At 43.5% G+C, this 111,049-nt stretch overlaps 1 protein-coding gene across 1 annotated transcript; it reads right to left on the reverse strand.

The window, feature by feature from the left end:
* Nucleotides 1–44,413: 44,413 nt before the first annotated feature.
* KCNK10 (potassium two pore domain channel subfamily K member 10) lies at nt 44,414–110,110 on the reverse strand. Its single transcript, XM_055716538.1, has 7 exons — nt 109,945–110,110; nt 84,416–84,744; nt 74,899–75,016; nt 71,573–71,733; nt 50,910–51,096; nt 47,589–47,731; nt 44,414–45,601 (listed from the first exon to the last, which is right to left on the reverse strand). Exons 1-7 carry the CDS (start codon nt 109,994–109,996, stop codon nt 44,978–44,980), a joined length of 1,614 nt encoding a protein of 537 aa, XP_055572513.1. The 5' UTR covers nt 109,997–110,110; the 3' UTR covers nt 44,414–44,977.
* Nucleotides 110,111–111,049: the final 939 nt, after the last annotated feature.

Here is a 111,049-nt window from a genome sequence, read left to right on the forward strand (position 1 = left end):
GACATGAGGCCAGGCCAACCTTCTCTTCAGGTAAACACATCGTGAGGGTATATATCTTATTGAGTAAATCCTGCTTACTAATACATCCCTTAACGCAGCAAGCTAAGAGCTTATCTTGTAAGCCTTGTACCATGGCAGTGGCGTGCTCAGCTGAAGAAAAGAGAGTCAAGGAAAGTATTCAGTGCCGTGAGTGGCTAAAGGATGGAAAAAGATTAATATATGAAAAATCCTGCCATGGGTCTCAGTTTCAAAAACACGTACAAATCTGCCATATGTGCCACCATCCCAGCTGACTGACGGCTCTCTCTGTGGCCACTCTGCCAAGCTATAAAGAAACTGGAACAAAAGTACTGACTGCCTTGTATAAAGCATCAGGTGTATAAGTAAAAAGGGTTAAAATGGGAGACAAACATTTCAAAAGCCCAATAGTTTGTGCTTTTGACATTAATTTTTTAATATATATTTTTAAATTATATTTTAAATTAATTAATATTAATTTATTAATAAGTTAAAAATTAATTTATATTTTAAAATAGCCCTATATATGTTTTTGACGGTCTCCCTTAAAAGACATTTCACATTTCTAGAAGCAGACTTATGCCCGGCTATAGGTTTGATAAAACTTTTGATGGTGTAGGAACAGCCAATATTTTGAAAGTGGAACTGAAGAAAAATAAAATTAAGAAAAAAATCATTAACATCATCCTTGCCTTTTTAGAAGGAAGAAGAGAGAAAGCCAGTGCACTACAAACCATGCACATCAGAATTTCCCCCGCTGTACTGTAACCAGAGCTGCTTGTGCAGAAGGCTGGCCCTCGTCCCTCTCAATCGGGAGTTGGTGGTTGCTGTTGTTAATTACCTGCACGTCAAAGATAGGCTCTACGTGACCAGGACTGAAGCCCAGAATCAACTGGAAAGGAAGGCTGTCAGCGAGATGCAGAGCTCTTATTAAGGGCTTCTGAGCTGCCCGCCGTACCTCTAACCCCCCGCTGTCACTTCCAGCCACTCCGCTTTCCCCAGCGATGTAAATCAGGAATGCTCTCCTGAAATCAGGGAAAAGGCAGGAGAGTTAAGGCTAGACAAAGGGCATGGAGAATCAGACCTGTCTTCCAAAGGGCTGTTCTGGAGACACAGCAGCCTGCACTGCAGCAGGGAAGGTGAGAAAGTACAAAACCTTCCACAACAGTCAAGGAAACAAAGCAAACCACAGACAAAGCACTTTTCTCTCTCTGTAAAATTACCAATTTTTAAAAATTGCTTTTATATGAAAAAGAGCTTTTGAAGTTCAAATTATTTTTTTTAAAAAAAGGTGAAAAAGCAGCATTTTTTCCTATGACCAAAGCCAGTTATTTGCTCCAACTGGATTTTAGCTTGTTTCAAAGCCTCCTCTGCAAAACGATTCAAAAGGATGGTGAAAGCACCTGTAAGTGAACCAGAGCTTTGAACCAAAAATCAGAACCAGAAGATATAATGGTTTTCTTACACACACAGCAAGCATTAAAGAGAAAAGACAGTTTGATTACAGGAAGACAGCTGATTTGGGGTTTATTCAGAGTTAATTTTTTCAAAGAATAAGAATTTGTCCTGTTTGCTAGATCAAAAAAAAAAAAGACATCCTACAATAACATCTTTTCTGTAGCTATTCAAAACCTGAAATCCATTGGATCCGTTGAGAATTTTAGAAGGAAGGAGTTCAGTATGAGTCTTTTCTTTCCATACTCCCTGTTGTTATTTCTGGTCATTATGTATGATAATTGTCTGTAACATTTGCATAGTTTTTTAAACCATTTCCGAGTGGTATCACTGCCTGTATTTTTAATAGCAGAGAGAGGTCATTGTGCATGAGGAAACATCTCTTTAAGTAACCAGGAAAACAAATGCACCTGGCTAGCCATTGGTTAATCAATGGGAACGTAATCTGTAATCATTGCGCAGAAATTCTAATAATTCCCCTTGTTTCTTTCCATCCTTTATGACAAGGGCAGCTGAACAATCTGATAAGCCCTGAGCGTATTAACTGATGCCCTTGGAAGCCCAAGGATCTAATGGCTGTGGTGCAGACAGCTGGGACGATTAGGTCTTATTTTTATATTACACCACATAAACCTACAGCACTCCTATGACCAGATCACTTCAGCTCCCTATGCATTTACTTATACATTAATTATGGGAGAAAATTGGGAGTAAAGTATCTCACAAGGGTGTATTTAAACTTAATTCATCAGTATTTATAAAACCATTTGAGAGACACGGATGAAAGCTCATCTATGAAGTGTACAAATGGTTATTATTTTCATAACCAGTTGCAAGAACTGATTTTCCCAGTGCCCCTGCTATCACACTTGTGTTTCAGCAACTTTGCTGATGGTCCTCAGCAGATACAGTCTCAGCCTGGGTGCCTGGCTCCCATGTGTGCCATGAGAGACACTGAAACACGGAACATCTTCCCATGAGCAGCAGGAGCAGCCCTTGATGCATCCTAGTGCTGCAACGGAGCTGCATGTTTAATGTCAGTATCGCAGTCTTTCTGCCAACCGCTGACTGACAGCAACAACGGTCGGGTTCAAATTTTACAGGGTCTCTAATAAAATGCCAGCTGGGACATCTGCTCAGAAACCCAGGGAAAACAAAACTCAGTTTTTCTGCCTTGACTTTCTCTTAGGCAGGTAAATCAATTGGCTTAACAATGTTATCTTAAAGAGAGGAAAGAAAGGGAAAAAAAATAGATTAAGGAGATCAGGAATGAGTAGTTGTCCATTGCTCTCTTTAAGTACAACATCAGGCAACCCTTCCCACCAAGGCAGGTGTTTGCCCAGCCCAAGTGCTTTTCCCTGGCGGGCAGCAGCACAGCGCCCACCGGCTGTACTCACACCTCTGCTCCTGCTGCAGCTCTCGGCAGTGCGGAGAGCTCGGGGCACAGGCATTTTTGGGTACCCACATCAGGCCTGTTTCCCAGCTTGCCCATCTCCCAGGCAAAGTGGAGGCTCAGGGCAGCTTTAACTCCCTGTAACAGAGAGTCTGCTCTCCATGTCCTACTATTTTCACCACCTTTCTGCTAAGATAACTAATAAACGCACCCAAACCTATTCTTACACAGTAAAATGTCATCATTTGCAGGGTGGGGGCAGATCATGGTATATCTTGGTCTGATGGTGACCTGCCTATCACCCCACACCCCAGCACATAAACACATCCCATTAAAGAACAGGAGAGCAAATGATGGCCAGAGACAGGTACACATAACCCTTCTTCAGATTGTTTTATCTACCTTGATTTTGAATCGGTCCTGAGGTTGTTGGCCCTTTTCTTATTCTTCCACACTTTCTTAGAAAGTGCCACAACAGCCAAAATAATATGACTGAGCTTATTCCATATGGTACCCCAAGGGTCAGTCAGGCCTGATTTCTGGTCCAGTATGGCTCAAAGTGCATTTCAAGCAGTGAACTGGAAGCCAAAGGCATGTTTTCTATGCATTATTAGTTCTTTTGAGTCATCTACCTCCTGGTTTATCACAGAAGATAATTATTCATTGTCACTATGATTGTTCTGATCCATACCCAAGGAAAAGCAGTGCTGCCAGATGGTCTGGGACTGCCGAGGTGCAGACAAACACCACGCAGGATTATGAAACTCCCTGTGCTCTAACCTTTAGCATTATGAAAGGATTGTTCCAAACTGTCTAAATATACCAATAAATAAGAAAAAACACCTAAGAGGTAACCACTGCCAAAAGAATACGTTAAAGGTATCAAAGATCTCAAATATTCTGAAATTGCTGAGAAATCCTATGCCTTTCTGGACCAGGATTTCTCAGAATAAAAAGGCTAAGGGATTTTGCTTAACACAGCAAAAACTTGTCAAGAAAAAAAAAAAAAACAAACCACAGTGTTTGAGCAAAGGCTCTCTAGCGTAGTAGGAGCCTTTCTAGTGTTTAGAACTGTGTTTTGTATACATGCTAAGCTTTCTAGGGGTCTTATTTGTGTTCCTAGAGAATAGCCAGAAGACATCTAGTCAGGCTTAAATGCAATCACCCTTAGTTTAGGTCCGAGGCAGAAAACCACCACCACAAATGACTGAAGACAGGTATTCCACCAAAAGAAAAAAATCTCAATCATGAGTTGTTGAAATTGCAGCCTATTTTTTTATTTCTCTACAAAGCAGCATTTGTGCTTACTATGCCAGGTTTTGATGTGTGGTTGGTCTTTAGGCATAAAAAGCCTGATTTTCACAAGTGTCCAGGACTCGAGCTGGGCTCCAGCAGAGGTGCTGTATTCATTCCTCTTGGAAAACCACCACTTATGTAAATGAATTGCACGTCATCCCTTTTGTAATTTCTGCATCCCGAACAACCTAACCTTCGCAGTTCAACCACGATGCCTTGAAGGTTGCACCCATATGTTATTGGATAGGTAATTTACCCTGGATTAGGAAAAAAAATGGTCTCCTATTTCGCCTGTGACCCTTCCATCCCAAGGCGTTAGTGCCGGCCGGGCAGGGTAAGTCACCGCGGGGCTGGTGGCTGCGCTGGGTGACGTGCAGCTGCTCCAGTCCCCAGCCCATGCCGACGGGCAGGGACACATCTGACCTCACATAAGCAAAGAAGCCTCAGCACAGCTGGTGTTTTAGCTTTCTCTGCTATCGTGCTGAAAATCTGTATCCTTCATTTTCTGTTTCTGTTGAACAGTTACAAAAGCAGGTGGGTAAACCAGAAATCAGATACCCTTTCAACACATTCCAGTGGCAACTCGCAGGCTAGTGTTTCAGGGTCTGAACTATATAATGAAATTAAACGGTGAGAACAAAATAGCAACTTTAAAGAAAATTATGTTTATGTGACCATTTTTCTCCACAACACAACCACTGGCACCTGACCGGGAGGTGGAAAATATTCTCATACTACAGTGATGAAGAGGAGGGGGAATGTATAAAGGATGGAAAAAATGAACCTTAGTGGTCCCAAAAATGTGCATTCACCTCCTGCCCAGTGCAACAGGAGGTTTTATTGACTTGTGAGCGATGAGTGAGGGGAGGTCAGTTCACCTCCTAGGGCACCATATATCCTCATGATAAAGCCCCGGCGTCGTTCAGAACTATTAGGACCAAGATGAAAGAACAAACTTTTCATTACTGCAAGTATTTCTTCTGCTTCAAGAGTAAGGCCAATGGAAGAAAGCAAAGGTCTGTGCTGGGTGCCATGTTTACCTGTCTCTGTGCTGCCTGTGCTACAGGTAGCCAGCAGCAGAACTAGTATTAGGTCTCAGGTCTGTTGACTTCTGTGTCACCTCCCAAGGAAGCCATCACAAAAGTTTTCCAGATACAAATGCTCACACAGGTCTCCTTGGTCACTTCCCAAGGGCTCAATGAAGAGTTGCAGCTGTCACTCGGAAGCAAGGCCTGCACCAGCCAAGTATTTCTATTGGGATAAATTTTAGCTTTAATCTAACTGCGTAGCACTTCACAGTTTTGCAGTTCAAAGATGTTGCACTTTGCAAATGAAGACCTCGAGGAACTTACAACTGTTCTAAGAGGCCCATGCTTCAGGTTGTAAGAAATACAGAACTATTGAAATAATTTGAGCTACACTGATCTCACGTATCTGTTTAGGCCAAACAAAACGCACTCTTCAGCTTCAACCATGCCTAAGGATTGTTTTCGTGAAAATTTATTAAACATGAAATTGGGACTATTTTGCAGAACTGGTATGAGGTGGGGAGATGGAAATTTCATCCCAAAACTTCTTGCATGGTAAATGTTTCACCCAGCACTCCTTTTGGAAAACCAATGTATCGCTAAAAAGGTATCTAAAGAGGACCCAGGAAAGTGGTGGATTTTATTACTCTTAAAAATAGGGAGAAAACTCTCTATAAAATATTGATACTTCTGCATTCAGGCATTTTGGACAACATCATTCTTACTGCTTCTTAGCACAGTGGATTAAATGACTACCCATATCCTTCGTATTTAGTTTCATTTTATGCATTTTGTAAGTAGCTCTGGTTACTAATAATGCCATGAAAACAATTACTATTCTGGCAATCTATATAGGAATCTGCAAATCTGATAATGCAGCAAATTAAATTATTTAGCAAAGTCATCTGATGGGTTTTTCATCTTTAACCTAAACCCACATCTTCTCCTCTCTTACAAAAAGAGAGCTTTAAACATTTATCCTCTCTTATTCTGAAGTGACACCTTTGAAAGGCACTTAGCTCGTGGCTCATGTCATGTACCATTAAAGTCTTATCTCATGCCTGTTAAAGCTCATACATCTTACTACTGATTTCAATGAGATTTACCTCTGACTGTTAATCTTAATGATCGTTATTAGCTTTTTTACCAGTTCCTTTAAAATCATAAAGCATGAAGTGGTACATTTCTAAAAAGATAATTAAATGCAAAATAAATTTGATTTCCCTACTGCTACCACCAAAAAGCTCCTGTAAACTAGCAGTCATTGCACACAAAGAACACAGTTACTCATCTCTATTTATCACATTCATTGCCCTTAAACAGAGACGAGAAACAAGGTGATGTCTACGATCTTTAGGCTTTCTGCAAATCCCCTGCTTCCAACACCTAAATAACGGAGCTCTGTGCCCCAGATGTCAGGAAAACCTCCTCTGGAAGTCCACTGGCTAGTTTGCCACGGACATGAAATCCTGCCTGGAGCTGCACAGCTGTAGGTGAGGATGCTGCTGGTCATTAGCCTTCGACGGAGCCCAGAGGTGCTGAAGTTGCTGGGAAATTTGCTATCAGATTCAAGTGGGCAGCTTCGCCCCAATGGTTTCGCAAAGCTCCTCACAGAACTAGGGTCTATTACAGCTTAACAAGAGTAATTTACATGCAACTAATTTGTAATCATGGGGCAAACTATCTTCTAGTCTACCAGACACTTCCTCCCTTAACAGGATTTCCCCCTTGATTTAAATAGAGGCTAATTGAATATTCCATTAACTTTTTTTTTTAATGACTGCTATTTTTAGGCAAAGAAAACTGCATTTTAGTCTATGGAGCCCAGACAATTGAGTCATCTGACAATTTGAGGAGAAAAAAATTTCTAAATTAATGCTATGCTGCAGCTCATTCAGCTAAGTGCTTGTGTATTTGCAGGTGCCAGGACCACAGAATGTGCAGTGCAGCGTTCAGATTAAGGATTATTCTTCTGTTTAAAACATTGCTGTAAGAGGGCCTATGTCTGTTTACTACCAGGAGTCCGCCTATGAGTAGTGCCTATTTCCATCTTCCTTTAAACCTGTCTTGCTGGCTCCTTGCGCTGGCAGAAGACAAACATACTTGGAACTGAATGGAGATGAGAAGGGGGCAGAAAAAACACTGAGCAGTGATGGGAATTTTCATAGGAAAAAATAATTACTTGCAAATTACTACCAAAAATATATTTCTGCTCTTGCTTATATTACTCAGTTCCCTGTCATCTGAGCTTTAAATTAGAAGCATTTCAGCTTGGCCTGATGTATCTTACCATAAACAAACACTCGGTCACCATGACAACCATGTTACTTATTGTAATGCTTTTAACTTCTAGCGATGGGCAGGGGCAAGCTTCATTTGCCTTTCATTTATTTAATCCTTCTACTATTCGGTTTTGCAGCCAGGGAACCAAATCTTTGGGGCCATTTTCATTTTCACCCAACTCTACTGCAATGACCCCAGTTCTACCAAAATTAAATTCCATCTTCCCCCCCCCACCTCCCAATGTGCAAAACCAAAGCAAAAATATTACAAAGTAGGAGACATACAGTAGGTGCATTTAGGTACTGGGTACCTCTTTTGCTCTTCTGTACGAGCAGCCGTGATGCTCTGGCTCCAGGCAGGGCTCTGGTGCCCGGGGCTGTGATTCAGAGGCAGCTGGCATGGTGAGCAGCATCGGGATGCGGCGCTGTTTGATGTAGCTCTAAGAAACACCTACACGCTGCAGGGAACGGTGAGTCAGATGTCAGCAGCTTCCCCTCTAAACCACCACAAAACGAAAGCCTTAGTGCAAGGGTAATGGATTAAAATGGACTAAAATTAAGTTAAAGCTAGAGCTAGATCATTTCAGATTACATAGCTGTTACAGCCACCCGCAGCCCGTGCAGGTCATAAGCTGTCTGTGCCGTCAGCCGTGGTACAGCGGTTGGCTCAGGAAGAGGTTACTTTAGCCAGTGATGACTCCAAGGATCCGCTGGGAATACCGTGTGGGCACGGCGTGCGTGGGTGTCCATGCACTGTGGTTAGGTACCAGCCGGTGTGTCATCACCACCTAGCACAGGAGGGAAGCAAGGCTTTGGGGCGGAGGTTTATGAAGCTGGGGTGGTGGTGGCCCCTACCATTCTCAAGGTGTAAGGTGATACTGACGTACAAGTTCCGTTATTTTTGACCAAAGATTGATTCATCTCATACCTCTTGCATTTTTTTCGCGCACAGATTGGTGTGCCCACGGACCTGCTCTCCCCTGCATAAGCAGAAATAACGAGCTCAATGCCCAAAGCTCCAGTGACAAGGTTACTCCTGGGGTTGCCCCTTGCAGTCTTAAACAGCTGTCCCCTTGCTCACAGCCTGCCTGGTGCTGGGCTCCATGGCTGTTAATCCCAACTCCAAACCATCTACAAATGGCTCCAGCGTGAAACACTGTCACAGGGGTTTGAGTTACCATGTCTGGCAGCATGCCCTGCCGTTACAGGTGTGGAAGAACCAGCCACCCTGATTTCCGTCATGACTTTCACAGACTCTGAAAGCGAGGGTGGCAAGAATTCATATTTATCCATCTGAGAGAAATGAAAAGCCCTGATTTTGAGGGTCTTTGACACCACAGGGCTGGAGGGGGGGGGGGGGGGGGGGGGGAAGGGCTGGCCCCCATCCTTCACACATTTCTACTCACATGATGTGCACGTTGCAGCTGTGTTTACTGTAATTATTTTCTTGTGATCACTGAGGCAGAACATTTCCCCACTCTGCTGTAGTTAGGGGTGACAAAGGAAAAGATTGTGTTGAAGTGTTTGCATCAAATAATCCAGCTCTGTTTTATTTTGCCAGTTTATGTAGGACCTACTATCAGAGACTTTTTGGTGACAAACACCCCTTTGCACTGCGGGCTTGACCTCTAGTAGTGTCTGAAACCTGTGAACAGATCACTGTTAGCCCAAATATCCTCCAAGGAAATATTTCCTATATTGCTGCTTTTGCTTGCACTCTTTGGCAAGCTACACCATAAATCGCATGTTATGTATGTAAGGACAGAACTTGACTCCCGTAATTAACCTCACACGCTCAGCTGCTGACTATCGCATTACACAAACTACAGCCTGAGTCTCCTTACTGAATAATTCTCACAAATCTAATAATTAACAGATCCAAGATTTTGCAATCTGTCAGCCAACAATTCAGCAAAAGTGGAAATCCTTCAGATTGTTATTCAGGGAAAATCCTGCTTCCTCCCTTGCATACAGAACTTTTTTAGCATCACACAGCTTGTATGGAGCACTAAGCACTGGCCCGCTTACACAGACCCTTCTCATGTACTCTGTCACTAGGTACCTCTGTAAGCCAGTCTCCAAATGGCCACAAGGAAAGTGTTTCTTCAATATCAATATTTTTACTGTAAGACTGTGCAAAAATGATTTGGAGGTGACAGGGAGGGGTACATCAGAGCTAAACCAGAAAAAAACAGCACAGAAAAAACCCAAACGTAAGTGCCTAATTTTTGTAAATGGAAATTATCCAAAGTGATTCTTTTTCTACCAGTCTCTTCCATCAAGAAGAAAGGTTTAATAAAAAGACCTATAATCAAAACAAAAGCTTTTACAGGCTTGCCTAACCACTGGCTGTGCTTTGTCTTCTGTGGTGAGAACCACGCATGAACAGCTTAACGTGCCTGTCACAGACTATTTGTGTTTAATGCACCCTTGAAACATACTGCACGATTCATTCATAAAGTCACCATGTTCATGTGGACTTTCTGCTGGGTCTTTCATTACCTGAGCCCGTACATCTTGTCAAAACACAAATGACATGTGACACTTCCATTTAGAACCGAAGGTGAAACTCCCGCTTGCTGCATCAAACTCACCTTGCATTTCTGCTCTAAAACAAACACAGCTTTCTGCTCGCCACCCTCGGGCATTGGCCAGTCTTCCTCCTGATTTCAAGATATGGGAGCCTTGGGTTTGGTCTTGGTCTCCATGGAATGCCTGTTTATATCCAGTTCTGCACTAGCAGCCAATAAAGGGATTTCCTGCATGTTTATTCTTCTTTAATGACCTTTAACAGTCTTAAAATTAATTTCTTGTCAGAATACTGCCCTGCCTCATGGACTGTACCATTAGGACTGTTCACCTCAACCAATTCATCTACAGGTCAGTCTCTGAACACCAAGACAGCACCAAATCTGCAAAGTATTTAAAAAAAAAGAATGTAGAAAGACAGAAACATCTCACACTCTTATTGAGGGAAAAAATGAAACTGTGGAAGCCAGAACTCAGGTTTGATGAAGCAAGCAAAGGAAAAACTGCTTTTTCAATATACCTGTTTGCAGATCAAAAAGCCTCTCAGTTTCCCTTGGATAGATGCTCTGGTTCTCCACTTGTCCAGCACCGAGGAGGTCCTCAAGTGACTGCCTTCAAGCTGGCTAAAGCTAGTGTGTACAGGCTGTTTCACAGTGGTTTTCTATTAAAAAAATTCACACAGCACGCTTCCTATTAATCAAGATTTTGTTATCTCAGAAGCCATACAGAATTGTCATCCTTCTAGACACCTGACTGATTACTGATGACAGGGGGATATGAGTGGGCAGGATGGGGACAAAACAGCTAAAAACCACAGAATTAACTTTTCAAGCCAGTCCTATGCGGTAACTGTACATTTGTGCTTTTAGGATTTGTTTGGAACACAGTCAGCCCTTTTACCAAATGTTGGCAGTTTCGTGTGTGGAGTCTTGTGACAGCTTTAGTCACGATCCGACTGCTTTAGTCATGCAACAAGTTTAGATTCATTACTTCTGTTACTTGTTTTATTTTCCTTTAACAGCAACGTATAGAAGATACACAGCCGCAGAGAGAAGTTTCTCCTCTCACTACCTCTACAGTTCCCTTTGTCAGGAAAGCCCAAGAGCTGCAGTTTGTTGGGTGTTGAGTATGTTTTGTGCATGTGTCCTTCAAATCGTTGTTACATTTACACTTGACAGGGATTTAGGTGGTACAAGGCTGGCAATCTGTTATAGGTACTCTTGTGTTACAGGAATCCTCATCTGCTAAAATCCCTATTAAGCAGCATCGTTATCGCCAGTACTACTTCTCCTCTGTTCAAGTCCATTGTCTCCCATATATTTTTGCACCTTAGGAAGTCATCAACACGATTTCAGTTCTCTCACAGGGGGTACAAGTGAGAAGACAGTTTGGATGGGGAATGGAAGCTGGACAAGCATTCCACTAAATCAAAGATGCCACTGCTGCATGATGCTGAAGAGCAGAAACAGGATAACTATGATCATGTTTGCATTAACGTGCACAAGAATTACAGTGATGCAAGTAGAAAATTTCAGGACAAAGCTTACTTTTATGTCAGTATTTTAGAGCAAGGAAAGGAGAAAAATAAGGGAAAAGCGTTGGTCTTCTATGATTCATTGAAAATAGGTGAGTAAGTGTCTCAGTATAAGGCTGGATATTGCAGAAGTGAATTATTCAAAACAAAAACCAAGCACTTCATAGGAAGAGTTCATGGAGGGAGTGCTTGATAGCAACAGCCAAGAACAGCAGCGTGTTATCGAGATTATTCTCACACCAAATCCGAAACACAGCACTGCACCAGCTAATAAAACAGTTAACTCTGTCCCAGCTGAAACCAGGACAGGGACCTTCCAAACTTAAGCCAGTTAGCAAACGTCAACAAAATTTGGATTTTGTACCCCCCAGACCCACCACCATTATTGGACTGAATCCAGCGGTGGAAAGTGTGCTTGAAACAGTAAAGTGGGTTTTTTTTTTTTTAATTTGGTTGCCCCTCCCACCCATTGTTTTGGATTCATTCTTTCTGTGGGAAATCTACAACAGAGGGAATCATGAGATGCAAAATGCTCTGTCTGCAGGGCAGGCACCTGGCACTGAGCATGACCTACCTCCTCCAGAACTTTTCTGTCTGTGTCACTGCATGCTGGAGTGGAAAAGAAGGTCCTTTCAGGGGAAGCTGGCAGATAGTCTCCAAAACCTCCTAGAGGAGAGCCTGGACTCAGATAAAGCTCAGGCAGCTACTGGTGGATGAAAGAAATTGCTTGCTGGGAAGATATGCGCCATGACTCCTAGAAGGAAAGGTGGAGCAGAGGTTGAGGAGATGCCCACCATGGGGCCTCCTGCTTCATACAAGCTCCTGCGAGAGGCTGTGCCTACCTACCGTGCAGCAGGGACCCCCCCGTCAGAGCAGCCATGGTCAACAGCACGTTTTATCAGGTCTACTGGAGAGAGACAGACAGCAACCAGCTTCACTCCAAGCAGGCAACCGGGGCACGACCAAGTCCCGAGAAGGGCATACAATTGGCAATGTGAGGTGGAGTGGAACAACTGGTGGATGAGCACTTGTGCACAGCTTGCAATCTCCAGTCCAGCCATGGAAGGAATTTGCTGAACCAACATAGATACAGCTTCCATCACCATCTAGAGTTCAGAGTACCTAACCCAAATCATTTTTGTTTCACATCAGTTTCATTCTACATTGGCTTTACAGTTTTTCAAAGCTGCAATTTCATGATTCATCTCGATTGACTGTTATAATAGCAAATCTTTTAAATTAGTACGGTTTGTTTGCACTACAGAAGCGGGAACAGTCGTGTGAAGGAACCTACCAGCACAGTATGGGATTTTTCCTACATTCATGCCAACTCAAACAGATGTATCAGTCCTGCGCTACCCATTAACATTTTAAGTGTCAGAAGATACCATTTGCTTACGTACTGAGAATATATAATTAAACAGCTGGCTAGTAAAAGAAACAGCTCACTGAAGAACACGTCGAAAGCAAACTGCTAATAAATACATTTGAAGCACAGAGTAGTATATTAACTCATTTACGTGAAAACCAGAGGGAACTATGATTTGCTATGATGAGATAGTTTTGGGGCTTTTTGTTTATTTCAATTTACCTGGCATGCTACTACATTCAAATGGTGTTAAGGAGGATTTCAGAATATACATTCCTGACTGATTAAACTATATTTAAGCCATGAACTTAACCTCATGTTTATTAATGTTCTGCCTGCAGTGCCCCAGCACTGCAAGCGGGCAAGACAAAACCCATATTCCTTCTCATGCGGTTTGTGCTGGGAGATTTTGAACACAATTATTAGGGTTTGGGGGGAGGCTGAGATGAAATCCACATTATGAGCAGAGAAACAAAAATTGTTCATTACATTTTTTTACATTGAGGAATAACTTCATGGAAATAACTATTCCATTTGCAGTGCTTTCCATTAGAAAGCCAGCGCTACCCTCGGGTATTTCACCACACCTGTAAGAGCTACTGTCAGGTACCGTAAGGGCAGGGGAGTATATGATATAGGTGAGCACATTATTATATTCTGGATAATTGGAAAAAGTTGCTGTATTATTTTACTCTGAAAAACCTTAAGTATATATGCTTATATTTAAAATTTGAAAACAGGCAAAACCCCCTCTGTTCAGCACTGTACTGATCCTCAAGTACTCTTGAAAGGCTTTCACACACATAGTTGCTCTCTTACTCTGAACACTGCACGTGTTCTCCAGCAGTAAGCCCAGCTCACTGAAAAAGAAAATACACCCTGTCAATAGAAACCATGGTGCTGAAGAGGAAAGTTGTTAACAGACAAGCAAAAGTAAACATTATTTCCTGCTACAAACACAGAGTACTCGATAAAATCACGGCTGAGGGTTGCTGTAATTCGCAGCCAGCCACAGCAAACAGCACTGTGCACCTGAGGCCCCCACTGGCACCTGCAACACCCATCATTTCTCATCAGTCGTTCACCTCAAACTGTTAAGAGTGAGATCGTGAGCACTTTCCCATTTCCCATATTTACATAGCATGGAAACACCTGCAATTTCCATAAAATTGTACAATCCTATTTCTCCTGTGTTCAGTCTCTACTTAAGAATCTGCCCATTTCAGCAGGTATTTCTAAATCTTAGCGACATTTTCTAACACAGTTTTATTTATAAGGATTAGCTGCAAAGTGTCTTCCAAGTGTATTACAGACACGAGCAGTAAGTGACCAGTTAAAGGCAGGTCTTTAGGAAGAATCATAAAGAACAGTAAGTAACATATTGGACTTGATTAGCTATCTGGATATGAAATGTCACTGAAATCTTCTCAATCTTTTTTTCTGCTAGCTATAGATCTGGAGGAACATTCGAGCATCTTTCCTTCGTTTCCTTCTACTTGCCACAGAATTAAATCCCTCCAACAACAGCAGCATGACTTGTAAAACAATGATTGCTATTCACAAGGAAACTTGTGGGTTTTTATTATTCACAAGAAAATCACAGTACGTATCTGCTTTTTGATGTGTAAGAGGGGAGCTTCCGAGGCTTGAACAGCACCGTAGAAAGACAGGAGCCTGAGTGTCTCTAAATTTGCTGTTCACGTACCCAAATTCTTCGCAACTTGGCCCTTGCAGAAGTATTTGCAGATGCTCAAAGCAAGGGCAGACCTACCAGATGCAGCTTGCCCAGTGCTCTCCAGGCGGAGCTCTGGGGGATGAGGCAGCCCATAACCATGCTGCACACATCCGCCATGTCAGTACTGGGGCCTGATGGAAGAGGTGGCTTTTGGTGGGGGTAGACCGAGCCAGAAAAGGCGAGACATAAGGCAAAGTGTTGGAAGGCTTCATTGAAAAGCTAAACACAGAGAAGACTGCATGTAAAAATGGCATGAATTAAAAAAGGAGATTCAAATATGTCCCCCAGCACCAGAGGATATTTGTAATCACTGATGTGCTACAAAACACCCAGCTCAGACTCACATCACTGAAATGCAGCTTCTGCAGTGTTTCCCACCATTGCTGCAAGTGTTACTGCTCACACAGCAGGTTGGGTTGATCTGAAGAACCCAAAAAGCATCTTGGAATAAGTGGTCAAAGCAAAAGAGAGCTGTCCCATGGAAGCAGATATCAGAAATAAGATTTTAAGGCACATTTTCTTTTCTCCTTTACTGTACAGTCTCAGCTAAAGTTACAAGCATGATAAGAAAGCAGGGGGAAGAGCTCGCAGGATCTGTTTTCAGAAAAGGCTGTTGCCTGCAGATCTGGAATCCTTTGTTCAAAGAGAAAATTTAGGAATGGCCTAAGCATCCCTGGGCAAACCATCACTCTGCAGCACGGAGCTGTTACAAAGTGCAGTGGTGGAGTTAGTGAGGAACAACAGTGGCCAGACCATCACTGTTCAGCGACAAATGGGGGATGCAGCTCAAGGAGCTGTCAAAGAGCAAGCTACTGCCATAGACATCAACTTGCTACTTTACCTGTCAGATTAATTATTTTTCAAAAAGAAATTAAGGCAAAAAGGAGCCTTGAAATACATACCGTGCAATTTTTTAAACTGTTAGTTTTACCGGATTGTCGACTTGTTTTTATCAACAGAACAAGGTATTGGCTTAGGATTGCACCTGAAACAGCCTGGTGAGATATGTCTCCACAACCCCTAAAGATCAGTTGTTAACAGGGCTGGGAAACTTCATCTTTCACCTCCTGTTTCTGGCTAGGAGAAAAGAAAAAAATCAGGAAGAAACATTATAGCCTTCCTTTATATCAAACTTGCATTAAAATCACTGTTACCTGCCAGCTGATAGTCAAGACTTTACACTGACATTTCTCTTCAATTCTTTCTACATTTGACACTGTTCCAGTCCTGTATTTTTCAGTTGTAGTCAGATTGTCCTTCTCAGCTAAAGCTTGAGTAGAAAACTGCTGACTACAAATGTGAGTGACATCAGATGAGAATGTAGTTCTAAATTTCATATTTCGTCATGCGCATACAGATTATGAGGCATGTGCCCATTTTAGGACTGATATATATGAACACAAATAAGCAGCCCACCCAGTGAGTACTGCACTCTGCAGAGTGGAGGATCCTTTATTTCCAGTCTTATGGAGAGTGAGGATTCTTGGCTTCTGCTTCCAATCCAGTTGAAAAAAGCAGCTCATAGAAGACTGTTTAAAATTTGCCCATCTGAATGGTTTTGCAGAAAACCTGAGCTTTGGGAAAATGCAGCATGTTTGCCCTGTATTTACTTTTGAATTTCAGGGAGGGTTAAAATATTCGCCATAAGGCGGTAGCATTCCTTATTGATCTTAAAAAAATCTTACTGATATTTTAGCCTCCTTAGATGTTAACTTAGATGCATCTGAAATAATAGTTTCTGAAGGATAAAAATTAGCAGGGCTCATTAAACAGCCTCAGATCACCCAGACCTGTTTGAGCAACCTTGCCTGCTACACTTGTGCTCAGCTTGGGACCTTGATGACAGAAAGCCAGCAACTAATGTTGGGTGGAGAAAGAAGATGAGTAACCTGCTCCTTTAGCCAGTGAGGTGGCTGCACTGGACAGCCCATCCTTCCCTGTGACTAAATGCAAAAATTCTTCGGAAAGGAAGCAACAGACCCTCTTTTCAGAAAAGATGCGATCTGTGACCCAAGCAATACTGCAGGGCGTTTCACTACTCTCTGTGGTAGTTTTTCAACTGTCGTCTTCTCTGCTCCCTGTTCAGGCAGAAGTATCTATAGTTCCTCTAGTGCCGTTTTAAATCAACCCTGTGTCAGCACACCAGTGGTCCAGAACTGTGCTAAGACTAATCTTTCTTCTGCACACTGCAGTGGTGTCTGTCTGTTCCACCAGAGGGTAAGCACAAACCATTTTTTTCTGGGTTGTGAACAACATAACATCATGTAATGAGAAGTGGAGAAAAGAGGAGCTTATGTAAAGAGCAATGGGGTATGATCTCCACTCCTATTTTGGGAGGCAAAAAAGAAACCATACAAGCAACAAAGAACAAACGTTCTGAAGGAGGGAGAAAAAAATCAGCATGCTACTTCTAGAAATATTATTTTCAAATGTGAGAAAAATAGATTTCACGGGAAGAAAAAAAAAAAAGTCTTGCATCCATAAAAACTACACAAACATCAGAGGCAGTTTTCCAGAATTGCTGTGTGACATCCAACACTTAAATCAGAGGCTCCTTTACCATATCACCACAAAATATAAATTTAACATGGTGCTTTTGGTAGAGCTAAAAAGCCACAGATGACACAGAGAAGCATTAGCAAGGTCGCAGCAGGAGTGCCTGTGCAACGCAATTCCTGTTGGCAGAGTTAAACAAGCATAACCCGTATTTGAGCTTTTGCATCACACCAAAAGTGGCTGTACCTGTTTGCCCTGTGCTTGTAAATTTGTGGAAGTGTCAGCAGCAATAGGAAACCTGTGGCTTTGCCGGGACCACGTGCTCAGAACAGAACTTTTCAAATGAATCTTTAGAATGCAGTTCAGCTGCACTTGAGCTAAAGGCAGCATATTCCCACCATCACTCATGATGAATTATGTTTCCCAAAGTCATTATAATTTAAATGTTATATGACTACTGCTTAAGTACTATGCATCCACTTCCTGGAAAATAATTACCAGGTTAGATGAAAGGACGAATCATTATCTCCAGAAAATAATTAATTCCCCACCCCCCAATCTCCTGTTCCTGGTCATTATTAAAAGCAGAATACGTGTTCATCAATGTAAATACAGAAGTCAACCACCATTCAGGAAAGCCTTGCAGAGTGAGGCATTTTGTTTGGGTTTTGGCTGTGGTCTTTCAAGGACTTGTTTCATAAGAATTTGGTCAAAATTGCTGTTAGTTGTGCAATGTAATGGTCATTTATGCAACCACTTGATGAAACCAGAAGGAAATGATACAGGCCAGATTTTTAACACCTCTACATAGACATTAATCCACAAAAATGTCATAAAGTGGTTTTAATGTCATTTATAACATGCATAAGAGACATTATTTCTGCATATATCTATTCCTGCTAGCAGCCCATTCCCTACTTGGGTCCGAGGAACAGCTTGCAAAAAAGATGGGCAGGAGTAGGCTGCTTCTATCAAAAAAATATATTTCTTCCCACTTCCCCAAGGGCACATTAGTTCTGGTTTGTATGTCAGAAGTACCAAGATCACAGGTCTAGGAATCACACCCAGACTGGTACCCACTTAGGCTACCACGTGCTACGTACAGATCTACCTGAGGAGCATCAAGGGGAAGTCCACAACATATCCCACCAAAAAACACAAGCCACTTCCCAACACCTTCAGCAAAATTAAGATCTGCAGTAAAGACCAAAAAAGTCAGTTACGATGTGTCACAGGAAGCAATAAGGAGACGCCAATGCCACAGGTCTCTAAGTTGTTGCTATTATAAATGAAGCTGTATCTTGAAGTCCTTAAGCACCAAGAGACACAAAGCACACAGGTGGTTCTCAGGTCAGAAAGGTTAGTGCTCTGAGAGAATTTCACACACAAAGGAACTAACTCTCAACAATAACTTCCATCAGATATTGCCCCCCCCCCCCCCCCCCCCCCCCCGGCCCCAATCAGGCAGATTCATCATCTATGGTACATCTGAAATGTTTTTCCTTCTTTAAATGTTATCCTCCTTCCATCACCCCACCTTGTCCCTAACTTACAACAACTCATTCTAAATCTCTCTCTGGCTAAAGAAACCAGGGTTTGCTTCAAGTACCATGTCCCCCAAATCATCCCAGTGGCTTTATATGCCTCTATTGTAATTTAAATCCCTTTATTGACAGCAATTTGCAGTATTCCAAATCAACGCTTACTGAAAGGTAAAAGCAGGCTCACATCTGCTAAAATCCCTTTTTAGAGATGAACAAGCTGAACATTTCCTAATCATCACACAAGCCAACCTATCCAGCCAGACATTTCTCCTATTCTTCAAATTGGCAAATCCAAGGTTTCAGGCAAATATTGTTCTTTAAGTGTACTCAGTGAACAATCTGGCATTTTATGTGGGTGAGCTCCAGTTAGAACTCCATCTAATTCTCCTTATAGAGGAACTTTGTCTTTCTTTTGAGGCCAAGACCTGCCTACTTTCTTTTTTTCCATTGACCAGCGTGGTTCTAGACAAATCACAAAGCTATTTCTTCTCCCACCATCAAGAGTCCCTCAGCTGGAGATGGATGCAAATAACACCCCTTCCATGCTACTCTCAAACCTTGACAGGTTAAAAAAGCAAGCAGCAGGAGGCTAGGGACCTTCTACTATGGAATCACTTATTTTTTTTGGCAAAATGATTCTGTAAGACTAAAGAATCTCTTTTATAAGGACTTTGTCCATTTAGCCCTGGCAAGCCAAAGACAATTGGGTTGTAGTCTTTCATTCTGGGGAGACAGACTCAAGTTCAGGGCTTCCCAGGGAGAAGCAATGGGTACCAGGTTTCAGAAAGCTCAGTGCCCCCTCCCCAGAGGAAGCGCAGGTGGCACCATGCCCCGGCTGGCGCTGCCTCTTCGGAAGCATTACAGAAAGCCTGGCTTGAGGCAGCCCTTCCCCTCCCGGCCCCTCGGGCTCACCACCGTAGCAGTGAGTCCCACAGTTTTACTGGGAGTTTAGTGCAGTTTTTCTTGTGCTTTGGTTTCAGCAGGCAGGCAGTTTGCATGCGTTACTATGAAATGTGATTTGATGCTCCATAGCTGAGACTGGAGCTGGGTAAGTTTCCTCTGTGCTTCTATGCCATTAGTTCTCCAACCCAGAGAATAATGAGGCTGAACTTGCTACAGACAGGCTCCCAGGTGAATGCAACAAATGACAGGGTAAATTACAAATGATTCCATAGCAGAAGCTCCCTAGCCTCCTGTTGCTTGCTTTTTTAACCTGTCAAGGTTTGACAGTAGCTTGGAAGGGTTGTTATCTGCATCCACCTCCACCCTCCAGCTGAAGGACCCTTGATGGTGGGAGAAGAAATTAAAAGCAAGGGACGGGCAAATGCTGCTAGATCAATAAAACATTAAATGGCCTCTCATTCTGCAAACTCTCCAAGGTAATGTTCAGACTTGAGCAACCCAAAAGATATCTGATAAATTTAAAAATTTACTGAGATCTAACTACTAGATCTCAGTTTTGTAATTTTTAGATGACAGGGCAAAAGGAAGATAACTTTGCGTTGGAAGGACTCAACATCAAAAGTTGAATGAATCAAAACCAGCCAAATCGTCCTGTCTGTCATCACAGAAGACTTCATGTCTATTACAAACAAATTGTTTTGGGAAGTCTTGTGTTGGCCAGTTTGTTTTTCCTGCATCATGATGTAGATGTACAGTTCTGCCAGCCTATGGATTTTATGTTTCCCAGCATAGTCCCAGCTTGGTATAGATCAGACCCCTTCTTGCCTAAAGAGACTCTGGCTGTAACCTGAAGGGATGCCCTGAACAGCATTAGCAGGAAAGGAACCTCTGATATCTGCACTTATTCTCCACCTGCTCCACACTTTTGTCAGAAATTAGGAGCCCAGGTCACAAGCTGGTGCTTTGTGCAGCTTTTATCTAGCAGAGTGCTGCTCCTAATATAAATAATAAGTGGGAAATGCTAGAGGGTAAGTAGCACTTACAGACTTTGTAAAGTCTCTTTTTTTAGGCTGCTTTATAAGCTGAGGCTTAATAAGACTCCTAGCTTAAGCACTGTCATCCTCCTCGGACCTGAGATGAAGGGAAATGTTCGCAACCTAGAGGAAGCACTAGAAGTGATCTTTTCACCTACACGTTAGAAGGGATCCCAGAATGAGATCAGACTAGCTGAGGTAACCACAGATAGAACACTAAGCCCAAAGGTTAGAACTAGTTTGCTTATCAACACTTTGCTAATTTAGTAACACCCACTCACACCTGGAATGGCAAAGGTCTCCATTAGCAGTCAGGTAATGAAGATGTGCTGTGCCCTGGCCCCACGGTGGGTCACACTGAGGTTCCTGCCTTTGCTGCCTCTCGACATAGCAAACCCAACAGCTTGGGCAAGGCTCAGCACTAGTGGCCCAGACACGTATTCGCATTTCTCAATGTTGTAAAGCTTATGAGGATTCCAGCATGAAGATGCTTATCCTCATGTGTTAAGCACATTCATGATACTACTTTGGCATTTCTTTAATGCAATACTGGCTTTAGAGTATTTCAATTCAGCATTTTCAATGATTAACATTTCCCGTAACATTCTTATAAAATCAGTTCTATGGGATAACTGGAACGAAAAGGGACATTAATTCCTTTTGGTTTGGTCCCCTGGGTCATATCTGGGGTCATGACAGTATTTAAACTTTGACAAACAGAAGATGCCTGGAAGTAGGTTAATATCTGCCTAGGGACTAGGAAAAAGAAGTCAAGATCTTTAAAGAAGCTGTTTAGCAACAATAAGACAGAAAAAAAAAACAACCCTTGAATGTTACAGCTACAAACATGAATCTGAAACTATAGGCCCGTAAATTCCTTTGGGCAGGTTATCTGGAGAAAATGGGTGATATATAGGTAACTTTAAAGCAATTAAAAAAACTTCTATGCTTGAACTAAAACTAAGTCTAAATAACATTTCCTTGTACATAGCGATCATATTCAAGACAAATTCATGTGCCATTGATTTTTTTAAGAAATATTGATTCAGTACACAGATTTCCTCCACAATAGCTCCCTCTGCCAATAAATCAAGAGTTTATTACATTTCTACAGTTCTCTTGGGAGGAGTTTAGAGGGTTTTCTTCTTTTATAATACAGCTGTGCCTAGTTCTAATAACTTACAAAACAGCTAAACTCTAGCTACACTGGAGTCACATGAGTTTCCCCAAATTGCATCACTGACTCTCCTGGGAGAAGTCTCAAGTAGGCCTATCCAACATAATTATTGTTTACAATGAGTTTCTATATTTCATAGAAAATGAAATCTTATTTTCTGCTTATGCAAAAATCTCACTTGCATGAAAGAGGTGGAGATAAACAGTGTTTAGCAATCACAGGATTAACTGCTCTCCTGAAAGGCATCTACATTCCTAGTTGTATTTTGAAACATAAAAAATATATGATGGGAGTTTTCTTTCCCAAATCCAAATATTCATCATGTTTTGAGAAGTCCATTCATTGTATGTTGGGTGTTTTTGCACTCCATCCATCAGAACTGTAATGTTATGTCCATTTTCAAACCAGATGCCCGTGGCTTTCCCCCATTACCTCTACCTCCAGGGAGGATGAACACACCAGTACCCACCATTTCAAACAAACCAGCCTTGATCTCTGCTCACAGCATGAGACCTCAAATCCCTTCCAGCTTCTCACCTCTGGCGCAGGGGTCAGTGCCAAACGCAGTTATGAAGCCACTATCCCCTCTGGGGAAAAAACTCTCAACCAAAACGGCCCATGCCCCAGGCATGAACCTGGGTACTGGCATCTTCTCAGATACCACCTTTTCAATCAAAGTATAACCGTCCTGCAGCCTTACCAGCTTTGTCCCTCCCCGCTTATCTCACACAGCACACTAACCCACGTAGTGGCGCCCTTCCCCCGTCCCACCACCGCTGGCTCACCCATCTATCTGATTTTCCCACACTCCTGTGGCCTTCCTACTCCACATCACCCACCCGCAGAATGGCACACACTTGGTGGCAGAGATAAAAGAGCCCCTGAATGGAAGGGAAGGAGGAGGGGAGGGGGGCAGAAAACAGAGAGAAGAGAGCAGGGCAAGAAATGTTACCATATGGTGAGGGACAGCCTGGTGAGCCAGCCTTGGTGGGATGGGACCTCTCAGGCAGTGGGTCCTAGTTGGGTCACGTACCTTTAGGTGTCTCATGGAGCACTAAACACATTACAGCCATCGGATGCCCAGCAAGCACAAGTGACAGAGCAATTCACATCACCAGGACCTAGGCAGACACTACTGACTTCTCTCCCCAGTACTCCCCATAGTAGGGAACACAAGCTAGCTGTCCAAACTCATCTAATGAAGGTTTCTAATCACAGGTGTCCCAAACTCAATATGAATTCCCCAGCTCTCAGCCACCTTATGCTCTTATCTTGTCTCTCTCCTTGTAGTACCTTGCTGTTCGTAACACCCCAATGGAAGTCGGAGGAAGGAAAAAGTAAAGCCAAGCTGTGGCAAGGCAAGGAATTGATCACACCCAGATTCACCCGGAGTCATGGTCAATGCCCAGCTCCAAGGACTGTCCTTCACCACTGCAGGCTTTCCCACCTGGAGTCTGTTCCAAGCAAGCAGGTCCTTCAGAGTCTGGGCAACACGTAACATACACAATAAAACCAGGAGGTTTTGATATTTATAACAGTCCAGAGGGATGAAGGCTGAGATTGCAAGTGCATTTTGTGGTTTTGATGTTACCTGGTTCAGGTGTGGTCACAAGCAGAGAGAGCTTCCCACAGGGAAGACAGTTTCCACGGAGCAGTGCATTTACCTGCTGTCATCATTCGTTTCACTTCCCAAGGAACAAGCTGTGTCTAACCCTGATAAAATTTTAGCTGAGGAAAAAGAAACACATGTGCTAAAATTAATCCCATAGGTCATAGAGGATGAGGGAACATAACTTCATAACAAGCTTGTGTGAGACACATGCAAATTTAGTCCTGCCTGAGCATGTCTACACACATGGCTGCAGGGATACTCCTCCGGCTGCTCTCACCTTGTAGCACAGGGAACAAAAGCAGGGACAGCACAGCCACCTGTGCTTCCACACAGCTTTGCAAGCCAAGCAGAGCACAGATTTCCAGGGTTGAAGCTGTTGCCCTTCCTGGCAGTAATCAGCTGGTGTATAGACTCGAGTCTTCTGGATCTGCAACAGTTCCCTCACCCCCGCATTCTAGTCTGACCCTATTCACTTGTGCTAGCTATTAGGAAGCTGCTACAGGGGTGTCCAGCTGTACTGAAATTGCTTCTACCATATGTTTTTCAGCGTTAAAAGTTTCACCATCACTGTGTCGTCTTCCAAAGTTCCACCCTCTATTTACGGCATCAGAGTCAAAAAGTTTCTCTGTTAAAGCTAGCAAGGAACTAAGTTGTTTTCTATTGTATTTTGCAATACTGCCTTGAGCCATCTGGATGATAAGTAGCAATATAAATGATTGCCTCAATTATTAACACTGTGACCTTTGCTAAAATGCAGAAAGGAGGAGAAAAGTACAGTCAGGCTGCTTTGATAATCACAATAATCAGCCAGGAGGTCTCAGTGGGGAAGGGAAGATATGGAGCTTCATTGTCTGGTAGTTGGAACAGGGAGGGGGAGGTGAAGCAGCTAGCAGGAGGAGGAAGATTTGATGCATGTTCTACCCCAACCTCTCTATCTCACAGTACTGTTGTGTAAGATGTAAGAGGGAGTTTAGCGAGATACAAAGCCAAGACAGACACCTGGCCTGGCCCAGCACAACAATATCCTTACCTGGTATTGAGAGCTACAGCACACCTCTAAGATGCTCTAGGATCCTCAAGTAGACAACTAGCTCCCCTGTAGCATGCTGTAGTATTTATCTACCTTGGACCGAACCTCTGAGGACCACATACCACTACTAACCACTTGGGTCTTACCAAGCTTATTTCAAGTGTTTGATTTACCACAATGCTCAGGCAAGGGACTGACCAGGGAAGTGATCTTCTGCCCCTGGGGACCATGGCCTTAGTCTGTGCAACCTGCAGCACTCCCTCCTCCCTTCTTTTGATTGCAAGCTCAGTGCTGAGTTGAGAACAGCAGGTTCCCCTCCCATACCCACCTACATTCACTCCACTTCGGAGGTGAATGCTGTAGCTCTAGCTTACTCTCAGTCAGGGAACAGCCTGAAAAACACTAGAGCGTGAAGATTAGCAAAATAAGAGCCCCTTATGGCAGGCTGCTCAGGCAGAGAAGCTGCTCAACCCCCCAGAGAACTTGCTGATTTACCATCCAGTTGTTCCCCAGCTCTCAGTCAACCTCAGCCATGTGGCTTCTTCAGGATCTATCACAGTGATTAATGCTGATTTTCTCAAGCAGAGACATTGCTGTAGCATTATCGCTCAGTGGATGGAGTGTTGGCTGGAGCAGGAGTGGCTTGGGCGATCTCCGCATACTCGCCCTGAGCAGTGGAGTGAAAGCACAGCTTTGCTTCCCCATGCATAGAGCCCTGGTGGCTCAAACAGAGCAATGCGAGACCACCGGGACTTCCAACCTATCTCCAAAGTGCTGGTGCAGAATTTAGGTGCCAGATTAGCAGTGTACTGGATGCAATACCATAACAGGTTAATTAGATTTATTTTTTTTTACTGAAGTGTAAAAAAATGTCTCTTCTGTGGAAATGCATTGGTTTTATTGCTACCAGTGACATCAGTGCTGGAAACTGTTTAGTTCGGGGCACTTGAGCCTCTTCCCACCCAGAGGTAGGGCCATCTCACACACTCAGTTCCTTCCCCTGGCTCACAGCTCCTCCTTACGCAGAGGATGAGGAGAGTCACTCCATGGCCACCCTCCCTTCCCTCTCCAAAGTGAAGGAGGAGCACCCCAACTAGACCAGAGTATATCAGATCGATCCATCCAAGCTGCCCCAGGCACAGAGACTTCAGGGAGAGCAAATACCACAAGCACACGCACAGCCGGCATGGATGCTCTGTGCTGCTGTCAGAGACACTTGGAGTAGTTGGATATCCTCAGCTGAATGTTGTGGGTCAGATTTCCCAGATCAGTTTTTATTAATTCAGTCCTTGTAGTTTTTAGCAGGCAAAACATGTGACTTTAAGTGCTAAGCCTTCTCCCCGATATTTGTTATCTTCTTTAATGGCACAGCTTAAACTGCACCAGTTCCTTTGGCTGTGGGGCAGACACCACTTGATAGAGCCTCATCACTCACAAGCCAGCCTGCTCTCTGAAGGACCCCACTAAATGCCTGAGAAGGCCTTTCACTCCTTTCCTGGAAGGGAAAACTGTGTCAATATTGCCTTGTACTACTTAGGCTTTCCCCCTGCCACTGGCTTGTGAATCAAAGGGGTGACGACTGTCAGCAGCAGAAGGGGTTTTACCCCCAGGGATGCCCACAAGCCTGCCCTGGCACTGCTCCCTCCCCTTCTAACCCTAGCAGGGTCTCTGTCCACGCGCAAGCCCGGTGATCAGTGACCCTCCTAGGAGCAGGTGGCAGCTCTCCCAGCTGCACTTTAGGCAGCACCAGGCACTGCCAATTAGCTGTGATGTAATTAGGAGTGAGGAGCAGAACGTACTTTGTAGAGGTGGTTTGGGAGCCTGAGGCAAAAGGCTTTTGTCCATCAGCTGATGGGCTAAGCAATTTAGAAATCCTTAAAGAAGTGATGCTAAGCTCTAGCAAGGCTTCAGATGATCACAGAAGAAATCTCATCTCCATCTCATCTGAGAAAACAAACAATAAAGGTAATAAGAAGATCCCAGTGGCTTCTTTCAAAAGAAATATATCATGAACAGCATGAAATAACATAAAAAGCTTGTGTATAAAAATCCGCATAATCTGACATATGTTAACTAGAGACTCTCCTCTGATAACAGGATAGGGGAAAAGCTATATTAAAGAGAGATAAGTACTCTAAAAAGTAAGACCCAAGGAATAATGGCTTATTTTTTGCTGTGCTTCTGACAAGTGCAGACAATAGCTGCAGTTTTCCCCACATTGAAGAAGAAAAAAAGAAGTTCCTTTTCAGTGGCTAGAAGAGCATCTGATATCTTCTCCCTCTTCACACTGGGAGTGATGAGGCCATAGCATGGAAAGGGCAGGTGGGGACAGCCTGCGGCTGGGACCTGCCACCCCAAGAAGGGGCAGAGGAGGAACACCGAGCAGGCACCTCATGGCACGGCACAGCAGCCCCCCAAGGGTTGGCAATAAAGCCCAGAACCACCCCAGCACATGCAAGGGCACAGTCATGCAAAAATGATCATCTCATGTTGATGAGTAGGAATACCATCTGCTAGCTGTGTATTTGCTGTACAGCAAAGACAAATGGATTAGAAAAAGTAAGCAAGAGACCAAGCCATATGGTTTTCACAAGTCCTTTGGATTATCTGCAGGCTCATCAGTGATCACTCAACCATCTAGCTGAACACAGAGAGCTCAAGGAGCTTCTGCAAAGGCAATCTCATCTAGCTCTCCCTTTCCTGTGGGTCCCTTGAGCTTAAAAAAAGCCAGCGTTTATTTCCCCAGTGCTGGGGGATCTCACGCTTCAGAGCCACAGCTCATCCCCGCTGAGGAGCAGAGGGAGTACCAGGCAGCCACATCCAGCACTAAGCAATGGAGGGCAGAACAGGTTTGTCATCGCCTTGTTTGCTTAAAACCACTTTGTCACAAAGCATGTGAGCATTGCCATGAAGGACAGCCAGTCCCAGGTGCTGTGCTGGAGTCCATGTTCAAATGGGAGAGCTCATCCCCCCACTCCTGGCTTCTCACTGCCTTCAGACCTCGCTCTCTGGATACTTTGGTCCCCACGACAGACCATCAGCACCCGCCAGGCACAGTGACAGCACATCCCTCTGGATGAAACAGCACAAACCCTTTCTGAAGTTAACCTTCAGTAAAAATGTATGAAGTCCCAAGAGAGGGAGGGAGACAGGCAGCTGGCGGGTCTGGCTGAAAGAGGCAGAGGTGAACTCTTAAGTGACACATCTGAATTTGGCTCCTTTCATTAACCAAAGGCCTTTGTTGCCTTTATACCTGCTTAGGAGACAGCAGAGAGGAGGTATAGTTGTCAAGGCATTCTGTGGCAGGCAGGGGCCCACGTTAATCCCTCCAAACTGGCTGATGACAATCTCAGAGAAAAGGACACATTCCACTTTGAACCAGCGACAGTGAGAAGCCACATGTAAATTAATGCAGATAACCTCTGAAGACTATGGCTGGCTAACATGAATGTGGTTTGTGACTCACAAAGAAAAATGCAATCAATAATTCATAAGATTTCCTGGATGAGATATCATATGATGCACTGTGCCTCAAACCCTCAGCTATCACCTATTCTCTTTCTGCTTACAGCTCACTGAAGTTAAACATTTTTTTGCTCCCCTTTGATGCATATATAAACACATAATCTCACTGAATTTACATAACACGTATTGCTGATACTAGACATGTGCAACCTTATTTTATTTATCTATTCCATTAGCAGGGGTCCTCAGAACCATATTGCAATGAAGTCACCGTCCTTACGAAAGACAAAACACTGTACACTTATACTGGTATATAAACCTAGCAGTGTAGTTTTAGATTTACACACCTAAGAGTACAGGAGCTAGTCTTTACACAGTACCCCAGGACCTCACCTCCTGAAAATATGAAAATGCATTTCAAATATTTCATTCTGTACATAGCAAAGGCTATCAACAGTTTTGCTTTTTCCCTAGTCCTTATACATTAACCCCCTAGGAATATTTCCTGAAACTTAATTAAAAATCCATATTTAGATTTCTCATTCTGAAATACAGGTTTTCCTGTCACCGTTCCTGCTTCTGAACTCTTCAGTGAACTGACTGCAGTTCTGTCAGCAGGAGTGAGATAGACCTGCGAACACTGGCCCTTGGAGGGAGCTACCTGCTTGGGAGGTTTTTTCTCCCGTGACTGCAGAATGCATCCTAGCCCAGGCTATGCAAGAATGTACCCTCTCCCCAGTTTAAATTAACCTGACTTCCAACACAGCCCTGCAGGTAAGCAGGGTTGCTGTGGCTCTGCATTGCCCCTACCACCTGCCTTCATCCCTGCACGTTTCAGTTCATTGGCAGCAAAAGGTGATGAGTCAAAAGACACGACAGCTGGAGTCCTGTCAAAAGCAGCAAAGAGAAAAGGCACAGGCACCCATGGTCCCAGCTTCATTGCCACATCCCTGAAGATCTGATGAATCACTGGTCACACCCAGGACAAAGAAGTGTCTGAAAAATCCTGTCTCTTCAGATGTTTAGATGCCCTGCTTCAGGTCCCAGAGAGACCTCGCTGCTCTAGGGGGAAGAGCAGTGATGAGGATTCATCTGGAAGAAGATGCCTCTGCCAGTTTTCCCCCCCCCCCCACAGACCTCAAGGACAGATGTTTATCCAGGGCACCACTGCATGCAGAGCTAATCTCAGCTATGGGATATACCCAGAAGCAATTTCATCCCTTATACCCCCATTTTCCAGAAAAGAAATAGCCCAGGCCGTTTTCTAGAATGGGGCTCTTCCAGTTGTGGGTTTTGTACAGCATTGGGTCAGCACAACTCTTAGATCTAAGGATAAGGTCCACATGAAGCAGCAAAGAGATACAGGTCCCCACTGCTGACAAGGATCCCGCTGGCTCTGCCGTGCTCTGCCAGCAGCTAAACATGAAAATGCAGCACATAAGGATGTCTCTGAAAACAGGGGTTCAACATCTTTGCGATTTGTGACTGTAAATCAGAACATTCCCTGGTGGGACTGAAGGGCGACCTTCTGTTTCTCCATTCCTCTTTGCTCACAGAGGCCCACAAATCCCTACATTAAACTTAAGCGACTTTATAACTAAAATAAAATTCCAAAGAGATTTACTTCCCTGCTTCGTCTGTGCTGTTCATAAATAACTGACATGTCCTTCAATAATACTATGCCCAATCCATTTCCTCTGCTTGAAATGGAACTGAATATTTACTGTTTAGAAGTTTCTAACTGGAACATAAGTCAGAACTCTTTGGCAAAGCCTTCTGCTCCACAATTAATAGTCTACTAGATTCAGAGATAAAGGTTTTCAAAACACAGTTTGTTGGAGCTGGGCAAAGATGCAATTCTCTTTTCATTTCAGATCCTTTAAGTTACAATACCTGTAGTAGCCCTTGAAAAGTTACAGGATGAGCCTTAAATTTTTCCCCTTGCAATTTTACAAGTGATGGGTGACCTGTTCTACCCTCTTCATTTTAAAGAAGAAGATTTTTGCACCTAGAAAGGACTAAATCGATGTGTAGGTGATTCAGTCTCCAAAGCAGCCAGTAAACGTCAGGCTGACAGTATGGTTCTACCCTGACAAGGTGCCATATGAAGCTGGTAACTGAACTTGATCACTTTTCAAAGCCATAGCAAAGCAGTACCAAGCTAAATACCTTCCGCTTCTTAATCCTGGTAGCCCAGCCCAAATAATGCAGCCGGTTGAGAGGGAATCGAACTCCGTTTTCATCTATATTTCACTTGAAGCTCACCGAGATCAATGGAGTAGCTCGGCCATCACGGGAGGGTTGGCTGGAAAAGGTAACAGCTTCTTCAGGCTGATAGAGCTTTAAAAAAACCGACCTTCACTCTGGCTACTGAAGTGAAGAAATGACTGTGTGATGCTGCAGATCAAAGGCTTCAAGATCCCACTCTGCAACAGCCATGTAACAAGCAGGATTTTCTACAGAGGCACCAGAGGATGAACTGGGGCATTTTAATGGTAATTAAAACCAAATAAAAATAAAAAAACAAAAGGAGGAAAAAAACCAACTATACAATGAAAGCAGAACTAATCACAGCCCATACAAGAAGAGCTGCAGTAAAGAAAAAACAGACTGTCACTATATTTAGGAAGAATTATGTACAAATAAGGAAATACAGTGAAGTATAAACAAGTGTGGCCAAGCAGTAGATTTCCAATTTCAAAGCAAAATGTTGCTGCACCAAAAGTTTTTACTGCAAATTACAGAAGTGCAAACCAAATCCGGTTCTCCCTGTGATCTGTGGCTGGAATGGATTTGGAAAAGAAAGATGCCTGCCACAGGACTTCCATGCAATTTTTTCCTTCTTTTGTAGAATGAAGCATCAGAAAAGCTACTGAGTTAAGTCCATGTAAGCTTGTCAAATAACTGCAACAGAGGAAGACAAGGGGGCTGCTGCTCCAAGTAAAGCTGTTGCCATAAGGGTGAGTAGCCTTAAAGGATTTCTCTACGAAGCATGGTGGTGGCTTGGTCTAGTTCAGAGGAGGGGCTTCCAGGAGAGCTTTGACTATCAAGCTGGGATGGAGGAGTACCAGAAAGCTCTAGATTGCATATAGAAGGACAGCATAGGAGGCAAATATCAGGGTCCCCACGCGCAGCAGGATTGCTTCCTAGGCATTTGTTCAGGGCAGGAGAGCAGCAGCGATACTGGAGTGCCCCGAAGAGCCCAGTCCCTCGCTCCAGCACGGCTGGCCAGGCTGACCGGGGAGGGGGGCAGAAACTCTTGTTCTTCCCCTTTTCCCACAGGGACTGACCACGAGACATCAAGGTCTTCTATAAAAACCAATAGATCCCCAGGCTTCCAGCATCAGGTTCACCAGATGGGCAAGTTGAAAGGAATACTTTCATTCTGTATTGGTAACAGCTGGTATTTGCTAAGACTTAAGACATGGCAGGGGAAGAAAGTATGCAAAAATATTGCACTTGGCAGGACAAAAAGAGAAAGACGTTGGCAAAAAAGAGGCTGGATACTTGTGTAGTAGGGCTCTCTGGAGCAGATCCCCATTTCAGAGTCTCTCTTGCTAACTACCTGCTAGCTTCTCAGTTACTTCATCAGTTCTATTGGCCTTTGCAGGACACAAAGGGGTAGTCAGGAAAAAGATGGAAGTAATAACAGAGGTGGAGACAATGTTAATAAATGGCGGGGGGCAGGCAGGGCTCAGTGCATTAGTGCATTGACTGCGTGGAAGGGAGCTCAACAGCCGGCTCCAGAACTGAGCCATCATTTCCACTTTTGATCAAAATCCATGAGCAACTTGTAAAACACTTTGGGGGGGGGGGGGGGTGAGGAACTAAAAATCATGCTGCTTTCTAGTTGCAAAGCCAAAAAGAAAGTTCTACTTGAAGAAAGGCTCTAATGTAGAAGCTGCAACAGGTCTCTTAGTTTAGAAAATTAAATGCCATAATAGAAAACTGGATTCTTTCTTCTATCTCTGCTTGGAAATGCTGAACAAATCACATAACCAAGATTTTCTAAGGTGATCAGAATCTGTTTCATCCTTATTTCCTAGGCTTTTACCTCCGGGCCTGATTTGCTGAACAGCTGGATCCTTATATCCCAAATTGTGAAGGGCTAAATAATAATTGAAAAAAATATCTCAGGTTCCCAGCTCATCAGACTGGATCCACAGCAGTGATGGAGAGACCCTTTTTGTGCTTCTGTCTCCCCACTGTCAGAGCAGCGGAACACCACTGCCCTGCCTCCCTGCAGCACCACAAAGCAGTGCTCTGCGCTTGCGGATCATTCCGGATACACCAGTGGGTAATGCTGCCGAGCCCATGAGAACACCAATCTACAGAGCACAGGTGGAACAGCTTGCAGTCAGTAAGGGCAGGGTTTATACCACAAACAAGAAGGAAAATGTAAAACCCTCAAGAATGGAGCAGAGCTCAGGGCACGAGGCAGGAGCCCCATCACAAGCACGCAACAGCAAAGACTGTCTCAAAGCCAGCTTCAGAGGAACAAGAATTGCGCATGGACAACCTTAATTCTGGTATTTCCTAGTTCCGTGAGTGCCTGACAGCAAATTTAACAATGATTTAAAAAAAAAAAAAGCAACAAGAACAGTACAAAGGAAACCACCAAAGTTTAATCTAGCAGTTTATTTACAGGGAAAGCCATGCCTGTGAGAAAGTTACGGGATGATGGAGAGAGGAAGGCTGGCCTGCTGCTAGAGCACGGGGTAGTGAGTCGGAGAGAAAACCCTGGCTTAGGCACAAGTTTCTGCGTCGCCTCAGATGGTTCATTTCCTACGCTGCAAAGTAGGAATAATGATATTTCATAGGTATTTGTGACAAGGATTAATTGTTTACTTCCTGGCACATGAGATCTGGCAAGGAAGCGTGCCACTAAAAAAAAAACCACCAAAAAAACCACCAGCCAAAATGTAAATAAATATTAATCATCACGTCACAAACAACACTACAATTTGTCCTACACTTCCCATTTTCCCCATCTTCCTAGTGCTTAATGGAAATTCTGTGACCATTAAAATGCAACACAGTACATTAAATATGAAGCTGAAACAAGTACCTCAAGGAAGAAGACATCTGCCCAGCGCTAATGTTAATAACCAGGTAGAATTTACTATGCTACCAAAATAATTATTAAGATTTCATCTGTGCTTTTACCTTAACATCAGCTGCTCATGTGAAAATTGGATCATTACATTAAACTCCTCTTGGGAAAAGGCTGTTTCCCAAACACCAGCTTGTCTTTTCTAATGATTTTGTTAAGCACACCCAGGTGAGAGCAGGGTTCGGTGCTGCTGGGAGGCAGGAGAGAAGCAGCCCTTTCCTGCTTGAGCCATATATGCCTCCTACTGGCTAAACCATTTGACTTCTCATTTGTGTTGACAAAGCAAATTCAGTTGAATAACATGTCAATTTATGTCATCTGGAGGGAAAAAAAATGAAAAAGAAAACAAGACAAAGTGGTTTTTCCACTTTGTAAACCAAATCTTTTTCATTTGAAGTAATAGGTGGTTCCTTTACTTTCAGGGAAAACCTCATTTTAAATGGAAATATGACATTTTGGTTCAGGTTGGAAAGGTGCAAATCGAATTTGGCTGGAGTTTTTTTACTGCTTTTGTATTTGACCAAGCTGATAACACTTCATTTTGGTTTGACCCCCCAAATGTCTTTTTTTGTCTCCCAGAGTGTACCTTTGAACCAAAAGATCAGTAATTCTGAGCTCCAGTTTTACCAAGATTTCAGTCTCTTTTCCAGTCTGTTCTCAGCCCAGGGACTGAGGTTTTTCCACAGTATTTTTCTAGCCTTGTGTACTTTCACACCTAATACTTGATCAAACCCCCTTGTTTAAAGTCTAATCCAAACATAGTATCCCTTGATCCTATCCACTCTTATTTTCCTTTCCTAAAGGAAACAAAACAAAAAAACCAAACAAAAAACCTCACCACCAAAAAAAAAACAACCCAAACCAACAACAAAAAAACCACACACAAACCCCAACAACTTATTTTATAGCAGAGTTTGCCTCTCTGGAAATCTAATCCTGGTACCTCTCGAGATATAATAGAACTTTTATTACAATGAAAATAAAACAGTAAGACTTTGGTCATTAAAATACTCAAAACCAAAGTGAGTATTTCTGCCCTCTAAATGGACCAGAGATGCCGGAGGTGGCCCCCCAACACTGTAGCAGAAGAGACCCCACATCTACCTGCTCTGCACTGTTTCCCACGTGAAGCTGGTGCTGCAGCATCCTAACACCTACCCTTCCCAGCCAACAGCACGTTCAAACCCTTGCCTAGCCGATGGACACTGGCGCATCCAAGCCGATGGCTTAACAGGCTGACATTTCAGATGAGGGTTTCTGACCTTCTGCACCCCAGATAGAAGTCGATTGCGACACGAGCTATTAATGATCGCATTAATGGACATGAAAACCTCCTCCAAATGGCCTGCAGGTTCTCTCTACAAGCCTGCTTTCCTTTCCAAGGCTGGCAGGGCTGTTAAACAAAACTCTTCTGGGTCTGTAAGCACCTGCAGGCCCCCCTTTAATTCTTTGCACAAACCGACTAAATAACTAACTAATACCAGCACATGCAGAGAAGAGAAAAACTTAAATTTCCTCTTATTGAGCTACATTTTTGGACATATACACCATATTTCTTTGAAACTTTTTTTTCAGCACCCAAACACATCCCCTCTGTCATGGCCTGGATGCTAAATAGGAATTTACTATACACATTAATAACAGATTAACCTGTCCAAACCAGCAAGCAGAGATCCACACAGTGGTTGAGATGGTCCCAGCTTAAACTAAACAGCCTCAGGATCGCAGCCCACCATATTTATAGAAAGTACCTCTATTTTCCTGGCCTTCACAGCTTCCCCTTACACATAAAAATCCAGACATCAGCAGTTACCTTGCAGAGAGCAGACGTGAAACATAGAGTAGGTGAGCCCCTTCCAGGGCTTGTAATGAGGATCAGGAGTAGGAAGCCCAGGGAAGGTTGCACAGCTGATGATGGGCAAGAACAACTGCCAAGCAGAGCCTGAACTGGGTTTGCTGTTGCATTAAATAGGCTTGTTTGGGAAGTGCCAAATAAGAGCTAATGAGCTCAGATTGCTCCTGCAGGATGGCAGGTGGGCATGGCTAATTGATTAGTGCTTAGCCCGGCTGAGGGAGGTCCAGCCTGGAGGGGCAACCACCTATTTTAACAGGGCAGAGCAGGCTGAGCTAGGCAGGAAACTTATGTGATAGAACGCAGAAATGAAATTATTCATTAAAAGTTCTTGTTAAGCTGTGAAAGATAAAATAATTTTCTGCTAAAAAGAAATTCATGTTGGCAGGGTGAGATAATAAAAATTTTATTTTCTCGTTTATTTTAAGACAAGCCCAGGCTTCAGGTGGATTCCTCCTCTTTTCCTTCCCATGACAAATGCAGTCACTCACACACCTTCCCTCAAACAGCAAGTCTGTGCTCTTTGTTATCAACCATGCTCGGCAAGCAGCTGTGCAGAAGGGATTCGAGGGGAAAAGGTGACAACTGCAGCCTGCAAGGGGTTTTTTTTTGTTGTTATTGTTGGGGGGGGGGCGGTTAACCTGAACAACTTAGTCAACTACGCTTATCAAATTGAGCTAAATCAGAATGAGAAATGGAAATAAAACACTATAATTGCCTTCCCACCCCAGTGTACGTCCCCCTGAAGCTGGACCTGCCCTAGGAAAGAACCTGGGCTGAGCAGTGGGGTAGGCTGCTGTCTTTGAGACACCACCCCCCCCCCAGCTGGAGGATTAAACAGTTTAGTGTAAATCTGACAGCACAACTTGTATCTTTCTGCACCCTAAGGCTCACTGGAAATCTTGTTGCTACCCAGACAGTGCTTATTTATTTCCCTTGTAACAAAACACGCAGTCATTGTTGGTGCTTAATCTCCCCAAAGCCTGCTGCTGTACGGGCACCGCGGTGGAGCATCGCTTAGCCTGCCTTCAGCCTCACAGTGCACTTGAACAGATGTGGCAATGACTGCTGGAGCTCCCGGTTTTCTTGCTGCAACGTCTTGAAGTCATCCTCAGGTCTGGAATGAGACATCGTAAAAATTACCTCGTGAGGTTCCTGTCTGTCTTTAATGACTCTGTGCAAAACAGCCTCCATTTACCTGCTGGTTTGTTTCTTCTTCCGCCCTTGCATCCCCAGCTTGTGCTCTGGAACATGCTGGGTACTTTCTTTCCCACAAACCCTCATAGGAAGAGGAGATTTGCAGACCAAACTCTTTCCTTTGTGGAATTTTCTGTGTCTTTTTCTGCCCAGATTTTTGGGTAAGGGGAAGCAATTAACTGGCAATTGTTAGGTCTGTACACAGAGTATGCAAGGGGTTAACAGCCAGCTGACTTTCTCCTTGCTGGGTTAGCTCTAAAAGGTTAACAAGAACAAAATGCAGTGCGCATATCTTTATTTTCACTAATGCCACCTGCAAAAGCACAAAATGCACAGAAGTCCAGATATATTCAGTGAGACAGTGGCTTAGGAAAAAGGTTTTGGTCTGGGGTTTTGTTTGGGGGTTTTTGTTGGTGTGTGTTGTCGTCGTCCCGCTCCCCCCCCCCCCCCCCCCCCCCCCCCCCGAAATTACAATTTTAATGTTTTTTCTGCTTTTGGCTGAACATGAAAAAGCCAATGGTTCACCTCAAGAAATAGTCAGATTTCTGCTAAGAAGTAGGACTGTGATGCTCATTTTACACTCTTGTTTTCAGAAGTTATTCTTGTGGTTCTAAGTGAGAGAGAGGGACGGCAGTTTTAGACCCCCACCAATGAACCTGCAGGCACACTGTGGTTCGGTTTGATAGAGTGGCTATCATAAACAAGTTCTTCATGTGCACAACCAAGACTTATAATCCCAACATGCTCTGGAACATGCTCAACCTTATTTTACTGCTTTATTCTTCCTAGCTACATAATAATACTTAGAAGGAAATAGTGGCACCATTTAGCTAAATGCTTCAAGTGCCAGCCGACGGTGTCCATCCATCCTGCTGAAATTGAGTTCCGTAATGACAAAAGAGAGCAGGAGGCTCTGCCCAAAAAAATGGCACCAGCAGGAAAAACATCAGCACTTTGTGCCAGAAGGGAAGGAAGGGATGACCCAGAGGCAGTCTCCTATAGCAGGGAAAGTCTCCAGCATCCTCTGTGGAAATGATCTAAAGCTTTGCCAGAAAGCAGCTTGACACTTGCCAACCCAAGAAACGTGCTGTGAAATCTGCGTGGGATCCTCCTTCCCGCCCTGTTCAGATTTAGTAGGTTAGTTCCAGATTTATTACTTTTTAGTGCAACTTTAACATTTTTTCTACCATGTAACAATTTGTTTCAAAAATAGTTGGTGTTATGCAAAACAGATGACTGTTCTGAGAAAAACATGTTTCGGCAAGAATCTTAGTGCAGCCCCTAGTATCCTGCTTACAGATTTTGGAGTGGAAAAAAATATTTTGCAATTTGTCACATGTATCCACCTTCTGGCCTTTTTTTTCTTTTTTTGTTGTCTTTCTCAATCACCTCAATCACTAGGAAGGATTCCTTGGGTCAGCTGGCTGGAGGACTTTAAAAGCAAAGCAGCCTTCTGTCCATCCCAGGCAACAGGTCACAACATCAGAGTAAAGGGCTGCAGCGCGGTGAGGTTATGCCCAGGAAACGGAAATCAACTGAACAAGCAGAATGAGAATGTGCGTAAACTAGAAAATGCAACAACGGTTTTTGCAGGAAAAAAAACCAAAACCAAGACCTCAAGCAGTTCTGCTTGGGAGACACATGCTTATAGGGGAAGTGAGATAATCTGGAAATACGGAGCGGGCTTTGGAGAAGTATGTCTTGACTTACCCAAGTTGCAAGTATGGACTGTGTAACATAAAGAACTTCAAAGTAGCACAACAGGGGAGACTGTTTTGCTTAGTCCAGAGACTTCCCCACCCCCACCCACCCCCCCCAAAGTCAAGGGAAGGTTCAGCCTTGAGGGGTCTCTATAGAGACGTATCAACGGTGCTTGCAGGAAATTTTTGTCCCCCTCATTTGCTGACAAAGGACCTGTAGTTCAAGAGGTTGCACCTCCTGTGAGTGCACTGTGACTGGCCTGTATCGCAGTTTCCCAAGTTGACAGAAAAATGACGAGGCAGGAGAGGAAACTGAGGCCTCACATAGAAGGTAGTCAACATGAAGACAACAAAAAAGCTGCAGAACTCCAAAGAATTCACATTAAAAGACAACTGCGACCTTCCTGTTCTTCCCGAGGTCAAAAAAAAGCTTCAACTCCACCCTCCTCTCTGCATTAGTGACTTCTTCCAGACATCCTGGCAAATAATTTTTTGTGGAGAAAGACTAAGAAAGAGAGAGAGAGCCTCCTCCAAGCTCTGCTTCTTGCTCCCCTACCGACTGGTCACCAGGCACAGGAGCGTGGCTCAATGCTGGTAAAGGTATGGCTGGAAGTTTGTGCCTCTCTTGAAACCAGCCCAGCAGCACTTCCCAGATCTTCCCAAAGCAGAGCCCCAGGAGACACCGCAGCCCAGATTGTCAACAAAAGGGAAAAGGGAAGAGGGGCAAAAATAAGCACAAAGATCCAGCCACGGTGAGACTGCCAGCAATGCACCGTGTTCCACAGGGATACACAAAAGAGAAGATTAATCACACCTCCTCCTGCCCTTGCTGGATGATACAACAGAGAGAGAGAGAAAAAACAACAGGAAAAGTGTTTTCGTCACCCAGAAGGTCTTTGTTGAATTTTTTTTCCATCTTTGTAAAACGTTACATCATAAAATAAAGACAATAGCAGCAAAACTGATCAAGATGGTACAAGCACATTCTGCTCTGTACCCTGGTAATGACATTTATGAAATTGTCCCTTTTCTGAAAATGCCTTTCTAAAGCACCATAAAATCTTACAGAGAGACAGAAAGAGGGACAGAGACAAGAGAGTAGATAGAACATCCTTGCAAGTGGATTTACTGATTGCTTATACTACAATTTGAAGTTTATAGGAAAAACAGTAGATCAGCATCACACCAAAATGCTTCCCCAAATTTTAAGAAAGTTCTTTTTCAAACACAAGGCTGAAAATTACTAACAGTGGTTTTTTTCAGCCCCATCCACAAAGTCCAGATCAAATGCTATTAGAACTTGGAAAAACTTCAGTCTACAACTCCATTGAAACACTGGCCTGGATAAATTGAAATTGCTGGGAAGCTGTGATATGGATACAAATCCTGCCTTTTTCTAATTATAACTCCTACATGGCTCCAGGATCTGAGAAGCTGCTAAATGGCAGGCTGAAAGCTGGTACGTTTGGCTCACATCTCACAACAGGCACCGTAAGTTTTCCTTTTTAAGCACCCAGCTCTCACAAGGGGGAAAAAAAAAAAAGCGTGTGGGTGGAATGGATTTGGGAGACTGAAGTATTCTCGCTCACATGCCAGATATCACTTGCCTGTGATTTGCTATCAAGGCAAGGAAAGCACATCCCATTTGCCTCTGAAGACCACCTGCTAGAGAAAAGCCCTCCGCCAGCAGCAGCCCTGGCATTCCCTGGCCAGCAGCCTCAGCCCAGAGGCGATACCCAGAAATGAGGGAGCGCGGAACCCCCCTCTACCTGCACGGAGGAGGGGGACATCGCCACTGACTCCGTCTGCAAGACCCGATGGCATGTACCACGGGAAGGCTGGGCTCATGCCCCTGTTTGCACGGGGTGCCTTTTTCCAACTGGTTCCTGAGAACTTCCCAGTTCTGTGGCTAAGAGCTGCCTCCAGAGTGACCTTCCCATCCCAGCATGGTGCAACTCACAGCGTACGTGCTGGCTGCGGCAGGACACCCCCTAATTAGCTTTCCCAACTGCTTCCTCAATGTTTTATTTCAACAGCATGTGTCAACAGAGTCTCACATCATGTTGCACCGGTAGGACGAAAAAACGTATGGTCCAGCTCAGCAATCGTATTAAGGACAGAAACTGCTGCTGGCGGTAGAAGAGGTGGGGACTGGGGACCTCAGGAAGAATTAGGAAACCTAATGGAATTTTTAGATCTGGATGTTTCTGCTGACATATTTTGGGCAACTAGTTTCATACGTTAATCTACAAGCCTTTAGTTGAGTTTCATAGATTTGTGTTGATTTGCTTTGTGTTTTCATTGATATTTAATTGTCCAGGGAACTGTTTCTGAAGCTGGGCTTATTTGTATTAAGTATTGATATACTGCCATCCCGTGAAGTATAAATAGTGCTGAAGAGATGAGTTAAACCAGCAGGTCTTTGCTCTAAAAATAACAGGCTAGCTCCACTTTACTGCACCGACATGATGGGGACAAGGTTTGGCCTTAGATTAGATAAAATACAGTTCAGAACAAATAAATGTACAGGAGGAACCAAAGCGGTTTCCAGTCACCTTCCAAATTCACATCTGGTTAAGTAGAGGACTTCTAGGTTAGTATGTGACATAACATAAAACTTGGTCTTTGCCTGTTATTTCTTTTTAGTGGATGATGGGAAAAGCGAGGCTAGCGAACATCATGCAACCTGACAACACAAATAAGCCCCTGAGAAGACTAAAGCTGGCAAACAAACAGCCCATGTACAGCATAAACACAAATTCTTCAGAAAAATGCAGGGGGTTTAAGGACAGGGGGTTTAAACCCTGAACTCACAGGCATACTTTCCTTTATTTTGGGTTAGAGAATTTTGCAGAAAGTCTCTGGCATAGCCCATTAATGGCTTTGGAAGAAGCAGGCTTATACTAGAGACATCATAAAGCCAGCCAGCAGAAGCTCAGATGATTTATAATTTCACAGCAACAACCAAAATCAGATTTCATGAATATAAATCACTGGGTTTCTTTATTTATTATTATTTCTAATAACATTTATTAGAAATAATGCTCCCTATTAAAGAATAATGAAATTCACAGACTGCTACATGGATGAAGTTGCAAATCTTTTTAAAACCACTCATGCAAAATATGCACAAGTTCAGTGATGGTTAATGGGTCAGGAGGATCCCCCAAGGAGCACACCAGAATTCTCCTGCACAAGACAGCAGAAAGTGGGACTGCAGAGCTGAAAGCTGTAGGAAAACAGAAGCTGAGTCTTCCTCATTGTGTGAGGGCTACGGCTACAGAAAATCCACGTTTCCTTTGTTGTTTCAGGTCCCAATTCCCACGTCAAGTCATGTTGTGCTCAGGGCAGGATCTGAGAGTTAAAGGCAGTAAGGCTCTCTTTTGTCTGACTTTATTTTCAGGCTGCTGTGAAGGCATAATTTAGAGCCAGGGGTTTGGGATATGGTTCCGACTAACTTTTGCTAAAACTTTTGATAACGGTGGAACAGTCTCACTAGAAATAGCATCACAAGTTTTTTGTAAGTATTATTGAATGCCAAAGGATAAGAACTTTAGCCATAAACTTGATGTTTGAAATTAGATTCTTCCCCAAGCTGTTGCACACAGCTAAAACCAAGGGATGACCTTTACAAGGGGAGAAGAAATTTAGGACATTAAAATGCCATTTTAGCTGTCAGACATTTCTGTCTGGCCCCCTATGCAATACATTTGTGCTTCCCATTTATAATAAAACCTAGGTATATTGAGATATTTAATAGGCAATCACGTAGGAGAAGATATTTACTCCAGCAGCAGACTGGCAGCTTTCTCAGCAAGCTTCACAGACACAGAAATGGAGAGGAATGAAAGAGAGCATTTTGCATTCATGTAAAAGGTCATCAAATGCTCTGCTCAATATCTCGCTGGGAGTTTATTCAGCATCACCCTTTGTCCCTGAAACTGTCATATCCCAAACCAGGTGCTGCTGAAGACACAGCTGATAAAATGTCAGCCAGGGGCTTCTGCATGGCGTGGCAAGGCAGAACCTAGAGAGACATGCACGCCCTCAGCTAGAATCTGGGCAGGGGACAGACAGAACCCAGAAAGTGTAGAGATTTAAAATACGCCAAGATTTCATCCTCATTCTACTCCATCAGAGCAAACAGTTCTGAATTTGACCACCAAATTTTGCACCCTCAGTCATTTTGTCCATGTTGACCTGTTTTCTGTCATTTGCCCACTGTCCAGCTCCCTGCTTACCCAGACAAGCCCTTCATCAGCAGAAACTCTCTGTCTGAGCCTTAAATTTCTTATGTCTAAGCCTTATATTTCACATCCAGGAAACGCATCTCCCGTATCCTTACAGCTGCCTGTGCGGGACCTTCCCATTAGAGGCAAGCATTTCTCATGGGAAGAACTCAGCGTGAGACGCCTTCATGTGCCTGATCCTCTGCACAAGCAAGGCGCAGAACAGTGGATCCAGGCAGTACCTTAATTCCCAGGACACAAATTGCACGCCTGAGCACTTCTGAACCCTTTGGGGAATGCAAATGAGAATCTAAATTGTAGCTTTTGCTCCTGTCTTCCCCCCAGGCCAGAGTAAAACCCCAGATCTGAACAGCACAAACCCTTAGTACACCCAGTTATGCTCCCTCAATCCCGGCACCACAGAATTAGCGTGACATGATCCACTGTATTTCTGAGGCTTCAGAAGATTTGCTTCCATGTGGCACTCGAGCCTGAACTTCACCCCAGGCCTGCCCAAAGCCAAGAGCAATGGCAGGGCTGGCGGCCCGAGGCATGAACAGAGCTGCTGGTGCCTGCCTGTGGCCCGAGGAGGGGATCTGAGGGTGGCCACAAGCTGCCACCTGCGCCACCGCCGAGCCGAGCACAGGACTGTGTGGCACAAAGGCTCCAGGAGCCACGGCAGCTCTCAGGGCAGCTGAAGGGTGCCTGGGGACTGGGCTGGCTACCCTGCCTCCAGTGAGCCAGCCCGCAGTCCTGCACATTCAGGAGGTCGTTGGCGAACTAAGCAGAATTCAATTTCTGTTGGAACTTATTGAGTTAAAGCAATTCCAAATGACCTGTAATTTTTCAAACATTGTTTTTTCCATCCTTAATTTTCAGACAGATAACGAAATTAGGAAGAAGATACGATATTTCAAGTGAAGTGAACCAGCAGACAGAGCACACTAAGAACTTCTTTCCTTCTCTGTGCTGGTGGAATTTGGCTCACTCCTGCAAATCCTGCAGAGTCAGTTAGATATGCAAAATGCACACACTCAAAATTTGCACCTGCATTGCCATGCACAGCCATGGCAATCACATATTCTAGTGGCCAGTTAGATTTTGAGTTGGCTCATTGTGCATAAATCTCAGCAACTAGCGCAGAAGATGAAGCATGTGGGTTTGCCTATGCAGACATGGGCATGCAATTCCCAGAGCCTGTATAACCTGCACGTGTCTCTACGGCAGACTAGCTTGTAAGACTCTGTGTGTTTCTGCCATCTACATCCATGCTTACTTTACCTATAAAGCCTACAGTTTGAATTACTGGAATATTTAGGATTTTGTGAAAGCGCAGGGAAAGCATCGCTGGTGCAATGATGTGTATCTCATTTCCAGCATGCAAAACCTTCTATCTGCAATGGCAACCACAGTAGCCTACAGGCTGAGGCTACAAAGACTTAGTGTGTTTTGCAATTCCCGTTAATTATTTTGCAGCCTTTTCTTTGAATATTTACTGTGATGTCTAGGGACACTTGTATTTCTTATATCCACATGCCCAGACACCACAAAAGCTTTTTAAAAAATGCCCACAGTTTGGTTACGTTTCACTTTAGAAATGCAGAGAGCTCATGTTTAGATTTTATCAAGAAACGAGATAGCAAATGTCAAACAAAGATAGTACCTGAAAGGAAATAAAACAAATAATTCAAAATACTTGTTTAAAAAGTTACAAAATATGACAGCATTAATGGCACTTAAAGCTATAAGCACTTAAAAGATTACCACCATATTTTTCTCAACTTCTTTTCCTAAATTTTTCTCTTTGTTTTTCTGACATTATGACTGCAGCTTATGTCTAAATCCAAACCCAGCAAAAGGGGCAGAGAGCCCTGAGATTCTATGGTTGCCCTGGCGCTCATTTGAATAGCGTATATGCTCTTCTGTCTATTTTTAAAAATTCAGATTAGCTACAGAGAACAGCAGTTTGCTGACATGCAAAAGCTATAGCTTTCCTTCTGTCTTCATAGTCTTACAGCATTAAAATTGAAGGGGTTTTTTTCAGTGGTAGAAAGTGTGAATGACAAATTCTTATTAAAAAAAACAGATGGCCCACTGTTGTATACAGCTAGCCAAATAGTTTTAGAAATTAACGTTTCTCTTCTTTTAAACAACATAGCACGAGATGTTGCATTTTCTTCATATGCACCTTCTTGCTGTGACTTTACATTGAACATTTCCTACATGAGAAAAAATTCCATGGTTTTCCTCTTTTTCTTTGTGTGTGTGTGTGTCAGTCACTGGTTAAGATAAATACCCACAGAGGTTTTTTTCTTTTTTTTTTTTCTTTTTTTTTTTTAATGAAAAGAGCAATCCGACCCTTAAATATGTCTCTGTTGATTTTTCAAACCAGCATCCAGCTGCTGGCTGTGTCCATGGACATTCTTTTGGAGTTTAGAAAGGTAATGCATCTGGATTCAAAAATGGAAAAACAAAAAACCCAAACCAAAACAAAAAAAGAAACCCTAGCTTGGATCACGTGCCAAAACGTAAACTAAGCCTTAATGAAAGTTTCTAGTTCACTCCAATCGTTTCTCCTCTTTTTAATCACCAGGGGAAGGCTTTCTGGGTGCATACTCCATTACAAAGATACACTCTTTTTCATCCCTTTCAACAGCTCTTCTTACATAGCTGCCCTTTGTCTGATATGCCATGGTAGGAGCGCTCGGGTGATATTGTCGTGGTTCAATCTCCTCCTTTCGGTCTTGCCCTGGTAATCTTATACAGGCTGAAATTTCCATGTGCGTCGCTGTCTGTTGCCATTCTGCAGTGCTGTGTTCCTGATTTGTTTTGGCAGAGCAAGCTGGAGTCTGTATGGCACAGTGAAATATTCTTCGATGCTATATAATTCAGACTGAATAAGGAGTCTGTATAAGGCACGTGTCTCAATATATATATGTATATAAAAACACTAACATTGTTAATTCAAGTCAAGCATCTTTTACATTTAATTTCTGTCTTCAAGTAACGCTTTGTTTTCATGTTCCCTTTCTTTGGTTTCGTTGGGGATCCCGCCGTTCTCCAGGTCTGAATGCTGCTGGATGCAGTTGGTCAGGACCGCGGTGCTAGAAGAGTTCTCGGAATTACACATCTTCTCTGTCTCCTCTTCCTTTTTCTCTTCATCCAAGGAGTAGTTTCGGAAGGTCTCATAAATTTTCCGCACATCCTCAGGGATGGTTTTTTTGAGGTCTTTGTTTTTCCTTTTGGTCATCTTGGCAGACGATCCAAACTTGTTGATGATGTTGTCCTCGGACGCCCCCTGCCCATGCTTGTTGAGCTGATCTGACCCTTTAAGGCGCAAGTTGTTGGGCCTGTTGTTGATGCTTTCCTGAGATGAGGCCTTGAAGCGCCCCGTTTCCAAGGCAGTGAAGACAGAGCGCTTCTCTGGGGAGAGCATGTCCAAGGAGTGGGCTCGCTGGTCCAGGCCCAGGCGCCTGCGCTCCATGCTCCGGATGGTGGCTGCCCGCTGAAGCTTGTCATGGATCTCCACGCTCAGCCGCCTCCGTGTCTCCCTGAACTCTGCCGTCACGTTCGCTTTCCACTCAGCCGCGTGGGCTTTTATTTCACCAACCTTTGTGACAGCAAGAAAGAGAAATTAATTCAAAAGGCAAAAAGAAAAAGCAAAATGAAGCAACAAGTCTTTCCCACAGAACAGCAGGGCAAGCACGTTCTCCTCTGGCACAAGAGACTGATCCCAGCTCCAGTGCATCCATTTGGACCCAAACTTCAGTAGCCAAGTGGGCAAGCTCTAAACACACCAGCTAGTGACCAGCTAATGGCTTATAAGGCATATAACTTGTCTGCCCATCTCACATTTTGCCACCCCACACATTTTCTAGCTGTGTTATATGATGGGAGGTGTTCATGCTAATCCCTCTTTGGTTAAGAACAAAATCCTGACTTAAAACGTCAGCGGTAGGTGGTCAAGAGTGGGCAAAATTAATCACAGGTAGTTATACCAATATGCTTCAGAACAGGACAACAACGAGTGTATCAATGGAGTATTTTCGCATATTGCTGATGGATGGAGCTGTTCAGTCCCACTGAAGGTTCTGGTCAGTGCCGCAAAGCAATTAACACTGGAAATACCTGTTAGATAAATTCAGGTGGACTTCTGACTGGTCCGGTCTAGGGTTCATTCTCAGGGACAAATGGAGCTGCCTTTAATGGAGGTTCCCACTGCATAACTGTCCAAACACCACCCTCTTACTAAGAGTTTTCAACACATAATCTGTGTGGGCACCATGAGCATGTCATTAAATGTCTCCCTGCTTTGCTCTGGTTTACTCCTTTGCACCTGAGAGCAGAATAATGGCTGAGAACAAAGCACCTGCATGGCTGCTGCATTTTTGAACTGAGAAAAGAGAAGACAAATGATCAAGCAACATCTCAGTCAACACAGACCTTTTCCCAAGTTCAGCTAAAGGAGAACAGGTTCAGGAGTAGGAGGTCTGCAGGAGCCCAGCAAGGTCAACTGTTTACTTGGGCTGCTGCAGCCAGAATGCAAGTTCCTGCAACCAGAGATCCATAAGTCATCTTCTGTTTCTCAGGCCAGATGGGCAGGTGTCCCTTTAGCACTGTATTACCTGTGGCAGCAGGCATCTCACATCCACCGTGAGAGCTCAGATTCCCACCGGTAGGTGCCTGCTGATGCTCACCCTGACAGCCAAGCTCCCTGTGAAGCCCCCTGTTATTAATGGAGATGCCCAGGGGACGCGCCAGACCTCAGGGACCACAGGTGCCTTCACGAAGGAGAAACAGCACTATTCCTCTGCCAGACTTTGCCTATGCCTGCTTTTTGGCTAACCCTGCCAGGCTGCCTTTGCTAGCAATGCAGGAGGAGATTGCCTTAAAAATGGAAATTATATCATTAACTACCTCCACAATAGGCTTCAGCTCTACAGTCATGGCAATTGCCTTCTATTTTCCACCCTTATTTGAGTGAGGCATTAGCAACAGTGTCTTTGAATCACAGAAAGCATGGTCTGAGTGAATTTAATTATGCTCTTCCTGATACTGACTACTCAGTTTCTTCAGTTTTTAATAATATGGTACTCAGTAAGGGGCCTGAATCTAAACCTTTGCTCAGAACCATATTCCCTGGCACAGGGAAAGGTGGGAAAACTCAATATAAAACCCTGGTTTAAAGGCAGATTCTTGTTTCATGATGAAGAGTGCCAACTAATGTCTTCAAAACCCACGCATTTCTAATTTTTAAGGAGAGAACACTGACATTTTTATCACAATTTTGTAGCTAGTTTCAGAGTGAAGCCTGGCCTCTCTTATTCTGTAATTGCAATCCTACTGATGTGTGCTGTGTATTTGGCAGTACTGGTAGAGGTGTAGCAACCTAGGTTGCTTCAGTTGCTCTTTTTCCTCGCTTTGTGAAGGAGTTAAAGATCAGAACTACCTAGATACTGAAGGCAGCCAGCGGAGTCAGCCATGGGGAATACTGAGCATTGGTCATGCAAAGAAGCATCCTTCTTTAGACGAGCAGGAATCAGGCACTTAGAGCTCCCTTATAAAATCAGAAACCACTGAGACATTACTAGTCATACCTCTTCTTTTGTCTTCTTGGACAGGACTCTTAACCAGTCTCCAATCATGCTCAGGACAGCCGCAAAATAGGCGAGGCCAACAAGGATCCAGAACCACACCAAGGGTTTGTACCACTCCCGGTAATGGATGTCAGCATTTCCTCCTGAAATAAGCAGATGCTTATGCTTAGGAATCATGAGATGCCACAATTATGAGAAAATATCTGCAATTCTGAGGAATTCCTGAAATTATTTCTCAACTCTTGCCAACACCACTGTATTTCTAATAATAGATGAGAGGCCAGTCAGATGGGAGGAACACAAGCTGTTCCTAATTTAAGACTCTTCAAAATTACCTATTATCCTGCTGCTATGTGACCTGCCAAAGCAGCTAGTAAACACTTTTCTTTATATTGCTCACACTCTGAAGAAAGTCTGAAATTTCTGTTTTGATAGTACTTGCAACAGCATGAACACTCTTCCAAGAAAATGGTTTAATACAACTGGTCTTCCTTATCCCAAACTGCCTGCAGCTTGGTAGTTGAGAAACTTTACAGTTTAACACTCTCAGATTATATAGTTTCCAGATTTTTTTTTTCTTTTCTGGCATTTAGCTACAGGATTGAGAGTCCTACACACAGGACAAAGAAAAGTGGCTTTGTCTTCCCCTCCAGACCAGGATATCTGACAGGATCCAGCCATGCATCAGCCCTGATAATAAGGATATACTGTCTGCTTGTGTATCAGTTATAGGGATGCATTCTCTGGCCAGTAAGTTGAGAGGAGATATGTATCAAATGAAGCAATAAATATCCTATATGGTCTTCATACAAGTCTCAGGGTGACCTGGTAAAACAATTGTGCAAGACATTTGGCAAAGCTCATGGGCTATGAAGAGCCTAAAATAAGCGCAGTGGCAGCCAGGCTGCTGCCTACCACGTAGTAGAATAAACTTTCCCAAAAGAAAGCAACCACAACATCACTTTTGAGACTCCCAGTCCCATCACAAGGCAAGAAGGAGAGCCAGTGTGAGGCAAGCAGAACTCTGAGCTGCAGGGAGTGAGTGGCAAAGGGTCTGCACAGCCCCATAGCCCCAGCCCGCAGTGCAGGTGACCACCACCTCGGTGGTACCGGTGTGACCCGCTGCCCAAAGAGCCAGCCCGCCAGGGGACTCAGGCAGAGGACTGCCTATGTCCCACTCTTCAGCCTTGGTTAGGCAAGAGCTAGACACCAACTTGTACCTCTGCATGACTGCAGAGAGAGTTTAGGATTTTTCCCCCGGTGACATCACCAGACAACACAGTTCGGCATTTCCCCCTGAGCTTTTTGAAACCTGAGACATTCCTACGACTCTAATTTTACCCAGACTCAGTCTGAGTGTACGTACACTGTTTGAAATTCCCCCTGGAAGGTCAGACATGGAGAACTGGCAGGGACCCAAATATCAGTTTTGATGTTACTCCCTCCCCACAGACCACATGAATCACTCTCTTTTTTCCAGTCTTTAAGGGTGTGAAACAATGGGAGGTGGGGGCTGCTGTTGCTATGGTACAACGAGGCTCTTCTGATCATACGTGTCCCTGAGGATGCTCGCTATGAAACAGATTGTCTAGGTCTATCTTACGGAGTAATCAGGCGACTGAGAAAGCATGAGACCACTTTTTTCCAGCCTATCAGATATTCTGTTTTTTTCAGGCTCCATCCACAATTGTATCTCCAACAGCAGTACAGAAACTTGCCCGGTTTGCCAGGAGCTGGGACACGTTCTAGGTGGAATAAATCAGCATAGCTCCATTGATGCTGTTTTACCCAATACGATGTAGTATTTCTGATTTGATATTGAAGGGACGGAGCTATTGAGAGATTGAAGTGACAAAAAAACTGTTTCAAAACCGGCAATAAAACCCAAATCTCCTGGTGATCACCTGCCTTAAACTCTTATCATGAGATAGCCTCTGAAGTTTTCCCATTCAGGGTCTTCCATTTGATTTTTGAAAAATCCTGGTTGTTAGTAGCCACCCAGCTGTGGATTATATTCTCCTAATCATGTTGAATATAGAACAATTTAACTTACTATTCAGAGCATTCTTATTATTATATTACTGAAGAAAACAATACCAAGTGTGATATGCTTAAGAAAAATATTGTGAATTATTTTTATTTCACATTGTGATACCACAAAGTCAGTGTATCAGCGAGCTTCTCTTCACATTTAAGTGGTTAAAATGGACCAAGCTCATACAAGCACTTCTGTACCTGAATGCTGATAAAACACTTCTTTTTCTTACCTGCGGCTTTCTTTGTTCACTGCCTTTTTTTCTCAATAATTCATGTCGTCTATACCACCATATCATAAAAAGGGAGGATGAGATTCCTCTCTACAAAAAGATGTGTCTGCAGCTCTTCAGCAAAGAAAACTTTATATATCCTGTAGCTTCATTTGATGCTTTTAACTCATTCGTATTTCACTGATTTATAGTAAGTAACAAAACAGTAGCAAAGCATGGCTGTTTGTAACACAGGCATCTTAATGCCTTTAATTGGGAACACTAACAGGAGTGAGGAGTAGAGGTCATGTACTAATGGGGAAAAAATCCACTTATTTTAACCACCTTTTCGTTAGCAAAGCAGTTGGGGGAGGGGGAGAGGGGGGGAATAAAATCTCATCTTGCCAGCCAACAATCTTGACTCCCTCTTTGGAAATTGATAATGATGGATATTTATAGTTCCTGCTAGTACTGTATTAATCTTGGAGAGTATCCTCCTAGCACTGAGATGCGCACCCCAAGCAGCCCTTCTTTTCCTTCCTACATGAGTTTTCGTTAACAGGGCAACTGCAACGTCAACATTTCTGCTGAGGTTAGAGAATAAAATGCAGTTTCTGAAATGCTGCAGCTGCTGTAGTAGCAGCCCATTGCTGCATCCCAGCAGAGATTTCTCCAGCCCCATGGCTCAGCCCTACTTTGTAAAAGCCTCATCTATTCATCATTTTGGCTACATGCTTCTGCAGGCAGCCTCAGACCGAGCCCTAATGGACTAATACATATGTCAAGTTCAATGGGAAAGTCGTTTGACTTGTGCATAATTCATTGCACAATAAAGGATAATCAGGACTTCCCAGGCTCCCGGTAGCCACGCTGCTGAAAGCCGGCAATCTGCAGGTGGCAAGGCACCCGGTTCTTAAATCACCCTGGTGTCCCACTGCCCAGTAACCCCAACCAAAACACCTGGCATCATGTTACAGGGATACAATCCGTTGTGAAAAGCCTCCTCTCTACACCAGCAAACAAGCTGTAAGAGCCAAAGCCCTGGCGCACAGCACGCAGGCTCCAAGCTGCTCACCTGCTACAAAGTCACCGAAGCCAACAGTAGTCAGAGTGACAACCACAAAGTAGATGGACTCCAAGGCTGTCCAGCCCTCGATGTGCTTGAAGATAACTGCAGGAATGGTCACAAAGACAATGCAGCCTGCCAGGATGAAGAGGATGGTAGAGATCACCCGGATCTTTGTTTGACTCACTTGCTTTTTCTAGAAAAAGAAAATAACAAAAGAAAAAAAATAATTTTTGAGTGGATTGCTGGGACTGTATACCTTGTGAACGGTAGGCTGATGGTGCTGGCGTCACCTGGTGTGTCTCTTTCTGCCTTTTGTGAGTTTATTAGGTGGAACGCAACCAACCCTCCCTGTCAGTGAGAGCCCTTCCCGGCTCACAGGGAACATCTATGTCTGGCCCCACAAAATTGTGATTCCCATTGTCCATCCACTAGGCAGCTACTAACCTTCCAGAAACACAGCCTGGAAAAGCAGTCCTGAGCTTCAGAAAGGCTCCAGTACACTCCAGCTCAGGTTCAACATGTAAGAAAAAGTGCACACCCCCATACATGTACACATACACCCACATCGCCTCACCAGCTCCAAGCGTTCAACAAGTAAGACCAAGACTAAAATCAAAATAAACTCTTTTTTCCTCTAAAAATACCCCTGAGATTTTATGTAGAAATAATTCATGCTGCGGGTTTTCTAGACTCAGGTTTTCCAGCTTGCATTCACAAATATGAAGATTAAATGTCCTTTACAAAAATAGATAGCTGTATTATCAGTTTGCTCCAGAAATAAAAGATTTATGTCAAATACCAAACAACCTGAGATAAAATTACCTACGTAAATCCACACTGGAGGGCTCCTGAACAAAGAGGATGCGTATTACTGGCTGCTATAAACTGAACACAAATATAAGCAGTGTAATTGCAACATTTTACACTCCTAGCTCATATAAAACCTCAATCTATTTAATATAAACTTAGATTTATCCAGTAGTATTGATGTCAGCCTGGATTAATACAACGGACTCTGGCAGATTTATTTCAGGTTTTCTCTGACATAAATAAACTCCAGATTCAATAGAGTTTCACAAGAAACCTGGAAGAAGAAATTTCCAGTCCTTATGCAGGAAAAGGAGTGCGGAGGTCACTGTCAGTCACGTATTTTCAAATTTAGTTTTCCAAATCAAGCGTCTCTGTTGACCCAGAAATGAGATCTCATTTCAGATTGGGATGTTGCCTGGGAAGGAAATCAGGTCTCAGGAGCCGTCTTTGCACCATACAGAAGGGATATTGCCTGAGCTGGGGTTATCCACCAGCCTGCGAGCAGTACTGCTGCTGCAGCTGCTGCAGGAGCATTTCTTTCAGAGGTGCCATGCCAGACCCTCATTAGACACCCATCCGAGCTGGGGTGCTCTGCAATTAGAACCCAGGCAGCAGCATAAATATGCCATGTTTCCTGAATACTTCTAGTTCTGAAACTGTTTGAGATGATCCCTACACTTGATATTTTGTTTGTTTGTTTGTTTTGCGTGCACTTATTATTTTCTGTGTCTGGCTGAAAATAAATAGTTAAATAGTAATATAATGCCATTAATCAAACTGAAGGCACAGGAAACACTAAGTACCAAGGAGAAAAACAACACAAGAATATAAAACCTGACTTCTTGTTTCTCGAGATTCATTCTGAGCGATTTGCTAAAACACTAAAGGATGATGTAGTTTCTTCAAGAGGCACGGTCACCCTTCACAACAGCAGGGTTTCAGACTTACTCTGTGTGTGGTGAAGGGAAAGCAACGGACCTCGTGGACGTTACGTGGTGTCCGAGATTGGCACACTTGCTTTTTGTCATGGAGGATGAGGCTCTAACCACGATGTCATTTAGTTAATAGTTTGGCCAAGGTGACTTGTTCACTCCTACCCAATGCTTCAGTTTCCTGATATGTAAAACGGAACGGCAGGCACCTTGCTACAGGGGAAGGTGCCATATAGTACTGGGAATCCTTGGGCAAAAAAATACTTCAAAGCTGCCAAGCACTAAGCACTACTAGTAAAGCAAAGTTATGCAGAGTCATCCTTCCTACAGTCCCCATACAGCAATATTAAAATGCATTTCTATATGTGTCAGGATTGTCTTGTCTCGTGGCAGAAACAAGAGTGGAAAGCATGGCCTGCAGATCCGTACCAAATGGTCAGGGCATCCGCTTATTTAGGAGCGATACATTCGGGTTGTTGGTTTTTTTGGAGATGACAGGATCTGCAGAAAAGCCTGACTCATGGTTACTGTGCACCTCGGTCACTCGCACTAAAGCGGAGCAGCTGAGGGTCTGTTTTCTTCTCGCTCTTCCAGCGGTACAAAGGAAGGCAGCAAGCTACGGTGAGTCAGGGACAGCATTTTCAGGGCTACTGAAAAGAGCACAAAAGGAAGACTCAGAAGCAAAATTACTTAATGGACAATAGCACATGGAATTCAGGGTACCAGTGACAAGGAGGGTCTTTTCACAGTTAGATGTGCCTTCAGAGAATGTTCACAGTACAGGATAATTGCCATAGATCCAAAAAATGCCAAGGCATAAACGTCATTAGTCATGGAATATGTACACTGTAGTAATTACGCATCACAAAAAGGTTGGTTTGCGTTAGGTTTTTTTGCAGATGGAGTTGGCCTTGCTATTTAACTACAAAGAACATTATTTTCTGCTGCCCAGGTTCTCAGGAATAAGGAAATGCAGGCTTTACATTCCAGTTTTGGCACAGTTGTATCAAGATGAGAGTAAATTAACCTGACCCACTGCAGTATTACACTGTACCAAGTCATTATTAAAAGAAAAAGAGAGAGAGAGAGAGATAGCACTATATATATACATATATATATATAAACTCCTAAAGGTTGAGAAATCTGAAAAAGTTCATACAAACTCCTCTTTTAAATAGTATTTGCACTCTGGAGCCAAACACTGGCAAACAGCTGAGCAACTCCAGCTAGGCTAGCACATTCCCTGAGCCCATGTGAGTTTGTGACATAAATATAGGATTTTCTATAGGCGTCAAAATGAAACAGTAAGAAAGGCCTTTCTCCAGGAAAAGTAGTTAATCTCATAGCAGTTTAAGTAAAATGAAAACACTTGTAAGAGAGATGTTTTCTACTCTTTTCTTTTTTTAGTTTGTTTTGTGTTTCTTTTTTAGTTTTGTTTTAACAACAAGTTCTCTCCACATTGATGAAGCAGGTAACTTCTAAGACATTCATCAAATATAAATAAATCAGTGCTTTCTAATGAGAGAGACTTCAATTTAAATCAGCCTACAGCTGATCTGGAAAAGATTAAAGAAGGACTCTTAAGAAGAAACGAACAGAGCTTTCTGTGATATAACCACCTATGAGGGGTCATTCCCAGCTACTAATGAAGGTGCTGGTTTTACTCTTAAGGTGGCCAGGTGCTACAAAGGCAACATCACTGACATCATCTTAACCATATTTATTCAAACAACCCACTGCCAACCTGGGCTAGTGCTGAGAGGAGTGAGGACAGACGTTCCCATGAAAACACCCTTATCAGTGGAATTTTGTTCTTCTGCATCTTTTCCTTGCTTTTTCCTTATTTTCTGTTACATACACGGGGGTCTTCTTGGTTTTGGTCTTATCCAATAATTTCCGGAGTTAAAAGAAATCCTGTATTTTTTTCTTCCCTCCCCCTGGTCCTACAGATCAAAGCTGATGAACCAGATTATTTTACAGCTCCTGCCCTGTTCAGGTGAATTAACTCAGGTGCAATTTTTCTGACCTGACTGTTGACAGCGAAAGGACCAAACAAGGTTCTTAAGTTCCCAAGCTGAGATCACAGGGATGACACATATTCCTTCAAAAAGGGAGTAGGAGACATTAAGCATGGGATCAAAAGATGCTACAGCCATTTATCAGATTAGACTAAATGCTAAATATGTGAAACATACATATTCCCATGAATACCATATTTCAAATATGCTTATTCCACAGTTTTATAGTGGCACCTCCCGTTTCACTGAAACTCCCCCAATATACAGTACTACTCAACCACAAATAGCACTGGAACATTAGCTGCTTCACAGTGAGCTCAGATGGTTCTTCCACCTTCCAAACATTTTCTGTTCTGAATTCCTGACAAATATCCCCAAGAATCACACAAGTTATTTACCTTTTTGGCTAGATGACCAGTGCCATATTTTTAGTACTAGTGTAATGTGCCTGCATGGAACATGCTGTCCTCATCCTTCTACAAGGCTCTGCAGTTTGGAGCACTCCTCCAAAGAAAACACGTTTTTTCAACATTTCTTTTGTCCCCTTAACCTACTCTTAACTTTATGCCCTCTCCCATGCTGCCAACTATTCTTGGAACAGATTGTCTTTGCCCATGTGCTCATTAAACAGCTTGTTGTCTAAATCACTTTCTCCAGATCAAAATATTTTAACAAGGGGAAAGCCAGTCTCAAAGCATAAAACAGAGTATCACACACATAGGTTGTTGGGGTTTTTTTTTTCCCTCAGCCACAAACATTAGGTATGTTGTTAGTCAAAACATTTTTGCTAGACTAGTGTAGACAGTGCAGATATTCACAGGTTCACAGTGCTTGCCTTCCAGCTCAGTCAGATGCAGGGCAGCCCTGGTCCAGAGGCTGGCACGTACCTCAGCGAAGCGCGATGCCCATCTCAGCAGGCTGTATGGAAAGGCTGGCACAGCCCTGGGCTCACAGAGCTCCTTGGCGGTTGCATCGACCTCACTGCTGCCTATACCTGTCACTGTGGGTTTCTTTCTAGCTTGTCCTAGCTCCTTCACATTCAAAATGAGGCTGAAAGTAAATGTATTTTAAATATCACTGACTTAGAGATAATATCTAAGAATAATATAATAATCTTTTGTTCTTCTGTGTTCTCTGAACACAGACAATTCCAGCTGGCTCCAATGGACCCACTGCAGGACACTGCTGAACTCCTCAGACAAGGTGGTAGCACCTCTGGGAAAGTGTATTTGAGAAAAGGCAGAAATGCTGGACAGGCAGAGGAGGAGGACGAGGACAAGGAGGGAATAGAGGAGGGAATAAGGAAACAACAAGGACAAGGCAGTGGGAGGTGCTCCATGGCAGAGCAGGTACTGCCCTGGAGGGCCCACAGCCCATGGAGGACCAGTGAAGGACCAGAGGAAAAGGGCTGAGAGACAGAGAGCAGCAGAGAGAAATCCCATAGGAAAAGGGCTGAGAGACAGAGAGCAGCAGAGAGAAACCCATGTGTCCTGAGCCCAGCCCCTCGCTGCTGGCTGCTGACTGGAGGGACTGGGTGCCACCTGCGGTGATAACGTGGGGGGAGGAGAGGTGTCTGGAGCGAAGTGAGCCTGGAAAAGGGGAGAGGAAGGCATTTGGAATGTTTGTCTTTTTACTTCCAAACACCCAACCAATTAAATATTTATCCTAGTTGAAAATAAATAAATTAAATTCCACAAGTCAACTCTGTTTTGCCCATGACAGTATTCGCCAAGTGATCTCACTGTCTTTATTTTGAACCGTGAGTTTTCACTTTTGTTCTTCCTATTTCCCCCTCACCCCACCATGGGGAGGGGAGCAAGCAAGCAGCTCTGTGGTGTTTGCCAGCCCAGGCCTAGGCACCCATCAATGGAGAAGGCAACACCCCTTGAAAGCATAGCCGCAGAATTCTACACAATATATTTTAAAATATATACATTTCAGACCCCTCCATGGGTTAAGGACAGTGGTTTGAACCATTCCACTAGAGATGGGCTTCCCCTACTGTCTAACCAGCTGTCTTGGCACCTCAGTGCTATTTTAATTCTCATGTTTTATAAAGAACCCTGCTACTGCTGCACAAAAAAATGCAAAATCCATCCCCTATTTCTTACCAGTAATAAGTACTGTAGGGGAGACAGATATAAAAAGCTGTAAGTGCTCACACTTGTTACTAAGCTTGGGAGAGACAATCCTGAATACACACACGGCACAGGTCAGAGGAAAGCGGATATTTTTTTACATTGCTATTTTTCCCTATAAAACCACACTTCTGCGGGGTGTTTGTCTAGACCCAGATGGAATATGCAGCAAGATTCTCACAGAGGAGCAGCTTTCTCTAATGTTATTTTTTTAAAATCTCTAGGCACGGATCTTGCTGCAGTCATAATGTGAATACTGAGACTGTGTTATAAAAATACAGAAACACTGGCTCGGATATATTCCAGGCTTCACATACCCCTTTCCAATCTTCTTCTCTCTAGGAAGCACATGTAGGGCTTTCTGATATGCACCAACTAATTTTTCAATTTGATTATTATGCTACTGAAGAAACACAAATAACAATAATGAGCCCCAACCTCTGTTCTAGCTGAGCTGTAGCCAGCCCAAGAAAAACTAAATGTTGAATAAGAAGGATCCCTATAGATAGATACATAGAGAGGTAGATACATAGATGCTTTTCTCAGACATCGGAGCAGACAAAGGGCAACAGAGGTTCGTGGCATAGACTGAAGCAGTTTCAAAGGATGCTCACAGAGGCTGAATTTGGAATGTATCGCTCCTTCCTTCCTTCTAGTCCCTTCTGAGTTACACCTATATTCGCCTCTCTCAGGGAGTGCAAGAATGGCTTAATAATCATTGTTCCACCTCATTTCCCTGTACCTGAATGGGTTTTACCTTGCCATTGCTGGTAACACTGATTTTGGTCAGTGTTGAGTCAATGCTTTCATCCTGTTCCTCAGCGCAGTTCAGGGGGAAAAAATAAAATGGGATTATGATAGTGCAAAGAAGAGTGCCACACAGCAGCAAGGCTAGATTTATGAGTATATGCTCAGCACCTAATTAAGAAAGGTACTGAGACAGAGAAAGACAATCAGTGTAGCTACATAAATGGGAGATTTAGCTATCCATTGCATGACATGGCCACTTTCAAAGACTTAGCAAGGAAAAGAAAACTGAAATTCATGTTAGAAATATCTCCTCTTAAAAGCCCCAAAAGAGCCAAAAAAAAGAATGTTGAATTTCTCTACTCTTCTATTTTTTGTACTGTTATTGTTTTGTTCCTCTACAGCAGAATAAAGCATCCCAATTCCTTCATACTACTGAGTTTTCACAACAATTCCCTAGTGATTAGGAATTTAACATCATCAGCACCCGTAGGCTAGAGCGGATATTTTGTTGGACTAACTGAAAGGTTAAGCACCAACCTTTTGAAACAGGGATCTTCAGGCTGGACTGGTTGTACCTGTTTCTAGACTGCAGGTCTCAGTTTCTGCTTAGTTTGGAATAATGGCCAAGCAGCCTTCCCTTGCCCTTCTTGGATACAAGAGCATAAATCATTCTCTGCAAGAAATTCTTGCAGAAGCCTCCAAAGCATATTTTGTATTTACCATGAGATTTCTTACAGGTATTAACAGTAAAAAGATGACAATATTGCAGTCTTTCTAGAGGAAAACGCTATTTGTGACTAGCCAAGAAACCAGTGTTCTCTTGGGTAACTAGACCACAGCGAGTGGGTTTTACTCTAGGTGGGATACAAATCCCAGAAGAGTAGATGGAAAGTAAAAGGAGGAAGGTAGAGCATCTTCCCCTGGGCAAAAGCATGGGAAGAGTGGAAAATGTCTCACCCCTAGAAGCATCTCTCCATGCCACAACTCTCCCACTGCTCCCGCCAGCCTTCTCCAACATTTTGCAGGAGCTGCCACTTCTTTTTTGCAAAGGGAAAAGGGGGCCAAGGATCCCCCTCAAAGGGAAAGGTCTGGCACAGGGTGAAGGGTGCATCAAATACTTCGTCTCATGGCTCAGCTCTTATTGCCACAATGACACCTGTACGTGCCGAGGGAAAACATGAACATGTAAATTCTGTTAGAGTGGTTAACACAATAGCTTAACAGTCCTAAAAGATGAAGGTTAAATGCATAAAGCAACATAACATGTTCAGGACTAATTCTCCACCTCCATCCACCACCACCACTAAATTTGTCACCTCCATCCCACCTGTTCATAACCTTGAAGCAGCATCTCTGAAGTGCGAAAACAGCACATCCTTATGCCTGGAATGAGGCAGCACGTTCAGGTATCCTCATTAATAATTCCTATCTGTTGCCTTTCAAGCTCCATCACCCCCATCACACTAAGTCTCTGATGCTTCCTCCAAAGTTGCCCACAGGAGTTTTGGAGGATATTCTGAAGGACACTGACTAGAATGGCTCTATGTATTTGTTGAGGGGGGTGGGAATCAACAATCACTGTATTATTAGCGGTCTAGATATTACATAGTGAACTGTTGCAGTTGCATCTGTCTTGCGTTTCCTTTACTCCTTATGTTGCAAATCTTGGGGTTAGGGTTTTCTTTAGGCTATAAATCACACTTCCAGAGGTGGCAACACCTGCATCAAGACCCTGGCACATAGGATTTGGTATTTAAACACTGCACTGTCAGGAACACAGAGAAGTTTCCCCAGCAATATGACCAAAACTTAAAGCAATAACAAAAGGAGGCTATTCACCATTAGTGCTTAGGAAGGAGTTTAACTTTCAGGCTGATGGTTGAAAAGTTGACGTGTTTTGCCATTAATCAGCAGCTTCCATTGAAGTATCTTATCTTTTAAGCTTCATACAGAGTATCCAAGACACCCTAGCTGCTCAGTAAATCCTTAGTCATGCTTTTAGCTTCTGTTTGTCTTGTGTTGCATGAGAAATAATTGCTTGAGACTCACGGGGTTTATTTCCAGTGCACTTTGCTGCAATTAAAAGTTATCTGACTAATACTAATTTCAGCAGGAAGCGGGCAGGTATAGTTTAACACTTTAGAATAGTGGCTCCCAAACATTTCAAACCATAAAGATGGACTGTTTAGCTCAGTTCCTTAACAAGAAAATTGGGGTTCAAGCCGTGCATGGAAATGTAACTCTTTGCCAGTGCTTATACTGAGATCATTCTGAATACTAACCTGGTTTCCAGCCAAACGAGAAGTGGCAAAGATTGGGCTTTGATGTCAAGAAAGAAATAGCGCTCGTCTTTTTTCACCATAGAAAACACAAAAGAAATGGATAGCTGGAACAATAGCTGGCAAACAGACAGAGATCATATTCTAGAGATAATCCCTGATGTACATAAAAAAATAGCCTGAGTACATAAAAATTAACAGTGGAAGAAAACTCCTTCCTGAAAACTTCCTTCATCATTACTCTATTGCTTTCATGTTCTTCAAGGATGATAAATCATCATCCGTAGATCGATCCATCATCCACAGAAGGGTTTGGAAACACTTCTACTCAGGGTCAGTTGCCAAATACTCTCTTACCTTGCACTTAAATCAGTTTTTTAGCCACTAATTGCCTACTACACCTGTCTTTGATTTATTAATTAATTCTGTGTAAACATTCAATCAGGTGCTAAAATATTAGGCACTCTACAAAGAAAAGCTAAAGCAGATGAAGAAAATGCTTCTTTTTTGGTTTTTTTTTTTAAGATAACAGAGGAATTTGGGTTAATATACCACAGTAGCTGCAGTATATTCACAATCAGAAAGAAATGTAATGAAAATCATTTCCCAAATGAAAAATTAACGATAACATTTTACTGTAATACAGACAGATAACTGAAGAGTTGTGGCTTAGCCCCAGCTGCTGGCTCCCTCCCCTCCCTGTGGTGGGATGGGGAGGAGAAGTGAATATACGTAAAACCTGTCAGTTGAGATAAGAACAGTTTAATAACTGAAATAAAATAAACCAAATAACAATAATAATAACAAAACCAATAATAGTAATGACAACGATAACACTGATAGTTGTAACGAAGAGGAGAGGGAGAGAGGAATAAAATCCAAGGGGAGAAAAAAACAACACAAAAAAACCCCCAAGTGATGCTCAGTGCAGTTGCTCATCCCCAGCTGACTGATGCCCAGCCAGTCCCCTAGCAGCGATCAGCCCCCTCCAGCCAACTGCCCCCAGTTTCTATACTGGGCATGATGCTCTATGGTATGGAGTGTCCCCCTGGCCAGTTGGGGTCAGCTGCCCTGGCCGTGCTCCCACCCGGCTCCTTGTGCCCCTCCTCACAGAGCAGGGGGGAACTGAAAAGCCCTTGACTGAGGGTGAGCCCTGCTCAGCAACAGCTAAACCATCAGGGTGCTGTCAGCATCGTTCTCATATCAAACCCAAAACACAGCGCTGCACCAGCTACTAGCAAGAAAATTAACTCTATCCCAGCTGAAACCAGGGCAACAGTGATAAATAGCGTCTTTGTATCAATCATGGATTCCCAACTAGTTTTTATACAATGTTCTGGTTTTAAGAGCCGTAAAATCTCATGAGCGTTGCAGTTCAGTGACAAGAGTATGACCCCAGTAAGAAGAATTATTGAAGGTTTGGACCTCTAATAATTTTAAACAATGAAGAAAAAAAGTAATGAAAAGATATTAAAAGGCTTCACACAAGCAGGCAACACAGTACAAGTTTCCTCTGAAGAATCCTGTGGCCACCAGGTCCACTGCGCAGTGCCTGACAGCCCTGGACAGAGGTGTCCAGTACTACCAGCGTAAATTATTTTGGGGGATGACTTCAGTGTGTATTGGGTTTCAGGTTTGGTGCACTGGATCTGACTTGAGATTTCCAGATAACACTATACTCTAGATTTAAGCTAGTTTTAAAACCTGGTTTTAGGATAGACTTTCCTTCTCCATCTATACTATCACCTTTTTAGCGAGACTGATTTGATTCTAAAATTGGAGCAATTATTATCTCTTCCTGGTGTTGAAATGTTTTCCCTTCTTAGAGCTGCTTCCTTCTCTTTCTAGCAGTCCCAGGAATGCCCTTTCAACTACCGCCATGCTCAGCCACCACCTGGGGCTCTCTTTGGAGGTAGATTCACTTCAAACCCTTCACGATCCTCTCTCTGAAGGATGCTCAGGCTGCTGCTATGCTTCTCGCCAGCCCTTACAGGCCTAACAGACATTGTTGATAAAACATGCTTAAAAGACCTTTCAGAAACATCGAGATCTGAACTTAAACTGTTCAGGTTAATATTAACCCTTAAATTATATGCCCATTTGCAAGAGGCTGTTGACTTGCAGGATTAGAGAAAGATATGCTCCATAGCCAGCCCACGTAAGCTTTAGACTATAAACTTGGCAACAAAAAACAGTGGATAAGAACAAATCAGCAAAAGGTTTGCTGCACTTAGGTCACTTCCCCTGAAGCCCATTAGCTGTAAGCATTGCTAACTGAATTAAATACCCAGTTAGAGGAAATAAAATGCCAAAAGCTGGGATCCATAGATTTTGGGATGAATATTTTAATAGTAGCTTACTATCTCAGCACTGTGCAGAAAAAGATGCTTTCCTGCAGCTCAGTATAATGGAGGGGAAAAGTGATCCAGAGAGTAAAACCAACATCAAGACCATACCACAAGGCAGTGGTTGAACCTAAAATACAATTCTGAGACAAGTTTGCCTCAGGTGGATGAAGAGTCACTGCATTTAGCAAAGTCATAGCCTGCACCATTAGTTGTTTAGGTCACCCATAGGATTATCATTTGCCTATTGGCACGGGAGCATGAGGACTACTAAAGCAGGTGATCATCAAAAGCAAAAATAAAACTTCCTGCTATCTTCCCATCACCGTAATTAAAGCACCGATTAGAAACATAAAAAGAGATGTGGCCTGCAGTATCTCAAGGAGAAAAGTATTTCAGAGACAGGCATTGTAAATTTACCACTCCTGCCTTTCATCCTCCAGCTGAACTTTGTAAGAGCCTACAGTCGCACTTGTGCCATTGCTGGCCATGCTACAGGGCAGCGTCCAGATGGCCCTGGGTCTGGACTGCTTTACATCCAAGAAAAACAATTAGAACAACTCTTGTTAAGAAGAGCATTGAAGGAGTCTAGCCAGGAAGGAGCAGAGAGAGGAATACGTTCGTAGAGTACAGAGAGACTAGGAATCCTCTTTGTAACAGACGTCACTGATGAACTAGAGGAAAATGCATCCAGAGTTTTCCAACCTGGAGCACACATCTTGTACAACCAAGTCCTCGATTTCAGGAGTGCTCAGCATTTTGACTTAAACAGTTGTCAGGCAGTAGTTTTTGAAAGGTTTGAAATGTGCTTCCTCACCACACCCCATCATGTTCTGCATAGTAAAACTCCTTTTCAAGAGGATGGAGGGAGGACTGCACCCCTCAGAAGTGGTTCACAGCCCACTCCAGCGTGGTGGGACATACCCTCCCTGAACTCCCATATGCTTAACAAGTCATTGTGCTGAAGTCTTACGTCCCTGAGGAGAGCACATCAGCCTGACATTGCTAGAGACAAATTGTTCCAAAGAATCCAACATCTCAGCACTAACTGTGTTTTTAGACAGTTACTTATGCTCTAAATAAAGTTTAATGAGGAAGGCAAACTGAAATAAAAAGAGGCAGAACATTTGCTGACTGGTGTGTCTGTGCTCAGCTCCTGGACACGGCTCTCCCAAGCTGCTCGTTCTGCCACACTTTTTGTATAGAGCCTACACAGCTCCTGCAATTTTTGCTTTCTTACAGTACCTGCATTTCTTAATTTCACTTTTATCATCAGCTAATTTACAAAAAGCATGTCTTCGGATTTAAAAGAGAGGAAATGAAAATGGTATTAAACTACTCCCCAGATTCATAAGGCACTGTGGACATATTGCTGGCAAGCACTAGAGTGTATCTAGGTTTTTTATTATTCTTATGTTGTAAAGTCCATTTTTAGCCAAATATGCTTTATGAGTATTATGAAGGATAACATTGCCTGCAGATCTCTTCTGCTAGTATTTGGCTATGCATGTATCCATAACCTTAGTGTTAACTAACGGCAAAATTCAGATCTGGATCTAGGTTTTGGTTTAAATTGCCCATAAATTTCAGGACACTCAGGTTTGAAATGTACTTTCAGGTGCATACCCACCTGAAATAGTCACAGAAGTACCTACACATGTAAAGAAATCCTTTGCTCAGGAAAACCTTGCTCATGAAACCATGACTTTCAGATGGACCTTTAAGGCGTTACAGGCAAAAGAGCAGATAGTGAGCTGGGACAGTTTACACCCATTTGTTCTGGGTTGGTAAGTCAGTGCTCTAAAACACCTCTTTTTATCTGTACAAGCTCTCACCACACAGGTTATTTTTATCCTGAGCAAGTTATTCTGCTGCATGGGGAGCAAAACAGAAGCTGCTTCAAAGAGCCAAATTCCCAACTAGTGAGAGAGGCACAGAATCGAGGGAATCAAATGAAAAATGTTTCAAGTCAGCATATTGTGTGCTCTGCATGCTGCTTTCCTAGGCTACATCGCCTGTGGTCTTTCTGTAACAAGGTGATCTTGTCTAGGAGGAAAGCATTTCCATCATTTCTTCCTCAACGTGTTCCTGCAGGTAACTTCCCAAGTTTATAAGAAATGTTACTTTTGCTAGTGAAGGGGAATTCTGGGAATTATGAGGGAATATTTCCTCTGCCATAGAATCATTTAGGCTGGAAAAGATCTTTAGGATCATCGAGTCCAACTGTAAACCCAGCACTGCTAAGCCCAACACTAAGCCATGTCTTCTTAGCCCTCCTTTTGTTGCTAATGTATTTATAAAAACATCTTTAATTGTCTTTTATGGCAGCAGCCAGATTAAGTTCTAGCTGGGCTTTGGCTTATCTAATTTTCTTCCTGCATAGCCTTACGGCATCCTTGTAGTCCTCCTGAATGAATGGCTGTTTGCCCCTACTTTCCCATTCTTCTAGCAGCATCTTCACATCAGCTCCACTTAATTTCCATCACCCCTAACCATTTCTTCCAAATTCATACAGCCGTATTTTGTCTTCAGTTTCTACCTGGCTTCTCCCCTCCAAAACTTTCTGCTTCACCATCAACCTGCCATTTGCTACTGTTGCATCCTTTTCTCTCCCTATATATTTTCCTGTTCATTTAAAAACACTGTTTACAAATCAGCCTTTTTACAGAGTCTCAGTACACCAAGGCCCTGGCTGGCTTCTATGGTATCCAAATGCTAATAACAAATAACAGAATGTAATTAGATCTACTGTCCTGCTACAACAATAAGAAATTCTTACTAGATCATGGAAATGTACGATTCCTTTCTGGTGACTGATTTTTATATTTCTCAGCCATTTTGTTTGGGTGGAAATGACCCAGAAAATCATCAGGCTAAGCTGTGAACACTGAAATTTCAGCTCATAAAACTCATATCATTTTGGAATAATACCATGGATGTGCCCCAGCAAGTTGAATTTCACACTCCATCCTGACAGCTCTGCCCAGGGACAGGATGCCAGCAGATAGGAGATCGATCATTGCACTGGACCGTCCCACTGTGGAAGTTCTTGAATAGATTAAAAAAAAAAATCCTTATAGAAAATCACAATGAATAACACTATATTAAAAAGAAAAGATTGGGTGTTAATATCCTCAGCGGGGATAAAATGCAGCTGATGTAATAACACACTGATGCAGGCTAGTAATGAAATGCAATAAAATGAAATAAAAAAGATTGTTTGATTTTGGGTATATTTTGATTAGATGTCAGGAGGTGGAGAGGAAGCTTTTCCATCAAATTAATCTGCTCAGAAATGCAGGCATCAGGCCATATATTCAGAACTACGAGTAGGATCTTACTAGCCAACGTATCACTTAGGTTATAATACATTTATCTATTTATTAACCATGTCCCACATTTTGAATTCAGTAACAACATTGCAAATCCTGAATTATTTCACTGGTTTGCCTAAGCAGTGATCTGGATTCATATTTCTGGTTTGGGGAACTCTCTCATCTGAAGGTTTGATCCAGCTGCCAAAGAATGAGCAGCATCAATGCCAATTTGGGGCTGGCAGAGAGCGCAGGGTGGGTGCTGCCTGGCAGTAAGCAGAGGGGGTCCCTGGCCTATGGCATTGCTCTAGGAGAAGGAGAAGTAAAGGTGGGACTTCAAGGAAACCTCAAACAACTTCTCTGAACAGCAAACCTTGCTGAGAACTCGCTCACCAGTCCTGCACTGGTGTCGGGTATAATGCTACAGGTTGGATGGGAGCCAAGGGAGGGAAGCGGGGGAAAGGGAGCAAGGGGAGAGGTAACAGAGCAAATGGACGGACAGAGGGGAGACCAAGACAGACAACTGTATTTTTAAGTGTTCTCCTTTGCACAGCTACTCTCTTGTACAAAGTTGTTTTCCCAGGACATGTTTCCCAGTCCTTTTCAGATCAAGAATTTGTAAAGACCATTCCTGTCACTTGCACAGTAACAAAAGAGATCTGAGAAGCCAAAATTCTCAAAAAAGAAGTTGAATTTTGAAAAGAAAATGTAGCTAGGGTAGATCTGATGTATTCAGAAAGACAAACAACGAAGTTTAGAAAAGGTAAAGCTTTGGCAGTTTCTAAAAGAAAGCTTTCCAGCAGCTCAGCGGGACTTCGCTTACTGCTGCCCCAGCCCCATCTTCCAGCTAAGAACTACTTTTCTAGGACTGTTCCAAGGTTAAGGCAGTGCCTACTGCTGTCTTTCAGAAAAAGAAAAAACGATGTATATCATTTTCATAATACTTGTATGTCCCTTACATCTAAAACACACCATTTCCAATGGGCAAACAGGTTCTTCAAGTTGAAAACCCAAAAGCGAGGTAGCAGATGTGCCTGTGCAGAGAAGCCCCTGGTTTGGTGAGGTGTGAGCTGTGCAGAGGCGCCGTGTTTCTGCACATCGCGTATTTGCTTGAGCCACGAGCGTCGGGGGTGCAGCCTCGCCACCATCCACGTCTCCGGCTGCTCACTCACATCCCTGTATTGCAATTCACACCCTACCAGCTGTGCTGCCAGACCTGGCCCCCGCCTCACGCTGCAAGCCAGAGGAGTGAGAGCAGTAACCAAGCCCAGGATCCACTTGTAGTGGCTTCACTTCAGAAGCCAGAAAATCCTGGAGCGCTCCCAGAAGCACGTTGTGCCTAGGCTGAATGCCCACATGCATCTGTACTGACCAGCAAGATGAGGGAAGATCTGTCAGGTTATGCTCATCCCATCTCCTTCTAGTGAGAATCTAAACCCTCGTTACAAGGTTTGAAAAAAAGACTATCTGAATTTAGCCTATATTTAACTCACAATAATGACAGCTGCTGCATTCTGTAGCCGTGTACGCCGCCTGTGAAGTGCTTTCCTTTCTATCTTTAGGCGCTTGCAGCCTCTGTGTGTGCAGAGCAAACCAGAACAGGGTTTGTTCTGCCATTTATTACAGAAACATTCCCATAAGATCCCTCACACATGTAAGGTAACAATACTACTTTTATGGGTTTAGGTCACCTTCAAATGCATATTTCATTTCTGCAATGTCTGGAAAGCTTTTCCAGATGAAAATTATTTATAAGAATTACTAACTTTTTAAATTAGATTTTGAGTCTGTACATGGTTGTCTCACATGAGCTGGGAAAATGGGTCCATCACTGAGCCCAGATACTGAATGACCAGTGCATATAGTGGATCTGGTGACCGTGTACGTACCCATTCTCTGGGAACCACCCCTGCACGCACGTGAGAACAGACTAGTAACCAGGTTCTGCCCCGGATTATTGAAGATGGGACATATGGGAAGAATCGGTAGCTGAGTAGGTAGGGTTTGCACGGGGGATGCTTTGGTTTACATCTCTGACCTGATTGATGTTTATTTACTTGTACTAAACACAATTACTCCAGTAGGACAGATGGCATAGCCCAGCCAACACGTGGTGATGGGGATACCTTCCCGTATCCTAGGCAGCATCGCTCTGCCAGCGCCTCCCTTTCCTAAAATGAAAAGTTCCTGGGCTTGCAAAGCATTATTTTGCAATGAAATACTTCCAGCCTTACTAGTCACAAATGAAGAGTTGTTTTCCTGGTTATCTACACAGCAAAACAGCAGCAACATTTTGGATTACAAAATAAGCAGTGGCGTGTGTCCCGCCTTTCTGCTGAAATATTCTGTCAATACTGTGGGGGTAGTGTGTATTTGCTAAGAGCAGATCTCTTTGCCCCTTCATGGAGTCCAAATTGTTCTTAAATTTCCCACAGAGTGCGTGGGCTGATCGCTGCAATAGCTAAACGTGGCATTCTTAAGCTCTAATTTGTGCTGTTAATTAATGTAAGTTTGGTGGGGCTCCGCACAGGTCATGTCAGCGGCAGCAGAAGGGCACTAGCACAACTCCTGTGGGAGGAATCTTCCTTTCATCTTTCCAGCTATGCTGGGGGACGCCAGGGGCAAGCGATCCCTCGTGTGGCATGGGCTCCATGTGCACAGTCACACTGTTGGACAGAGCAAGAGACCTGTTAGGGAAACGCGTTGGGTGAAAAGATTGCTGTGCCGACAGAGAAACCTGCCTCTCCTTGCCACCTGCCAGCGTATGCGTACTACCTCTTGCCTGGCCTCAAAAAGCACCCTAACCACAACGCCAGGTCAAGCTGCCTTCAAATTCCATCCACCCGTACACATGACCATAACTGCAAGGATGTCAGGAACCCTCGGCTGCCCTGACACCAGCCCCGTAACATCCCTACGGGTGAAGGGGATGAACAGAAGCAGCGTGTTGAGGCACATGCACGTGGAAGGCGGATATATTATAAAGCCCAGGGTACACGCAAAGTTTCTTCCCATTCCCTTCCCCAAGGTACAAGCTGGACTGTCCCAAAGTGCCCGTGAGGACCCGCTAGAAGGCAAATAATACAGGTAGCTAGTGAATACCATCTTAGAGACACAGCTAGAAGGCTGGGGGGGTGGGAGCAGACCTAGAACTGATTTTAATTTCTGTTAATTTCTTTTCAAAACAGGATAATTAGAACTGCACGTGATATTCATGGTGCAAGCACACCATGGGTTTGTTCGGTTTCGATTCCTTTGCTGACACTCTTTTTCTCCCTTTTTAACTGCTCCTAAGTTTCATGGTGTTATTTTCAGATAACCATCAATAGCAATCCCAGGTCCCTTTTGGAGTAGTGAAATTTGATGCTATCTCTGTATATTAGGATTTCTTTCCTCAAACTTAAGAAATACACATTATTTTGTATCACCAACACCAGATTCCATTTATCATCTTATCATCCTTTTGCAGCTTTCATTTTAGCTACCCTGAAACACCTGGAGACATAATTTGCAGACAATGCCACCTGCATATCCATCTTCTTGTCTGAACCATTCCAGGCCGTCTCTGTTAAAATAGTAAAATCCCACTGAGAACTCCAGTAGAATCACACCAACAATGCTACTATCTATTCCTAATCTCCATTTACCCTTTAAATACATACTGGCATGTGAAACCTGCTCTCTTACCACATCACAGCTTCATCTCCGTATAGCCTTTGATGAGAAAACTTGTCAAAAGCTTTCTGAAAATCCGTTCTATCCCTAGATCATTGATACACACTCAGTGACCCCCCAGCCAGCACCAAAACATTTGAGAGTCACACTACGCAACATGGTATTACACTTCTCAGTATCTTTTTAGCCTGTTTGCTCTTCTGAGTTTCCTCCTAACCTAAACCTAATTTTTATGTCCTCTCTTTAAAGGCTGTAGCAGATTGCTTTACACCCACAAACATGTTGAATTTGAGTTTGTTACGGAGACAGTTATAAAGCAAGAAATAAGAGTTACACATCAAACCAGATTTAGTTCACTGCTCAGGATTACATCAAGAGCTGTTACTCCACTTGTAGGTTCATCAGATTAGGCTCCAGAAATATTTCTGGAGCCTAACAATGTAAACACAATGTGGTAATAAATTACATCATTACTAAAATTATAATGATTATTATATTCTGCATTAGCTAACAATATGAAGTATATATGTATAATTACTAATGATCATATATAATACATCAAATGTTATGTAATAATCATTTAAAGTGAAACCACTGATATTAAGACTACTTACTAAGATGCACATAAATTGCAAACTGTATCAGGAATATTTCAAATAGCTGAACCTCACTACTAGGAACATTGAAGGAAATTATGTGTAAACCCCCTCCACCAAATCACAAAAGAACTGATATAATGTATTTATGAGAATCAAAAAGCATACATCTTGGCTAAACAAGGGGACCACAGATGTCTAAATTGCTTTGGAAGCTGACAAGATACCAAGAAGGAAAAGAAATAGTTCAGATGGTTATAAACAACAAGCAAGTGCTTTAACTCAAGAAAAGGAAGGAGCACTCCGAGTACCAAAAGAACTCCCATTACGTGCCGAAGGGCTATATTCAGTACGAAACCTTAGTATCAGCATTCATTGGTGAATCATAAAATACTTCAAATAGAGCATGCATTATTTTATTCATAAATTATCATGCTGACGGTTTAACAGTCTTGTCTACATCACCTAAAAAACAATACTACCGCTGACAATCAAAGAATTTCTGACTCTCAATTCATATCATGACTTCAGGACTGTAGTTTTTCTTGGGCAGAAGTAGGTTGGAAGGTGAAGCAGGTATAAAAGCTAACTGAAAAAGAAACTAGGGATCTTATCTACTTCTGGTTTTGCAAGCCCAACATGAGCCACCTTTCAATAACATTTTCATTTCATGAAGATGTGGGCCATTTTCAAGTGCTCCCCAGTCAGGCACATACACGCTTACTCTCCCATAATCACCAGTCACCTTTTTCCACATTTATCCTGAGAGATACTCTTATGGCTAGTCTGGGGACACTTCACAGTAATTTAATCAAAAGGGAAATTGCTCATATGCCAGTCTAATACTTAATTACTTCCTTTCAAAAACAGTTACAAGTAATTCGCTCTCATCTGTCGGAATGTTTTAGAAAAAGATGCCTATTAAACTAAAGAGCTTGGACAGCTTTTCACCCACTCCGTCCCTGGAAAGACTTACCTCCAGTTATGCCGCCTCCAAGGGAAGCATCACACAGGTCACTTCTAGAAGTTCTGCTTCAAAGAGAGAATCCCTGAAGTGAACCATTGGCAAATTAGCAAAACAGCATTTGCCAGGTCTGCAGCACTGCTTGCAGAAGAACTGCTTACAGTGATACGGACTCAAAAATAGAGGGTACTGGCAACATGGAGGGAAATTACATATGAGAAAGTCTATACAGAAACCTAGTGTAGGGTGTATCCACAGGAGACAGGGCAAGCAAATACCATGAAGACGATCCCAGGCAGTGGCATTATGCCAGTTCTTTCAGTTGCAGATTTACTCCAGCACATCTGCCCTCTCACAGCGAAAGCCTATCGCTCGTCCGTCTCTCTTCCCGAGTTCACATTCACTCCAGTAACCCTGCTGTCCAAGTCTTTCAGGTTTTGTCAGTAATACTGGACAAATACAGGACCTACTCTGCATCCCTGTTCCTCCAGAAGTCACACTCCTTCCCTCTGTTTTCAATGAGTGGACATACATGTCCAAACAACCTGTGAGTTTTTTGAAGACTGTTTTACAACCAGTCCTTGTAAAGAACCTAGCTCAGGAGACACGCTCCCCAGAGACAGCCTCAGGAAGGAAATTCAAAGCCTGATTGATAACCCCTGCAACACCATTTAGAGAAATCTATTCCTTTGCGCTGACTACAGAGGCCTCTAAGGACATTCAGCATCATCTCAACTAGACATGTAAATATTTCATGGTGCCCAACATGTAAAAAGGACTGCAAGCAATAGCAACAGAATTAAAAGCATGTTATACAACACAAGCAAAAAAACTGACAGTGAACTTACTCGGAAAACCTTTTCCACCCTTGCGATACCCTTCCCGAAGATGGTTCCAAGTTGGTCTCCAATCCCAGCCAGCAAGAAGCCAAACAGTGGAATCCCAAAAATGGCATACAAGATGCAGAAAACCTTGCCTCCAACAGTGCTTGGGGCAATGTTCCCGTACCCTGAGGAGAAAAACCATTGTCAGGCTCTCAGAACTTACACATGGCTTTTCAGGAAAACTAATGGGTTTAGAAAAACTACTGTTCCTGCCACATGCAATTCCTGTTCACAGGCTTTCCATGGCACAACGTCATTTCCCACATAAACTATCCCCTGTGATTCAGTTCTTCTTGTACCCTCCATTACCCACAGTTTCTATAGATTCAGGTCCTGTCTAAAGTTGCTTGGTTAATTAATTTAGCTTGACTTACAAAGGCACAAGAACCCCTCTTTGCCAGCCTAGCGCCTGCATGCTGCTGCTCCTCTTGGGCCGTGCCAATGACCTCTTGATGGGATTCACCTGACCAGGCTCGTTTGCAGTGGTAAGCTCAGAATTTCCTCACCCCCTCATCACACTGACTCATTACACTGCAGCCTCCAAACCGTACCCACACCACGCAATTCCGCTCCTGAACTCTTTATTTAGTTTCCCTTTCAGGCTGGCAATAAAAAGCCTAACATTTGTCTTCTGTGAGGTTTATAAATAGCTTTTATCAGGGAAGTTTTTTAAGCCTTCCCTCTGAAGATCCTACTCCATTTATATTTACAAATCTTTATTGATGCTGTAATAAAGCTGCATGCATGCCTGCCTGTCATCCTCTGCTAAGGTAACCTGGGGCTGTTGAAAAGATGACAGATCCTGATCAAGACATAATTATCCAGCTGCATATCCTGAGCAAAAACTCTCATGGCCCAAGCACATTTGGGTTTGATTCCCAGCCTTGTGACTCCAGGTAAAATACTGGAAACATCTGATACTGGGAGAAAGACAGCTCTCCACCTGTCCTATGCAGTAAAGTACATGTAGTCACCACAGTTTGTTCAGGCACTTTCCTTCCCTCCACCACCCGTGTGAGTTTAACCTTAGGAATGTACATAGAGCATTCTGACCCCAGTAGCCACGGTATTTCTGTTAAAATGTTAATGTTAAAGAGAAATAATAGCAATTGTGGCAGTCATATTTGCACCCTTTTCTTTAGGATCAGGTACCTTTATTGAAATGTTATAGACATTTGTATTCTGGCTATACATAATTGTTTGAATATTAAAAATGACCACACAATCACAAGTCACTGACGAAATAAAGTGGAAACGCAGATCATCCAGAGGGATGGAGATCTAAGAGAGTGTCTGCTTCACCTACAGCAATTCCTCCTGGTCCTTGGGAATTAAGGCTGGGCTCCCAGGTCCTGATCCTGTTAGGTATGTGACACTGGCACTGGATATACCTCCTGCCATGGGATGGTGAAAGGACTAGGCTGACACACAGTGCTGCCTCCCCCACAACCCACAGTCCTTTCCATGGCCGCATCCATCATCCCAGAGCTCTCCAAGAAAATCCAGGCTCCACAGGACTGCGGACTGAGGTTGACCAGGTAGCCTGCTGAGTGTCTGCCTAAGAGGAGCCCTAACAGGGCTCTGGTGGATAAAATAAAATCATTTTCATGCCCAGACAAAATACGTAGACTTTACGCAGCCTATAAAAATCTCACTCATGGAGAATTTAAAGCAAATATGGGCAAAAATCCAAGCTCTTTTCAAAAAGTTATTTAAATAGCAGATGTCAATGAATATGCCTACATAAACCATGCCTACATAGTGGCATTTATTTTAATGAGTAGTTTAAAAGCTTGTCACTTGGGCCTATTGAGTAAACAAATATTAAGGGAGGGTTTTTCTTACATTTGATTCAGAAATGTTTTCTTTCTCGCCACCCACTGGTTTTATGCTACCGTTAAAAATACGTGGTAATGTAGCTTAGTACGTAGGGGAGCACAGGGAGGAGCATGCCCTATGCAACTGCTTTTTCACCCTCACCAGCAACAAAGAGGCACAGCCAAAGGCACAGCCTCTGCTCTTCGAGATGATCGCCACAGCAAGTCTTGTAACTGCCACAGGCTTTGTGGTGTGGTGTTACCTGCACCTAGAACTTGCAGAATTCAGTCAGATCCTCACACTTTAAGGAAGGTTATGTGACTGTCAGACTATTTGTCTATACAGCCACCAGTGTGTGCATCACAGCTGTGATACGGAGAAGCACTTCATCCAATATTTAAAGCAGAAGAATACTTAAAGGCAACACAAATAAAAAGCAATGCTTCCCCAGTGATTTCCAAATAATCAGAGCTCTTGACCTCTAACCATGACAGCATTGAAATCAAGCTTAAAATCACAAAATCACTGTATGATTATCAGCAGATAAACTTTATCATCAATACTGTGAGTTTCTAATTTTCTTTCCTTCAGACCACCTTCTGAAATCCCAGCTGCCTGGACAGTCTTCAAGAGAGGAACTGGCTCACAGAGGAGGAGAGGATAAAAACCTTAGCATATCTGAGGCCAGCATTCACAGATTGAGAGACTAAGCATATTAGACACAGTGTATAGGGGGGACAGATGATAAGGGCCTGAATAATGAACTTACTAAAATTATTGGTTCAAAAAAAGTAAATGGAGCAGTTCAGTATACCCTTCATCTAATGCAGAGAAATGTGTCAATATTTCAAGGCCAGAAATTCCAGAATGAAAAAAAAAAAAAAAAAAAGAATTTTTTTACACAATGTACAATTCATGGAATTCTTTCCAATTATTAGTATGAAGGTGAGGAAGGATTTTAAACAGGATGTGATACTTACATAAATACATTTCCAGCTATACAGAGTAGGGTATGAGAAGAATTGCTTCTATCAAAATTCAGAGCATAAGCCAAAATTAATTGATATACTTAGGAAGAAGGTTACCCTTACGGCTAAATACATCTGTAATATTAAAATCCAAATTCCCAACAACCATAGGATAGTTATTTCATTGGGTACTGGCTTTCAATCTTTTTCATGAAAACTAAGGCCACCTGCAACTACATCCAGAACAGGGTTAGAAAGCCTTAGCTACATCAGCGCTACCTGTTTTCACTTCAGCTTTGCTATTCTACCCTAAATGTGTAAACAGCTCCTGATATTTACGCAGAGGCGCAATGCCCTTGCCACATACCACCAGCACGCCTTCCAAGAACTGAGAGCAATACAGTTCAGCCACCTGATTTCTTTGTGATCTGCCTTCCTCAAATGTATTTCATGAGCCAGGTCTCAGTGTGACTATGCATTTTGAAAGATAAACAATAAACATACCTATAGTTGTGATGACTGTTCCAGCAAAGAAAAAGGCACTTCCAAGGTCCCAGTGACTGCTGTTGTTAGAGGAATTTCCTATGGGACTGACTCCTGCATTATCAGCATCAATAGCATGCTGCAAAGAAAGAGGCAACAGATCAGCCTTATGCATGCCTTACCATATCCTATGCAAGTCGGTATAGGCTCCAAGGGGAAATTTCTAGGACCGTGGGAACAGCTGAGATTTAAACTTATTAATACCTGCTCAAAGTATGGTAGCGTCCTCTGCACACAAAAGCTGAACATACGACGGACCTGAATAGTTGTTAAGGTGGAAGAAAGGTACAAGGTGTAGGCAAATGACAAAAGATACAAAGCAACTGAGTAGAGGAGCAACACCACAAAGAGATCCATAAATATCGTCCTTGTAGCAATAACCGCCACAGGAAAACATTCCCCCGTGGGAACAGCTGATGTTAGAAGCAGCAAGAAGAGTGGTAAATACAAATCCTGTTTGTGAAGTCAACTGGAGCTAGTCAGCCAAGGATTTTAGTTCCTAGACAATTAATAATTGATTGTTATTTATATTTTATGCTAACTAAAGAAAAAATAGGAGATATATAGATATATATATATATCCCATTTGAAATGAACAAATAGGATAGCTATGGGAACATCATGGAAGGAACAATTTTGTGATCGGCTAGGACTTCCCAGTTGCCACACTGGATGTGATCACATGTCCACAAATAAAGCTCCACAAACAAAGTACAGAGACTCCCAGCTAGTGCTTGAATGACCTAAGCACAGAGCAGAAGCTGGGTAGCTATGCTGCTTCCTGGTCACTGTCCTACATCCCACACAGCACCACATCAAGCCAGGCAGGCACACCAGCCTGCTGAGCATTTGCTTTGGGATTTCTAGAAATGCACCATATTGTGTCGTGGCGACATACACATTTGGCTTTCATTGCAGCTTCACAGTCCAAAGGAAGATAGAGCTAAATACAGCAACCCCCAAAGTACAGGAATAAATCTCTCACCGGCATCTGGCACATTCAGCCCAATTGCTCTAAGTTCACTTTTGAGATGCCCTTTGGTACATATTCTCTAGGTGCTTGTAGATCATATCATGCAATCCATTGCCTCTCAGAGAGAAATGCAGACCTCGCTCAGCAACAGCAGCTAAACCGACTGCCTTTCAAAGCAAACTGGTCCTTCCCGAATGTTCCCAGCTGTGACTCAGTTCCATAAAATCAGTGCAAAGGAACCAAGCTTCTCTCTCTCTGCCTCTTACCATTTCCAGCTCTTTGCCTTTCTCCCTGCCGTGGTGCCGGCAACCCAGAACCACACAGCCACTCGCTCGCTTCTCCTTGCCCCGAGGGATGGGGAGGAGAATCGGAAAGGAATGCAAAACTTGAGGGTTGAGATAAGAACTATTTAATAGGTAAAGCAAAAGCTACACATTCAAGCAACGCAAAGCAAGGAATTTATTCACTATGGTCCATGGCAGGAGGTGCTCAGCCACCCCCAGCACAGCAGGGCTCCAGCACATATAACAGTTACTCGGGAAGACAAACGCCACAATGCCAAATGTCCCCCCCTTCCTTCTTCTTCCCCCAGTTTCTATACCAACCATGACATCCCATGGTATGGAATACCCCTTTGGCCCGTTCAGGTCACCTGTCCTGGCCGTGTCCCCTCACAGTGTCCCATGCCCCCCCAGCCCTCTGGCTGGCAGGGCCCAAGGAACCGAAAAGTCTTTAATTAGTATAAACATCACCCAGCAGCAACCGAAACCAGGAGTGTGCTGTCAGCACTGTTCTCACAGCAAACCCAAACCACAGCACCGCACCGGCTACTAAGGAAATTAACTCTTACCTCAGCCAACACTGGGACCTTCTGTCCTGTTCCAGCCTCACTCCATGTTGCTGTCATCATGCTACTGCCAGACCTTCCCCTTCTCTCTCACGCTGCTCCTCCCCCTCAACATTGCCACCAGCCGTTAGCCTGGGCTATCCCAGTGAACTGGTTCCTGGGCTCAAGAGGGGAGGCAGAGGCTGCCTCACGCACCCTCTCTTAGACTTTGTTCAACACAGGATTCCCAACTATCAGTGCAAGTTTGACTTTGCTTATTCCATTTCTTTAACCACTTCTCTTTTCCCTCTGACTTATGATCTATGAATTTTCACTGTAATTTTTTTATTTCACCTTTTTCTACGCAGTCCATGTGCAAAGCCAAGTTAACTGTTCCATTTTACTGTTGCCCCATCTCATCTGTTCACATCTATGATTTCTCTCTTCATCTCTATAACCTCTTATCCTCTTGTGCTTTTAGCACCAACTTTTAAATGCATCCATTTAACACCTCTTCTATCCCTAGCTTTCATGATACACTTTTTTCCTTATTCACCTCTTCTCTGTGATGGCTCATTTATCACAATTTTTTCTTTTCTTCCCTTTCCATTTTGCACTTCTCCTACTCATTTTTTTGCCTGTATTTTCAAGGGACTTCATCATTACAAACGTTCTTCTACCACATTTTTTCCCTTGAGTTCATTTCAGCTAATCTGCTCCCCGGTTTTTAGTTACTCATCGCATTGCCCCAGAAAAAGGGAAAAGCTGGGCAAGAACAGAGGCCAGGTATACCTGCGATCAGGACGAGACAGCCGTTGTTAACAGTAGACAGCCGTTGTTAACAGTAGAACTGCCACGTGTCAAGCTAAGCTGGCTGCGAAATGAGAGCCTGAGCAAGCTCCAGGCTGGCGCAGTTGCACTCCACGTGGGCAGACAGCCAGGGTTCCTCAGCCCCTCTCCGTACCTCAAGGAACGGGGATATAGAGAAAGGAAGTGTTTAGGACCAAACGATTTGAAAGGGCTTCTGCACCAGTTGCTGGCACATTGCAGGTGGTGTGAAAGCAGAGACCCTTGGTTTGTTTACCCAGAAGAGCATAAATCAGCATAACAGACAGGTCGTCTGTTTAAATAGGCCATGACACACGGTCAGCTACCCCGCATGCTACTTCTGCCAAGGAATGCTGTTTGCCTTCCCCCTGAGTGTGTGAATGTCAGCGAGCTAATTACAACACTTTAATCACATTTGAGCTTACACAGTTTAGCAAGCCTGTTAGGGCCAAGCACTAACCCCTGAAGTGAAGGAGCATCCCGTTGCCTTAGGTAGCTTTGAGCTTCTCGGGCTCCACTCTCATCCAGAACATATTCATTTTTAAATTAAAGCTTGACTGACATCATTCATTTATAAATACCCAGCTATCCCAGTGCCATCTCTTAATACACAGTATTTTGCATACAGCAGTGCAGGACAGACAGGGAGCAGCAAGCGAACGGCCCTGCAGTCAGCAGCACTCAAACGTGCAATTGCAGGCCACGCGATAAGTAAAGGGTGCCTTACTACCACCGCCACAATCCACCTACATGGAAGCATCCTGCAAGATGGAGACTGACACAAAACTCAAACAAAGACACTATCACTGGCAAGACTCTCCCAGCTCACATAGACCATGACATCTTAGACATGAGTTTCCCAACCTGTGGAACTCCAGGTAGACCTAAAGAGCTGCATCCTCATGTTATCTTGGAGTAGGGAAAGAACCAATTTCCAGAGTGCTAACTGCTCTGTTGGCAAACCTTCCACATTTAAGATGTTTTAAACTAGTAGTTTCAGGTATTTTTATAGCTGAAGTATCATCAAAAGTAACAAGACACCAAAGTACCCAGGACCATTTCACACTTACTTGATTCCTCATCCCTTCTTCCTTCTCAAGAGGAGTTACACGCACAGTGCACAACATTTTTCCAATATTTTAAATGAATTTTAAGAGCGTTCTTCTTTAATGACTAGTAATTAATCTATGGTAATTTATCTTTTGAAATGCCACCCGTTCAGGGAAGGCAGTAACCTGGAATACCTCAAAGGGCTGAAATTGTCCTAAAGCCATCAGGCCGGTGGGGTGTAAGCAGTCCTCACCGTGCCCGGGTACTCACACATCTCATCCTCCTCGGCGAGTGAGTGAGTATATGGCAGCCATCACTAATGTGTTAGGAACCTTGATCTTTAATTAAGACAATTATATCAAGAAAAAGTCTAGAGTTATGCCCGCAGGCAATGAGATAGTGGGGACTTAGTGCAGCCAGCGAGGTGACAGGAACCAAACACACTATTTCTGGTGCCTTTGCGAAGAAAGGCTTTAATCTGGTTCACTTGTTCATGTTTCTTTAATTTTTCCAGTGACATCCTAACCATGAAAAAGACAAATCTTTTCCAAGGATAAGCATAATACCCTTCTTGAATGCTGAGCTACTCAAAGGATGTACTCTATGTGTAACCAAGGATAGGAATTTGATAAGAAAAGAAAATTCTTGTCATCTTTTTTCTAGTTCCATTAATTCCTTTCCACAGATCATGCTAATCCAATAATGATTATCTCCCTCTACAACTCTTTTCCAAGCAGATTTCTATCAAGCATACAAAAAGTTGTTTCAATAGCCTTTCATGCTCTGATGTTTCTCTATTAGAATTATGAGGATGCTTCTAATTAGCAGGCAGCTTTTAAAGGACTAATTCCTTAATAACTTTTCTCTATACTGCCTACCTCCCTACTTATTCTCACCACCCTTCATACAGTGATTAAGGCATCCTCATTATAAATTCCCTTTTACTCACTTTTCCACAACAGCATTTTTGAAGGATCAGAGCCAGCAATTTTTGTTCAGATATAATGAAAAGTAATAAGCTTTGAAAGCCCATCCTTTAAATATGTCTGCCTATCCTATAAAGGTCTTTAGGTGGCAATCAGCCAAACAGTGATCTGCCTGCACTCAGAGTGATTTGATTGCCATGCATGCACTGTGTCTGAGGGCAGACCTACAGCATCCAACAAGGGACATGCACAGAGATCTAAGTCCATACGGCTTAGCTCCCTGCAAACTTCTTAGCTAAGTTCTGGAAGCAACACAGCTACAGGACAGCTGCAGACTTCTGCAGCATCCTAGGCTCAGTCTGACTCTGATACAACTGGAGTATCTCTGAAGTTACAAAGTAGGGTGCCTGCACCAACTTTGGCAAGACCCAAGAGATCTGAATTCTTTATTCATCTCCTTTCAGGGAGAATAAAGCAACATAAGGAACAGGGGCAGAAGGGAAGTTGGGACAGATAGAAGACAGCCTCCAGAGGCACAGGAAGAAGGTTCAATAATCAGATATTTACCACCATTTTTCATCACAGTTCAAACAGCCTTCTCCTGTCTTCAGCAACAGGCACGTCTTCCCCATAGTTAACTCAAAATACTTTTTTTTTTTTCCTGCTCTGTCTAGAGCTTTCTCCTAGCGCATGAAAGCCATTCAAGTTCTCTTCATTTTACAATGAAACACCCTGAAAAGACAAGCTGGCTCATGACAGAACTGAACCTGTCAAGCAGCTGAAAACTGAAATATCTTTACAGGATGTTCCCCGAATGGTTTAACGCCAGCCGGCAACTGGGACCACATGGGCACTGCTCATTGCCCCTGCCCCCAGCGGTATGGGGAAAAGGTAAAACTCATGGGTTGAGATAACAACAATTAAATAATTGAAATACAATAAAACAATAATAATAATAATAGTAATAACAACACCACCAATAATTGAAAAGGAGAGAGAGGGAGAGAGGGGAATAAAACCCAAAAGGAAAAAAAAACAAGTGATGCTCAGTGCAGTTGCTCACCTGTCACTGACTTGATGCCCAGCCAGTCCCCCAGCAGTGATTGGCCACCCCCAGCCGGCCACCCCCAGTTTATATACTGGGTGTGACGTTCTGTGGTATGGAATGTCCCCCTGGCCAGTTGGGGTCAGCTGTGCTGGCCATTGCCCCCTCCTGGCTTCCTGTGCTCCTGCCCACTGGCAGACATGGGAAACTTGAAAAGTCCTGGATTTAGAGTGAGCACTACTTAGCAACAGCTAAATCATCAGTGTGCTATCAACATTATTCTCACATTAAATCCAAAACACAGCACTGCACCAGCTACTAGGAAGAAAATTAATTCTGTCCCAGCCCAAACCAGGACATCCCTTTCTTGCTTTACCTTCAGGGCAGAAGTGGTTCAGCACACTAATCAAAAGTGCCTATCCAAAATATGAACTCTTACTAACATAATTAGCCAGCAAAGCCTGACTAGCTTATTTCCAGCTCTGCTTCCTTTTCAGCTTACAGGCTAACTCTAATGAGTTGCTGTAGTCATTAGTGGACATGAATAATACGACTCTAGTTCCCAGGTGGATGATTTTTATTTTTTACCATCATCAGTCATGTTCCTAAATTAAACCCTGAAGGAAAAGGAAGAAGAAAGCAGCCCACCAATAACCTAAGTAACTTTTTACAGTAGCAAGCCACTCTATCTTTGCATCATCATGCAGGGCTCACTACAAAATTTTTTACTCATACACAGTGCACAGGCTACATAAGATATGAACACCCCTATCAGGTCCATAGGAATTGCTTTGCCAAAACACATTGATGGTCTTCCTGCCTGCCTCTCCTAATGACAGACGACATCTGGTCTTTCTGAGTGGCATAACCTCCCCATTATACACTCTAAGTGTGCATTATTACAAAGGCAAGATGACTTCTTTTTGACCCCAGCTACTAATAAGCTTATGCTATGACACAAAAGAACAAAGAAAATTTTTTTGGAATATGCTGGCATGTGTGTCCACCAACGTTATTTTTCTTTTCAATTATATGTCCAGTCACTTGAGTCCTGCTGCCTTCTGCTATTTGTTCAAATGGGTACAAATACAGTTAAATGTACTTGAAGCACCTGAAGTTTCATTGTCTTTTGGCATATTCTAGATTTCACTTCCCTCTAACTGAAAAATCAAAAGCGTCAAGACAGAGCACACGATTTTGTCATTTTCTTACTCTGGTATTCACTCATGTGCCAAATTGTAGATCATATAAGGCACTAACGAACTTGCTTGGCTGCAACAAATGTCTTCAGAAATAGAAATGGGCTTTAAAAATGTACAGTTAAGAACTTCTCCTTCAGGTGACTTTGGACAATATAGACTGCACTGTGAAATACTTGCTATTGTTAAGAAAAAGTTATCTGTCATTGTGTTAGTATTACACAGACCTGAACCAAAACCCAAGAGACAAATACAAATTTTAAATACGTTGAATCTTCCTAGGGATTTGCACTTTCATCACTGTATTACTTCTGAAGTCTCTGAATGACCTTCACAGTCTGGACTCAGCAATTCACATTTTTGCTGCCAGTGCTAACATTTGCAATGGGTTATCAGAGATCAAGTTGGAAAGGATGTCTCATCCACACCAGATTTTAACAGCTTCCTCATACAGTGCCATACATCTTCCTTATAGTTTGTCCAAAGGGAAATTGTTTGAAAGATTCAAATTTAGGCAAAGGGATAATTTTTTTTCTATTATTAGCCTTGCGAAGACCATTTCCTCTTCTCCTTAAAAGATTGTTCCAGAGCCACCCCCCAGTAAAAGGATACAAGCTAGTTCTACAGTCTTTCTTTTGTATTTTTAACCTGTTCTCCAAAGCACAGAGATGGATCAACACAGTCCTTCTGGAGAGTATGATCTGTGTTCATCTAAAGGCTTTCAGGTGGGCAAAAGGCATCAATGAGAACCAGCTCCCTCAGCAGCAGCCAGTGCTGACTGCGCCCAGCGCAGCAGCCAGGACCCACGGAGGCTGCCACATCTGTCTGAAACCATAGCTGCAAAGGCAGATGCAGCATTTGGTGCAATGCAGAAATGCATCTCGCCAGCCAGGGAGATGTCACTTTTGCGATCATCGACATGAAGGCATGAAAGCACAGCATTAACCCCCTGACATTATCTTCAAGCAGCGGCTCACTGTTCTGCTGTGCAAGCTGGTTACAATCAGTTTTCTCTTACCAGCACACCCGACTGCATCCCTGGAGCCAGCCTCACCCCTAGCCATAGAGAAGAATCCAAAGGAACTTGTAATTTATTGACAAATCTGCTTCAATATTTCACATCAGTTGGCCTTAAGACATTCACATGCTAAGCTGCTAAACCCACTTAATTTACCTTGGCAAAATGATTTCCAGTTACCCAGTGTAATGCCTGAGGACATACTGAAATCTCCCGAGAGGATAAGATCTGTTCAGAATATCTGCCTTCTAATGACAGAGTGTGCCTGGGTTTTATGTTAGTGTCACCGCTTTTGAGGTGAAAGAAGGAAAAATACCATGTGAAGTAAAGAATTAGAACTGGTACATAGGTGAGGCTAGAGAATAAGGGCTATGCAGAAATCTGTAGCAGTCAGTATGCAGGAGGCTGCCACCCTGAAGAGATGCTTTGCTTGTTGCACTTATTAAGCTTTCTGCTAGAAAAGAACGCGTTTTGCATATCTTTTAATACTGGCATTCCCGTGAAGGGAATACAGACTTCTTGCTTTTAGTATTTTTTTTTAAATCCTTTAATCAGCCAGCACACATTATACCTAAGGAGCTGAGAGAAACACGGAGCTCTGCAACACTGCCACCAGAAACACACCTGAACCAAAACCCTGGAGCAGAACGTCCCCTGTCAACCAGGCACGTTCATCTGCCCTTTGCAGCCAGATGAAGAACGTGGTCCAAGCCAGCCCTGATCCAAAAGCTGTATCTGAAGCTGTTAGTTAACATGAAGCTGTTAGTTAAAAGTTAAAGCTAGCTGTTAAAAGTTAAACTTTGGAATATATTCCTTAGGTATCTCACATTTCTTACCCAATCTCTGCTGTCTCCAGGCTAACTGACAGGTTTCTCCATGAGATCCTAGAAGATATGCTACTGAAGTCTTGTAAGATCCGTAATACTGCCCTTGGTTCAAGTTTTATCCTGTGAAAGATAACTCTACCCTTGATAGGCCTTTCTTGCATGTTACTCCATTTTCCACTTATCCCTGTGTACTTGATATTTATTTCCTTCAAAGCTGATTCTAAAGCTTTGCATGCTAGAGCAGACAAAAAAAAAATCTGTTGTTCTTCAATGCCAATTATTTTCTATTTTAAACTTGTACTTCATCATCATTCATTTACCTAAAATTTGCAATAGTAAACCTGTAAATTAATATGCCAACAAGTTCAGAATTCTTGGCTAAGCATCTATTTCAGAATTGCCACCTATCATTTTCTGTTTGCTCTCCTGGTTGCTGTGTTTAATTTTGGAGGAAGAATTATGAATTTAATATCGTTTAAAAATTTACAGAGATGATGGACAAATGTCCCGCGAATGTGTCACCTCTCACAAAAATTTCTTCCAGATATGAAGTTCTGGTATTCTTTGGACACATTTTTTCCTTATTCTAGTGAATACATTTAACCTTTCTTTAGAACATTTTAGAGACATGGTTTCTCTTTCCTGGACTTTGAAATGGCTGGGAAATGCTGCCCACTGTGAGGGCTCTGGGAGGCAGTTTGTTCCCCACCGACCCAGCAGACCAACGAGCAGCCAAGCTGCCTAGCCCACATCCCAAGAAGCACTGTCTTCTCCACCGTGGCATACCTGAATCAGCGTCTCCAGCTCCAGCTGGGTGACACAAACGTGCTCCCGAAGAAAGTCAGCTTTCTCTAGCGCGATCGTGTTCTTCTGCCTGCTCTCGAAGGGCTGCTCCAGGGCGCGGAAGACGAGTCCTCCTGTCACCAGGTAAACTACCACCACGACGAAGATGGCCACCACTGTTTTCCACTTCATGACTGTCTGCAGGCCTTGAGAAGGGGCTTCCATGGTAGCAACAACAGTGGCTCGGGAGCAAACGGAGAGCCGTGGAGCTGGGTAATGCCCGTTAGTTTTGGGCTCGGGTTCACAGGCTGGCACTGGTGGGGGAACAGCCACTGAAACACAAGTAAAAAAAATCTTATTCAAAATCACATCCCTGAGGCCGTGACCTTGACCTTCCCATACAACTTTCCTAAGTACCATTTTCAAGACTCTCACATAAAACCATGTTATTCATAAGATGGGATTCTTCTCATCTGGAAGGCTCCATGTTGTGGTTTGTCCACCCAAACACAACCCACCTCAAGGGTTTGCTTCACCCATTCTCTCTAGAACTGGACAGGCCGGTTGCATACGGCAAAAATTTCAGAAGGATGCAGAAAACCATTTATCTAATAAGAACATGAAATTTTATACTTGTTAGGATATCAGTTACACAAGGTGGTGTTTGGTGAGGGACCCTCACAGTGATTTATGTCCTTAAATCATAATACTAATAGTATTACTAGTGCTGGGAAATTGATCAGTGATCACTGCCTGGCCTAGTATTGACAGAAACAGAAAACGCTTTGCAAAGCACAGTGCCGTTTGGCTTACCAGCATAACCAGGCCTGTATTATTTACAAGGATTCACAAAACCATCCCTTCTGAAAATGTTCTGAAAGCCCAAAAGCTTCCCAAATTTTAGCACAAATTGTTCCTCAGCCAAAGCATACTTAGATAACTGAGGTCAAAATCGCTCATGCACCAGGCACGACGATGGACACCCCAGCTCAAGACACCGATGCCATAATAACCCGCGTGGCCTCGGCAGCACATCACAGCTAACGAGCAATGACTTCCGGCCAAACTTATTAGCCCAACCACTGTGTCAAGCTACCAAGGCATCCAAAGCAAAGCTGGCTCGCCTCCAAGTCATTCAGGTGTCTTGACATCGTACTTCCTCACTCTCCATTGCCAGTGTTAGCAATGGCAGGGCAAGGCCAAGTTCCTTGGCATCCTCTGGTATAATGGTACCACATGCAGGCTTTAAAGATGCTGGATTCATTTTAAACCAAATCCCCGCTGTAATCTTAGCACAGTGCAGTTGTCACTGGCCTGTAATTTCTTTGAAACTGGATTAATTTATTTCATATCAGACCGAAATCAGATTACAGTTAAAATACAGTCACTTTAGTTGCATTCTCTGAACTTATTCCCAAAGTGTCTTCGCTGTTTTGCTCAGAAATTAAAGCAGAAGGATTTACATCTCATCAGAGTGGCACTATAAACTGATCCGATACAATTTGAACGTACAACACGATTACACCTTGAGTTTGAAGTGGGCTACAGCTCTTTCCCAATAGAAATCATTTTATGATACTGAATAAATAACTCAGCTGTTTACTACAGTCACATTTTCCTAGAAGTGATGCATCTCTGAAGCATTGCATTGAGGACAGTTTCCAGCTGACTTGCTAACCAATAAACTAAGAAAGCTATAGTTGCTTTACACTGAGAGTTAATATTTCTTTTCATATGTGACAGATATTAAATAGATTAGAAAGGATCTAGGATCAGAAGAAAAGCCTCTGTGGTTGATCCCCTTTGTGTGTATCTCACTTTTGCAATACCCCGTGGCACAGCTGCTCAGTTTGACCACCAAAAGGTCGTTATGGTTTCTAACACTTACCAGCCAGGTGGGGCGACATCAAGCTTAATGGGATAATTTCTCTTACCTCCGCATATATTTCATGCAAGTTCTAAGAACTCAGAGTGACAATAAGGAGAAGAGTGACAGTGTTAGAAAGAAGTCACATTTTTTTGTAAAAAGAACAATAGTTTTGTTCTCTAAACCTTCTGAAAGGAAACAATTATTCTAATAGGCACAGTGAGCTTCAGCAGGAAATATCAGGAAAGCATTCAGAAGAAACATCACACAGGGAGGCTGTGTGAAGCAGTTAGAGCCACCCCTCCTCTATAGGCAAATATCTTAAATCTGAGTCACATCGTCTCCTTATGAACTAAAGAGATTTGAGTATTCCCAGAAGTGGCTCAGCTGATTTAAGTCAGTGTAACAGAACTTCCATGGATTCCATGGAATTCAATCAATTTATATTTGTTAAAGCCCATAACTACTGTGTACATTGTGAATCAACACCAAATCTGCAAGCCTGAGGGCTGGCTTTGCACTCTTGAGATTATTCAGCAAAACAGCCTGATGATGGGAGGCTCACATGGTAAGAAGAGCAGGATGCATGTGACACAAACGGCGTGCTGCAGTGATCTGAAAGTCTCTCAGTGGAGGGAGAAGCCTGACTTTGATACCCCACAAACGATAAGTCAAGAGGAAGGAAGTCAAGAGCTGGTAGAGTTAAAACAGCTTTTGTGAGTTTTCTGTTCCTCCCTGCTAGTATAAATGTTGTTTCTTATTCAAATCATATTTCTGGCAAAGTGTTAATGACAGCTTTACAGTAAAATCATGGCCCGTTTGACTCTGTCTTCAAAGGAAAATGTGTTGTACTGATTTAAAAACAAGATGGGAAGTTCAGGGTGGGGAACGTAAAATGTTCCTATAAATATTGTGCCACTTACACAGCTCAATGGATTACTGTGCTTGGCTTGCTTATCTCTAAAATAAAAGACAGCTCTTTTCCTAAGAACTGTGTTAAAGTCTTTCATTTTCTATTAGTGATAGCTGCCCTAAGTGTATGCAGAAATGTTGATCCAGTTTTACGTGATATAAATTAATACAGAGGAAGAGCCTATTAAAGCAGCTAGCTGAGTGACTGATGTTAACAGACCACCTTCTCACCAGGCTGGCGCAGCAGGCACAGCTGCAGCCAGCCCCCTGGAGATGTTTCAGGGTAGACTTTAAGCAGCAGTTAGGTATTGGAAAACCAGTGCAGGTACTCTGCCTAGCAGCTATCTCACTCTTTACGACAAGAGCAGGGCTAGTGACTAAAATAATAAAACGATAAAATAATGCTCACTTTTCCAACATGAGTGTCCTACAAGAATCCATGTCTGTACAATTTTTGAGCAAACATATGAACATAAAAGCTATATAAACTTCCAGAAATTCAACAAGTAGTTTTACTAAAATCGAAGGATGGACCACAGTGGCAAATCAACAGTGTACAGAACTATACAAACACTTTAAGAAAATAAAGCACTACATAAATTTTGCATCTTCAGAGATAGTTTAGACTGTTATTTAGGACCAATGTAGAGCAAAAGAGCAAAGGATATGTTTACAATAAATGCAGAACAATCCCTGCTTTATTCATAGTCCATGGTTTTTCAAAACAAGCTGCTGCCAGAACAGGCTTTTCCCAGAACAGAACCTCATCAATGTGTGTTTCTTAAATCATATTGAAAAAGGCTTAATCTGCTTCACTGAAAGCAGCCCATGAATCTCCATTCACACGCACACACTAGATGAGTAGGCAGGTAACCTCAAAGGAACAGGTGCCCTCCAAGGAGCACACCAGCCCTTCAACACTGGCCTTACCCCAGTGGGAGGATGCCAGTGGGGCAAGACAGGTGAGCTCCTGTTTGTTTGGATAAGCTTCAACATCAGGCAACTGACGAGATCAACGCTACAAGTCAAATTAAGATGTTAGGATCTGTATAGTTGTTTGCCTCCAAGAGTACTACCACTCTACCTGCATTTGATACACTGATGTAACAACACAGCCAGGCCTCCTGCTGACACGTGAGGAGCTGAAACACCCGAGATCTCTAATACTGATGAGAATTAAGCAATCAAAGCTCCCACTGACTGACCGTCAAGAAGACTGGGACAAAGCTTAACCCAACTTCAGCAGCTGGGCTCGATGACCCTTGTACGTTCCTTCCAGCTGAAATACTCTATTCTAAAGCAAAATGCTATATCATAAAATGTTGGGACTATTGAAACAATGTGCCATAAGACATTGCTTCAGGTTAAAAAATGGCCTTTAATACTGCAGGTATGCTTTCCTTTGGGAGACTGACGTTTCTAAGAACAGGTTAGACTCATTTCTGCCAGGAATATTTAGGTACAGTTGGCCCTGCTTGCTTTACAGCAGCAAGGTGAGCTAGATAACCTGTTATGATGCTATGAAAACAGTTCTAATTTACAGGGGAAATCTCCAAACAGAGAGGTTCAAAGTACAACCACCCCAGAAGGACAGCTTCAAGTGAGAGCCAAAAGGCTGCAAGGATGTTCAACCAGCTTTTTCCCATGAAAACATTAAGCACGTCTTTGCTCCACTGACCTACATCCTGGCACCTATCTTACCCAATACACCAAGAATAGCAGATACCAAAGAAACCTGGTTTTAGAAGAGAGTTTCTCAACTGGTTTAAACCAAATAAATTTTTTTAAAATTAAGATACCTACCTCTGTGGTATTGCTGTCACAAGTTTTATCTGAGAAAAAAAATGTAAATCAGGTTTAACGGAGCATCTTACTTAGTACTTTATCTTCTTCCATGTTCCTGTGTTACTTGAGCACACAGGAATGTATATACATTCTAATGAGAGTAGAATAGAGTACCCTGACACATCTGATGCAAGTGTTGCTTTCACAGGATTCAGCACAGAACTGGACGGAGACGATACATACTAACGCATTCATAAACCCAGCAGCTGGCTTTAAGTTTAATATGTGAGTTGATCAAAAATGAAAGTGGACATTTCATCTCCCATTGTAGTGGGTCCACCCAAGGAAGGCAACAAGGTACTTTCAGTTCAAGTCAAAAGGTTCTGTGATGTGCATCTGAAGGTAGGCACTAGTATGATTCCCCAAAACCTCATAGTATGATGCGAGGATTTTTAAAGAAAAGAAATCATGCTTTCTTCAAGTATTTTCATAGTCAAGCATGCAAAATTTCCCATGGAGTCTTCCTTATGTTTGTCTGAAAACTCAAAAGTTTTGTTCGCATTACAATCTCATCACGCAGCCCAGTTTCCCTGAGAAAATTCACGAGCAGATCGTGCTCCCTACAGCTTCCACAAGGTCCTGCGTGGGGTAACCAGCACTTTATATCCTTCCTATAGCGCTACTTAACAAGCCGGCGTTCCTTCCCGCAGTAATTTAGAAACATGGTATTTTGTCACATGTATGAAGAACAGAGACCTGGAGCTCCACAGCTCGGAAACGTCCGTGAGGTGCTAGCCAAGTCCACTACAGCTCCCCTGAACTGGCCACTATGAGCAGGTGGATCTACCTTCTTTAAGATGGATTATAGAGGACTGGGGGATGAAAGGACTCCACTGGCCATAATAGTTTTAGCATCCCAGCAGGAGCCTCATTTATTTCATTTTCACTGGACAGAGTACACTAGTTGTTTGGGTTCCTTCCCCCTACTCCTCTTCTGAAACAGCCACACACCAGAGTTACCATCCAAAGGGCTTCCTGACTGAACGCGTGGTGAGGCAGCAAAATGGGCAGCCCATGGTGGACAGCATACGCTCCTGCACTCATAGACAATGTCGGTTCTGGCTCAGGTCCAGACAGAAGCTCCTGCAGCACACGCGTATCTAGCATTCCCTTCCAATCCCACAACCTTCCCGCAGCCATCGCAGGTACTGGCTGCTTGGGGTAAGAGAGCAGGGCTGTGCCTGGGAGTCAGAGCAAGGAGAAGAGGTTTGTTAGAGGAGGAACGGAGACGATGAGCGCATCAAGCTACCAGCCATACGAACAGCTCGTAAACACGTCACAAACAGAAAATCCATGCGGGTGTATGGATGAGGGACTTCGCACGTCCATCAGGAAATGGGTGGCTGCTATACACATGATGGAAGTAATGAAATGTGGAAGTTTCTGTCCACGCATAGCCAAAAAGTCATTAAGCCATTAAAATTTTGCATTATGAGGACATGGCTTATCATTTCCACCACCTGCTCTGCTTGCTATTCCAGCCCCCTCCCCACCCCCAATCTCCATCTCTGTCTGTTGTGGGGTTTTTTAACAGGTTTTGCAAAGCAGAAAGCATCCGTTTAACCAGCACAATGAACGCTGGAATTTCGCACACTGGGCACTCAAAAATCTGACACTGGTTTAGAAAATCTGGGGTTTAGAGCAAAACTCCCAGTAGATGACTGTGTCTGCCTTTGTGTTTGTGCAGCATCTTTGCATGATGCGGGCTAATTAACAGGTGACATTTCAGCTGTGATCAAGAAATGGGAGACCAAATCCTGCCCGCAGGCTATGATTACATGCGGGGCAGAACACTAGTATCCCTGTGGCTGTTGCTCTGGAGTGAGGCATAATGAGGAACACTGCTGTCTGGGTAGCACAGGATCCATACAGCCATGGATCAAGAAAACTGCTCTCAGCCCTGACATGTTTTACGCCAGTTTGGCCCTGGTCCCTCTGCGTATCCCCAGGGCGTTCCACCACCCGGTTGGAGCAGTGAAAGGTATTGCAGGGCTGCCGCACCACAGGGGTTCACCGTCTGTCCAGAATTCTGCTGCAAAGTGCTGTCGAAGCGAGGAGGAGTACTATTACATTTACTGCTCGCCAAAGCAAAGCCTGACATTATTTGTTTGGAAAATGCACAGAGTGCCCCCGAGCATATAGCTTTCCACCGCAGCAATACCCCGCTGGTTAAATCTAACGTCGTTTTCTCTGAAGTGGATTCTCTAATGCAGTATTAGCGCTGCTGACTTCAGCAACATCCCAGCCGCCCACTGCAAATGCAGTCAGCAGCAGCAAGGCATTCAACAAAAGTACAGAGAGACAGGTAAAGGCAGAAAGGGCAACATATATTAAATCAAAAAGATCGAATGTGCTGTTAGAAAGTCGCGCTGATGGCTCCCCATCGCCCCTTTCCCGGAGAAAGAAGCATCATCTTAGGTTACAAAACTGCATGAGGAATAAAGTCACCGTTGGCTTCCTATACCAGGATAACGCGACTAAAATATAAACAAAATAGTGAAATGAAAGTTCATATATTAAGCTCTCTCTGTTGGTGGGGAGAGAAATATCAGTAATACATACCAGAGGGAGATATGGCTAACCATTGCTTTGTCATCCCCAGCAGCAGCTTTGGGGGAAATGTCATATCAAAAGTCTTCTGCAACTTTTTGTATCATTTGTCATAAAGTCCCAGCTAGTGCTCGAAATTATGATTCTCGGTAAATTTCCAAAAAATCTACATAATTCTGCTTCATCAGTTATAATTGAAACATACTAATTAATAGCTCTTGGAATACCCCAACTGCTTAATTGATTTGGAATGCAGTTACAGGAAAACAAAAACACACCGCTGTTTTATAATGTGGCTTTTGTTCTTCTTCATTAGAAAATGATAGTTTAGGCAAAAATAAAAAATCTTAAACAGCCTAAATGAGAACATCGTAAGAATTAAGAAATTATTGTGGTCAGAGTTAAGGTCTCTCTTTCTGTAGAAAGAGCTTCCCAGCTGTGACAGCGTTCACAGAGTGGTGATACTGGTGCACCAGAGATCAGAAAAACTAAAGGAAATGTGAGCCTTGCCTCTGCTCCTGGAGAGCTGCTTTAGTGGCAGGCAACAAACTCGTCGGAATGAATCTTGCTTTCCACTGAAGGGCACTGTCACTCCTGTTTGATCCAAAGAACAAGTCCTGTGGGAATCTTCTCCAATTTCTACTGCCTGTCCTACCAGAGTATTGCTGCTTCCATTGAGCTGGGCAGCAAGCGCGTGACCGAAACCCAGTACCTGGCTGGCTGGTCACCACAACAGAGTATTTGGTTCAGGTGGCAAGGTGTTGGTAGCAGGGGTGGCCACAGTGGTGGTCTCTGTGGAAGAAGGGACCCACCACAGGACACAGTTGGGCCCATCCCCCAAGCTGGCAGCACCTCTGTGCAATCAGGGTTAAAAAAGGGAACAATACCGTGCAGGCAGTAAGGAATAAGGAAAAAAAAAAGTGTGGGAAACAATCCTGAAGACACCAAGGTCAGTTAAGGAGAAGGAGGTGCTCCAGGAGCTGTAGGAAGTATTCTCCTGCAGCCCGTGTGAGTTTTGGAAGAGGACACGGCGGAGCAGGTATTCCCCTGCAGCCCACGGATAGGACCACACCAGACAGACACCCACACTGCAGCACGCGGAAGGCTCCAGACCAGAGCAGGCTGATGTTTCCTTAAGGAAGCTCCCAAGCTGGAGCAAGGGAGAAGTGTGAGAAGCAAGGTGCAGCCCTAGAGGAGCTATTACGAACTCACCACAACCCTCCATTCCCCATCCTCCTCTGCACCACATGGCGTGGGGAGGAGGAAGAGGAGTCGAGAATGAAGGAGTGAAGTTGGGCTTGGGAAAAAAATAAAGGAGGGAAAAGGTATTTTAACCTTTGTCCTTTTTTCTCACCATCCAAATCTATTTTAATTGTCAATAAATTAGGTTCATTTTCCCCAAGCCGAGTCTGGTTTGCCTGTGATGGTAATTGCTAAGTGATCCCCCTGTCTTTATCTCGACCCACAAACTTTTCCATCTTATTTCCTCCCCTCTTGTGGTCGAAGGAGTGAGAGAGCGGCTGGGTGGGCACACGGCAGCCAGCCAAGGTCAACCTACCACAGACAGTTTGCACAGGGGCCATAAAGGTGAGGACACAACTCAGACTGTATTGCTCAGCGCTGTTTTTCCTCTGAGTCTCACCAGTCACAAAGTGCTTGTGGATTTGGATGAAACAGTCTATCACAATCACGCCCTAAGAATATCAATGTATAGATCAGGACTTAAACTACAGTGATGAACATGAGTTAGCTACAGAGAGGGCAAGCAGCCTTGCAACAGTAATGCCTTTTTGTCGCTCTCAGCTGGAGTTGGATCAATATGGAACAAAAACATTCAATTGTCTTGTTGAGTGGATTTGATTTTTTCATTTTTTATCATCTTGTATTCTCAGTTTCCCTTCCCACATATAAACATTTTATTTCACTCGTTTTCTATATACATTTAAGAAAATGGATGTTGGCAACATACATTTTCACATAAAGCTAAACGTCAAATTCATTAAATATTTCATGCTGGCATGAAGTACATACACTCCTAACCAATGAAGGAAAAGTAGCAATATAGTCTGATATCTCTGACTGACAATTTTTAAAAATATAAGAAAATCACAGTCTGCTTGCAGATGTTAAATGGATAAAAAATGGGTGCTGGGTAAACATGACCGGTTGGATTACTTATTAATCTAGCTGCGATTAATTTAACAAGTGTGCAAAAGATTAAGAAGTCTATGCAATTACCATTCCCCTGAGCTATGTCATGTCCCTTTTCTTTGTTTTCAAGGGATTTTGTCAGGCTGTTGAAAGACCCTTTGGTATTCTATCATTTCACTTTAGCCATTCTGAACCTAGTCTCCCTAAAGAAATAGAAAAGAAGTATGTACAAGCTAATTTAATTTTAGCCAAGAAAGCATAGCGAGGAAAAGAGAAGGGTCTGTATACTTTTGTTATGCCATTTTTCTGAAAGGTGCTGCCGTTCCTAATTGGAAATTCTTTAAAGCCCAGAAGAACAGCAGGTCAAGCATCCATCTCACAAGGAGCTTTGAAAGCAGGGAAAGGAAAGACTCACAATGGCTGCTTAGGAAAATAAAAAGTCTGCGAGACTAAAACCTCAGTGCCCTCAACCATATGAAAAAACCAGAAAATTTCACTATGCTAACAAATCCAATCCTAAATCAGTTTTTGTATATGTCCTTATTAATAGTCACATATTGTAATTATTTATTTCACAGACAATAAACTCTTCAGAACAAGGGTCCTGACAACAGCAGTGTTTAGAAGAGGAGTGTCACTGCCTTAAATATATTACAAACAGCAATAATTACCATATATCACTCTCTTTCAAACCATCCCATTGTGGTGTCTTTCAAACCATTCTGGAAAAAGTCTGATACTGGACAACAATGATTTTCCTTCATCTTTCACGTGAGGAACTCAAAAGTATTTTTAGGCTCCTTCTTGCAGGCTGATCCAGCTTTCATTAAGATTTGCACAGAAACCAGGTTCACCCAAGAAACACTGGGTCACCCTGTTAGCCCAGCGCTGAGCTGCTGCCTCTGGGCTTGGCCACTTGGCAGGATACGCTTGGTTCAAAACACCACTGTACCGCATCGGCTCGAGCTCACAACTGCCCTGGGCTGGCCCAGCTCAGGCAGCAGCACTCAACTCGCTGAATACAGCTGCGCAGGTACAGCCTAGACAGAACAGAAATTGCTTAACCAAGGTCACATGACAAACACCACCGCTGGACTAGAAATCCACTCTCCCGCTGCCAGACTCATGTGTTTTAAGACCTATCCCAAAAGAACCACTCCTGTCTGGGACATTTGCATTTTATTCCTATTTTTTTTTCCCCCAAAAAATATTCATTTTATTCCAAAACACTATGTTTTGGCTTCTGCATCACCTTTCCTATGACTGCATATAGTTAGCAACCAGTGAAGATGAAGAGATGTTTTTCTTTCTTCAGGCTAATAGAAAAAGGAAGCAAACTGGGAATGGCACAGAGAAGGCTGCTCGATTCAACATCTTTCTCCACTTACCACCAAAATACTGAATGGTGACTAAATACTGACGCGCTTCATTGTAACTGGGTGTTAAGAGCACAGGACCACAGAAGGAGAGAATGATTTAGCAAACTAGGGGAGGCAAACACTAGCTCTGCATTTAAAGAATATTGGAAATGCCAGTCTCATCCTTCAATCAGTTTTGACAGATCTCTTTTCTTGGTTTGAACCACAGTAAATCAAACTCCACCACGTATTCCAGTGCCATTTGTTCATGACACAAAATGATCATCAATGCAGTCACCTTTTCTGCAACCCACTTTGGTTTTCACCGCAACTTTCCAAAGTATCACCTTAATATAAATGAAAATGCTGTTTGGACCAAGTGTAAAAATGTGACCTGTAGTCTCACAAATGAAAACAAGACACTGACTAACTGAGGAGGGTGATGAACTCTTCCCTGGATCCCTTAAGAGTAGGACAAGAAATAACTGATTAATCTGTACCAAGGAGGCAGGGATTTATCTGTTAGGAAAAAGCCTAGCTACAAGGATAGCTAAGCATGGGAGTAGCCATTAAGATATTTGAGATCTCCTTCATTGGAAGTATCTAAGAACAGGGAATAAAATCATCTGCCAGAAATCATTTAGGTCATTGTTTTCACTCTGTGCCCTGCATACCCTTATGGACCCAAGAAAAAAAGCTATCAGTGAAGGGTAACAAAGGAAAACAGCCTAATGTAGGCTTGTATTTGTCACCCAGGATCTGTAAACAAACTGGCGAAATGCTAAGAGTATAAAAAAAAAAATAAAAAAATTCAAAATCATTCATCTTGATATTCTAGTCCTGACTCACGGCAGGAAAATGCTCTTGAAATCCTTTCCCTCCCCTTCTGTGTAAGGCAGTCAAACACATCTCAGCATTCCTCTTTGCTTCAGTTGTGCCAAGTCTGTAATAATCTTCCATGATTATCTAAATATCTCAGAGCGTTTCACAAACAAGAGAGAAACCCCTGTGACACTGAGGAACAACAATACTGTACGTGTTCACAGTTTGTCTCGTGTAAACACTGCCACAGAGATGTTAGCAAATTCATTAAATTCAAGAGTAATTACAAAAGTTGATTAAAACAAGGTCTTTGGCATATCTGCATCAAGCAGGTACAACGATTTGTCATCGATGGATCAGCAAATTTTCAAGTTTTTTTAGGGGACAGGCTCTTTTCGACTATACATGACAAAATGCTGGTCTGCCGGTCACAAGATTAACAGCCAGCCATCAGACTCCTTTCTTTTGTTGGATATAAAGGGAAAATATGATACCCGTGTGTAAGCTGCTCTTGCTGATTATTTACAAGAACTTCCAGATCCCGACCCAGGCTCTCCGCTGTCAGCGCCTGCCCACGAACCCACAATGGGCTGCCCAAGCGTCACCCGCCTGCAAACCCAGCTGAGAGCTCCTGCCTCCCAGGGACACGCAAACGGCACGGGGAACAGGCAGCCCAAGGCTGGCCTGCGCAGGTACCAGCCAGAACTTAGCCACTGACATTAAAAAAATCTCTGCAAAAGTCACGGTCATGGGATGCTGGGATTCTTTCCCCTCCCTCCTCCCTCTCCCAGGCACTGCACTGTTCTAAGGCATACGTGACAGCTCACTGGCCCAAAGAATGGATGTGCCAAGGCAGGACGTGAACTCCAGGAACAGCTGAAAGCATCTTCAATTTTTTTCTTTCTGGTTTGGCTCTGGGACAGCAGTCCTCAGGGGGTTCCTAGCTAACACTTATTGGCATTAACATGAAGATTCACAGCTACTGACACCATTTGTAGCACTACTTACAGGGCTGCCAAGTCCAGACGAATACTTGAGGGAGATTTGTCTTGTGCTGGAGTGAGATTGCACACTGCTGGAGGGCAGTTCGAATTTTGTTTCCCTTGCTTTGCTTTCTCTCTCGCCTGACCTCTTTTCCACCCTGCTCTCCTCCAAATCCATCCATCTGCTCTTGTCCCTCACTGCTCCCCAGCCGTGCTGGCAGCGTGGGAGACAGCATACCCGTAACTCCCTGCCCAGTCCCTCTGCTCAGCACCCAGCTGCCCCCCCCACACTTCTGACACCGGAGCAAGGAGCCGAGCACCCTCACGTGTGACAGGGCTCACCAATGAACTTAGGGTGCCAAAAAATGGAAAATCAAGAAAAGCATTACGAAGAGGAGCAGGAAGAGTTGAGGGGAGATCAGAAGTGACTGACAAGTTTCAAGGCAGGAGCCCTCCTGCGCCAGGACTGGCGACTGCATGTGCTCCAGCACACCCACTGGCAGCAGTGCTGCCATCGGCTTTATGGAGCTATTTATAGAGAAACCGAATACAGAGGAACCCAAGAAAAATTCTCACCTTTCCCTTTCTGAAATGAGACTAAAAACAATAAATCACTGCTAAAACCTGTTTCCCCAGCATTAGATCAGCATTTCTTGCTCTTGTGAAAATTGGGAGTTTTAGTCCATCCATGTCTCTGCTCTGCCAAGAGCCGAACAGGAAGCAAGTGGCTTTGGCTCCAGATCTATGGGTACAGAGAAGACTCTGGGAAAAAAAGAGTTCCTGTCAGGAGAGGTGAACAAACCGCCGGTTTTCCTGCTTAGCTAACTGTATTGGGGCTGGCTGAGCCCCACCGCAGCCCTCCCAGCGCTGGGCTGTGTACCAGTGGCCAGGGAGGTGCTGGTACCACACCAGCATGTTGGCTGTGGCCGGGCAGCGCTTGCATAGCACCGCGGCTGCCCCTCCGACCTTCCTCATCACCGGCAGGTGGGGGGGGGGCAAGCTCTTGGGAGGGGACAGCTGGCTCAAAGTGACCATAGGGATATCCCCTACCCTGGGGCATCTGCTCAGCAATGCAAGCTAAGAGAAAAGAGGAGGAGCGGGAGCGACAGAGTGGCTTTTGTGGGCAGCTGGCATCCAGCCAAGCCCACCCCACCACAGCAATATATAGAAAAACTGCTTTCTTGTCAGTATGTCACGAGCCTCAGGTACAGGCACCAAGGAATACATAGCTGCTCTCTGGTTCCCTGCAGGAGTCACCCTTCAGTGACCAACAGACTGGTTGAAGCAGCGATGCTTCTGCTTATCCATAATCTTCCTTATAAAGACCAATACAAAAACTTCCATTGCACCATGACATGCCATTGGATGAAATTAGTTGATTACTTTTTCTCACTAGGACATGTCCCAGCATTCCAATAAAATTTAGGAAGTCTGAATCTCCCACCACAGGAGTTCAAGGTGTTCTGCTTCAAAATGCTGACAGGATGACATAGGGTCAGGGATTTAACTGGTGCCCTTCTTGTAGAGCAGCTGGATGGGCATCTTCCCAATATCCTATCTCATGGATTCAAAAAAGAAATTCAGCCAATGGTCTCATGGCCAGACCAGCCAGTGAAGGAAACCCAAGTCCTGCATCTTAGCATAGGAAGGCCTGTGTACAAAGGGAAGAATATTCTTATTGACAGAAACCTAGTGCTAAGACGAGCAAGTGGAGGAGACAACAAAGCAAAGATTCAGAGAATTATTTCGGTTGGAAAAGACCTTTAAGATCATCCAACCATAAACCTAACAAGCCCACCACTGTTTAGCGGTCCCTAAGTGCCACATCCACACATTAAATACCTCCAGGGATGGTGACTCCACCACTTCCCTGGGCAGCCTGGCCCAGTGCCCTCCCTAGCAGGAAGCCATCAAGTCTCCATTTGAGATGTGGTCGCTGCTGGCTGGCTCCCAGGGGTACAGCCTGACAGGGAGCGAAGGAATCTCTTGACCACCTTGGTCACGCAAAGGTGACTTTAGCAGCACCACTGGCTATAGCACAGCCTGGAACCGTGAGAGGCCGATACATCGCTCAGCTGGGGCTGTACGACATCTCCTGCAGGACTCGCTCAGGTTAACAGCCAAGGAACAGATCTTTCACATATGGCTAAGGTCAGAAAAACACATGCAATATAACCTCTAACACCAGAATAAGAATAGTGTCAGCACTGATTGTTCCACTTCAAAGATCTCTTAGGGTGTCCTCACAGATCTACCTGCACATTACTGACCATACCCAAAGAGCTCTTACCAATGCTCCACTGTAAAAACAAGTAAGAATTTCTGCACCAGTTTAATGGTGTCTTCCCCAGTCCAGCTAATGCTTGGAATCTACAGAAAAATACCTTGAATTCAAGCAAATCTCATTAATGATCCACCATTTCAATTAAGTGATAATTTCTCAAATTTTCTGGGCAACACCAATAAAAGTGGATCTTTCATCACATGGTAATGGTCAGAAATCCTGAAGCACATCATTCAGGCTATTTTTTACTTTACTGGAGCTATACTATTTGCATACCCTGAGGATGAGGTCTATTTAGAGGTCTTAAGTTCCTATACACAGTAACAGTCTTAATTAAGTGAACAACAGCTTTTTGATACTATAAACACCTATTCTGCAACAGGACAAAGAATACATATAACAAAGGTAGCTGTTACAAGACGATTCTGTGCAGAAAAGATCTTTCACAAGGAAGAGGAAGTTGCTGTTTGAAATACACTTGTTGGGCATAGCCACCTTGATTTTCTCTTACTCTAAATTCTTTATAATATACGCATTTTTCTTTTACCCTTTTGGTGTTTAAGTTGCACCAGTAAAGCTGCCACAGTCAGCATGATTTACCTGTCCAGTCTGCATGTAAGACAGTTACTGGCAAGTGAGTGGGAGTCAGGGAGTGCTCAGGTGAGCAAAAGGAATGAGGTTAAAGCGCCTTCAGACCCAGGGTGCTGCTCACGGCAGTGTATGACAGAACAGGTGAGCAGCATCACTGGAGGCTGGTTGGGCACCAGAGCTCCAGGTCCATGCCAGGCTGATCCTGGCTGCACAACGCTGGCTCAGAGTTTGCTACAGAGTCTGTAATTTAGGGTGTCTCACATGATAAGAAGTCTGGGACGACAACAACTGAATTGCATAAGACTTTTCTTATCTCCTTCTCAGCTTCTGTTCAGATAATACGGTAGAAATACAGTTGTAATTTGAACTGTGATAAAACTTTACAGCTGCACAAGGATGGCATCTGCTGATATGGCATGGCTTCTAGCATCTCGCAGTACTTCACCGTGTCGCCGTTCTGCATCGCTGACAGGCAGCTACATGCCTTTACAGGTCAGACTTAAGAAAGAGACAGCTGTGGCCTTCTAATCAGTTTGGCCCCAATTAAGCTTCTCCTAAGCACAAGCATGCCTGCACAGTGTGCAGCAGGTGGGCATGAACTCATTCTCCTGTGCTCAAAGCTGTTGAAAACAAATGAAATCGCTGTTGAAAACAAATGAAATCGCTGTTAATGCCAAGTTCAAAGCAGTATTTTATAGCTTTCAGCAGAGCTGCACTAATCATGACAGTGTAACTTCTTGCAACCCCAAAGCATGCACCAACCGAGAATGAATCCACTATGAAAAATCATGTGTACCTGTCCCAAATACTCCTAGTGAGAAACTACTCTAAGCCATTTGAGCTGAAGTTCAAAACATGAGCAGGAACAACCCTTGTCTCCTCTCTTTCCTTTGCTGTAACTGGGAATGCATCCCATTCGATCCGATACAAATGTGGCCACATTGGTCACTGCAACCTGGAGGGGGATTCCGCTGACCCAAACCAGACATCTACTGGGAGTTCTCCAGGCTGCACGAACTGTATTTGACTACATCTCTCCTAACTATGACAGGTCCTCAGAAACTTAGAATCCCTCTGCATTTCAGATAGCTACCTATATTTAGGTGTTTTACTCTCCAAGTCACGCTCAAATGGTGTAATTCAGTTGCCCATCCATATAATTTAGTACCAAGTGAGAGGTCCTAGGATATCCTAATTGGCCTTAAGCTGCTGCTCCAGAAGGGCAGAGGTCTCCTTTAGGACCATAATCATATACAGCAGCCTATGCAAATGTCTCTGCTGCCTTACAGTCCCTTAAATGGCAGCAGATGCCTATTTTTAGAAAACTGAATCAACAAATAATGTCTGGTAGCAACAACAAATGCAGGTCGTGAGATTACACATCAGTATATCATTGTAAGCCAGTCATAAACTCTGCTTCTGGTGAAGGCAAATTAGTATGGTGGCTGCAGCATCATGCAGAGGTGGCTCCGGTGGTGTTGCTGTAGCCGTCATGATTGCTGCTACCCAGGACCTCTCTGCATGATCCTCTCTTGTGAAATCCAAACTTAGCACTCTTAACATTTAAGGGGTGAGGGGTCTGAGTTAACCTAAAAGAATGTCTTGGAGATGTGTGACCTGCTTCCTTCATTTCAGCTGGGAGTTTCTGCAGTACTGTTTCTTTCATATTTCTTTCATTATTCAGGTTGACTAACATAGTAGCTAGTGACTGCCTTTTGTTTCTTTAAAATCAAAAGTTGAAATTTGAGAGGATAAAAGCCCTGGACAGGCTGTCAGTATGTATTTGCTGTTTTCAAATCATCCCAGTACTACTATATTACAATATCGGGTAAGAGAGGAATAATCCAAGCACCCTTTAACAGCATATCACTGAATCTTAAGAATCTCAGTCACAAGTTTAAGGTCCCAAATTCCAAAATCCTCATCCAGTAAAGTCAGTAACACGTTGTTTTTTTCTTCCTAGGGAAGAAAAGATGAGTCAGTCCTGCTGAGATATGAACATATGGTTCTAACAAATCTAGGTACTCAAATTCTGATGCTTAAAGCACTGTGATGATCCTGTAGGACAGTGATACTAAAATAACTTGTATCGCTTTGTCAGAAGATGTCAACTTTTGTTATCCCCTACTAGTTAAACAGACTATTGTTTTCAGCAAACAACGGTCACACAGTCACAGTAACCCATGGGTTATCAGAGAACTGATGTCGTTTAAGGATCGATTGAATGTGACTCTTCGGGGGCAGGATTGAGGAACAACCAGAAGAAACATGTTTCTCCAATGAAGGAGTAGCCAAATGAACAGATCATCATCTAGTAAAGGTACTTAATGAGATTAAAACATTTCGTATTATGTCCATAGGATTATTTATACTGTGCTTTAGTTTTGGTCACAGAGGAGGCACCCCGATACGTGCCTGAGGAGCCAATAAAGAATATAAAGATACTTCATTTTTGTTTAAATATGCCATAGACTATGTGCTCACTTCTAAAAGGTAGAAAGAACATCACGTGTTTGAAAACAGTGAATTCTAGTTGGAGGCAGCCAAACCTGCCTTCGTGTCCCCCCATTTTCTCTGCATTCTCTTCATTCTGCCTTTTCTGCATCTCTGGCAGCAGATCGGATCCTGTCATACTTTGAGTCCATTCTCTTGTAACCTACAGTACCTAAGGTGCTTTCCTTTGTCCCTCCTCAATAGGTCTTTATTTCTTTTCAAATGTCCTCTAAAATTTCAAATAACAAACTCAAGCGCAATGCTGGACCTAATGATGTAAAAAAACCTGAACCCCCAACTGAACCAGACTTTGTAGCTGATCACTGCCTCTATTCAGGACTCTAGATCCTAAGTGCAACAAGTTTCGATCCCTTTCATATATATTATATGTCATGCATCTCATCACAACTCCAGCGTTCAGTAGGATGTTCCATTTTAAAAACAGGAAAATAAAGCCAGGTTTGTGTACTCTCTTACATCTTTGCCCTCTTTACAGGCTTTGATAATGGATGCTGTTACATTGCTGGCTTTCATTTCCACTTCCAACACCGAGATATTCCCACACTGAAATTCCCGCTCTAACCTCAGAATCTTACCAGTGATCTCCTATGCTCGTATTTTGAAACATCTGAGTAACACATAATAATACATGCATTTGGGACACTTTGCCGATAATAAGATTTGTTATAGCAAAATAACTGTATTAGCAATTAAAGACAAAGATGAAGTCTGAATTCTGGTCTCAGCATTCCCAGACCAAGGAAATATTCCCTGAATTCTGTGGTTCATTAACATGGTAAGACATTCCATAGTTCACTTTTGAAATACCATTTTGTTTAAATCACCTGAATTAATACTTGATTATAACTATGAAAAGCAGCCCAGAAAGTATGTTGGGAGAATAATAACGGTCCGTGGACTAAAGAAGGATTGGTACCATCACCCTGAAGTGCAGGGGTGTATGGTATGTGCTGGGCTCACCTGTTGATTGATCCCGTCGGGGTAACCAGGAGAACGGCACGACGTGTTATTTATGGAAGTCAGTGGGTTCACCTTAGAGCACATCTCCCGTCATAGTTAAAATGTTTTTAATATACACGCTCGACAGACAAACAACAGAAGTATTAACCAATGTCTCAGGAACTCGAATAAGAGGAACCTCTGCCTGACAAAGGCCAAGTCCCAGGATGTTTTCAATTTCTTACAGAAAACAAAAAGCAGAATTATTCCAATTAAAAAGGTATTAAAAAAGGTAGTATTTAGCCTCTTGCTGAATGTCAATTCTTTTACATAAAAATCCTATAAAAAAACAGACAACTGTTCAGCATTTATATTCTCTGCTTTGGCTTTTGTTATTACACTGAGACTATTACAAAATAAAGGTTGGGCACCCCCACCATGCTGAATTCTCTAATACTCTACCTGTTGAGCACTACCGGGTTTGTTACCCCCTTCTTCCCTTGACCTCCTCATTGTTCCCTCCCCATTTCACTCCGGTACGTACCCTATTTACAACACATCTAGGGCCCCTGTGCTCCCAGTGATTCCAGCATCTCTTTGATTTTAACTCAGTAAAGCCTGCGGGGACAACACAGTTCTGATACTTTTAAAATGAAGAATCTCGTGTTGCTTGCACTGAAGTGAGCGATAAAATTCCTAGCCCTGGATTAAATCAAAAGAGTAAAAATTAAACTCTATCACCATATATATGCGCTCTTCTGTCGGAAGCTGATAAAGTCCACATGCTAGCTACGTAAATCCACATAAATGCCAAAAGCTGAACCAAAGCCTACCCAATTACAACTGATATCATATATTTTTCTTTCAAAAGCAAACACCATCACTTCAAGTAGCATCAGTTTTCAAGAGCTGCCCAAGGGACTTTTCAGTCCAAAAAACTATTAATGGATTACTCTTGTACATAAGTGGCAAAAAATAGCATTGGTATTCTTCAGTGAAATAATAATTCTGTCTCAACCTCTCCCACTGCTGACAATTCTGCTGCTCTCCGTGTCTTTGACTTACAGCTTCATATTGCTTTTGATTCTTTTCACTCCCTTTTTCCCACAGTACAGATGACATCTTAATGATACCCTGCTCTTCATCTTTTTACCTTGACTAGAGTTCCACCTTTCCCCACTGTTACTAAGAGAGCTGCTGTCCAGCCTTTCACTTTCTTGTTACTAATTTTACTTTTTTGGAATCCTTAGTTTTTCCATTTCCAGGGCAGCCTAATGATGAAAATAACAGCTTTTTTCTTTCTTCCTCTCCTGCTAGGTCGGTCATATCTTCCTATCTCTTACCACATTAAGGTCCACAGTGTTCATCTGCCTCCCCTGCAGGCTACCTATAGCCTTTAGCAAAGTTCTAATTTCTTCATCCTCTTTCATTTCTGTCCCAGACTCTGCAAAATTTCCACCTTACTGTATTTGGCACTATTGTGCCTACACCACGCACTGCCAGGAGCGTCCTCCCATTCATCCAGTTTCTAGTCTCCTTCAAATCTTTCTTGAAAATCAACCCCTTACAGTTGTTCTTATTAGGCACAGCAGAGTCCTGCTCTGTCAGACGGGTCAGTAGCCAACACAGCTGTGTGACACCAGTAGCATGTGGTCAGTGCCCTGCTGACCATGGATCACTTGCTGGGATCAGAGATATTTTTTTTTTTTTTTTTTAACACACTATAGCTTTGCATAGAAGACTCCTTACACTGAGCTACTAAGAGCTGACTTACTAGTGCAGAAAGAGAATGCCTTGCTCACAGTTGCACTCCACTTCTTGTCATACATGATCTTGAGAACAGAGGGCAGAGAAGAACACCCTCGTTCTACTCATCTGTGCTGTTAGCAAGTTTGCCTCCTGTATTGGTGTGTTAAAATGAAAGGGCAGAAAGAGCAGGAACAGCAGCAGTTTGTAACACTGCAGGCAGCGTCAGTTTAATTGATACGGAGCAGTTTACACCAAAGAATTTTCCAACAAACACTCGTCAAGGGATGATCCAACCCCGGTACCTGCGGGAAGGCATTTGAGACTCAGCTCAATGTCCCACATAGAGGTGTCCAGTCCTGCCTGAGGTGTCTCGGGTGAAGTGAGAAATCCCATGGCAGGTGACACAGGACCTATGGAAGACTTGAGCCCCTCGGGAGCTGCGGCTGGGGAATAGCAAAGGTCTCTAGCTGCCTCTAATGGGAAACTCAATTGAGCCTTCAGTGTCTGTGAAGGAGCACGAGTAATCCTAGTTTCCTCTGGTTGTCAAGTGCAGAGATAACCTTATTTCTTAATTGATGTGATCTGTGTGTGATGACAGGCTGTTTTGCTCCCTCCTAATTGTTTTAGCATTTGATTGCAATACATACGCTCTTCTTTCGATAGCAGATCTTAGATTGCTCTAAACAAGTTAATTATATTTCACAACACCCTTGTGCATTAGGGAAGTATTAATATTCCTGTTTTGCAGTCAAGGAAAAAGGGAGGAGTAGAACGTGTGAGTGGCTTACTGAAGGTTAAACAGTAAGTCAGTGGCAAAATCTGAAGAGAAACTCCAGACTCAACCACAGCTTGAATTCCCCACAGACCACTAACTCCCATGCTAAATGTAAGGAAGATAATATATGCATGATTTCAGGATTGCACAGAAAGCCATCCTACACAATCTATATCATTGTGAAAAGACACAAGAAGTTGTATTAAACCTTCAGAGTTTCAAAAGGCCAGTGTGAAGATAAATATCTACCTGGAAATTCAAAAGGCTTTGACAATCCACATCACTGCAATGACAGATTAAAAAAAAAAAAAAATGCAGGCAGAAAGGATGGGACAAAACTGAATTCCATTTTCTGCCTACTAAGACCATCACCAAGATAGGCATCCATCCTTTGGAAAAGACATCTCACCATCACCCTGCAAGACACTCATGCTTGGGGGTAATTTCTGAGCATGTTTGAAACAGCCTCTATCTACACTTCTTTTCTGCAAAGAAACAGCAATTTTAAGCAGATAATCAGTAGGGGGAAAAAACTGACATTGCTGTAACATCCAGATGTCTCAGTCAGGATGAGGACACACTGTGTTTTAGGTACTATATAAAAATATATGTGCAAAGACATTATAAGCCAATTAAGCATGGACAACAGGTGGGTGTAACAGACAGACAGCAGGAGAAATGCAGCAAAGAGGAGAGATGGGAACAACAATTATAAAAATTGTGTATCTTCATATGCTGCCATAAAGCCAATCTTATATTCTGAAAAGTATAGATGGGAAGTTGTATGAGGTAGGAAACTAAAAATCTGTTCTTTCACTAATTTCAGTTATTATTGCTTTACCTGAATTGCACCAAATGGGAGAAGCAAAAGTTGGTGATAGGCAGATCAAATGTTTGATAATTGTGTACATCCAGGCTGATTCCACCGATGACACAAATGGCAGGCTTGGTTTTCCAAATGTAAGGCCAGGTAGTGCGAGGTTCCACACCCCTGCTTGATGTGTCCAGCCCTCCCAAAAACTTTCTTGAGGTTTGGGTTTTTACTTATTTCTTACCCCATTTACTCACTGTATGTGAATAGTATGGTTTTTAATCAATATACAGGAGATTCTAGGACGTATTTTACACTGGATTGTTAGGGACAAGTCCCAGTGACTTTTCAGATGGAGTTTGATCTGTTTGTTAATGGGACTATATAGTCTGATTGCCTGGGACAATAGGGAGCTTCACTGGAGGAATCCAGACCCTATATACTTCCAGGTTGATGAAATACTTCATCTAGAAAAAATCGTTTATCTAGAAAACGCACTCAGCATTTGCAGGGAAACGCAGATACACTCTACACCCATGACAAGCAAAGGTACCTCACAAGAGGATAAAAGCACAGTTCGGCCTCCATGCCCTATTTGTTCCACTGTTAACGGCTGAGAAATTAGTCTCCCATCAGCTGCCTGTCAGGCACCATCCCTCCCGTCAGCCCCATCCTTTTAAACCTCTTCTCTCCACAAAGCCTTTCTATGGTATATTGATCTTTGCTGATGTGAACTGAGAATACCAGTTCTATGCCAGCTGAAAGCTACCAGCAGACTCTAATCTATTTATCTATGTAAATATTTATCGTTCAGTCAGCATTATGGAGCTGGAGCATTAATTCCTTGCAATGACTATCATTCTGACCCGGGTTCAAACCAGCCACATCACCAGTCCCAAGCCAGCCATATCTCCCCAGCAAGGGCCCTGGCTTTTAGAAATGTACATAGCTCCTAGAAAATATTGCCTGGAATAATCAGATCTCAACAATCTTTGAGATACCATAAGCTCTCACTTACATCATTGGACTGCTAGTTTGCTTGCCAGGAATATCAGTTGATATATTTCAGGCACTGTTAGCACAAGTTAGCACAATTCCTACTAGACAAAACTGTGGAAACTGCATGTTCTCCGTCTGACGACCAGAACAGGGCACAATCATAAAATACACACTGAAATGAGCTTCGTATTTGAGCGTGAACATTAACCGGACATGAGCTCTGCTTTTAATACTTCAGCCTCTTGGTATCCCTGCATCATCAGCTTTCTACACGTTTATCTTTGTATCTGAGGAAAGCTACTTCAGTTCTTAACTCCAAGGATATCGCATGGGATGCAAAACATAGCATCGTCCTTCACATGTACATGCAAAGAACAGACTACATACGTGATGGTAAATCAAATTCATGTTAGGGCTCTAAGTAATTTTGTGAATATCTTTGCTCATATTTGTATTTATATAAACATATTTTTGCTTCAAAAGGAATGGAACTCTGATCTACCCTGGCTTCTACCCATGCCACTAATTCTTTAGTGGGACTGTGCAAGTACAATGTCATTGCACTGCTCCTCTGTTGGTTACAGGATTGGCCCTTAGACAACTTCTCCTTACCGATTAGCCTTTTGCCATTCCACCAAATTTCATTTCCTGAGTCCCTTAGAGAATCAGAAATTGACATTTTTTTGCTTCCTCCTTGGCTATACATAGCATCCTTGCTGCCTGGCTAACAAAGTCAATACACTGAGGGGAAATAACTGGTAGGATTCTGCAGCCCTTTGCAGGGGTTCAGCTTGGCAGAGAGGAAACCTGCTGGGTTTGAGGCCTTTTAACTGTTACAGTACTCTACAGTTTTGGACACATTAGTAAATTCTGACCACCCACCTGTTGGATCCATATGCTTTAAAGCCAATTGCCAAGCAAAGGAGCTACATACAGAATGCCATCAGTACAGCCCCCTGTGTGCCTTGTCAGGCCATGGGAGGAAAGGGCTTTTTGCATTCAAAGGCATTTTGCCATACATAAAATGAATGAAAATGAAACTACAGCAAGCATACATTCAGAAAAGCACCTGGGAAAAGCGAATTTTCACCGCACAGAATCTGGACCCTAGGATAAGGAAAACATCATTGTTAAAATAATTAAATCTCTGTTAGAGCTACTATCCATGTGTTCCTTGTGAAGCTGAGGGCGGAGGAGGCCGATGTGTTGATTTCAGCCTTCACCTAATTAAAGATGTAGTAAGGCTTAAACTAAAGCTTAATTGCGTATACTATTCAAACAGCACATCAGATCTGCTCAGCAGAAAGATGTCTGTTCTGCGGCATTCCTCCTACACCAGGAGAAACTGTTTCTAACATTTCATTTTGTAGACACCGGGGCATGGGGGATGACAGACAAATTGCCCACTAAAGCCAAACCTGCGGAATAAAGATGAATAATCAAAGCCCGTGCTATCACTTCATGCTTCCTGCAGGCACTGCTGTACAGCGGCTGCCTGCCAGCAGTTCTGCTGCAAACCTGAGCATATGGCTTCGAGTTGCTTTGCTCCTGCACTGATGCACAGAAATATGACACACCAGTATACAAATTACCAGCAGCGTTTTTTTCAGCCACCACTTCTGTAGGTTGTACATGAACCTCCTTCCCATGCCAGGGAAGGAGAGTATTTCATTATGGTCTATTTTAAAACACTGCTTGGATCGTTTCATTGAAAACCACTGCACTGGCATAAACCTCCATCCACCATCACACACACTCCCCAAGACAGACTCCAGCCCTAACGGTAGAGTTAATCAAACTATCTACTTGGGCTGATCAATTGTTAACAGGACAGAGTAAAGAGTCTAAAGGTCCCTTTGGGCTCCGTTATTTAATGTGTCTTTATACCATCCACACTACGGGTTATATTGCAGCAGCGCTTTGCTCCAGTTGCTTGCCAACAAACATTTGCCACTGAGGAGCCCTGAGCAAGCAGTCACATCTGTGTCCACTCCTGTGCCACCCATTTAGCAGAGACAATGATCACCAGAAACAACAAAGGAGCCACAGATAAAACAAACAATGCTGGGAGCCAGAGACCACTGCCATCCCAGGCAAGTTTGCTACGAAAATACTCAAGAAAAAAGGAGGGGAGGGGAGAGAGATATCAAATCTAGAACTATAAAACTTGCACCTAGAAGAGGTTCCGCCTGTGCACCCACCCCACCCCGCATCGCACTGCCAGGACTGAGCAAGAACGGCTGAGCGGTGCACATGGGAAGCAGACAAGCATCCAACGTCTCCTCCCATTTGGAGTCAAATAGTCTCCTACGAGTCACTAGGCACAAAGAATAATAATAATTGTTATTATTATAGTAATGATAGTAATAGAGAATCACCAACCTTGAGGATCCCAGTTCACCTGTTTTCTTGGAGTCTCGATTGGAAATTTCATCGCTTCCTTTTTGCACAGGGAGGAGAAAGAATTGAATAAATTCCCAACCTTCCTGTCTCAATGCTGCAGTCAAACAAATTAATTTCAAATTATAGGGAGCCTGCGCTGTTTGACTGAGGGGAACTGGTGGTTGCCAAGGAAAGAAATACACAAATAAATCAAAGAAGGTGGGGAGGGGCGGGGAAGGGGTTTGTACCGGCAAGGAGAGGAGGGGTGCAGGCACCCCAGCAGGGAGGGGGGAAAAGGGATGGAGTGAGGAGCGGGGAGGGTCCGGGGGGAGCGGGGGAGGGGGGCAGGCTGAGGTGGGCAGCAAGCCCAGGGTGCCCTGGCTCCTGGGGGTCTCCGGCAGCTCTGGCTCGCCCAGGCCACCTGCAGGTGCCGGGGTCCCTCCCCGCCGCAGCGCCCACCCCAGGGGGCCCCCGGCTGGCGAGCCCGCAGGCTCGGAGGGCTGGTGGGGGGGTGGTCAGCCAGCAGCCAGCCCCCCCCCCAGCCCCAGGGACACCTCCCACCCGCGCACACTCTCTGGCCTCAGCCACCCCTCAGAACGAGCCCACCTGGGTTCAGTCCCCAGGCTCGGGGCGGGGGGCAGTCAGCCGTGGGGGGCGAGCCGCAGCGGCATGGCTGGGCCGGGGGGGGCGGCTGAATGCAGCAGCAGCCTGGCTCGCCCAGGAGAGGAGCAGCAGCAGCAAGAGGAGGAGGAGGAGGAGGAGGAGGAGGGAGCCACCCTATAGCTTTGGAGGGAATCCACGGAGCCCCTCTCTGCCCTGCCTGGAAAAGGGGGTGGGGAGAGGCGGCGAGTCCCTTTGTGAGAGGCGGTGGCGGGGTGCCCGCGGGGGCTGGTACTTACTGGGGATGCTTCCCGGGGGGGGGGGGGGGGGGGGGGGGCGGTGCGGGCTGCTTTGGCGGAGTTTGCAGCCGGAGACACGCTCGGCTGAGCTATGGGCAGCAGCAGCGGCAGCACATGGCAGGAGTAAGCAGCATCCATCCGGAGCCTCTGCAGCGCCGGGGGAGGGGACGGGCAGGGGGCGGCCCGAGCCCCCGCAGGGCCGGGGT

Source organism: Falco cherrug, chromosome 7, assembly GCF_023634085.1.
Source record: "Falco cherrug isolate bFalChe1 chromosome 7, bFalChe1.pri, whole genome shotgun sequence".
Lineage (NCBI taxonomy): Eukaryota > Metazoa > Chordata > Aves > Falconiformes > Falconidae > Falco > Falco cherrug.

Coding starts and splice junctions, on each gene's coding strand:
- KCNK10 (XM_055716538.1), bottom strand. CDS start 109,996: ATGAAATTTCCAATCGAGACTCCAAGAAAACAGGTGAACTGGGATCCT. Junction 84,745..109,944: donor GGTGAACTGGGATCCTCAAG/GTTGGTGATTCT, acceptor CTTGTGTTTCAG/TGGCTGTTCCCCCACCAGTG. Junction 51,097..71,572: donor GGGTGGAAAAGGTTTTCCGA/GTAAGTTCACTG, acceptor TTCTTTTTCTAG/AAAAAGCAAGTGAGTCAAAC.